Source organism: Hyperolius riggenbachi, chromosome 3 (assembly GCF_040937935.1).
Source record: "Hyperolius riggenbachi isolate aHypRig1 chromosome 3, aHypRig1.pri, whole genome shotgun sequence".
NCBI lineage: Eukaryota > Metazoa > Chordata > Amphibia > Anura > Hyperoliidae > Hyperolius > Hyperolius riggenbachi.
The window spans coordinates 30,188,807-30,298,818 of NC_090648.1; the positions used below are offsets into that span (position 1 = coordinate 30,188,807).

Genomic DNA, 110,012 nt, shown 5'->3' on the forward strand with positions numbered 1-110,012 from the left:
TTTTTATTGTTTGAGCTCTGCTACACTTTAAAGAAAAACATTTCTTTGTTACAGCTGATACAAATCTTGTAATAAGTCTGCAAATTAGCTGCTCTGCTGAGGCAGCCAGCTGACACAGCTGAGAGATCAAATGACACTGGTGATGATTAGTCACAGATGAGGGGGAATTAGACAGGCTAAACTCTCTAAATACACACAGGGTGCATTTCTCTACGTTTTCCTTCTGTCCTGGGCAAGAGTTCAGGCCCAATTTAAATTAGCTATAATGTACATTCCACCCTTGGTTGCCTTTAAAGGGAACCCGAAAGCAAGAGGCATATGGAGGCTGACATATTTATTTCCTTTCAGACAACACCAGTTACCTGACTGCAGGGCCGGATTTAGGCCAAGGCCACCTAGGCCATGGCCTAGGGCACCACAGGAGCAAGGGCACCAAAGCAGCAGCTAAACTGGTGCAGCATTTGCAAGCTTGCAAATGCTGCAATGCAGGGAGATCAGGCGAGCACCTGACCGCGGTACTCTGCTGCTAGCCCCCTGTGCAGCAGCCACCTTGCTCTCTGTGCACGTTTGCATTGTGGCCGGTGGCTATGGACTTGGGCAGCATTGGAGACAGAGGGGAAGAGGAAACTTATGCACTGGAGACGAGGGGAGAAATGAGTGACACTGATGGCTGCTGCGGTGTGAAGGAGAGCTGGCTACCTATACTGAAAGGGGAGTGGTGGGAAAAGAGGAATTAAGGGAGTCATCTGGCTACCTATACTAGAGGGAAAGGGGGAGGGGTCATCTGGCTACCTATACTGGAGGAAAGGGGGAGGGGTCATCTGGCTACCTATACTGGAGGGAAAGGAGGGAGGGGTCATCTGGCTACCTATGCTGGAGGGAAAGGAGGGAGGGGTCATCTGGCTATATATACTAGAGGGAAGGGAGGAGGGGTCATCTGGCTACCTATACTGGAGGGAAAGGGGGAGGGGTCATCTGGCTACCTATACTGGAGGGAAAGGAGGGAGGGGTCATCTGGCTACCTATGCTGGAGGGAAAGGAGGGAGGGGTCATCTAGCTACCTATACTGGAGGGAAAGGAGGGAGGGGTCATCTGGCCACCTATACTGGGGGGAGGGGGTCATCTGGCTACCTATACTGGAGTGAGGGGTCTTTTCACTACCTATACTGAAGTGGGGCGGGTGGTGACAGTGGCCTTGGGCGGTAAAGAGTACAAAACCGGCCCTGCCTGGCTGTCCCCCTGATCCTCTGTCTCTAATACTTTTAGCCATAGACCCTGAACAAGCATGCAGATCAGGTGCTCTGACTCAGGTTTGACTAGATTAGCCACATTAGTATTTCAGATTGAGACTCAGATACTACTGATGCCAGGCAACTGGTATTGTTTAAAAGGAAATAAATATGGCAGCCTCCATGTCATTCTTAGGACATAACCTCTTCAGTACAGATACCAGTATATGCTCCGTTCAGCCCCAGTAACCCCGGTGTCTGGTTATTCGTTCACATGGTTATCTCTTGAATTCTATTTATAGAACAGAAGTACCTTTTTCTGTACATGATGAACGCTGTGTTGCAATGTGACAGATTCCACGCTTCCTGAGACTCTGGACTGCTGCCTGGGTGAAACCCCTGCTTCACAATCTACAGAGAGATGAGCAGCTTCAGAGGCTTCTGCTGTGTCACCGAGAACTACAGAGGAACTTAAAGAGAACCAGAGACGAAGCACCCTCATGTATTTTACCATCTATATCAGTGGGAACATTAGAGAAAACACCTACCCTGCTCTCTGTTTCATCCTTCACTGCTCAGCCTGCTTGTTGACAGCACTGATAAAATCCCCGACTGAGCATTCAGTCTGGCTTTGCTCAGGAATCATTATAGCTGAGTCAGTTTTCTGTGATGTCTTTTCAAGCCTAAGCCTGCCCCCTTGTGGCTCTGCTTTCTTGCTAGGAGGATGAATAGCAGCAAAGCAGAGCCAGAAGGGGGCAGGCTTGGGCTTGAAAAGACATCACAGAAGACAGACTCAGCTATAATGATTCCAGGCAAAGCTAGACTGAATGCTCAGTCAGGGGTTCTTATCAGAGCTGATAACAGGCAGATTTAGCAGAGAAGAATGAAACAGAGAGCAGGGTAGGAGTTTACTGTCATGTTCCCATTGATATATATGGTAAAATACATGAGGGTGCTTCGTCTCTGGTTCTCTTTAACTGGAAGAGAGTAGAGGAAAAATAAATAAATCGATACATTGCAAAACATAGAAGACAGATCAAGAAATTATTGATACTCACCGTGTAATTCGCTTAGATGATCTGGTACACCCTGAGCCTGCTGGTCATCATAATTACTGCTGGCAGACAAGAAAAAAAGCAGACACCATTATCTATAAACACACTAACAAGATGTGATAGGCTAACAGGTTGTATATGGTGTGTGTGTGTGTTGGCAGTTGGAAACAGCCCTTATTTCCCACAATGCAACGAGGTTCACAGGCAGGAAACTGTCAGGACCATGGTCATGACATCACACTGTGGGAGGGGTTTCACTACAATATCAGCCATACAGACCTCCCTGATGATCTATTTCAGAAAAGGAAAATATTTATCATGGGAAAGGGAGTATTGGCTACTGATTGGGATGCAGTTCAATCTAAGTTTCCTAAATCAGATTCCTTCCTAGTCAGTCCATTCACCATTCGAGCAGAACACAAGGAAATTCTACTCTTGAGTTCTTTGATTGCAATGGCTCCTAAAGAAAATCAAACGTACATCTTGATAATGGTATCTGCATGCCAGGTACGGCTATGGGAGGTGGTTTTTCAGTTTTTCTGAATTTGAACCCGAATGACTCAATGGCCAACTGTACCAGGTTTGAGGCTTGTGCCATTAACAGTGCAAGAATGGAAGCAATTTTAATATTCCTCTTGAAAATCAACAGACACATTTGGTTAGCTTTTTTAGGCTCCACCCACTTTTCTGAATATTAATCCCAGTCACACAGTAACCACCAACAGTGCAAGTTTAAGAACCCTGCCATTAACAGTGAAGAAAGGCTGCAGTTTACATTTTCCCAGGGAAATCTGTTTTTGACTCCACCCAGTTTTTGTGACCTTCACACTTTGTGACCAAGTTTGTGAGCTTTCAGATTCCTGGCAACAAAATGGTGTTAATGGAAGCAGATTATCCACCAAAGAAATATGATTGACTGTTTGTGGCCCCACCCTTTTATTGACTTTGGACCCCAGTCACTTAATGACCGACTGTAGCAGGTTTGAGGCCTCTGCCTTAACAGTGTAAGAATGGCAGCAGTTTCAATACTCCCCTTTAAAATCAATAGGTGAATTTTGATTGGCTGTTGTAGGCTCCACCTACTTATCTGAATATTAATCCCAGTCACCCAGTGACCAACTGTGTCAAGTTTGAGAACCCTGCCATTAACAGTGCAAGAATGGCTGCAGTTTATATTTTCTCATGTAAAAAGTTAGTTGTATTTCGCTCCACCCACTATTTCTAACCTTGACATACAGTCACTCAATGACCAAGTTTATGAGCTGTGGGGTCTTTGGCATCAATAAGTTGCATTTTCCCATTGAAATTAAACAAATCTGATTGGCTGCTTGTGGCCCGCCCCCTTTTCAGAATTTAAACCCCTATCTCCCATTGACTGACTGTACCAGTTTTGAGGCCTCTGCCATTAAGAATGGCAGCAATGTAAATATTACCCTTGAAAATCAATAGGTGAATTTTGATTGGCTGTTGTAGGCTCAACCCACTTTCCTGAATATTAATCCCAGTCAACCAGTGGCCAACTGTGTCAAGTTTGAGAACCCTGCCAAAAACAGAATGGCTGAAATCAATCTAACAAATGTCATTGGCTGTTTGTGGCTCCACCCACTTTAGTGAATGGGGACCCCAGTCACCCAGTGACTGGCTGTATCAGGTTTGAGGCCCCTGCCATTAACAGTGTAAGAATGGTAGCAATGTAAATATTCCACTTGAAAATCAATAGGTAAATTTTGATTGGCTGTTATAGGCTCCGCGCACATTTCTGAATATTAATCCCAGTTACCTAGTGGCCAACTGTGTTATGTTTGGGAACCCTGCCATTAACAGTGTAAGAATGGTTGGAGTTTATATTTTACCATGTAAAATTTAGTTGTTTATTTATTTATTTGTTATTCATGAGCTTTGGGGTACTTGGTATCAATAATTTGCATGTTCTCATTGAAATTAAACAAATCTGATTGGCTGTTTGTGGCTTCTCCCCTTTCTGAATTTGAAGCCCAGTCACCCAGTGCCCAGCTGTACCAGGTTTGAGGCATCTGCTATTAACAGTGTAATAATGGCAGCAATGTAAATATTCTCCTTGAAAATCAACAGGTGAATTTTGATTGGCTGTTGTAGGCTCCACTCATTTTCCTGAATATTAATCCCAGTCACCCAGAGACCAACTGTGAAAAGTTTGTGGACCCTGCCATTAACAGTGTAAGAATGGCTGTAGTTTATATTTTCCCAGTGAAATTTGTCTTTGGCTCCACCCACTTTTTATAACCTTGACACACAGCCACTCCATTTAACAACTAAGTTTGGGAGCTTTCAGGTTCCTGGCATCAAAAATGTGTGCATGGAAGCAGTTTATCCACCAAGGAAATCTGATTGGCTGTTTGTGGCCCCGCCCCTTTAGTGAATTTGTACCCCAGTCACCCAATGACCAACTGTAGCAAGTTTGAAGCCTCTGTCATTAACAGTGTAAGAATGGCAGCTGTTTAAATATTCCCCTTAAAAATCAATAGGTGAATTTTGATTGGCTGTTGTAGGCTCCACCCACTTTCCTCAATCTTAATCTCATTCATCCAGTGACCAAGTGTGCCAAGAACCCTCCGATTAACAGTAAGAATTGCTGCAGTTTATATTTTCCCATTTAAAATTAATGGCTGAAATTTGATTGGCTGTTTTATGCTCCGCCCATTTTTCCTGGATTTGTAACCTCAGTCACCAAGTGACCAACTGTGCCAAGTGTGGGGACTCTGGCTTGATTGCTGTGAGAATGGCAGCCTTTTTCAATTTTTTCCATTGACATGAATGGTGAAATCTGATATGCTGTTTGAAGCTCCGCCCAGATGTGTAGGGGGGACGCAAGACCCCCAGAACATATCATCCCAGGTAGTAAGGGATCTGAACACCAAGTTTCGTTCAAATTGGTCAAGGTGTTTTCGAGTGATTGCTGCACATACACACATACACACAGTCATACACACATAAATCCTATTTTATATATATAGATTATTATTATTATTATTATTATTATTATTATTATTATTATGTGTTTATATAACGCTGACATCTTCTGTAGCACTATACAGAGTACATATAGTCATGTCACTGACTGTCCTCAGAGGAGCTCACAATCTAATCCCTACCATAGTCTAATGCCCTACCATATTATTATTATGTATTTATATAACACTGATATCTTCTGCAGCACATTACAGAGTACATATTCATGTCACTGACTGTCCTCAGAGGAGCTCACAATCTAATCCTACCATAGTCATAGTCTAATGTCCTACCATATTATTATACTGAAACTCCTGGGTTTGCTCCTGACTTGCACAAAAAAACTATTATTGCAGAGATAGCAGTAGATACCCAGCGAAGACCTGATGCTGTTGACCATTAACATGTGGCGAAACATCTGCCAGTAAATCAGGGAGTTTCTGTTCAGTGTAGCAGCTGCCAAGCCAGCAGAGGAATCCGTGCCCAGCCTGACGGTCGGTATCACTGTGTGATCCTCAGAAGCCTGCATCACCTGTTCCCGGCTATAAGGTGTATAACGTGAATCACTCCAGGCTGTGCAGGAGGAGGAGGAGGAGGAGAAATGTCCACACCTTCGCACCAATCTCTTTAAACCAGACAGTGCAGCAGGGCAAGCTGAACACACATCTCTCTGCATGCCAGCAGGTGCACAGGCTCCAAGAACACGACCTTACACTGATACCTCCAAACCTGCCAGCAGAAGACCAAAGAAAAAGCCCACCAGGCACTGAGGACCTCTGATCAAGGAGGCAGAAGGAATACATCAACAGATAGACAAGTTTATGGTCAAGGATAAAACTTCTGGTGAGAGGAAAAGCAGTCAACAGAAGGCAAAGAGTGTGTCAGCAAGGAAAACTCACAGTGACAGTACAGAAGGGTCATTGACAGAAGGGTGACAGGCGCAAGGGTCATCCAAACAAGCTGTGGAAAAAGACAACAAGATCTCATCAGAAGCAAGAGAAAAGTTGACAGAAAATCTGATTTCTGGACAAAGTGCTAGGAAAAAAGACCCACCAAATAAACCCCACAAAATAATTGGGGAAAGTTGCAATATTAAGTTTTCTCCCAACTATCTCCAGAGATGTCCATGGTTTTGGAGACGATAGGATTCTTCTTTGGGGTGATAGGCAGCATCCTGTTAGGGATCACGCTCTTCAACGCCAACTGGAGGGTTTCCACAGTGGACGGGAATGTCATCACCACCTCCACGTTGTTTGAGAACCTGTGGATGAGCTGTGCCACCGATTCCACCGGGGTGTACAACTGCCGAGATTTCCCATCCTTGCTGGCACTGTCAGGTACGTGAAAAGAGTGTTGGACACAGTGGTGGGAGAGGTAGAGGTCATTTAGGACCATAAGACCAACCATGGGTCCGAACCAAAACTTCTACCAGTTGTTCTATGGCCATTTACCTGAGCACTGACTGAAAATAGTAACATAACAGGAGATTATTTGTATTCCGTAATAACACAACCACGAGCTAAAGGGTTAAAGCCCTACTCCAGCTAAAAGGTTTTCATTTATCTTGATAACAGTTAGAACTTGTTTGAACCTTTATATGGACTTTACCACTATCTGTATTCTTCCTGAGGGCAGAAATGGAGGTGTCACCAGAAATCGAACTGAGGTGTCACCAGAAATGGAACTGAACATACATTTCTACCAACAGGGAAAGACACACTTCTGTAGAGCGGGGGAAGAAGCTAAACCTTTGCGTTTTTACCCCTATTGAACAGAGTAACCAAGCAGCTCAGGGTGAGCCAAACCACTAGGAAGACACTGTTTTCACTTCTTTGACCGTAAACAGGTGTCTCACAGTTTTACATTGTCGGGATTTTACTGCTGTCTGTGTCACTTTGTGGATAGGATCCCTCACTCCCCGGTCCAAGTGTTAACTAATTCTTAGCGTTGTTATTAGGGCTAGTTTTTATCATGTTTATCAGCGAACTAAATCATCATAGTTAGTGGAAAGGTTTAGCTTGGCGTCGGGAACAGATGTTGGAGAAGGTAATTTATGCATAGTGAATGGTTAAGATTTGCTGTGAAACTATTTTAAAAGGTTAAGGTTGGTGTAAGATGTAAAGAGGAATTCTAATTATATCCCACTCAGTAGCTGATACACCCTTTCCCATGAGAAATATTTACATTTTCTAGAATAGATCATCAATGGGTCTGTATGGCTAATATTGTGGTAAAACCCCTCCCACAGTGTGATGTCAGACCCTAGGTCCTGACAGTTGTCTATCTGTGAACCTTATTGCATTGTGGGAAATAGCAGCTGTTTCCAAATGCCATGCAACCAGTATCTTCCTCTGTGCATACTGTATGTATATCTATAAAAAAACAACCTTTTAGCCTATTGTAATAATAGTGGGTGTGGTCAGGGGTATAACAATAGACCTTGCAATGGATGCAGCTGCAGGGGGCCCAGAAGCCACAGGGGGCCTCATCCTGAGAGACTGACAACTAAGGAGTGAAAAAAAAAATTCTGTCGACAAAGATTTGTAGACAGTCCCTATTCACTGTTCAGAGGGGCTTGTGTACAAACTCTCTACCCTTCCCCAAGTGCTGTGTCCTGTAGTGATGCATGAGGAGTCTGAGCACAGAGAGAAACAGCTTTCTGCTCTCTGCACATTTGTTCTAATGACTGCATCTGCTCAGCCACTGCTAACGAATCATACAAAGTTTTGTAGACAAATATTTGTAGACAGTTCCTATTCAGTGTGCGGGAAGGGGGGGGGAGCTGGGGTTGGTTGGCGGGAGGGGGCCCCATCCAAAGTTTCGCAGGGGGGCCCAGTGATTTCTAGTTACACCCCTGGGTGTGGTTATAAATAATGTCAGTTGGTGCTGTCTAGTTTTTTTCTTGTCTGCCAGTAGTAAAGATGATGACCAGCAGGCTCATTGTGGATCAAACAACATGAACAAATTACTACCTGTGATGGTATAACAGAGCACCCCCTGCTTTCACCTAGTTTGAACAAGCGCTTTTAGATTATCTTAAACAAATCATATCACCGCCATCTGCCCCTGGGGTATTCGTGGTCCAGCATCCCTACCACAGGCTAGTTTGTTTTCATTTGGAATTCAATCGTTCTACTAGCAGAGATGGCCACTGAGATGCTAAACAATCTGGATTGGAAGCGAATTGAAATTGGACCAATCAGATGCACTTTCTGATTGGCCCTTGGAGGAAACCCAACCCTTTCACAGCTAATTCATTTACACAGCAGCCTTTTGTTAACAGTAGGACTTGGTGGTTTGCTAGCCCTCTTTTCCGCTTCCATTATGACTTGGTGGTTTGCTAGCCCTCTCTTCCACTTCCAGTATGACTTGGTGGTTTGCTAGCCCTCTCTTCCACTTCCAGTATGACTTGTGAATTGCTAGCCCTCTCTTCCACTTCCAGTATAACTTGGTGGTTTGCTAGTCCTCTTTTCCGCTTCCATTATGACTTGGTGGTTTTCTAGCCCTCTTTTCTGCTTCCAGTATGACTTGGTGGTTTGCTATCCCTTTCTTCCGCTTCCAGTATGACTTGGTGGTTTGCTACCCCTCTTTTCCGCTTCCAATATGACTTGGTGGTTTGCTAGCCCTCTTTTCCGCTTCCATTATGACTTGGTGGTTTGCTAGCCCTCTCTTCCACTTCCAGTATGACTTGTGAATTGCTAGCCCTCTCTTCCACTTCCAGTATAACTTGGTGGTTTGCTACCCCTCTTTTCCGCTTCCAGTATGACTTGGTGGTTTGCTAGCCCTCTTTTCCGCTTCCAGTATGACTTGGGGGTTTGCTATCCCTATCTTCCAATTCCAGTATGACTTGGTGGTTTGCTAGCCTCCTCTTCCGCTTCCAGTATGACTTGGTGATTTGCTACCCCTCATTTTCACTTCCAGTATGACTTGGTGGTTTGCTAGCCCTCTCTTCCCCTTCCAGTATGACTTAGTGGTTTGTTAGCCCTCTCTCCCCCTTCCAGTATGACTTGGTGGTTTGCTAACACTCTTTTCCACTTCCAGTATTACTTGGTAGTTTGCTAGTCCTCTCTTCCACTTCCACTAGGACTTGGTGGTTTGCTAGCCCTTTTGTCCACTTCCAGTATGACTTGGTGGTTTGCGAGCCCTCTCTTCCACTTCCAGTATGACTTGTGAATTGCTAGCCCTCTCTTCCACTTCCAGTATAACTTGGTGGTTTTCTAGCCCTCTTTTCCGCTTCCAGTATGACTTGGTGGTTTGCTATCCCTTTCTTCCGCTTCCAGTATGACTTGGTGGTTTGCTACCCCTCTTTTCCGCTTCCAGTATGACTTGGTGGTTTGCTAGCCCTCTCTTCCGCTTCCAGTATGACTTGGTGGTTTGCTAGCCCTCTCTTCCACTTCCAAAATGACTTAGTGGTTTGCTAGCCCTCTCTTCAACTTCCAGTATGACTTGGTGGTTTGCTAGCCCTCTCTTCCGCTTTCAGTGTGACTTGTGATTTGCTAGCGCTCTCTTCCCCTTCCAGTATGACTTAGTGGTTTGCTAGTCCTCTCTTCCCCTTCCAGTATAACTTGGTGGTTTGCTAGCCCTCTCTCCCCCTTCCAGTATGACTTGGTGGTTTGCTAGCCTTTCCGCTTCCAGTATGACTTGGTGGTTTTCTAGCACTCTTTTCCGCTTCCAGTATGACTTGGTGTTTTTCTAGCACTCTTTTCCACTTCCAGTATGACTTGGCGGTTTGCTAGCCCTCTCTTCTGCTTCCACTATGACTTGGTGGTTTGCTATCCCTTTTTCCACTTCCAGTATGACTTGGTCGCTTGCTAGCTCTCTCTTCCACTTCCACTATGACTTGGTGGTTTGCTAGCCCTCTCTTCCACTTTCAGTGTGACTTGTGATTTGCTAACCCTCTCTTCCACTTCCAGTATGACTTAGTGGTTTGCTAGCCCTCTCTTCTGCTTCCAGTATGACTTGGTGGTTTGCTAGCCCTCTCTTCCACTTCCAGTATGACTTAGTGGTTTGCTAGCCCTCTCTTCTGCTTCCAGTATGACTTGGTGGTTTGCTAGCCCTCTCTTCTGCTTCCAGTATGACTTAGTGGTTTGCTAGCCCTCTCTTCTGCTTCCAGTATGACTTGGTGGTTTGCTAGCCCTCTCTTCCACTTCCAGTATGACTTGGGGGTTTGCTATCCCTATCTTCCAATTCCAGTATGACTTGGTGGTTTGCTAGCCTCCTCTTCCGCTTCCAGTATGACTTGGTGATTTGCTACCCCTCATTTTCACTTCCAGTATGACTTGGTGGTTTGCTAGCCCTCTCTTCCCCTTCCAGCATGACTTGGTGGTTTGCTAGCCCTCTCTCTCCCTTCCAGTATGACTTGGTGGTTTGCTAACACTCTTTTCCACTTCCAGTATTACTTGGTAGTTTGCTAGTCCTCTCTTCCGCTTCCACTATGACTTGGTGGTTTGCTAGCCCTTTTGTCCACTTCCAGTATGACTTGGTGGTTTGCTAGCCCTCTCTTCCACTTCCAGTATGACTTGTGAATTGCTAGCCCTCTCTTCCACTTCCAGTATAACTTGGTGGTTTTCTAGCCCTCTTTTCCGCTTCCAGTTTGACTTGGTGGTTTGCTATCCCTTTCTTCCGCTTCCAGTATGACTTGGTGGTTTGCTACCCCTCTTTTCCGTTTCCAGTATGACTTGGTGGTTTGCTAGCCCTCTCTTCCGCTTCCAGTATGACTTGGTGGTTTGCTAGCCCTCTCTTCCACTTCCAAAATGACTTAGTGGTTTGCTAGCCCTCTCTTCAACTTCCAGTATGACTTGGTGGTTTGCTAGCCCTCTCTTCCGCTTTCAGTGTGACTTGTGATTTGCTAGCTCTCTCTTCCCCTTCCAGTATGACTTAGTGGTTTGCTAGTCCTCTCTTCCCCTTCCAGTATAACTTCGTGGTTTGCTAGCCCTCTCTCCCCCTTCCAGTATGACTTGGTGGTTTGCTAGCCCTTCCGCTTCCAGTATGACTTGGTGGTTTTCTAGCACTCTTTTCCGCTTCCAGTATGACTTGGTGTTTTTCTAGCACTCTTTTCCGCTTCCAGTATGACTTGGCGGTTTGCTAGCCCTCTCTTCCGCTTCCACTATGACTTGGTGGTTTACTATCCCTTTTTCCACTTCCAGTATGACTTGGTCGCTTGCTAGCTCTCTCTTCCACTTCCACTATGACTTGGTGATTTGCTAGCCCTCTCTTCCACTTTCAGTGTGACTTGTGATTTGCTAACCCTCTCTTCCACTTCCAGTATGACTTAGTGGTTTGCTAGCCCTCTCTTCTGCTTCCAGTATGACTTGGTGGTTTGCTAGCCCTTTCTTCCACTTCCAGTATGACTTAGTGGTTTGCTAGCCCTCTCTTCTGCTTCCAGTATGACTTGGTGGTTTGCTAGCCCTCTCTTCTGCTTCCAGTATGACTTGGTGGTTTGCTAGCCCTCTCTTCCACTTCCAGTATGACTTGGGGGTTTGCTATCCCTATCTTCCAATTCCAGTATGACTTGGTGGTTTGCTAGCCTCCTCTTCCGCTTCCAGTATGACTTGGTGATTTGCTACCCCTCATTTTCACTTCCAGTATGACTTGGTGGTTTGCTAGCCCTCTCTTCCCCTTCCAGTATGACTTAGTGGTTTGCTAGCCCTCTCTCCCCCTTCCAGTATGACTTGGTGGTTTGCTAACACTCTTTTCCACTTCCAGTATTACTTGGTAGTTTGCTAGTCCTCTCTTCCGCTTCCACTATGACTTGGTGGTTTGCTAGCCCTTTTGTCCACTTCCAGTATGACTTGGTGGTTTGCTAGCCCTCTCTTCCACTTCCAGTATGACTTGTGAATTGCTAGCCCTCTCTTCCACTTCCAGTATAACTTGGTGGTTTGCTACCCCTCTTTTCCGCTTCCAGTATGACTTGGTGGTTTGCTAGCCCTCTCTTCCGCTTCCAGTATGACTTGGTGGTTTGCTAGCCCTCTCTTCCACTTCCAAAATGACTTAGTGGTTTGCTAGCCCTCTCTTCAACTTCCAGTATGACTTGGTGGTTTGCTAGCCCTCTCTTCCGCTTTCAGTGTGACTTGTGATTTGCTAGCTCTCTCTTCCCCTTCCAGTATGACTTAGTGGTTTGCTAGTCCTCTCTTCCCCTTCCAGTATAACTTGGTGGTTTGCTAGCCCTCTCTCCCCCTTCCAGTATGACTTGGTGGTTTGCTAGCCTTTCCGCTTCCAGTATGACTTGGTGGTTTTCTAGCACTCTTTTCCGCTTCCAGTATGACTTGGTGTTTTTCTAGCACTCTTTTCCGCTTCCAGTATGACTTGGCAGTTTGCTAGCCCTCTCTTCCGCTTCCACTATGACTTGGTGGTTTGCTATCCCTTTTTCCACTTCCAGTATGACTTGGTCGCTTGCTAGCTCTCTCTTCCACTTCCACTATGACTTGGTGGTTTGCTAGCCCTCTCTTCCACTTTCAGTGTGACTTGTGATTTGCTAACCCTCTCTTCTGCTTCCAGTATGACTTGGTGGTTTGCTAGCCCTCTCTTCCACTTCCAGTATGACTTAGTGGTTTGCTAGCCCTCTCTTCAACTTCCAGTATGACTTGGTGGTTTGCTAGCCCTCTCTTCCGCTTTCAGTGTGACTTGTGATTTGCTAGCTCTCTCTTCCCCTTCCAGTATGACTTAGTGGTTTGCTAGTCCTCTCTTCCCCTTCCAGTATAACTTGGTGGTTTGCTAGCCCTCTCTCCCCCTTCCAGTATGACTTGGTGGTTTGCTAGCCTTTCCGCTTCCAGTATGACTTGGTGGTTTTCTAGCACTCTTTTCCGCTTCCAGTATGACTTGGTGTTTTTCTAGCACTCTTTTCCGCTTCCAGTATGACTTGGCAGTTTGCTAGCCCTCTCTTCCGCTTCCACTATGACTTGGTGGTTTGCTATCCCTTTTTCCACTTCCAGTATGACTTGGTCGCTTGCTAGCTCTCTCTTCCACTTCCACTATGACTTGGTGGTTTGCTAGCCCTCTCTTCCACTTTCAGTGTGACTTGTGATTTGCTAACCCTCTCTTCTGCTTCCAGTATGACTTGGTGGTTTGCTAGCCCTCTCTTCCACTTCCAGTATGACTTAGTGGTTTGCTAGCCCTCTCTTCTGCTTCCAGTATGACTTGGTGGTTTGCTAGCCCTCTCTTCTGCTTCCAGTATGACTTAGTGGTTTGCTAGCCCTCTCTTCTGCTTCCAGTATGACTTGGTGGTTTGCTAGCCCTCTCTTCCACTTCCAGTATGACTTGGGGGCTTGCTATCCCTATCTTCCAATTCCAGTATGACTTGGTGGTTTGCTAGCCTCCTCTTCCGCTTCCAGTATGACTTGGTGATTTGCTACCCCTCATTTTCACTTCCAGTATGACTTGGTGGTTTGCTAGCCCTCTCTTCCCCTTCCAGCATGACTTGGTGGTTTGCTAGCCCTCTCTCTCCCTTCCAGTATGACTTGGTGGTTTGCTAACACTCTTTTCCACTTCCAGTATTACTTGGTAGTTTGCTAGTCCTCTCTTCCGCTTCCACTATGACTTGGTGGTTTGCTAGCCCTTTTGTCCACTTCCAGTATGACTTGGTGGTTTGCTAGCCCTCTCTTCCACTTCCAGTATGACTTGTGAATTGCTAGCCCTCTCTTCCACTTCCAGTATAACTTGGTGGTTTTCTAGCCCTCTTTTCCGCTTCCAGTTTGACTTGGTGGTTTGCTATCCCTTTCTTCCGCTTCCAGTATGACTTGGTGGTTTGCTACCCCTCTCTTCCACTTCCAAAATGACTTAGTGGTTTGCTAGCCCTCTCTTCAACTTCCAGTATGACTTGGTGGTTTGCTAGCCCTCTCTTCCGCTTTCAGTGTGACTTGTGATTTGCTAGCTCTCTCTTCCCCTTCCAGTATGACTTAGTGGTTTGCTAGTCCTCTCTTCCCCTTCCAGTATAACTTGGTGGTTTGCTAGCCCTCTCTCCCCCTTCCAGTATGACTTGGTGGTTTGCTAGCCCTTCCGCTTCCAGTATGACTTGGTGGTTTTCTAGCACTCTTTTCCGCTTCCAGTATGACTTGGTGTTTTTCTAGCACTCTTTTCCGCTTCCAGTATGACTTGGCGGTTTGCTAGCCCTCTCTTCCGCTTCCACTATGACTTGGTGGTTTACTATCCCTTTTTCCACTTCCAGTATGACTTGGTCGCTTGCTAGCTCTCTCTTCCACTTCCACTATGACTTGGTGATTTGCTAGCCCTCTCTTCCACTTTCAGTGTGACTTGTGATTTGCTAACCCTCTCTTCCACTTCCAGTATGACTTAGTGGTTTGCTAGCCCTCTCTTCTGCTTCCAGTATGACTTGGTGGTTTGCTAGCCCTCTCTTCCACTTCCAGTATGACTTAGTGGTTTGCTAGCCCTCTCTTCTGCTTCCAGTATGACTTGGTGGTTTGCTAGCCCTCTCTTCTGCTTCCAGTATGACTTGGTGGTTTGCTAGCCCTCTCTTCCACTTCCAGTATGACTTGGGGGTTTGCTATCCCTATCTTCCAATTCCAGTATGACTTGGTGGTTTGCTAGCCTCCTCTTCCGCTTCCAGTATGACTTGGTGATTTGCTACCCCTCATTTTCACTTCCAGTATGACTTGGTGGTTTGCTAGCCCTCTCTTCCCCTTCCAGTATGAATTAGTGGTTTGCTAGCCCTCTCTCCCCCTTCCAGTATGACTTGGTGGTTTGCTAACACTCTTTTCCACTTCCAGTATTACTTGGTAGTTTGCTAGTCCTCTCTTCCGCTTCCACTATGACTTGGTGGTTTGCTAGCCCTTTTGTCCACTTCCAGTATGACTTGGTGGTTTGCTAGCCCTCTCTTCCACTTCCAGTATGACTTGTGAATTGCTAGCCCTCTCTTCCACTTCCAGTATAACTTGGTGGTTTGCTACCCCTCTTTTCCGCTTCCAGTATGACTTGGTGGTTTGCTAGCCCTCTCTTCCGCTTCCAGTATGACTTGGTGGTTTGCTAGCCCTCTCTTCCACTTCCAAAATGACTTAGTGGTTTGCTAGCCCTCTCTTCAACTTCCAGTATGACTTGGTGGTTTGCTAGCCCTCTCTTCCGCTTTCAGTGTGACTTGTGATTTGCTAGCTCTCTCTTCCCCTTCCAGTATGACTTAGTGGTTTGCTAGTCCTCTCTTCCCCTTCCAGTATAACTTGGTGGTTTGCTAGCCCTCTCTCCCCCTTCCAGTATGACTTGGTGGTTTGCTAGACTTTCCGCTTCCAGTATGACTTGGTGGTTTTCTAGCACTCTTTTCCGCTTCCAGTATGACTTGGTGTTTTTCTAGCACTCTTTTCCGCTTCCAGTATGACTTGGCAGTTTGCTAGCCCTCTCTTCCGCTTCCACTATGACTTGGTGGTTTGCTATCCCTTTTTCCACTTCCAGTATGACTTGGTCGCTTGCTAGCTTTCTCTTCCACTTCCACTATGACTTGGTGGTTTGCTAGCCCTCTCTTCCACTTTCAGTGTGACTTGTGATTTGCTAACCCTCTCTTCCACTTCCAGTATGACTTAGTGGTTTGCTAGCCCTCTCTTCTGCTTCCAGTATGACTTGGTGGTTTGCTAGCCCTCTCTTCCACTTCCAGTATGACTTAGTGGTTTGCTAGCCCTCTCTTCTGCTTCCAGTATGACTTGGTGGTTTGCTAGCCCTCTCTTCTGCTTCCAGTATGACTTAGTGGTTTGCTAGCTCTCTCTTCTGCTTCCAGTATGACTTGGTGGTTTGCTAGCCCTCTCTTCTGCTTCCAGTATGACTTGGTGGTTTGCTAGCCCTCTCTTCCGCTTCCACTATGACGTGGTGATTTGCTAGCCCTCTCTTCTGCTTCCAGTATGACTTGGTGGTTTGCTAGCCCTTTTGCTTTCAGTAGGACTTGATGGTTTTCTAGCACTCTCTTACGCTTCCGGTATGACTTGGTGATTTGCTAGCCCTCTCTTCCACTTCCAGTATGACTTGGTGGTTTGCTAGCCCTCTCTTCCACTTCCAGTATGACTTGGTGATTTGCTAGCCCTCTCTTCCTCTTCCAGTGTGACTTGGTGGTTTGCTAGCCCTCTCTTCCACTTCCAGTATGACTTGGTGGTTTGCTATCCCTCTCTTCCACTTCCAGTATGACTTGGTGGTTTGCTAGCCTTTCCGCTTCCAGTATGACTTCGTAGTTTGTTAGCCCTCTCTTCCGCTTCCACTATGACGTGGTGGTTTGCTAGCCCTCTCTTCTACTTCCACTATGACCTGGTGGTTTGCTAGCCCTCTCTTCCACTTCCGCTATGACTTGGTGGTTTGCTAGCCCTCTCATCTGCTTCCAGCATGAGTAATCATCACTATGCTAGAAGAGTTTGTCATTCACTTTTTTTTTTGTGAATATAAAACACACCCATCCCAAAAGTGGTCTTACAGACTGCCAAATGGGCAGGCGCAGTACAGCCAAATTCGTACACCGAGCGGATCGTGAACAAGAAAAGGATCCTGGGCAGCAAGGGAGGGGTTAAGGAAGATCTAGGCAAGTATTTGGACATTAATTTTTTTTTAACTATCACAGGTTTGCTTTAAGAGTTAGTTTAACAGATAAATGTCCTGGGTGAGTAAGAAAAACATGTTTATGCACTTTGACAATCCCCTAATCTGTTGCAACACATTTCAGCTGTAATAAAGCAGCAGCCACATCCCTATACCGATCAGCCACATGATAACACTTCTACATGATTATGCCATCTAGGAGGAGGGACTCTGTGTCTAGCCATCAGGCATCCCTCAGGCTGGGAATGGGGCGGGGTTTGTAGTCACAGCAGTGGAGTGGAGCAGTGGAGCAGAGCGCCGACCCCCGGGACAGGTGAGATACCAATGCTGGTGTTTTGCAGGGGCCCCGGGAAGCACGTGGAGTTAAGGGTGGATCCGGGGGGGGGGGTGTCAGCTGATTTGGGGGCCTGGGGCAGGGCCGTGGCGAGAGAGGCTCCAGCCTCAGAGCGCTGTGTAGGAGGGGCGCAGGGCCGTGCCAAGGCAGAGGCGAGAGAGACTCCAGCCTCAGGGCGCAGTGTAGGAGGGGGTGCACAACTCACTCCACTATCATTCCTCTATTGTGTTTGAAGCAGAGAGTAATAAGAAAAGGGGATACATGGCAGTGACTGCAAGCCAGATAGCTGAAGAAGGGGCCCAGGCTACCTTTCCTTCGTGGACCCATCGGACCTTAAGCTGGCCCTGATCAAGATTGACAAGTTTCACACCACTGTAGTAAAATCGGCAGCAATTATATATGGGTTTCAGGGCTCTGACAGTTTGCCTCAAGTAACAGCAGAGGCAACGGAGGAAACCTGATGAAATTATTGTTTAAAGATTACAAAGTAAAAAAAAAAAAAAAAAAAAACACATGTTGACATCTGCAGAAGTGTGTTTGTATTTTAAGCTTTGTCTCTGACGGATGTGGGGTCTTAATGTTAGGCTGGCGTTGCATAAAAAAAATGCAACTATTCCACAGTGTTCTTAATAAAAACTATAAAATAGGCGTGAAAAGAGGAAACAGTAAATTCGGGCGCCTGAGGCAGGTGGACAAAAAGGGCGCCGCCATTCACTCCCATAATAAATATTGTTTAATGGGCGCCCAACATGGAAAAAAAAACGCAGGAGAAAAATAACGTTTTACAAGCGGCGCCCGGAGACTTTTAATGTTTTATAACTGCTTCTCATGATTACACATTATTTAATGATTTATCATTTTTTTAAACATTTTTAAACGAAAAACAGTACAATATTTTTTAAAAAATTATTTTTAAACGAAAAACAGCACAATATTTTTTTCAAACGTTATTAATGCTTATCACAGGGGGGTCTTAGGTTTAGGCACCACCAGGGGGGTCTTAGGTTTAGGCACCACCAGGGGGTCTTAGGGTTAGGCACCACCAGGGGGGTCTTAGGTTTAGGCACCACCCGGCGGGTCTTAGGTTTAGGCACCACCCGGCGGGTCTTAGGGTTAGGCACCACCAGGGGGGTCTTAGGGTTAGGCACCACCAGGGGGGTCTTAGGTTTAGGCACCACCAGGGGGGTCTTAGGTTTAGGCACCACCAGGGGGAGTCTTAGGTTTAGGCACCACCAGGGGGGACTTAGGTTTAGGCACCACCCGGGGGGTCTTAGGTTTAGGCACCACCCGGGGGGTCTTAGGTTTAGGCACCACCAGGGGGTCTTAGGTTTAGGCACCACCAGGGGGGTCTTAGGTTTAGGCACCACCAGGGGGGTCTTAGGGTTAGGCACCACCAGGGGGGTCTTAGGTTTAGGCACCACCAGGGGGGTCTAGGGGTTAGGGGTAGGTACAGGGAGGGTTCTGTATGAGAGTAGGGTTAGATATAGCTTTAGTAAAATTCTTATTAATCTTTTATAAAACGTTATTATACATTTCACTTTTTAAACAGGGAAGATTAACATTTTTACAATTGCCGATTTCATACACATTCTCTAATGATTTATAACTTTATAAAACATTATTTTTAAACGAAATATAGCACAATTTTTTTTAAACGTTATTCATGCTTATCGTTTAAAACCCTGCGCCCTTTTTTCCTAACGCCCTTTTTTAACGTACGCGTGAAAAGATGTCCTGCCACTCAGACCATGGGTGCAGGTGTTAAAAATGCGGAAACTATCAGTGTTCTATGCAGATAATTGCTTTTCCCAGAAAAGGTGGAACTTTTCCAGGGGTTTAAAGAACACCTGATGGATATGGAGGCTGACATACAGTGGGATGCGAAAGTTTGGGCAACCTTGTTGATCGTCATGATTTTCCTTTAACTCACACCACAGATTTTTAATAATATTCAGGTCTGGGGACAGAGATGGCCATTGCAGAATGTTGTACTTGTTCCTCTGCATGAATGTCTTAGTGGATTTTGAGCAGTGTTTAGGGTCGTTGTCTTGTTGAAAGTTCCAGCCCCGGCGCAGCTTCAGCTTTGTCACTGATTCCTGGACATTGGTCTCCAGAATCTGCTAATACTGAGTGGAATCCATGCGTCCCTCAACTTTGACAAGATTCCCAGTCCCTGCACTGGCCGCACAGCCCCACAGCATGATGGAACCATCACCATAATTTACTGTAGGCAGCAGGTGTTTTTCTTGGAATGCTGTGTTCTTTTTCCTCCATGCATAATACCCCTTGTTATGCCCAGATAAATAAATTTTCGTTTCACCAGTCCACTGCACCTTATTCCAAAATGAAGCTGGCATGTCCAAATGTGCTTTAGCATACCTCAGATGGCTCTATTTGTGCTGTGGGCATCACTCTCCCATACAGCATCTCATTGTGTAAAGTGCGACAAATAGTTGAACGATGCACAGTGACTCCATCTGCAGCAAGATGATGTTGTAGGTGTTTGGTGCTGGTCTGTGGGTTGACTCTGACTGTTGTCACCATGCATCACTTCTGTCTATCCGAGATTTTTCTTGGTCTGCCACTTCGAGCCTTAACTTGAACTGAGCCTGTGGTCTTCCATTTTCTCAATATGTTCCTAACTGTGGAAACAATCAGCTGAAATCTCTGAGACAGCTTTCTGTATCCTTCCCCTAAACCATGATGGTGAACAATCTTTGTCTTCAGGTCATTTGAGAGTTGTTTTGAGACCCCCCTGTTGCTACTCTTGAGAGAAAATTAAAAGAGGAGGGAAACTTACAATTGACCCCCTTTAATACTCTTTCTCATAATTGGATTCACCTGTGTATGTAGGTCAGGGTTCACTGAGCTTACCAAGCTAATTTGAGTTCTAATAATTAGTTCTAAAGGTTTTGGAATCAATAAAATGACAAATTTATGCACCTGCCTAATTTTATTTAAACAATTATTGCGTACTTTCTGTAAATCCAATAAACTTAATTTCACTCCTTAAACATCACTGTGTGTGTCTCCTATATGATATATTTAACTGACATATTTTATCGTAACAACCAAGAATTTATACAGGAAAATCATGACGATTAACAAGGTTGCCCAAAGTTTCGCATCCCACTGTATGTATTTCCTTTTAAACAATGCAAACTGTCCTGCTGATCCTCTGCCTCTCATACTTTTAACCATAGACCCTGAACAAGCATGTAACAGATCAGATGTTTCTGACTGAAGTCTGGCTGGATTAGCTGCATGCTTGTTTCAGGTGTGTGATTCAGACACTACTGCAGCCAAACAGATAATCATAACTGCCAGGCAACTGGTATTGTTTAAAAGAACATACAGTAGAAATGGCAGCCTCCATATCCCTCTCACTTCAAGTGCCCTTTAACTACCTAAAGACCCAGGACCGCCTAACGCCAATTGGCGTCAAGTCCTGGGGCCGGCTACTGCAGGAGATCGGGCGCAGGCTGCGCGCAAATCACCTGCTTGGGAGGCAGAGCTCCGCCCCGCCTTCAGTCTCTGAGATTGATCGCCGCTCGGGAGACTGTTAGATGGTGAAACCACCGTCTAATAGGGCTGTATAGTGCTGCAATCTGCAGCAGCTCTGTACTGGGGACAGCCGTGTGACACGGCTGTCCCCATGGGACACTAGAGAGCGACCGGCTCTCATAGGCAGAAGCCTATGACAGCTGATCCCCAGGATTGGCTGGCTCGGGGAGGGAGGGATTTGGGGAAAAAATAAAGAAAGAAAGAAATAGCAAAATTTATTACAAAAAAAAAAATAATGTAAATATTTGTAATAAAAAAAATAAACACCAAGGGGGGCGATAAGACCTCACCAACAGAGAGCTCTGTTGGTGGGGAGAAAAGGGGGGGGGGGGATCACTTGTGTGCTGAGTTGCGTGACCCTGCAGCGAGGCCTTAAAGCTGAAGTGGTCAGTTAACCTCCCTGGCGGTCAATTAAATTTGCCAGGGAGGCAGCGCAGCACTATTTTTTAATTTCTTTTTTTTTAAATCATGTAGCTAGCCTAGCACTAGCTACATGATAGCCGCTGAGCAGCGGCATCCCCTCACCCCCTCCGACGATCAGGCCCATCAGGAAATCCCGTTCTGAACGGGATTTCCTTTAGGGCTTCCCCCGTCGCCATGGCGATGGGCGCGAGGGAGTCCCGATCCACCTCTCAGCGCTGCCTGGCACTGATTGGCCAGGCAGCGCACGGGGTCTCGGAGGGGGGCACGGCAAATCGGCGTGGAGCGGCGGCGATCTGAGGTTACACGCAGCTAGCAAAGTGCAAGCTGCATGTATCAAAAAAAAAATATGCAAATCGGCCCAGCGGGGCTGAGCAATCCTCCACGGCAGCTTACCCCAAGCTGAGCTCGGGGTTACCGCTAAGGAGGTTAAGTAAAAAATGGCCTAGTCTTTAGGGGGGTTTAACACTGCGGTCCTCAAGAGGTTAAACCCCCAGAAAACACCCACCTTTCCGATATGTTTCAGGCCTCTTTCACATATGCAATTTGCGTGTGGCATATGACCCTACCGCATCACAGTGCATCATTATCAACATTTTGCTCCCTGCGGCAGACTGCACCGGCAGAAAAACCAACGTGACCCCGCCCCCCACTCAGTGACATGCTACCTGCCAGTCAGGAATTTTAAAATTGTTTGCGGTGCCTTGACTTACATTGCGTCATGTACCACTCACACTGCTCACATCACTTGCCAGTACGAAAGCCGGACCACTTCCGTCACAATGCAATGCGTCTCAACAAGTAAAAAAACGTTCCATTGAGTTCAATGAGCCATGCGAGGAACTGTGGCAGAGCACTGTGTCGCGGAACTACGAAAGGGCCCTAAACGTTACCCATGAGTTGCCGCCATCTCTTTTGGAGGGCCAAAGACGGCAGGCTGGTGCATATAACCGACATACGAACGTTTGGAGCTCACCAACTGGCACAAAATGCTACACGTTTCTCGTTTTTTGGAGCCACTGATTATCCTTGCGCCGTCTCTGTCTTTTATAATGTCAGCAGCAGCCAAACACGTCAAGCGTAACTAACTGAGTTTGCTGTAAACTGGTGTGAAATGAAGGGGCGTGTACTTCACACATCCAATCCCGTGAAAGGAATTCAATACTTAAAAAAAAACACAGCAGGTGTGACAAGGCTGTACTTCTCTGTGACTTTTGTCACCATCGTCATTAGTTATTCGTCGGCCTCCTAGATGTACTGTCTCACATTATTATAGTATGAGCCACTTTATATACTGTAACTCCCAACTGTCCCTCTCTCAGAAGGACAGTCCCTCTTAGGGGGCCCAGTCCCACTGTCCCTCTGTCTCTCTCATTCCACCTCATTTGTCCCTCTTTCAGGACTGATGTACAGATCTGTGTTAATATATGTATTTTCCACTTCAAAATCAGGGTTGCTTGTAAACTACGCCAGTGCAAATCTACGCATCGTAGTTCATAGACGAAGTTTAAAAATATCGCATACGTATTTCCGCGTAGTCATAGTACCGCCATTTGAAGCTTCTCCCGCTACGCGTAGTTGACGTATGTATTGCAAAGTCAACTACGCATGCAGTAACTGCGTCTATTCGGATCATTGCGCATGCGCAGAAATATTATTGCCCCTCTATATGTATACAATTCCGCATTGGAAGGTGGAGTGTACGTATATATTAGTTCACCCACGTGCATATTTAGCAGATTATTGCGGAAATTTTTCCGCATAAGGGCATAAGCGACCGCATACACTACGCTTCGCACTACGCGAAGCTTCCGTATTTTAACGCGTAGTCTACGAAATGCAAACGTAGCAAAGTTTCTGATTTCGAAACCGTAGTTTGCGAAGCGTAATTGCGTAGAACTACGCGTGGTTCCGGCGTAGCGAAGTTGGCTGACTACGACCATCCCTGTTCAAAATATGTTTAGTTGACTTTAAACTTTATTCCTATCCTTTAAATTGATGCATTTCTTATGCCTGTCACTCCCCGAATGTGCCGCTTGCCAAGGAGCTTACAATCTTATCCCTACCATCACTTCACTAACTGTCCTCAGAGGAGCCTACAATCTAATTCCTGCCTGTTGTTGGAGAGGTTTAGGCAGGGCCGGTTCAAGTAACAATTGGGCCCTAGGGCAAAATTAGCCTGGGGGCCCCCCAACAGACACCCCCTGACTAAAAAAATGTCATTAGAGGCCCTTTGTTGCAGCCAAATTTCCCTCCTGGGCCCCTGAGCTGGCTGCTGACCCTCCCCCAATCACCTCCCAACTTAACAGACTCTGCAGAGTCCCTGGGGAGCAACAGTTAAGATGGGGGAGGGACACCTTGGGTGCCCCTACAGGCTCTGGGGCCCTGGGGCAATTGCCCATTTTTTCCTATAGTAGCTCTGGCCCTGGGTTTAGGATGCTGTTGTTCTGGGGCAGCTGCTGATAGTGGGCCTTGGGCGGTAAAATGTAAAAACCCGGCCCTGACTGATCTATACGTGAATGTGTACGCACCTCTAGTGCAGTGATGAGCGTAATCTGCTAAATACGATTGCACAAAATCTCACGCATTTTCTTTCAATTACGACCACATATAGTTATGATTTGGAAATTCAATTGATTTTGTGTAATCCATTCATAATTTAGTGTAATGTTTGCGTACTTTTGTGCGGACTTTAACAGTTATTAGCAAAGCCCCCCCCCCCATACATGATGTCGTCACCAAAATTGCTATAAATGCTCAGGGAAATAGTGAGTACAAGTCATAAACATTTTTTTCAAAAAGACCTTTAGAGCTTTTGAGAAAATCGATTTTAAAAATGCAAAGGAAAAATGTTTTTTTTAAAAGTTATAGATTAAAAACTATTTCTCGTTTGCATATTTAAAATCCTTTTTCTCAAAAGCTAAAAGGTCTTTTTCAAGAAAAAAGTTTTTGACTTGTTCCCACTTTTCTCCTTAAAGCGGATCCGAGATGAAAAACTAACTATAACAAGTAACTTGTCTATATATCTTATCTAAAGTTTAGATAGTTTACACAGCAAATCTAGCTGCAAACAGCTTTAATAGAATATGATTATTTCTTCCTGTGATACAATGACAGCAGCCATGTTGTTTGTAAACATTACACAGAGGCAGGTTTATCTGCATCTTAATGAAAAAAAAAACTAATCCCCCCTCCTCCCCTCTGCCTCTGAAATCTCTGGCTAGTAATACCCCCCCCCCCCCCCCCCTCCTCCTGCCCAGACTGAGCTCCCATGAGCCCTTGCTACTGTCTGAAAGTGCCTTGGCTCTCTGAAAACCCGTGGGCGTGGCTTCTTTAGTTTATAGGTAATTAGAGTATTAAAACAAATCAAAAAAGTATTTGGCTTGAGGAATGCCCTATAAACAATAGGAAAGGAACACAATTATGCAATGAGTAAAAGTTCATCTCGGATCCACTTTCACATAAGTAGAAAATGTTGGTGATAATAGCCTGTATGGGGGATTTGCTATTAACTGCTAAATTTGGCACAAAGTTACGCAACAATTATGCGGAAATACAAAAGTACTGTTGCTGATTACATTAAGATATGAAATTAATTTTGATTTTCCCCAACATTTTGCAATACAATTTCGCATTGCATTTGCAAATTTTGATGCAAAATTACCATTGTGAAAAATTCGTGCTCAAGAAAAGTCTAGTGTATGCAGCAGCTGTGCGACCTCACTCGGGAGAATCAGCTCAGGTGGTAAGCTAGTTTTCAGAAAGCAAAGATGGCAACCGTCGCGGAACAGGCTCAGCAGATTTTGCAGCTTCGGCCAGCGAAGTGACCTGACACCGCGCATTAGTAAAACAATATTATTTACACATGTAGAATCTGGCAGACAAAAAAAATTAACCGTATGCATTCAAAACGCTCCCAGCAAGCTGGAACTCCAGTAGCAATAACAACAGCTAGATTGCAAAATTGTATACGGTTGCAAAAATGGTAGATATTAGCTTCCAAAATGGATGACATACAATAACAATCTGTACTGCACCATTTCACCAGCGCTGAGGTTTCCTCCATAGAAAGGGTCCCTGCTCTATCTACACCAGTCAGCAAACGTACAAACATTTTATGCTCTTGAATCTGAAATTCAAAGTGAGGTAATGTCAGGTTCTACCATGTGTTCCTAAAGGTGGCCTCACACAATACAATAAAATGATCAGATTTTACGGCAATTTGATAAAACCGATCAGATTTTCTAATAATCTGAAAGGTTTTTTTTCGGATTTCCCCCCTTTTTTTTTTTTTTTTTATATTGATAAGTCGATCGGGAGTGGTCTATTTTTCTGATCAATTTTTATGAAAAATGAATGGTGTAGGGTAGATTGTCAATTTCTTTAAGTATACACTTTAGCAATTTTCTCAGAGTTTTCAATCATTTTTTTTTATAAATGGGGAAAAATGTAACACGTGTGTGGGACAATCTATCAGAAAAATTAATTGTAATCCTTGAATTGAAAAGGAATGTAAAAAAAATGTATGGTGTGTGGTCACCTTTATAATGGTAGAACCTGACATTGCCTCAGCTTGAATTTCAGGTTCAAGAGCATAAACTGTTTGCTTGCTTGCTGACTGGTGTAGGTAGAGTAGGGTCCCAGCGTTGAGGTCACCTCCGTAGAAAGGGTCCCTTTCTACGGAGGTGACCTCAACGCTGGTGTGAGGGTCTAGTACAGAATGTTGTTAGGAAGCTGATAACCTCCATTTTTGCAACTAAATACAGTTTTGCAACTTTGCTGTTTTTATTGCCACTAGAGTACCAGCTTGCTGTGAGTGTTATAAGTGCAGACGGTTGAGATTTGTTTGCATGTAAATTGACGGCTTCCATCAGCACTGTTTTCCCCTTTAAATACCTGGCTTAAAGGCAGAATAAACATGGCTACATTTTCTTGTCTATAGAACATGGCAAAAGTGGGTTTAAAGGGGAGCTGTAGTTAAAATAATATAATGAATAAAATTGCTTATTTTTTTCCATATTCATTTACAGATGATTTTGCCAGTGTTTGCCCATTGTAAAATCTTTCCTCTCCCTGACTTATATTCTGAAATGTATCACTGGTGGTGATATCTTTTGTCCTGCCATCCTGTGATCTGTACGGAATGTTCACTATTGAGAGTTCTATGCACAGGGGGAGATATTGCTTGCTTGGCAGTTGGAAATAGCCGTTATTTCCCACAATGCAATGAGGTTCACAGACAGCACACTTTCAAGACCATGGTCATGACATCAAACAGTGGCAGGGGCTTCACTATGATATCAGCCACACAGATGTCCTTGATGGTCTATTCTAGAAGAGGTGAAGATTTCTCGTGGGAAAGGGGTTATCAGCTTCTGACTGGAATGAAGTTCAACCCTTGGTTACAGTTCCTCTTGGGAAACTTGAGTCCAAGTCATCTTTCAATGGTGTGAAACGTGTTACTGATGTGGGAAGATGCATACTTGTGTCATGTCTCATTATAAACTATAACTGCACAGGAGGAGTTCCGATCACCGTCTCTCTGTGTTTACTCTTACAATGACGCACTGTTTACTCAAAGCGTCTCCTTGATCCAAAAATCAATGTGAAACCGTAAGCTGTCCGTCTTCCAATTCATTGTTTGTTTTGATTGTCGACTCTGATCAAATCACCAAGGCTGGATTTTTACTTTTTGTGCCCCTAGGCCAAGTATGTTTTGCCACTCTTTTTATGCACATCAGTGCCCCTCCCATTCCATTGAACTTCATCCCAATCAGTAGCCGATATCCCTTTCCCACAAAAATCTTTACCTATTCTCAAATAGATCATCAGGGGCATCTGTATGGCTGATATTGTGGTGAAACCCCTCCCACAGTGTGATGTCAGGGCCATGGCCCCATCCACCAGGCCCCAAGCACCTGCCTAGGTTGCCTGGTGGATGATCGTGTTCTGGAGCTAAAGCGCTCGGACCGACTTGGGCTATAGTCAGTGCTTTCACAAACCTCAGCACCCCATGCCAGAAACCCTTGCATCACTCCCACATTGCCTTGCTATTCCCTGTGCCTCCTTTCCCTTAATGTATTAGAAACATGTTTCCCAACCCTGTCCTCAAGGGCAGGCCCGCAGCAATGCATGTTTTGTAAAAGTCCACAGAGGTTGTTAATCAGCTCTGCTAAGACACCAATTACCTCACCTGTGAATTTTTGTGGTTTGCTTCTAAGGTAGGTGGGCCTGGGTCAGTGAGTGTAACAGATGTTGTTGTGGCTCAAGTGTTCAAACCTCTACCACAAGTCAGTGGTCCAGATGTCATCAACCCTGAGATTTTGGGGGGTCTTGGTAAGTATGGGGGGAGGATTGGGGAGAGGATCAACTTGCAAAAGGAAATTTTAGCCATCAGTCCAAGTACTGGTCCAAAAGCCCAAACATCACAAATGTAAGAGCCCAAATGGGAGGTGGGGACTTGCATATCACCCACCCTGAGGGGGAGGACTGGGGCTTTTAAGATGCATGACGTAAATGCAATTATGTCAATATTAAAATGATACATAAATCAATTAAAACCTGTGAGAAAACGCGGAAAAGCCGCCGCATGCGCTCGGAGCAAGGCGGCTGATTCCGCGTCCAACGCGGCAGTTTGCACCCGTAGGCCTACATCTGCTAGTATGGCTGAACGCGGAGAAACCGCCGCATGCCTTGATAGCGGTGCGGCGGGCTCCGCGTCCAGCGCGGCAGGTGGTAAGCAAGACATGTCTGGTGTGGCTGGGACTGATAGTCCACACAGGTTCAGAAGGACACGCGCGTGCGTTGAGAGACAGAACTTTTATGACAGCCAGAAGGGAGTCAGCTGACCAAGCCGGTCAGCTGACGATTGTACCAGTTCCCATTGGTCCAGCACTTAGGGGAGGCACTGGAGAGCGCTGGGCTATATATACTGGGTGCTGGTCATTCACTGGTTGTCTGCCGTTGCGATCACTACGTGGAAGCACTCAGACCTTATTGTCAGAATCTGTGTTATCATTCTGTTATACTTCAGTCTAGTTCCAGGGTGTTGATGATCAAGGACCTCACACCCAAGATTAGGAATCTGTGTTATCATTCTGTTATACTTCAGACTAGTTCCAGGGTGTTGATGATCAAGGACCTCACACCCAAGAATAGGAATCTGTGTTATCATTCTGTTATACCTCAGACTAGTTCCAGGGTGTTGATGATCAAGGACCTCACACCCCAGATTAGGGACTTGTGTTACCATTCTGTTATACTTCAGACTAGTTCCAGGGTGTTGATGATCACGGAGCTCACACCCAAGACTAGGCATTGTTTATTATCTGTTATGACTTTCTGCTTTCCTGACCACTCTTCTGTTCACTGATTTGGTACTTCGCTATATCTGATACTCTGTTGCCAAACCCTGCTTGACTTAGGATTACCAAATCAGCCTCCCGTCTTTGTACTTTGTATGTCCGTGTGTTGCCGACCTGGCTTGTCCGACCTTGAGAGCTATCTCTCCAGTTAAGAGATAGTTCACAGATCAGTCAGTGGCATCCTTCTATTGGTGTCACTCTCGCTCTGGTCCTTCCCTCTCCCAATCTGACTCCTCCCTGCGGGAGAGTATCAGGCTGCTGGAAGGTACTTGCTCCAGCAGTATTACTTACTGCCTTGTACCTGTCCTCCTGGTATTGTTCTCAAAGTATTACTGTTGCATCAAACACTCATATCTCTCAGAAGTCCAGAGGTTAGTAATATATCTGATTATCGGTGATACTGCAGATCATCAATAATCAGGTATATATCTGTATTTTTGGTGATACTGCAGATCACCAATAATCAGACCCTCTCTGTGTTACACCGATCGTTACAAAACCCAATGTTCAATGAGGTATCATGGTGAGATATATTTATGATCATAATCTGCTGCTTACGATTACGCGAAATTTTGTGAAAAGTTTCGCAATTATGGCCATACATAATTACAATCTGGAAATTCAATGTAATCACATGCCGACTTTAGTGGTTAAAAGCAAAGATCCCATACATGCTACTCCATACATACTATGCTATGTATATTAAGAAGGGTGGGAAGTTGGGAACAAGGCTAAAAAACATTTTTCAAAAACACCTTGTAGACTTTGAGAAAATCATTTTTAAAAATGCAAACATAAAATATTTTTTAATCTCAGAAAAAAATGAGTTTAAAACCCTTTTCCGTTGCATTTTTTGAAACAATTTTCTCAAAAACTACAAGTTTTTTTGCAATTATGTCCCTTAATATACATAGCAATTATGGTGAGGATAGCATAAATGGGGGCTTTGATATTAAGCGCTAAAGTCGGCAAGAAATGACGCAAATGCGACACAAAATTACGGTTCCTGGTTACGTTTACAAACAAAATTAATTACAACTTTACCCAAAATGTTGCATTACGATTTTGCATCGTAATTGCGAATTACCATTAGAAATTACGATCATGCAAAATTTGTGCCCATTATTAGTGAGATAAACTTGTCTTGGCACGTTTCACAGCTCAAGACAACTTCATCAGAAACTACGAACCCTAACTAAGATCAGATCTCACAAACAGCATCAGGGGCTACGAACCCTAACTAAGATCAGATCTCACATTCAGCATTAGAAGTTACGAACCCTAACTAAGATCAGATCTCACAAACAGCATCAGAAGCTACGAACCCTAACTAAGTTCAGATCTCACAAACAGCATCAGAGGCTACGAACCCTAACTAAGATCAGATCTCACAAACAGCATCAGAAGCTACGAACCCTAACTAAGTTCAGATCTCACAAACAGCATCAGAAGCTGCGAACCCTAACTAAGATCAGATTTCACAAACAGCATCAGAGGCTACGAACCCTAACTGAGATCAGATCTCACAAACAGCATCAGAAGCTACGAACCCTAACTAAGATCAGATCTCACAAACAGCATTAGAAGCTACGAACCAGAACTAAGATCAGATCTCACAAACAGCATTAGAAGCTACGAACCAGAACTAAGATCAGATCTCACAAACAGCATCAGAGGCTACGAACCCTAACTAAGGTCAGATCTCACAAACAGCATCAGAGGCTATGAACCCTAACTAAGGTCAGATCTCACAAACAGCATCAGAAGCTATGAACCCTAACTAAGATCAGATCTCACAAACAGCATCAGAGGCTACAAACCCTAACTAAGCTCAGATCTCACAAACAACATCAGAGGCTACGAACCCTAACTAACATCTGATCTCACAAACAGCATCAGAAGCTACGAACCGTAAATAAGATCAGATCTCACAAACAGCATCAGAGGCTATGAACCCTAACTAAAATCAGATCTCACAAACAGCATCAGGGGTTACGAACCCTAACTAAGATCAGATCTCACGAGTCACAAACAGCATCAGAGGCTACGAACCCTAACTAAGATCAGATCTCACAAACAGCATCAGAAGCTACGAACGCTAACTAAGATCAGATCTCACAAACAGCATCAGAGGCTACGAACCCTAACTAAGATCAGATCTCACAAACAGCATCAGAGGCTACGAACCCTAACTAAGATCAGATCTCACAAACAGCATCAGAGGCTACAAACCCTAACTAAGATCAGATCTCACAAACAGCATCAGAGGCTACAAACCCTAACTAAGATCAGATCTCACAAACAGCATCAGAGGCTACAGTGAGTGGTGTTCGTATAGTGCATAGGATGGAAGCATGAAGAGGAAGTTCAGCTGGTTACTGGGGCAGAGTAGAGAAAGAAGTCTTTGACATTGGGAGAAAGGTGTTTCTCCTGTATTAGCCCGAGGTTGTTCTATAACGGGGCATTGTCTGTTTACAAGGTTGTCCTCAGTGACTGTGCCTCTGCACAGGAGCGAACATTGTGAAACGCTGTGTCAGTTCTATGAGGCAATCAGGCCGCTGGCTTCAGGAATGCAAGCATCAGATATCAAGGCAGCTACCAACAGAATTGGTTAAAGGGCACCTGTACTGTCACAAACTGCGATGAAGCCGACAAACAATACTGCCAGGCTGCAGGAGCAGGTTGTAGCATCTGCACTACGCATCCCCCATAGTCCGTAATACTCTTGGAGGGGATGAATTAAGTGAATAAATATCACAGAGCCGTATAATCCAACTTGAAGACAGATCTTTGAGGCTATTTCGGCCTCCATTAGCACCTGGTATGGATTGATACAGCTCAGCAGGAGGACTTGATAAGAGAAGTTCGACAGAGCATCCAGTTAATCTGTGGAGAACCACAATCAGTCAGATTGTTGTAAGATGGACCCCATAAGCCCCACTACAAACTTGAGGGGAAGGGGTGTCCCTTGAAGGAGAGGCACTCCTGCAAAACGCCCACTGGGGGCCTTCCTAATGCCCCTACCCCAGCTCTCATTGGGCAGCTCTCATTGGGCAGCTGGATTAGGTAGCCTCATTTCCCACCGCTCCTGTGGCCAGATATCTCATACTTTCACTTTCGGAGACCCCTGGGGTCAAGACGTTGCAAGCTCTGATCTGTGTGTCTCATCACAGGAAGGTGGGGCAGCGGCAGGCGAGAGGCAGAGCTGGGGAGGGGGCATTCCTGATGCCCAGAGTGGGCGTTTTCCAGGAGTGCCTCTCCTGTAAGGGACACCCCTTCCTCTCAAGATGGCCGACAAGCTCATGTCGGCAATTTCGAGAGGTGGCAGAGCGGGGGGGGGGCGGTTCAGGAAGAGGGGCATAGGGGACACAGAGGCATTTCATGGACCAGGGAACATGCCTCTCAGTCTCATCTGCCCCCCGCCTCCTCGGGTACTCTATAAGTATGCACGTTTTACCCTCCTGTCCAGTTATAGATTTTCTGTACGCTAGACAATGATTAGGTAATAGGAACCGGGTAAGGAAGTGAAAGAGAAATTATCATGCCCGATTCCTTCCGGTGGTGTCCCGGTGATGTGGCCAACGTTGGTGCACTTGCGCGTTAGTTTACACACCAAGTGGTCGGTGCTCTTCTTACCTGCCCCTGTGCTTTGACTCCTACAGGAGAAAAATGCTGTACAAATGCCAGCTCATTCATTCTTTCACGCTTTGTCCCTCCCATTGGACTGAGGACAGTTATCGTATAAAAATAATCATTTTATAGCTTCTGGCACTCGAGATATTAAAGGCTAAGTCTACAAAGTAATAAACACAGTTTTATGTACCTTAACCAGTTACTAATCTATTGCAAAACACTGGTTGTAATAAAGTAGACACGTGCCTACACTGATCGATTATTGATCTGGTCACATGATCACGGCCGCAAAATCATAAATAAACTTTGCCTATCTCAACTGCCACCTTAAATTATAATACCCACACCTCTATGCGAGAGATCAGCCCCACCAAAAATGATATGTAATAAACAGTAAAAATGGGAGAGATCATAGGTATATGCAAAAATAGAAAATTAGCTTTATTGTGACACCAAATCCAATCATGTGTAGCCAAATTAAAATCAATTAAAAGTAGCCTGTATTGAGCACACCACCTTCTGCACCTTCATCACGCACCACACACTCAACCACCCCTATCGGTACCGGTACCAGTTTAGCCGTATCTTCAGAGAGGGGGAGAGAGCTGTATGTGCACACTAATGAAGGGCAATCGGAATCCTCTTCAGCTTGCAAGCTAGTTGTAACAAAGTCCAAATAGTCTCACCACAAGTAGTTCAGTCGCTTAGTTACCGTCACTGCGATGTCACCTGAACAATTCACCACCAATGTACGGATCATCGGACAGCATAGGCTCTCAGGCATCTGCTCTACCCGCTCTGCTGTATTGCAGTACGGCGGGGAACGCGCACTGATGCCATGTCCTGCTAGCGTGGTATTGCAGCCGTGAGGAGCGCTCCAGGTCACGTGATTCAGACCCGCCCACCACATGATCACGGCCGCCCTATTCTTACACAGCTCACAGCTGTACCTTTTTTCGGAGGGCCAATCCCTCTTAGGAAACTAAATCCCTCTGTTCCTCCCTATTTGCACCTCTTCCAGGACTGAAGCATAGATCTTAGAATATTTATTTCACTAATTTTTTGCACTTAAAATGTGTTTAATTGGCGCTTATAGGGCATTGTGCCATTGGCTGGGGACATGCCCAGGTACGCCTGAGGTGTTGCCTGCACTGCTGTTGTCCAATACCCTTCTACCGACCCAGCTTGACCTGACCTTCCTTGATCTGCACCTCTGGTCTGACCTCAGCCTGATACCTGGATTTTATGTTGGCTGCCTGAACCGACCCTTGATCTGTTTACCACTTCTGAACAATCTCCATCTACACCCACTTTTATTTTGTGACCCTGCTTCTTACTAGTACTGAACTGAACTTCACATTCTTGTTCTCTCTGTCATTACTTGGTGTTCCCTGCTGACGATCTGGTGGGCACTAGGCAGCAAACCCATTATCTCCTGCAGGGTGCTCTGGTGTAAACCTGTGGTCACCTAGACTCCAGGGTAATCCTTCTCAACTAACGGTACTGTTAACCAGAGGCGTATCTAGGGACAAAAGCCCCTATGGCAAACACTAAAATTGTGCCCCAGGGAAGGAAGAGGGAGGCACGCCCTCAAAAAAGGTTAAAATGTAGTCACAGTTTTGATTGTGTCCAAGTTTAACCTCTTTGCGACTGCTCCACGCCGATTGGCGTGAGCAGTGCGGCAGCCTGAGGACCACTCCATGCCAATTGGTGTGATTGCAGGGATCGCGCGCGCCGATGCGCACGCATTCCTGCTTGAATGACGGAGCGTAACTCCGTCATCAGTCTCCCAACGATCGCCGATAGGGACTGTTAGACGGTGAAATCTCTGTCTAATAACATTGTACAGTGCTGCGATCTACAGCAGCGCTGTACTGGGGACAGCCGTGTGACACAGCAGTCCCGCTGGCAGGCACAAAAGTTATCCGCTGTCATAGGCTGAAGTCTATGACAACCAATCACACTGATTGGCTGGCAGGGGGAGAGAGGGATATAAAATAAATTAAAAAAAATAGTTACATTTACTTAAAAAAATAATATAACAAATATTTATTTAAAAAAATCAAATATCTGGGAAAAAATCAGACCCCACCAACAGAGAGCTCTGTTGGTGGGGAGAAAAGGGGGGGGGGAGAATCACTTGTGTGCTGAGTTGTGCGGCCCTGCAGCTTGGCCTTAAAGCTGCAGTGATCTAATTAGGAAAAAATGACCTGGCCACTAGGGGGGTTCAACATGCCCTTATGTCCTTAAGAGTAAAGAATGGCCTGTAAGAATAAAGTATGGAAACAGGTCAGCGTATACATATCCCCCAAATAAAAATTAAGCAGATGGTTTCCACCCTAAAAGTGTAATCAGGAATGTCCCTCAAAAATGAAAGACCCACCCTCCCAAACAGACCTCCAGATAAAACTTGCCTTTCTTCATGCTGTCCAGCAACAACTTACCTAACTCTGAGCAGATCTGCTCTGCTCCCTGCCCCCTACCTCAAGTGATGCTGAAGAGTAGAGCTGCTGAAGAGCCCCTGCCAGCTGCCCAGTCACTGTAAAATAAGAGGCACCCATGGCACGTGCACTACCTACACCCCTCTAGATCCGCCTTTGGTGTCTAGCTTAAGTGTAACAGCTTATAACTGCAGATGTAGATTGAAAATAGAGGAGGCACATAATGTCTAGTTTGTATTTATACCACAAAGGAGAGCTGATCCTCTAGGAGACTGACAGAATGACAAATAGGACAAGGTACAGAAAGAAGTCATGTGTTCTAAAGGTCGATCACTGGTTAGAGTCATATATTAGCCTTCTGTATCAACATGACAGCATGATAAGCCAAAATGAAGCAAATGGAGTAGAGGAACACCGTGACCTATCAGCGGCTGTATAGTGCACTGGTTAAGGGGTCAGTACCTATTTCAGTAAGGAGTTTAAGGCAAGACTCCCTAACACTGCAGGGTGGCCTCTTGAGCGCGTCCCAGTGGCTGCAGCTCTTGAGCGCTTTGAGTCCAACAGGAGAAAAGCGCTATACAAATGTTCAGATTATTAATATTATAATTAAACTGGAAGGTGTCCTGTCCAGTAGGCAGCTTGTCATTAAAGTGCATCTGAGATGGGGTGAAATAAAACATTTATACATACCTGGGGCTTCCTCCAGCCCCCTCCAGCCAGACTGCTCTCTCGCTGTTGTCTCTGAGGCATGTGTCTTCACTCTGCCCCTTACTTTTCTGCTGAAGTGATTCCACTGTTGCCAGGGCAATTTGTCTGTTCATCAGATGGGGGGAGGGGGGGTAGAGTGAAGACACATGCCTCAGAGAGTTTCAGCTGGCAATGATAATATTTGCAGATGACAAGAGATATGCAATCTTCTACTGCTCTCTTCAGTGAAAATAAAGGTTTTTACACTCAGAGAATATGTGTGAATGCTTTTAACCTCCTTGCCGGTTATCCCGAGCTCAGCTCGGGGTAACCTGCGCAGGAGGATTTCTCAGGCCCCGCTGGGCCGATTTCTATGAAATAAAAAGGAGCACACGCAGCCAGCACCTTGCCAGCCGCGTGTGCTACCTGATCGCCGCCGCAGCGCGGCGATCCGCCGCGTGCAGCGGCGAAAGAGGGTCCCCCCAGCCGCCCAAGCCCAGCGCAGCCGGAACAAACAGTTCCGGCCAGCGCTAAGGGCTGGATCGGAGGCGGCAGACGTCAGGACGTCGGCTGACGTCCATGACGTCACTCCGCTCATCGCCATGGCGACGAGGAAAGCGAAACAGCCTTCCTTGTTACTTCTGATCGCCGGAGGCGATCGGAAGTGCGCATCCGGAGCGCCCTCTAGTGGGCTTTCATGCAGCCAACTTTTAGTTGGCTGCATGAAATAGTTTTTTTTTTATTTAAAAAAAACCCTCCCGCAGCCTCCCTGGCGATCTTAATAGAACACCAGGGAGGTTAAACGTTCTTTTATGTAACTAAGAGTAGTTAGTGAAATTTTAGTTTTGGGAGTACAATCCCACTTTAATTGTAGTATTTATCTTCCTGTTATGTGATTTTCTAAGTGTAATTGTACCTTACCACTTGTCTGTTTTACGCTAATTTTCCAGATACCGTTTATTGGCTGAAATCTTTTGTACTGGCTTATGTTTGCTCATTGAAATAAACTTCTTTCTACATTAAAGTCACTGGAGGGTTTGGAGAGTTTCCCCTTCCCTTTGGAGTACTTACTCATGATTTTGAATCATGGAAAACTCCTGTCTTGGCCAATCCCTGCCCGGAGATGGATCTGTGGTCAGAGGAAGTTGCACGTGCAGCACTTCCTCCCCGGGGCATGCAATACAACCAATAATTATCCCACAAACAATTGTTCAGTTAACTTTACTTGACCCCCAAAAACTCAACACCCCAACTGGTTGGATTAGTTGTAAGTTTCCTGGAGAACGCAGCCAAGGAGGACAATATGAGATGTCAGAATAATTATATCATTATCGGTTTATAGAACAGTGACACCTTCTGCCAGTGCTTTAGCTCTACTGAGTATATTGAATGAATTAAGATCCTTAAAGGAGCTCACAATCTGATATCTAATACAGGCAAGTGCCTACAGGCGCCTGATGATGGCAAGGCGGCTCACTTCCCTCCCCTAGTTCCTCCCTCCTTCACTATGCAGAGTGTAAATGGGAGGTTACTCCCCCAGCTCTCTGCATTCCACTGATGAGATCTCCCTTCAGTCCTGTAGCTGCTTATACTTGGGAGCGCCTCTAGCTACTTACAGTATACTTGGGAGCGCCTCTAGCTACTTAATACTTAGGGTACTTTTGCCTACCTAATGCTAAGGGGCACCTGTAGCTACCTATGATGTGCAAGGGAAATAAGGGAGAAGTGACAGTTGGGACAGCCAGCAGATTTGCAGTGCGGTTTGGCCGGGGTTTGTAGGTTCATGGAGGGTGAAGTCAAGGGTGCCAGGACATCTGTGCCTATAGGCACCTGGGAAGTAAATCAGGGCCTGATCTCATACCATATTTATTTATTTTATTTATAAAGCTCCAACATATTACGCAGCGCTGGACACTGGTTAAGGTTACAGACAATATTTAGGGGTGACATACAGCGATAAAACAATACATGAATACATGAAAACCAGATCACGCAGCACAGTATGAGCATAAGGTAATGCTTGGTCAGTCACTGGATTGGAGCATGGAGATTAGGCAAGTTGAGTTCACGCAAATGCATAGCATGGGTGCACATGGAGGTGCATGATCAGGTAGGACACAAAAGGAGGAGGACCCTGCCCGAAGGCTTACAATCTAGAGGGAGAGGTAAGGACACAAAGGTAAGGGACCAGAGTTCCGCTGCGGGTTTAGAGCAATTGTGAGGGGTAGTAGGCCAGAGTGAAAAGGTGAGTTTTGAGGGCCTTCTTGAAGATGTTGAAGGGGGGGAACTCTAATGGGTGGAGGTAGGGGGTTCTATAGTGTTGGAGCAGCTCTTGAGAAGTCCTGGAGGCGTGCATGGGACTGGGTGATGTGGGGGGCAGTCAGGCGAAGTTCATTGGAAGAGCGGAGTGAGCGGCTAGGTGTGTACCTCTGAGTAAGATCGGAAATGTTTGTTGGGCAGGTTTTGTAGACTAGGATCCCTGTAGGAAAATGCCAGTTAACCTACCTGTATGGTCTGGGGATATGGGAGAACAATCTACGGAAACACGATGGAATTCATTTTTTCTCCTAAGGCACTTTTCACAAGGGGGAAGTTGCGTTACCCCGTTTTTACTGTAGGGTGTCGCAACACCAATGAAAGTCTATGGGGACGCGATGCAATGGGAGTGATGTTTTTCGCCGCATGTCGACACGAGGGACACGAGGGAAACAGTACATCGGGGGCTGGCTTACGCGACGACGTGTGGTGAACAGGAAGTCATGTAAGTCTATGGTATGCTTATTATAAATTGTTCACCACAAGTATTCGCGCTGCGGAAACATATTTTGTCAATGCACTTTTGCGCAATTTGTTTTTTTTTCGGTCACAGGAAGTGAGCACTAGAGGGTCTCACCTCCTGCTTGGCCTGATGCCAGAACGTGGAAATCCTCGAAGGCCTTTTTTAGCGTTGCGGTGCAATACGATCATCTAATTGCATCGCCCCAGCAACACAGGCCGGCGGTGTGAAACTGGCCTGACTTTTCTCCTAGGAGATAGTTTTTTTCATCTTCTGTTTAAAATAACTTTTCAGAACTCTGCAATTAAAGTACAAAAGAAAAAAAAAATAGGTGAAAAAGTGCTGTGCTGTCAAAATGATTGAGTAATTGTTTGCTTGCTTGTGGTGTAAAAGGTTTGTGAAAATATCACCTAGGAAAAAAACTCAGGAGAAAAAGTTATTTGCAATCTCCTCATGAGAGAGGGCTCCGGGAGCTGACTTTAATGGTGGGGGCCCCAAGTTATTTTTACCCTAGGGCCCCCGTGTGTCTTAAGCCGGCCCTGCATAATGGCAGTGACAGTCTATGGCAGTGTTGCTCGGATACCTCATTATCCTATTCGAGTTTGGTCGAATTCGGATAGTAAACTATCCGAATTCACTCGAAGTTCAATATCCGATGTAATCGAATATCCGATTCGACCTCGGATATCCGACGTCACTATCCGAGTCCGTATTCGAGTAAAATATTCGAGCTGGCCTTAAATAGCTTGTAAAACTTGTATTGGAGGTCAATGATGCATGAAACCACCTTTTTTATGAAGAAAAACATCAAGTGATTATGTGGTGATGTAGTAGTTATAAAAAAGGTATCAAAAATAGTAAATTAACTTCATGAAAAGTGTTTGCATGAGAAGGGGGTGTCCAAAATGGTTGTAAGTTGGAAGTCTTCATTTACGTCGTCTTCATCTTCTTCTTCTATATCTTCTTCTTCTATATCTTCTTCTATATCTTCTTCTTCTTCTATATCTTCTTCTTCTTCTATATCTTCTTCTTCTTCTATATCTTCTTCATCTTCTTCTTCTTCTTCTTCTATATCTTCTTCTTCTTCTTCTATATCTTCTTCTTCTATATCTTCTTCTTCTTCTATATCTTCTTCTTCTTCTTCTTCTTCTATATCTTCTTCATCTTCTTCTATATCTTCTTCTATATCTTCTTCTTCTTCTTCTATATCTTCTTCTTCTATATCTTCTTCTTTTTCTTCTATATCTTCTTCTTCTATATCTTCTTCATCTTCTTCTATATCTTCTTCATCTTCTTCTATATCTTCTTCTTCTTCTTCTATATCTTCTTCTTCTATATCTTCTTCTTCTTCTTCTATATCTTCTTCTTCTATATCTTCTTCATCTTCTTCTATATCTTCTTCTTCTTCATCTTCTTCTTCTTCTTCCTCTTCTTCTCTATCATTATATTATGTGTCTTGGTTTTCTTTTATTTTGTAATATTTTTTTTTACTTCATTTGTGGAAATATGTTATTTTAATAACACCATAGTTATATTTGTGTTGATGGCATAATAGGTAGGTAGTGGCACATTGCAAGCCACAGCGCCTTTTTCTGTGTACCCTGCGGTGGTAAAACACAGACATCAGCAGGAGGAGGAAGTAGTTGCAGGCTTGTAGCTATTTGTAGTGAGTGGTAATTAGTCGGTACTCGGTAGGAGAGTGGGTGGGCAGGTGGCAGCAGAAAATGGTTCTTCTTCTGTTCTCCCTGGCAGTGTTAGCAGCACACAGACAGCAGAAGCTCAATGCAGCTACAGGAGGAGGAGTAGTGTGTGTCAGGCAGTGTAATGTGACTGACATAATAGGCCCTGGTTCCTAGCGGTGATACCAGGGCTGTAAATAAGCAGCATGAGGTTCCAGACAGCGGTCGTGAAGCCCACATTGTGTCCAATACACAATTGGGACAGCACAGTTTTCAACCCGGACACCTCTAAAATAATTTAAAAAATTTTTTTTCAAAATAACGCAGCTATTGTTGAGCGTAATAGCTGGTGGCGCATGGGCAGCAGCACCTTGTAATGTGTTCCCTGGCAGTGGAAACACACAGACAGCAGGAGGAAATACAGCAGCAGGCAGCGTGAGGAGGATGAGTGTGTGTGGCAGACTTTCATTTGGCAGCAGGCAGGAGGGCAGGCAGCGAGACATATTAGGCCCTGGGTCCTAGTGGTGGTTCCAGGGCTGTAAATAAACAGCATGAGGTTCCAGACAGCAGTCGTGAAGCCCACATTGTGTCCAATACACAATTGGGACAGCACAGTGTTCAACCCGGACACCTCTAAAATAATTACAATTTTTTTTTCTTTCAAAATAATGCAGCTATTGTTGAGCGTAATAGCTGTTGGCGCATGGGCAGCAGCACCTTGTAATGTGTTCCCTGGCAGTGGAAACACACAGACAGCAGGAAGAAATATAACAGCAGGCAGCGTGAGGAGGATAAGTGTGTGGCAGATTGGCAGCAGGCAGGAGGGCAGGCAGCGAGACATAGTAGGCCCTGGGTCCTAGCGGTGGTTCCAGGGCCGTAAATAAACAGCATGAGGTTCCAGACAGCGGTCGTGAAGCCCACATTGTGTCCAATACACAATTGGGACAGCACAGTTTTCAACCCGGACACCTCTAAAATATTTACAATTTTTTTTTTTTCAAAATAATGCAGCTATTGTTGAGCGTAATAGCTGGTGGCGCATGGGCAGCAGCACCTTGTAATGTTTTCCCTGGCAGTGGAAACACACAGACAGCAGGAGGAAATATAACAGCAGGCAGCGTGAGGAGGATAAGTGTGTGGCAGATTGGCAGCAGGCAGGAGGGCAGGCAGTGAGACATAGTAGGCCCTGGGTCCTAGCGGTGGTTCCAGGGCCGTAATACACAGCATGAGGTTCCAGACAGCGGTCGTGAAGCCCACATTGTGTCCAATACACAATTAGGACAGCACAGTTTTCAACCCGGACACCTCTAAAATAATTACAATTTTTTTTTTTAAATTAATGCAGCTATTGCTGAGCGTAATAGCTGGTGGCGCATGGGCAGCAGCACCTTGTAATGTGTTCCCTGGCAGTGGAAACACACAGACAGCAGGAGGAAATACAGCAGCAGCAGCAGCAGGTGTAATGTGTGTGTGCGCGCGCCACTTCATGTCCCCCTCTCGCCGACAACAGGGGCCAGGAATTCGCCTTCCACCCAAGCCTGGTTCATTTTGAGAAACGTCAGTCTGCCCACAGACTTGTGAGACAGACGAGATCGCTTCTCAGTGACGACTCCACCGGCTGCACTGAAGCAACGCTCTGACAGTATGCTGGAAGGGGGGCAGGAGATCACTTCCAGGGCGTACTGCGCAAGCTTGCTCCAGATCGGCAGGTGCTTGACCCAATACTCCATGGGATCAACAGGGGCCACGCTGTCAAGCCCGCTGAAGGACCCCATGTAGTCAGCCACCATGCGGGTCAAGTGCTGCCTGTGACTGGAGAAGGATGCTGCTGCAGGCACCTCCTCTCTAGTCCTTGGCAGCTCTACACTCATGTAGAGCTCTTGGGTCAGAGACAGCAGGTCTGTGGTGCGCGTGCGCTTGCTGCTGGTGGATGCAGGCACCTGCTGCTGCCTCTGTGCTGGCTGGACAGTGTGGGTGGATGGCTCAGGGAAGGCATCCTCCAAGCGCTCAACAAGGGACAGCTGCAAATCCCTCATCTGTTGCGCACGGTCTCCTCCTGCAGGCAGGAACTGGCTGAGCTTCCCCTTCAGACGTGGGTCCAGCATCATGCAGATCCAAATGTCCTCCCTCTGCTTAATCTGGATCACCCTTGGGTCCTTGCGCAGGCACCTCAGCATGTGCGCTGCCATTGGGAAGAGTCTGGCCACGTCTGTTGGCACATCATCGGCAGCCCCAGAGCTGACAGTGCTGTCCTCCTCTGCCACCTCCACCTCATCCTCTCTCCACCCCCGCACCAGTCCAGCTGCGCTCTGCTGCTCCCCCTCATCAGCAGCAAGGTCAGGGACCTCCACCAACTCCAAGCCCTCCTCCTCCTCCTCAGAAGTGGCCTGTGAAGCAGTCTGCAGCTCCTGCTGGTCCAAGGCTGCCGCTCCCTCTTCCACCAGTGCATACAGGGCCCTGTCCAGCACACACACCAAAGGGACCCACTCGCACACCATTGCATGGTCCCTGCTGACCATGTTGGTGGCCTGCAGGAAGGGTGCCAGGACTGAGCACACCTGCTGCATGTGCCCCCAGTCCTCTGTGGAGATGATGGACGGGAGGTTGGTGGCGGCACGCCCAGTTGCAGTGATAGAGGCAACTGTTGCACGTGCAAGGTACTGGCTGACAGCCTGCCTCTGTTCAACCAGACGCTCCAACATCGCCAGGGTGGAGTTCCAGCGAGTTGGAACATCGATCATGAGCCGGTGCTGTGGCAGGTGCAGCTCCTTCTGCACCTCTTCCAGACTCGCTACGGCTGCAGGCGAGAGCCGGAAATGGCGCACGACCTTCCTTGCTGCCTCAAGGAGTCGGTCCATCCCCTGGTAGGTCCGCAGGAACTTTTGGACTACCAGGTTCAGGACGTGCGCCAGGCAGGGGATGTGGGTCAGGTCTCCCCTGCTGATGGCAGCAACCAGGTTTGCCCCATTGTCGGACACCACCTCTCCGACTCTGAGGCCTCTGGGGGTCAGCCAATTCCTCTCCTGCTCTCGGAGTTTGGCCAGAACGTGGTTCGCCGTCAGTTTGGTCGTCCCCAGGCTTACCAATTCCAGCAGCGCTTGGCAGTGGCGGGGCTTCACGCTGCTGCTGAGGCGGGGGGTTTGGGCTGGTGTGCCGGAGGATGGAAACGGATCAGAGGAACCTGCTGCTGTTCCGCTGACCCTGCATGGTGGCACCACCCACTGCGTTGTTGCTGCTGCTGCTCTGACAGTGCCCCATGCTGCTCCCCCCTCCTCACCCCCTTCCACCAAGCTGACCCAATGCGCGGTGAAGGACAGATAGCGGCCTGTCCCAAACCGGCTGCTCCACCAGTCCATGGTGACATGGACCCGTTGACCCACCGCGTGCTCCAGCCCTCTCCCGACATTGGCCATCACAGAGCGGTGAAGTGCAGGGATGGCCGTGCGTGCAAAATACTGTCGGCTGGGGATTGGCCAACCGGGGGCTGCACACATCAGGAGCGCACGCATGTCGCTCCCCTCCTGCACAAGGGAATAAGGCAGGAGTTGGGAGCACATGGCCCGTGCCAGCAAGCTGTTCAGCTGACGCATGCGACGGCTGCTGGGAGGCAGAACCCTGACCACCCCCTGGAAGGTGTCGCTGAGCAGGGTCTGGCGAGGCCTTTTGCTGGCACGGGAATCAGTGGAGGGAGCAGAGGAGGCCACTGAGGACTGGCTGCCAGAACAGGCCTCAGTGTTGGCGGCAGGAGTTGCAGAGGGAGGAGGAGGAGTGCATTGCTGACGCACTCCTGCTGCCGACGGCTTCGCAGTGGTGGCGGGTCTGCCACTGCCAGCTTCCTTCAACTTCACGAACTCCTCATGCTCATGAAAGTGTTTCCCTGCAAGGTGGTTGACCAGAGAGGTGGTGCCAAACTCAGAGGGCTCCTTCCCTCTGCTGAGCTGCTTGCGGCACTGGTTGCAGGTGGCATACTTGCACTCCAAATATGGCAGGGTGAAAAAATTCCATATTGGGGAGGTGAAGTTGCCCCTTCGGCTGGAAGGTGCTGCTGCCGCTGGTCTCCCTGTGGTGGTTGAGGGGGGGGGGGGGCTTCTTGGTGCGGCTGGTGGTGGCACTGGCAGAACTCATCTCCTGATCAGCACTCTGTGTGGCCTGCATACCATGCTCACTTGTGATCCTGCCCATGCCTGCGATGCTGATCCTTCTAGCAAGGCCCACAGATGCATCCTCCTCCTCCTCAGAGCTGATGACATCCCCACTCCCAGGACCTGGCACCCAGTCTTTGTCCTGCACCCTGTCATCATCATCCTCCCCCTCCGCAAACATGTCCTGCTGGGATCCCCCAAACTCCCCTTCTGCATGCATGGGCGGATGGACAGTCACCACTGTCTGACTGTCCAAAGCATCATCCCCCAAAGTGCCCATCAGCATTTCTTCCCCCTCCAATTCTGCCACAACAGCACTCCATACCTTCTCTGTGCTTGGGGTCCATAAGAAGGTGCTGAGTGACAGGGTGCTGGTGTTGCCCGCTGGGGCTGGAGAACTGCACTCCTCCTCCTGCTCCCCAGGCAGTGCTGGGCAGCTGCTGCTGCTCTTGCGAACAGGAGTGGTGGCAGGGGTGGAGGACTCGGTTCCAGAGCTAATGGTGGCCTGCTCATCCACCATTAGTTCCACCACAGCGTCTGCGTCCTTCTCCTCAATAGGAGGGCTAGGACCTGGCGGTGGGAGAAACATCTGGGCCACATGCTGCTGCTGTTGCTGTGTCTCTGCAGCGTGACTCCCAGCTGTTGGGCGGCCAAGGCGTCCACGGCCAGTGGCTAATGGCGGAATAGCCACTGGTGCAGACGCAGAACTGCGCATGGTGGCGGTGGTTCGGCTGCCACGCCCACGACCTCCTCTCTTGGCGATGCCCTTGCTGCCCCTGCCCAAACCGCGGCTGCCAGTGCCAGACATTGTATATTTTTAATATTATACAAATGAAAAAAAAACGTATGTATGTAAAGGCGGGTGGGACAAGTGGGGTACTTTAATGGGGTGGGACTGGTGGTGGTGGGTGTGTGAGGTGACGGACAGATGTACTCTACAGCAGAGATCGGTGTAGCGCTAACGAGAGAGTGCGCACTGCGCACACAAAGACCCTAGCTGACGGTGTCCCTATACACAGACTACAGTACAAGTCAGAAAATACACAATAGAAGTAATATAAACAATAGGACGGGTGTAGCACTAACGAGAGGGTGCAGACAGCGCAGACGTGCACTGCGCACAAAGACCCTAGGGAACGCGGTGACGGACGGTCCCTATAGACAGACTAGAGTACAGTACACTACAGTACTACTAATTAAACAATAGAATAGAATCTAGCTAAATAATAGAACAGGTGTGGCTAGATTACAGAGAGCAGATACAGCAGGACAGATATAGCAGTAAAGCTGGGCCTTGCTAACTACAAAATATAGTACAAATCTATCTAACACAGAAGTAGTAGTAGTACAGGAGTAGGACAGGTGAGAGCACAGGTAAGGTAACTAGAGACTAGAGCACAGAGCAGGGCAGGCTGCCTTGCCTAGACACAGGGCCTAGCTGCTGGCTGCAGGCCTGCAGCAGCACCAGTGACAGTCTCCTTCCGTAGTCCCTAGTAATCACACAAACTAAACTGCCTAAAATACAATCTATCTACACTACAAAGCAATACAGTTGAATATCAAGTGTTGGAGTGTAAAAACGCTAGATTTAGAACAATAGCAATGCACTTGCACACAGACAAAAAGCACTGGAGCAGTCTCTCAGTACAATCAGTCAGTAAGTCGCAAGCAGGATGAGTGAGGCAAGATGGCGCCCGCTATTTATAGAGGGGGGCTTGGCCAGGCTCCCCCTCTGTGATTGGCTGCAGTCAGAGCCCTCTGATTCGCTTGAGGACTCGAAGTGACGTCTGTGGTGACGCTATCCGAGCTCGTGACGCTATCCGAGCTCGGATAACTAGGATATGTCTGGATATCTGCTTGCTATCCGGGTGCGCTCGGATAACACAGCCCGGATAGCTAATACTATTGGAGCTCGGTATTCGAGCTTGAATAGTGAAAAAAGAGCTAGGATATCCGAGTAACTCGGATATCCTAGCTCAGATGAGCATCACTGGTCTATGGCTGTAATACTGAAATGGCCAATATCATGCCCCTTACACACCGGGGCTGGGGGATTTCTGTCCCTTAGGTGACAGAGTAGTGCCATTGCTGTACAGACGTGTCATCGGGCTCCAGGGTAGCATTGCATCTGTTGCTATGAAGGGGGTGGAGACACATTGATATGGGCGGGGTGCAGTAGATTCCCGCGGGCGTGGAAGAACAACTGGGCTATGGTCGGGTGTCGGGGACCATGAAAGATCCGGCATGCCAGATCTTTAGCAGACACCGGGTGGACACTGTACACAGGGGCGTAACTACCACGTTTAGGTCCCCCCTACAAAAAAAAAATTGCATGGGGCCCCCTAAGTACAAGGCCCCTGCCCCCCTCCCTCCAAAGAGACACGCAGCTGGAAACAAACATCTCCGTCACCTCCTCCCGCCATGCAGAGTAGAGCGTATACTATCACCTGCTTCCAGTGCTGCGTATCTCCTCTGTGCATCATAGCACACTCTGCTGCCATTCTCCCCCTCCCTATCACATGACCGATGCAGGTCATGTGATCGGGAGCTCGGTGAATGGCAGCAGAGAGTGCTACTGCAGTGATGCACAGAGATTTGTGGCGCTGGAAGCAGACAAATGTAACACTCTCTGTGCTACTCTGCATGCGGATGGCAGGAGGAGGGGCCCCCTGCAATTGTGGGAGTTGCAGAGACTATTGTAACGCCCAATGGCTGTACACACGCTGGTTTGACTCACAATATTCGGCCAAGGTGGTCTTTATCATCCACCACAGCCAAACCAGCAAGTGTACGCAGCTTAAGAAGCAGAACGCCCACATACCGCCACTAGAAGCCCGTGTTTCCCATCTACCTTGTAACTTCTTTGAATAAACAGGAAATGCCATTGTTGTTTACCACTGCATGTAAATCCTAAGTGCGGCAATTAAGTCATCATGAGGAAGTGTCGGTGCCGGGTCACACGGTGCAAGGTGTGCAGTCCTTACGCAACGATAATCCCTATCACTCTATAACACCGGGAGCTGTGCAGTGCTCTCCTCACACACCGATAATCCCTATCGCTCTATAACACTGGGGGGAGCTGTGCGTTGGTGCCGGGCCACATGGTGCAAGGTGTGCAGTCCTCATGCAATGATACTCCCTATCACTCTATAACACTGGGGGAGCTGTGCAGTCCTCTGCTCACACACCGCTACTCCCTATCACTCTATAACACCAGGGGGAGCTGTGCAGTCCTCTGCTCACACACCGATACTCTCTATCACTCTATAACACCGGGGGGGGGGGGGGAAGGGGGGGGCTGTGCGTTGGTGCCGGGTCACATGGTGCAAGGTGTGCAGTCCTCACGCACCGATACTCCCTATCACTCTATAACACCGGGGCAAGCTGTGTGTTGGCGCTATGTTACATGGTGCAAAGTGCTCTCCTCACGCACCGATACTCCCTATCACTCTGTAACACATGAGGGAGCTGTGCAGTCCCCTGCTCACACACCAATACTCTCTACCACTCTATAACACCGGGGGCTGGGGGGGGGGGGGGCTGTGCGTTGGTGCCGGGTCACATGGTGCAAGGTGTGCGCTCCATACGCACCGATACTCCCTATCACTCTATAACACCAAGGGGAGCTGTGTGTTGGCGCTATGTTACATGGTGCAAAGTGCTCTCCTTACGCACCGATATTCACTATCGCTCTATAACACCAGGGGGAGCTGTGCGTTGGTGCTATGTCATGTGGTGCAAGGTGTGCGCTCCTCACGCACCGATACTCCCTATCACTCTATAACACCGGGGGGAGCTGAGCTACGATTGTCCTTCAGAGGCATTATCATTCCACCTGCTGGTTTCACTGGAAGGACCTTGACTTTGTGAATGTGCCGAGCTCAGCGATACTCCCTCCCTGCAGCCATAAAACAGCCAGTCACAGGCTCTGCATTATTATTATTGCCCGCCATAAAACCGATGACTTTATTGACTGCTATAAGTTCATTATCGACTGGCATATTTCTGCTGTGAGCCAAGAATACAGCTCATATATAAGTATCATCAGGCAACACTTAGCAGGGCAAATAGCAACTGTGAATATCAGTGCTTGTGCTTGCTCTGTATGCATAGTCTGTATTCTCAGTATCTGCTCTTATTCTGTATGTGTGGAGGCTGCACAGTACCACTTCTCTTGTCCTGTATGCTGGGTGTAATTCTCAGTATCTGCTCTTATTCTGTATGTATGAAAGCTGCACAGTACCACTTCTCTTGTCCTGTATGCCGGGTGTAATTCTCAGTATCTGCTCTTATTCTGTACTAGCTGGACGCCCGGGGTTGCCCGGGTATGTATTTGGCCGGTGTTGGCTCCGCCCACTTTTTCTAACCCCCAACATACAATTACTTAATTACTTAATGACCAAGTTTGCGAGCTTTGCGGTCTTTGGCATCAATAATTTGCATTGAAATAAAATAAATCTGATTGGCTGTGGCTCCACCACTTTTATGAATTTGAACCCCAATCTCCCAATAGCCAAGTGTACCAGGTACAGGTGATTAACAGGGCAAGAGGCTTGTGCCATTAACAGTGCAAGAATGGCAGCAATTAAATATTCCCCTTAAAAATCAATAGGTGGATTTTAATTGGCTTTTGTAGGCTCCACCCACCTTTCTGAATATTAATTCCAGTCACCCAGTGACCAACTGTGCAAAGTTTGAGAACCCTGACAGTAACAGTGTAAGAATGGCTGCAGTTTACATTTTCCCAATTAAATTTGTATTTCTCCACCCACTGATTTCCTGACATTGTTCGGGTATGTATTTGGCTGGTGTTGGCTCCGCCTACTTTTTCTAACCCTTAGGCCCCGTTTACACTTAATCAGTTGCTCTCAGTTATAACTGAAATGTCAACTGATTTTCAAAGTAAGTTCAATGCTTTCCTATGGCACCTTTCACACTTAACGCGATTTAACTGAAATATTTTTCACAATGCACTGCTATGGAGAAGAAAAAAAAAATGCGTACCAACTTATTAAGTGTAAACGGGGCCTAACACACCATTACTCAATGACCAAGTTTGTGCGCTTTGCGGTCTTTGGCATCAATAATTTGCATTGAGATTAAACAAATCTGATTGGCTGTTTGTGGCTCCACCCCTTTGTCTAAATTTGAACCCCAGTCACCTAATGACCAACTGTACCAGGTTTAAGGCTTGTGCCATTAACAGTGCAAGAATGGTAGTAATTACATATTCCCCTTGAAAATCAATAGGTGAATTTTGATTAGCTTTTGTAGGCTCCACCCACTTTTCTGAATATTAATCTCAGTCACCCAGTGACCAATTGTGCTAAGTTTGAGAACCCTACCATTAACAGTGTAAGAATGGCTGCAGTTTACATTTTCTCAGTGAAATGTGTATTTGTCTCCGCCCACTGATGACCCGGTATTGTCCGATTATGTATTTGGCTGGTGTTGGCTGTGCCCACTTTCCTAACCCTAACACACAATTACTCAATTACCACGTTTGTGAGCTTTGCGTTTTTGGCATCAATAACCTGCGTTAAAATGAAACAAATAAGATTGGCTGATTGGCTGTTTGTGGCTCCACCCCCTTTTATCAATTCAAACCCCAGTCACCCAATGATCAACTGTACCAGGTTCGAGGCTTGTGCCATTAACAGTGCAAGAATGGCAGCAATGAAATACTCCCCTGAATAATCAATAGGTAATTTTTGATTGGCTTTTGTAGGCTCCACCCACTTTTCTGAATATTAATCCCAGTCACTCAGTAACCAACTGTGCAAAGTTTGAGAACCCTACCATTAACAGTGTAAGAATGGCTGCTGTTTACATTTTCCCAGTAAATTTTGTATTTGTCTCCGCCCACTTATGACCCTGTGTTGCCCGCTGATGTATTTGGCTGGTGTTGGCTGTGCCCACTTTTCTAACCCTCACACACAATTAATCAATTACTCAATTGCCAAGTTTGTGAGCTTTGCAGTGTTTGGCATCAATAATTTGCATTGGAATGAAACAAATCTAATTGGCTGTTTGTGGCTCCACCCCTTTTCTGAAATTGAACTCCAGTCACCCAATGATCAACTGTACCAGGTTTGAGGCTTGTGCCATTAACAGTGCAAGAATGGCAGCAATGTAAATATTCGCCTTGAAAATCAATAGGTGAATTATGATTGGCTTTTGTAGGCTCCTCCCACCTTTCTGAATATTAATCCCAGTCACCCAGTGACAAACTGTGCAAAGTTTGAGAACCCTGCCATTAACAGTGTAAGAATGGCTGCAGTTTACATTTTCCAAGTGAATTTTGTATTTGTCTCCGCCCCCTTTTCATTCAAATCCGTTCAGCCATTTTTGCGTGATCGAGTAACAAACATCCAAACATCCGAACTTTCCCATTTATTATATTAGCAGGATGTATGGAGGCTGCACAGTATGGCTTCTCTTGTCCTGTATGCCGGGTGTAATTCTCAGTATCTGCTCTTATTCTGTATGTATGGAGGCTACACAGTATGGCTTCTCTTGTCCTGTATGCCGGGTATAATTCTCAGTATCTGCACTTATTCTGTATGTATGGAGGCTGCACAGTACCACTTCTCTTGTCCTTTATGCTGGGTGTAATTCTCAGTATCTGCTGTTATTCTGTATGTATGGAGGCTGCACAGTACCACTTCTCTTGTCCTGTATGCCGGGTGTAATTCTCAGTATCTGCTCTTATTCTGTATGTATGGAGGCTGCACAGTACCACTTATCCTGTATGCTTGGTGTAATCAGGGTCGGACTGGGACACTGGGGGCCCACCAAAGAAATTTCAACCTGGGGCCCACACATCCCATGATTGCGGTGAAAAAAAGGGCGTGACCATGCATCGGAAGGTGGGCGTGGTCATGATGTATTATGGACAGGGCCAAATGTACATGATCTTAGCAGCATTGTAATTCAGAGACACCGCTGCCCAGTAAAACTTTGCATAGAGTCCCCTCCTTCAATTTAAAGTAATGTCCTACTTTGCAGAGGTTGCGACCACATTGGGGCCCTTGGGCCAAAGGGGCCCCGAAGGGCCCTCCCTCAACTACAGTATTACTTCTCTTTTGGTCCTGTGCTCATAATAATCACTTCTATAGATACTTTGAACAGTGGTAATCATTAACAAGCTATTCCCCATCTCCTTCTTGCACCTCTGACACTGTAGTTGCTATTTGGCAGGTTTTGGTGCACCGTATCAATTGTTATGTATAGAGTGCTTGGGGGGCCCCATTGTAAAATTTGCATCGAGGCCTACAGCTCCTTAGCTACGCCACTGCTCTCAGCATGAGTGATTACAGCACTGAGAAGAGAATTTTTGCGCTGCAGGCAGCAATTGGAGCTCTGTCAGACAATGAGGGGGGGGCCACCAGAGACCAGGAGGCGGGGCCCACCGAGGGAAAAAACTGTACTACTGTGGCCCAGTCCAAACCTGGGTGTAATTCTCAGTATCTGCTCTTATTCTGTATGTATGGACACTGCACAGTAACACTTCTCTTGTCCTGTATGCTGGGTGAAATTCTCAGTATCTGCTCCTATTCTGTATGTATGGGGGCTGCGCAGTAACACTTCTCTTGTCCTGTATGCTGGGTGTAACTCTCAGTATCTGATCTTATTCTGTATGTATGGAGGCTGCCAGGGGCGGCGCCAGGGGGGTGCAAGGGGGTGCTCGAGCACCCCCTAGAATTGTCCAAGCACCCCCAAAGCACCCCCTGGAGTGAACTGACTTCAGGCGTCTAAAAGACGCCAAGTCAGTTCACACAGCGGCAGCACGGAGCAGCAGGCAGGGCTACGGTAAGATGGCCGCCCGGAGCCCTGTTCTGCAGACTTCGAGTCTGCAATGCATGGCTTCGGGCGGCCATTTTCCCGTAGCCCTGCTCTCTGCATGCAGGCAGGAAGTCTCGTCGTGACGTCGGGAAGGAAGAGGATCGTGGGCGCGCGGGCGCTGCGCGCCACAATGAGGTCGGGACTCGGGACAGGAGGTCGGGAAAGAAGGTCTTCTGGCTGTAGGTGAGTAAATGGGTTTTTCTTTTCTTTTTCAGGTGATGCTGATTGTGCATATTGGGGTCATATCTGCTACGGATTGTGCATATTGGGGTCATATCTGCTACGGATTGTGCATATTCGGGTCATATCTGCTACCGATTGTGCATATTGGGGTCATATCTGCTACGGATTGTGCATATTGGGGTCATATCTGCTACGGATTGTGCATATTGGGGTCATATCTGCTACGGATTGTGCATATTGGGGTCATATCTGCTACGGATTGTGCATATTGGGGTCATATCTGCTACGGATTGTGCATATTGGGGTCATATCTGCTACGGATTGTGCATATTGGGGTCATATCTGCTACGGATTGTGCATATTGGGGTCATATCTGCTACGGATTGTGCATATTGGGGTCATTTCTGCTACAGATTGTGCATATTGGGGTCATTTCTGCTACCGATTGTGCATATTGGGGTCATTTCTGCTACCGATTGTGCATATTGGGGTCATTTCTGCTACCGATTGTGCATATTGGGGTCATTTCTGCTACCGATTGTGCATATTGGGGTCATTTCTGCTACCGATTGTGCATATTGGGGTCATATCTGCTACGGATTGTGCATATTGGAGTCATATCTGCTACCGATTGTGCATATTGGGGTCATATCTGCTACCGATTGTGCATATTGGGGTCATATCTGCTACCGATTGTGCATATTGGGGTCATATCTGCTACGGATTGTGCATATTGGAGTCATATCTGCTACCGATTGTGCATATTGGGGTCATATCTGCTACCGATTGTGCATATTGGGGTCATATCTGCTACCGATTGTGCATATTGGGGTCATATCTGCTACCGATTGTGCATATTGGGGTCATATCTGCTACCGATTGTGCATATTGGGGTCATATCTGCTACCAATTGTGCATATTGGGGCCATATCTGCTACCGATTGTGCATATTGGGGCCATATCTGATAACGATTGTGCATATTGGGACCATATCTGATAACGATTGTGCATATTGGGACCATATCTGCTACCGATTTTGCATATTGGGGTCATATCTGCTACCGATTGTGCATATTGGGGTCATTGGACGTGTTTTTTGTTAAAACCTGCTCACATTACGTGTATTTTCTTGAGAAAACCTGCACAATTATGTGAATTTTCTGGGAAAAGGGTCACCAAAACTTGGGCCCTCTGTCTTTGCGTTGCACTTTTAAAGGGAACCCGAGGTGAGAATAATATTGAGGCTGCCATATTTATCTCCCTTTAAGCAATACCAGTTGCCTGGCTGCCGTGCTGGTCCTCTGCCTCTTATTCTTTCAACCATAGACCCTGAACAAGCATGCAGCAGGTCAGGGGTTTCTGACAATATTGTCAGAACTGACAAGATTAGCTGCATGGCTTGATTCTGGTGTAATTCAGTTCACTACTACAGCCAAATAGATCAGCAGGGCTGCCAGGCAACTAGTATTGTTTAAAAGGAAATAAATATGGCAGCCACCATATCACTCTCACCCTGGGTTCACTTTAAATTACAGTTAGCCCCGCCCTCATCCGGTCATGACCACGCCCATCACTTGAGCCTGATGTAGAATTTCTGATGGTTTGTCACTGTACACGATAAGGAACGTTCTGTACTGTTCAGAGAGAGCAGCACTGGACCTGCAAAACAATAAAACACTTTACAGTTTAACCATAATCAGGATTTGCTTTTTAACATAACTACGGCTACATTTCCACTCATACCGTGTTTAGCCTACATGTGTGAACACGCACTTTGTATGTCTGTGTGCATCCACAATGGCAGTACAAAACATTGTAAAGGAACATGCGAGCAGTGGGGATAGTCACAGCATATACTTGGTGAGAAGCATACCTGGTGTTCGCTATGTCAGGTGTAACTAACATGCATGCTACCTAAAGAGAAACCCAGGAGTGAACTTCATCCCAATCAGTAGCTGAGACCCCCTTTCCCATGAGAAACCTTTTCCTTTTCTCAAATAGATCATCAGAGACACAAGTGGCTGGATAGTGTACTGGTGAAGGGCACCGCCTTTGACCTGGGAGACCAGGGTTTGTCCTGGCTAGGGTCAGTATCTGGATGACACATGAAAAAAAAGGCTTCACATGGAAGGGGGAAGGGCTGCTGCTCATGAAAGGGAAGCAGCAAGTAAATTGGCCTAGGGCCACTAAAATTATGAATCTGGCCTTGATCCCAATAAGCAGCTGATGCCCCTTTTCCCATGCCATGAGAAATCTTTACCTTTTATCAAACAGATCATCAGGCGGGTCTGTATGGCTGATATTGTGGTGAGACCCCTCCCACAGTGTGATGTCAGGGCCATGGCCCTGACAGTTTGCTGTCTGTGAACCTTGTTGCATTGTGGGTGCCAACACAAGGATAAAATATGCTAAAAAACATTTAAAAAGGGAGGTAGCAGTAGACACCTCCCCAATCAGTAGACAAGATTCTGTTGATTTTGGTCAACAATTACTGGTATCTTTATTTAAGTACTCTACCATGCAACACGTTTCGCAGGTGTAATCCTGCTTCATCAGGCAAATATCTGAGCAGCTATAGTATGTCTAATTGAAGCCAAGCAACTCATACTATAGTTGCTTCGATAGTTGCCTGATGAAGCAGCATTAAACTTGCGAAACGCGTTGCACGTTGAAGTATTCTTATAATAAAGATCATTTTTGACCAAAATCAACAAAAAGGTGTCAACTAATCGGGAAGGTAAGTCCACTACTACCGTCATTTTTAAACGGAACCCGGGATGAGAGGGATATGGAGGCTGCCATATTTATTTCCTTTTAAACAATACGGGTTGCCTGGCAGTCCTCCTGACCCTGTCTCTCTAATACATTTAGCCATAGACCCTGAACAAGCATGCAGCAGTTCAAGTACTCTGACTCAGCTGACTGAGCTTTTACTGGACTAGCCATATGCTTGTTCCAGGGTTATGACTCAGACACTACTTCCAGAAGATCAACATGGCTGCCAGGCAACTGGCATTGCTCACAAGGAAATACATATGGAAGCCTCCATGTCCCTCTCACCTCCCTCTCACCTTGGGTCCCCTTTGAATGTTTTTTAACATATTTTATCCTTGTGTTGGCATCTCTGTTCAAACTATTAGTTTTGATTAACATTGTCTGACAGATATATTATGATTATTGTACCTGAGAAACCTTAAAGAGGAACTCCAGCCTAAACAAACATACTGTCATTAAGTTACATTAGTTATGTTAATTAAAATAGATACTGTAGGTAATATTTTTGGTTGAAAGGAGGTGACAGGGAGCATGAGACACAGTTCCAACTTTCCTCCTGTGTCCTGGGCACCTCTCCCAGTTGCTAGGCAACGTGAATAACAACACAGGAAATCCCATCATGCTCTGCATTGCACCAGGGAAAAAAAGCCCGGGCTTTTTTTCTTTGATGGGTGGAGCTTAGCTAAAAATGCAGCTAAAAATGATGCTTTGGTCAGAAAACAAAGTTCTGATGCTGTGAAACTGTTAAAGAAGCACCAAGACTTTTCAGTTCTGCTGAGTAGATTTTTAGTCCGGAGGATCACTTTAAAAACATAGATATGGTCTTTTAACATTTTTTTCTCCCAACACACATTCACTAGTAAATAGAGGTAGTGTAGTTTGTGGCCTTGACTTTGCACTGTAAAACAGGTTGTGTGACACTGCCTCCTTTGGCCCTTTGCTAATCCGCTAATCCACGTAAACCTTGCCATCTACTTCGCTGTAATACTTTTCCTCTTTGACACCCAGGCTAATCTTGTGAAAACACAGACTGACCAGGAAAAATGTTAGGTTTGCGAAACACATTTGAGAAATTTACCACCAGAAATTATAGCGGTTACTTGAAAACAGAGGTGGGACAGGGCCTATATTGCTTCACGTTTACGACAAGTGTACAGACGCCTGATTTTTATGGCGCCGATGTGTGTTTTAAGCCTTTGCGAAGGGAAGGGCTGTCGTGGAAAGGCCTAGTGCCTTGGTTGACATTGGCCTCAAAGGGTGTGTGTTTATGGTTTTGTAACAGGAGGGAGTAACATAGCGGAACCACTCTGGAGGACAAATAGTAAGCCATAAAGATTTGTAGGGGAAATATGCAAAAATAACTTAGGGCTGGTGCACACCAAAAACGCTTCTGAGCGCTTTTAAAACCGCCAGCGCTTAGAAAAGCACTTGGCTAATGTATTTGAATGGGATGGATCACACCAGAGCGATGTGATTTTCTCCCAAACGCAAACACGGGTCCTGCAGCATTACTGCTGATTTCAGCCTGAAGATTAAAGCGGACCCAAACCAAACATTTTTTTTAATTCAAAATATTTAGTTGCACCACTCTGACACATACATAAGATAAATAAACACGCCTTCAAGCCTATGAGCATTTCAGTGCATGCTTTTCACCCTTCTCTTTTCATAACTAGTGTTATACAGGTGGCAGCCATTACGTCTGAGCTTAGTAGGAGGTTTTAGATCATGGGTGTGTTTGTCATCAGCTACCCTCCCTCACAGGGGCGTCGTCTATGTGAAATCTCACACAAGCTGAGATCACCTCCCCTGTGACATCATCAGTAGCAGCCTGTGTTTTGTTTTTGTTTTTTATCTCCTCCACCAGTCTGCCGGATTCTGTTCCAGCAATATGAAAGGAAGGGAGGAGTTCCTCCAATAAATGTAAAATATTTTATATTTGTCATCATGCAACTAAAAAAAGGCTGCTATTTATTATTATAATTTTGAAAATAGATTTCATTTCTGAAATCTTGTATTTTGAATTTGGGTCCACTTTAAGTATAGGAAAGTGGAAAATCGCTCTGAAAAGCGCTAGATCAGAGTGATTTTCCAAGCGTTTTGTTACAGAAGCTGTTCAGTTACAACTCTACTGTAACAAAATATTAAAAACGCTATGCTAAAACGCTCCACAAATCTCTAGGCATGATTAGAAAATCGCTAGGCACATGCCTAGAGTCACCTAGGAAAATCACTTCCAAAAGCGCTAAGTGCTTACGATTACGCTAGCGCTTTTTGGTGTGCACTCACTGGCCCTTACAGGAACAATAGTAAAAATAACATAATGACTAACATTGCTTACTTTTTACCATATTCATTTATAGAATATTTAGTGTGGTGTTTTGCCCATTGTAAAATCTTTCCTCTCCCTGATTTACATTCTGAAATTTATCACAGATGACAAAATCTTTAGTCCTGCCAGGTGATTTGTACGGAATGGTCCTTACTGTGAGCTCTATGCACAGAGCAATATTATTGGTTGCTTGGCAGTTGGAAAAAGCTGTTATTTCCCACAATGCAACAAGGTTCACAGAAAGGAAACTGTCAGGACCATGGTCATGACATCACACTGAGGGAGGGGTTTCACCACAATATCAGCCATACAGAGCCCACTGATGATCGATTTGAGATAAGGTTAACCTTTCTCATGGGAAAGGGGGTATCAGCTACTGATTGGGATGACGTTTAATCCTGGGTTACAGTTCCACTTGAGAAACTCCAGTCCAAGTAATCCTTCAATGGTGTGAAACGTGTTACCGATGTGGGAAGATGATGGATACTTGTGTCATGTCTCATTATAAAATATAACTGCACAGGAGGAGTTCAGGTCATCGTCTCGCTGTGTTTACTCTTACAATGACGCACTGTTTACTCAGTCAAAGCGTCTTATTGATCCAAAAATCAATGTAACCCGTAAGCTGTCCATCTTCCAATTCATTGTTTGTTTTGATTGTTGACTGTTTAACCACTTGCGCGCCAGCAGTCTCTGGCCCTTTAAGGGTTACAAAACCGAGGCACACCGACATCACGCCACACGGATTGATTGAGACTTCTGGTATTAGCAATGGCAGCATTTTAAATATGTCCCTTGAAAATCAGTAGGTGAATTTTGATTGGCTGTTGTAAGCTCCACCTACTTTCCTGAATATTAATTCCAGTCACCCAGTGACCAAGTGTGGCAAGTTTGAAAAGCCTAACAGTGTAAGAATGGCTGCAGTTTACATTTTCCCATTGAAAATAAATGGCTGAAATTTGATTGGCTGTTTTATGTTCCGCCAACTTTCCCCAAATTTTTCCCCTCGGTCACCAAGTGACCAACTGTGGCAAATGTGGGGACTCGATTACTTGATTACTGTGAGAATGGCAGCCTTTTCCATTTTTCCATTGACATGAATGGGTGAAATCTGATTGGCTACTGCAGCTCCGCCCCAGGTGTACAGGGGGGATGTGAGATCCCCAGAAAACACAAATACACAATTTTATATATATGTATAGATTGATGGACCATCTATTACTACATTTATGCAAAAAAAACTATTGTACAAAAAAGGGTGGGTTAGAACTTTAAAGAGGAACTGTAGTGAAAACAACCTACTGTAATTAATCAAATTACTTTTGCCCCCCTTTCAATTATCACGGTGGCATAGTGGTTAGCGCTCTTGCCTTGCAGCGCTGGGTCCCTGGTTCGAATCCCAGCCAGGGGACTATCTGCAAGGAGTTTGTATGTTCTCCCCGTGTCTGTGTGGGTTTCCTCCGGGCACTCCGGTTTCCTCCCACAGCCCAAAAACATACAGATAAGTTAATTGGCTTCCCCCTAAAATTGGCCCTAGACTGTGCTACATACACTACACGACATAGACATAGGACTATGATAGGGATTAGATTGTGAGCTCCTCTGAGGGACAGTTAGTGACAAGACTATATTCTCTGTACAGCGCTGCGTAATATGTCGGCGCTATATAAATACTAAATAATAATAATAACAAAAAATAATAATAATTTATAGATATTTAGTCAGTGTTTGCAGCATGGGACGGGTTAAAGGAGATGGCTGCTGGGTAAGTTTAACCCCCCGCATACCCACTCAGGTGCACTAATTAGGAGGATTTCATCCGAATTTGATCTGTAGAGCATCACTGATCACAGATGGCGACATCTCAGTCCTGCCAGGTGATCTCTGTAGAATGTTTGATTAGTTGTGAAGCCAGTAGAATGCTCTGGGAGAATCCTGCATAGCTAAACAGCCTAGGCTAAACATTACTAGGTGGACGGGTGTTACATACCGATGTAATGCAATAAATAGGTATAGGAAGAGTTTCTGATGCTAAAACCAGGAATATGACTATAAAAGTGGGTATCCTGAATGATTTTACTGCATTCTATTATACGTCACCACAGTGTCTTTAAAGAGAATCTGTACTGTAAAATTCTTACAATAAAGAGCATACCATTCTATTCATTATGTTCTCCTGGGCCCCTCTGTGCTGTTTCTGCCACTCCCTGCTGCGATCCTGGCTTGTAATTGCCAGTTTTAGACAGTGTTTACAAACAAAAGACATGGCTGCTGACCAGCATGTGATAGGCTGAGAAGAGAGCTTGGAGAGGGCGTGTAAAGCTTCTGCCTATCACAAGCAGTGCTGCACATTCCACACATTCCAGCCTGAGCCCGACAGAGCCGACAGAGGAAAGAAGATAAGATTTATTACAGAGACAGTGCAACTAGAAAAGGCTGCAGTATGCCAGAGCACATTAAAACAGGTATAGGAACTTATAGGGTAGAAGAAATAAGGCTCAGAGTCTTTGTTACAGAGTCTCTTTAAAGTGGACCTGAACTCTTGCATAGGACAGAAGGAAAACAGAGAAATGCACCCTGTATGTATTTAGAGAGTTTAGCCTGTCTAATTCCCCCCTCATCTGTGACTAATCACAACTGTAATTTGAACTGTGTCAGCACAAGAATCTCTGCAGTTCTCGGCAGAGCAGCTAATTTGTTAGCAGAGGATATTAACTCTATGTCTGCTTCCATGAAAGCAGGAAGTAGACACACTGCAGAATTATTGCAGGATTTGTGTCAGCTGTAACAAAGAAATGTTTTTTGTCTTTAAAGGTTATTATGCTGTTGCTTATCATTTAGAGTAGAGAGGAAGTTCTAAGTCCAGGTCCACTTTAATGTTCTTTGGACGAATGGAGAAGTCCGCACTTGTCCAGATAGAGCCTCTTAATTGTTGGACGTATCCACAAAACATCCACAAAAGTCCCACAGCTGGCATGTTTCAAACATCTAGTTCTTAATCATAGCTCATGCTCAAGCTATGATTAAGAACTAGATGTTCAAAACATGTCAGCTGTGTGACTTTTGTGGATACGTCCAAAAATAAAGAGGATCTTGTGCAGAATCATTCTTCCAATGATTTCAGTGGGCTTGCTGACTCGGTCCAGCACTGTCTAGAGGCCGTGTGGGGGGAAACGGTATTCACCACCAAGTTTTCCATGTTCTTTGTAAAGCAGCGCAGAGGAGTCAGATCAATATCAATGTATGTGTAAAATGCCAGCCTGTAATATTGACTGAAGTATTTATCATACCACTGGGAGATAACAGGGATTAGGCCGAAAAAGAAGACATTAACATTTGAAGGTGAAAGGACCATGTAACAAAAAACGAAACAGCTAAACAAATAGCGGATGGAATGTGGCGCGTCTGCCCAGCGTCATGCAGCAGATCGCAACAAACGTCTGGAAAAATGAATAACCGTAAATCTTATCTACAGAACTTCATTAATGAGCCTGATAAAAGCTCAATGCTTTCGGTAAATACTGCGAAAGGGAAATTAACGATGCAAGCCACAGAGCAAAGATTCCGATCAATTACTCTGTTACAGGGAAGACTGTCCATTGTCTACACACCCCTGACATCACTGACAAGGCAGCCTGCCCATTGTCTACACACCACTGACATCACTGACAAGGCAGCCTGCCCATTGTCTACAGGTCACTGACATCTCGGACAAGGCAGCCTACTCATTGTCTACAGAACACTGACATCACTGACAAGGCAGCCTGCCCATTGTCTACAGGTCCCTGACATCACTGACAAGGCAGCCTGCCCATTGTCTACAGGACACTGACATCACTGACAAGGCAGCCTGCCCATTGTCTACACACCACTGACATCACTGACAAGGCAGCCTGCCCATTGTCTACACACCACGGACATCACTGACAAGGCAGCCTGCCCATTGTCTACAGGTCACTGACATCACTGACAAGGCTGCCTCCCATTGTCTACACACCCCTGACATCACTGACAAGGCAGCCTAGCCATTGTCTACACACCACTGACATCACTGACAAGGCAGCCTACCCATTGTCTACACACCACTGACATCACTGACAAGGCAGCCTTCCCATTGTCTACACACCACTGACATCACTGACAAGGCAGCCTTCCCATTGTCTACACACCACTGACATCACTGACAAGGCAGCCTACCCATTGTCTACACACCACTGACATCACTGACAAGGCAGCCTTCCCATTGTCTACAGGTCACTGACATCACTGACAAGGCTGCCTGCCCATTGTCTACACACCACGGACATCACTGACAAGGCAGCCTGCCCATTGTCTACACACCAATGACGTCACTGACAAGGCAGCCTCCCCATTGTCTACACACCAATGACATCACTGACAAGGCATTCTGCCGATTGTCTACAGACCACTTAACCAATTAAACCTGTGCACCCTTGGTAAACGCCAATGGGGTATCTTGGAGTGCTCAAGCCAAATGTTGAGGTGATTGACTCCACTACCTATAAAGTACATATATGCAGAGCAACAAGGCAGACACTTCCTCAATTTTCATAGGCTTTATTGATGCGGACAGTCAGACAACATTTCGTGGTGTGTGCAGGCCCCTTCTTCAGGGCAAACAAGTCAGTCAGATACATCTATAAGACATCCACCACGGCAGCCCCCGGACTGAGCGCACTGCCTATTGGTGAATGCGGCAAGAATTGCCACGTGAGATGTCTTACTGATATATCTGACAGACTTGTACGCCCAGGAAAAGGGGCCTGCAACCTTGGCGGACTGTCTGTATCAACGAAGCCTTGTTGCGTTGCATAAGTGAGAATGTCCATTCGCTACAGGCCAGTGACATCACTGATAACACATGTGACATCATGGCTTCTTAGCAAAAACTATTCGTTCTCTTGCCGTCCGCTTAACGCCGACTGGCGTGAACCCGGCGGCAGCCCCAGGACCGCTCCAAGCCAATTGGTGGGAAGTCCTGTGGTGGGGTTTTGCAGGAGATAGCGCACGCATCTCTGCTTGAATGACGGAGCTCCTCTCCGTCATCAGTCTCCCAGCGGCAATCGCTGCTAGGAGACTGTTAGACAGCGAACGGCCATCTATTTACACTGTACAGCGCTGCGATCTACTGCAGCACTGTACTGGGGACAGCCGTGTGACACGGCTGTCCCCCGGGTGGCAAATAAGCGATCCGCTGTCTATGAGAGCCAATCGCGCTGATTAGCTGGCCGGGAGAGAGGGTTAAAAAAATAAACAAAAAATAGGGAAATTTATTGTTAAAAATAAATAAATAAATATTTGTAAAATAAATAAACACCCTCGGAGCGTTCATGGCCCACCAACAGAGAGCTCTATTGGTGGGCAGAAAAGGGGGGGGGTCACTTGTGTGCTGAGTTGTGCGGCCCTGCAGCAAGACCTTAAAGAAAACCTGAAATGAAAATTAAAAGTCAAAATAAGCATACACAAGTCATACTTACCTTCCATGTAGTCTACTCCTCAGTGTCTTTTTCCTCTCCTGCGTCCTGTTTGTCCACTGTGATCAAGGGAATTTTCCGTCCTCCCTTTTGAAAATGGCCATTACTGATAACAGCTTTCTGGTCAGCACACAGTTAAACTGTAACATCACCCACTTGAGCCATAGGAAAACATGGACATTACCTGGTACTTCAGTTTTCCTCTCAGCTGTAACTGACAGCAACTGATATTTTCAGATCTGACAAAATATTGTCAGAACTGGAAGGGATTATTGTCAGAAGAAAATGGTGAGCTTCTGAGAGGAACTGATGGCAAGGTAACTATAGAATGCTCATTTGAAGTTACCTCGTGTGTTTATTTTAAATATTTTTACTCAGTACAGGTTCTCTTTAAAGCTGCAGTGGACTTGTAAAAAAATAGCCTGGCCACTAGGGGGGTTTAAGAACGTGGTCCTCAAGTGGTTAAGAAGCTATGACCTCACTGTCCAGGCAGCCAATCCATACACTAGATACAAATGACATCACTGAGCTGCTTCATAGCCATGAAAAGACTCCCCAATGGGTTCACCAATCACCAGAGCACAGGGACAACACTGACTTAAGCTGGCTGGCCATACACTTATAGACTTCGACCCAATGTTCCAAAATGATCGATTCTTTTCGGCAAAGGATAGATTCAGAAGGAAATCAATTCCTGCCATACACTGCGCATGTATTTCCAATAGATTCTGGAAAGGAATCTATTGAAAATCGATTGACCTGCAGAGTTACAGTGTCCAATGCAGAGCAAAGCTATAGGCTATAAATCTGCCAATGATCTTTCCCCGCCGCCCATTGTTTTAAAATAGTGTTTTGTTTAAAAGTTCCCCATAATGGTCCAATTTTTCCTTCAGATTCGATCTTTCAATGCACTTTTTATGATCGAATTTTATAAAAACTGCTTCGTTTGTGGCTCAAATCGATGTGATAAGATTCTTTGGTCGATCGGACAAGGAAAAATGATCGACCTGAAAGTTGGATTTTATGATCGAATCGGAATGTAAAACCTTCTTAAATTGTTCCCTAAATGGAAACAATCGATAACTGCCTTCCGATTAGTTACGGTCATTCAAATTGCATCGAAAGATTGCACCTGATGAATAAATTGTACTGTTAATGGGCACCTTAAAATTGATCAAAAATCGATTGATCTGACATGTATGGCCACCAGAGCCAGAACAAGGTCCTCCAGCACCCAAGGCTGAGACACTAAAGTGCGCCCCCCCCCCCCCCCCCCCATCCCTCCCACCCAGGGCCGGCCCTAGGCTTTTTGCCGCCTGAGGCATAATAAGAAAAAAATCGCCCCCCCCCCCAGCCGTGTGGGGGGGGGGGGGGGGGCGCCGAGCTGGAGGGGTAGCTGACAGAAAGGGGGTATTGGGCCTAGCGGTGGGGAGGGGGGTCAGACCCCCCCCCCCTCGCCTGGGTCCCCCGATCTGCGCTGCTCCTCCAGCGTTAAGTAACCAGCGTGCATAAAGATGAAGAGGCAACAGGCGGGGGAATCACTCACCTCTTCCGCGTTCCATCGTGCGCTCCACCGACGTCACTTCCTGCAAGGCCGTCCACTTACAATACAGTGAAGTGGACGGAAGTGACGTCAGTGGAGCACACGATGGAACGTGGAAGAGGTGAGTGATTTATGCACGCAGCTGGTTACTTAACGCTGGAGGAGGAGCGCAGATCGGGGGACCCAGGCGAGGGAGGGGGGGTCCGACCCCCCTCCCCACCGCTAGGCCCAATACCCTCTTTCTGCCAGCTACCCCTCCAGTTCGGCAGGCGGCACCCAGCATCCACAGACAGGCGGATGCCGCCCTCCCAGATCTGCCGCCTGAGGCAAATGTTTCACCCCGCCTCATGAGCGGGCCGGGCCTGCTCCCACCCAGCTGTCACACACTGATTGCTATTAGACTAAGAGGCGCCCCAGGGCCCCCAACACCTTAATCTCTAGTTATCTGGCTTGCAGTCATTGCCATGTATCCCCTTTTCTTATTTCTCTCTGCTTCAAACACAATAGAGGAATGATAGCTGAGTGAGTTGTGCGCCCCCTCCTACACTGCGCCCTGAGGCTGGAGCCTCTCTTGCCTCTGCCTCGGCCCAGCCCTGCAGGTAGCCTTCAATAACACCCTGATAAAAAAAAAAAACCATATCAACACCGAGGCATGAGTCACGCACCCTTATAGCCATCACGTTGCTATAATGCCTGAAGAATGAAAAAAGTCCCTTTGAGAAACACTAAAGTCCACTTTGGTGTTTGTATGTTTTTTTTTACCTTCTACTTTTTTCCCCCCTCTTTTTACGGATGTTTTGCTAACCTTCTTCTGAAGTGTTTGCCTTGCCAAGAAGGTAATTAAATCCTAAGAGATAAGCTGCCTTTCTTTTCTAAAAGGTTTCACCTTCACGTCACGTGTGACCACTACAAGCTGGCAAACTGCTCTTTATGGCTTTCCTTGGAATTTATTTTTCGTCTGTTTGCTTTATTAAGATCCATCCATTAATGTCCTCTGTGGATTATTTCATGTGGTTCTTTGATCAAACAGCTCGACTCTTGAGTAACACCTCGTTAAAGCAAGAGGGCTGCTCTGCTCGTATCCCCAGCTGAAGCCGTAGCTGTACTCAGACACCTAAGGACCAATATTATGCAGTATTATGGGCAGTAGAAGAGCCAGGCATAGAGGTGCCTGGCTCATCTACTACTGACCACATATGCTATTGCTCCGTTGTTATTGCCTGATGAAGCGGGATCAAACCTGCGAAACGCGTTGCATATTTGGAGTTCATAAATAAAATATATTGACTGTCTTTACTACAGTCGTTGTGTGTCTACTTGAAGGAGGTAAGTCCACCACTACCTCCTCTATTTACCAAGAATTTGGTTTTTAAGCTCATTTAGCTTCCTTTTATCCTTTTGGCGCCTCTGTTCTCCTGCATACTATTGAGTCCACCCTGGGTGGAGGGTTGAACCCCCTTTTTTCTCATCTACAGAGAGACTTCTTATTCCTGAGTGGGGTCAGGAAAATCTCCCCACCTGCCTTTACAGTGGTTGCCTAATGGTAACCCTGGTTTGTGAGTATTAATATTTACTCTATCTAGTAACCATTTAGCAGTACATATTACACTATTGGGGCTCTTGGTGTTCCTTGTTTTATCTCGTTGCACCTAAGGACCAATGTTCTCGTGCTCAGATGCCTAAGAACCACCATTTGGGGTGTTGTTAGCCCCAAAGATCAGTGGCACGTGCCACTTATCTATTCTGGGGTGCCCTAGATGTCCCCCAGGCAAAATAGAGGCACCACAGCACCCAGCATGGCATTACAGTACCCAGCGAGCCCCATAAAGACACCATAGCACCCAACATGACACCATAACACCCAGCATGGCACCACAGCACACAGAAATGGGGGGTATGCTTGGTGCTATGGTGCCTCTATGTGGGTATATTGGGTGCTGTACTGTCATGCTGGGTGCTGTGATGCCTTGATGGGGGCATGCACGGAGCTGTGGTTCTTCTATGGGGGTATGCTGGGAGTTGTGATGCCTCAAGGGGAGGTCAGTGGGAGTGTCAGGAACCGGCCCACGGCACGCCTGCGTATACGGTTCCCGACTGCGGGTTTGACCAGATTGAGAGGGGAAGCAGCCTTAGTCAAGCTAAAACAAGGCTGGGACCCCTCAGAACACCTCTCACTGCCACCACTAGCGGTTCGCTAGACACTTCCACTCTGCTGTCGAGTCCTCAGCGCGCACTCCGCGTTTTCGTATTTGGGTCAGCTTTGCGCTTAGGCCAAATACGGGAACGCCACGCACCCACACACACACACAGTTGCAATCTTACACTGTCGTGAAGCAAAGACCCACTAACAGTCGTTCCGAACGATACTGTTAGCCACTCTGCTGTCGCTACTCGCACTGGCGTTGTTCGTACGTTGGGTCAGCTGCGCGCTTAGGCCAACGTATGACAAACGCCCCCACACACAATGCAATTACAATTTCATACGGTAGTGTTGCTCAAGCGTACAATTAGGCATGAACTTATACACGGTTACACTTCAGTCTCTTCTAGGCTATGAGTGTTAGTTTAGTACGGCAGAAGTCAAACTTATTAAATAACAATTTAATATTCTAGAAAAACATAGAACAATGCAGAACTTAATATATACAAAAAGATTACAAAAAACAAAGTAAAAATAGTTACAAGATAAAAGTTACAAAGATAACACACAAAGCGATTTTGCTTACCAAAATAAACGGGAAATAAACGTACCAGCGTATCGATCTGGTGTTGTTGCGGGGGGTTCGCACTTCTGGTCAGGAACCAGGTTAGTTCTAGCCGTGTGAGCTACCTCCAAGAACTACCAGTTGTGGCTATCCTAGCTGCGGTTTTATACTATGAAATACGCCTGGAGGCTGTAAGCCTGTGTGGACGGGGGGGGGGGGGGGGGGGGGAAGCTAGATTTAATTACATCCTCAGTCATAATTGGATCTCCAGAGATCTAACATCCACCTGCGAAAAATGTACAATAGCCCACATACATGAAAAGATTTCCCTAGTCCACGTTACAGGTGACAACCCCATTGTTGACAGTACTTCCTAGCTGATCAAAGATAAGGAGGTTGCACCTCCACCAATAATTCAATTTCCACAGGTAGCAAATGGTATCAAAAGGACTTCAACACACTTCACTTCTGCCATTGTCTTATTACCCCAAGCATTATTCACTGAAGTCCTCTTTAGATGCAAATGTAGGTCTTTGAAGTTCCCTGACTATGTCCTGATTGGTATAATGGGACAATAGGGCTTCTAATTAGCTCCCTGCTCTCCCAGGAACTGAGGGTAATTGTATTCCACACTGTCACACAGACAAGTACAGCTTCCCCCAAAGCCAGATGATGACCCATACATACGCATCTGAAGTACAGTACATAGCAGTCAGACAGGCAAATTAAAATATTATCCTTACATCATAAGCACCTCAGTATATTCCTGACACGCCCCCTCTTCCAAATGGCGCCGGCAGATGATTCTAACGAATCGTCCTGCCAAAGCCGACACTGACGGCCGGGCCTGGAGGGGTAATTCCTTAGCTCCAAGCTACAGGACTGGAAAGCTAGGTCAGGTTGCTGCAATGTGTCATTGCCCCTGACAACCTGACGTAACCAACCAGGGGAATGTGAGTCAGTGACAACCGTGAATTGGCGACCATAGAGACAGTGCTGCAGCTGGGGAAGGGTTCCAACCATCGCTACACGCACTTCCTCTACAGTGGCAGGAGCTATCTCTCGGTCCCTTTGGGGAATGATTATCTGCCGGTCTGCCTCCTCCACTTCGGACAGCTCAGAGGGAATAACTTCCCAGGACCCTCTCAGCCCGCCCCTCCCAGCTGGTGACCTGCTGGCTAGCCCCCTGAGCTCTTCCAGGCTGCTGTCAAATCTAACAGCCCCAGAGAGCTCAGTGCTGCCTGTCACACATTCCAGGAAGGCTGCAGACGGAGAGGCTCCTGGGCCCTCCAGGCCAGGTTCCGGATTGGATGTGGCTGACCCAGCGACATTTGCCACTTCGGTGGACAGTCCCTGTGCTGTAGACTCGCTAGCGCTGCGGGTTACCACGGCAGCTGAGGGAGCGCCCACATTACACACATCGTAAATCACATCGCCTTTGGTCTTGAAACCATCTGAAGGGGGAGGATCTGGCCTGGTGCCATCTGCCCCTTCAGTGGACAGTCCACCTGCTGCAGCCCAGCGAGCGCCGCTGGTTACTCCTGCAGCTGACGGAGTGTCCACATGACACACAGCATTATGTAGCACAACACAGGCGACATCAGCATAATCAGCCCTACGTATATGGTCATTTGGGCCCTCACATAAAACATCAACATTATCTGCAACATTATACACAGTGGTACTCAGCACTTCACCAGTAGCATCAACAGTTCCTGCATCGATCGCATCGATAGTCCGGGCGTCATAAATGACATTATCAATTTCTGCATTCTTTGTATCAACATGTCCCACTCCAGGCCTAGGCACTGGAGACTCACTAGGGCTGGCTCCTAGCATACAGTCCGTAGCCCCTGGGACCTCGCCAGCACTCCCCACTTGCACAGCATTATCCAACAGTGCCTTGCAAGAGTCCTGAACTTCTGCTGGGGATGCAGGCCCCACAGGGTTTGGGGTAGGCTCATACCGGGCCACTAACCGTCCCAGGTCAGTACCCAGCAAAACGTTGGTGGGGATTTTGTCAGTTACGCCAACTTCTTTCAGTCCGCTGCCGGCCCCCCAATCCAGGTGGACCAAGGCGGTGGGTATTGCTGGGGTGACACCCCCAATTCCTCTGACAGCAATCATTTTCCCAGGTATGTACTGCTCCGGGTTCACAAGCTGGGGATGTATGAGAGTCACTTCTGGTCCAGTGTCTCTCAGCCCAGTGGCAACTGTACCCCCAACCGTGACAAGCTGCAGATTCTCTGCATAGCCAGTGGCATTCCTGGTAGCACACAAAGCCGTTGGGACTTCACTGGGGTTTGAGGCCTCACTGGATTTTGGGGCCTCCCTCTTCCTCTCTGGGCAAGTCGTGCTGATATGACCCACCCTGTCACATACAAAGCATTTCCGAGTGTCAGTGGTTGGTTGCCTGAATCCAGGAGACAGCGGTGCTTGCCTCCTCTGGGTGCTGGGTGAAACAGGTTTAGCCATCTGTTCTCCTCTCCAGCTGGGCGTAGTAGTCCTCCGGGACTCAGGTGCTCTATGGGCGGTGTAGGCATCGGCCATTTCCGCAGCCTCATCCACTGTCTTTGGTTCTCGATCCAGCACAAACAGCCGGACCTCAACAGGACAGGTGTGTAGGAACTGGTCTTTTATCATCAGCTCCTGCAGGGCATCCAAGGTTTTAACTGACAGTCCTTTTAGCCACTGCAGGAAGGCAGTGCGCAGGTTGCAGGCATGATCCAAGTAGCTGTCATTAGGACCTCGCTGCACTGTCCTGAAACGTTTTCGATACACCTCTGGCGTGAGGTGGTATCGTGCAATGATGGCTTTCTTAATCGCCTCAAAGTCTGTTTCCTACTCCTGGGGGAGACTCACAAACGCCTCCAGGGCCTTGCCTCTCAGCCCTGGTGTGAGGTATCTTGCCCACTGCTCACGGGGCACCCCATACTGCCGACAAGTCCTTTCAAACCCCTGTAGGAAAGTGTCTATGTCAGAGTCCTTGTCCATAGCGGAGAACTTATCCAGGGGGATTCTGTGGACTCGCTCACCTTCGCGTTCTGCGGGTCCAGCAGACCGGTTCTGCTGCTGAAGTTTAGCCAGCTCCAGCTGGTGTTGCCGTTCAGCACTTTCCCTCTCGGCCTGGTGTCGCTGTGCAGCTTGTTCCCTCTCGGCCTGGAGTCTGTCCCTCTCGGCCTGGAGTCGCTGTGCAGCTTGTTCCCTCTCGGCCTGGAGTCTGTCCCTCTCGGCCTGGTGTCTTTGTGCAGCTTGTTCCCTCTCGGCCTGGAGTCGCTGTGCCGCATGTTCCTTCTCTGCCTGTCGGTGCAGTAGGATCAGCTTTAGGCGCAGTTCAGGATCAGCCGAGTTCAGTAGCTGTAGATCAGCTTCCAGAGATGGCATCTCCCTGCTCGGAGGATCGTCCAGGACATCGTCTCCACTCGCATTCTGTGGCAGGAGCGATTCCTCCTTTGGCGTGTCGTGAGCTGCATCCGCTGACGTTGAAGCACGGGCTTGCTCTGCCTCATACTCCTCGAGGGCACGAACCAACTGCTCCTTCGTCTGGCCGCTCACCGTCTCGATGCCTCTGTGCTCACACAGGTTGAGTAGCATCTCTTTGTTTTGCCTTGCATAGCTGGATGCTTTCTGAGCCATCGTGTTGCAAAAAATAAAAAGAACATAGGGGGGAAGGGAAAGCAAAATACCACGTGTGTATCTTTGAACACAAAAAAAAAAAAAAACGTATATAGATTCTGCACTGAGTAGACTTCTGTAGGCTATTTGCTTCTAGCAAGCTTCCAGCCTTTAGTACTCAGAATAGCGAGCTAAACTGCGTACTAATGTACTAAACGATGCCACCACTGCCAGCCATTATGTCAGGAACCGGCCCGCGGCACGCCTGCGTATACGGTTCCCGACTGCGGGTTTGACCAGATTGAGAGGGGAAGCAGCCTTAGTCAAGCTAAAACAAGGCTGGGACCCCTCAGAACACCTCTCACTGCCACCACTAGCGGTTCGCTAGACACTTCCACTCTGCTGTCGAGTCCTCAGCGCGCACTCCGCGTTTTCGTATTTGGGTCAGCTTTGCGCTTAGGCCAAATACGGGAACGCCACGCACCCACACACACACACAGTTGCAATCTTACACTGTCGTGAAGCAAAGACCCACTAACAGTCGTTCCGAACGATACTGTTAGCCACTCTGCTGTCGCTACTCGCACTGGCGTTGTTTGTACGTTGGGTCAGCTGCGCGCTTAGGCCAACGTATGACAAACGCCCCCACACACAATGCAATTACAATTTCATACGGTAGTGTTGCTCAAGCGTACAATTAGGCATGAACTTATACACGGTTACACTTCAGTCTCTTCTAGGCTATGAGTGTTAGTTTAGTACGGCAGAAGTCAAACTTATTAAATAATAATTTAATATTCTAGAAAAACATAGAACAATGCAGAACTTAATATATACAAAAAGATTACAAAAAACAAAGTAAAAATAGTTACAAGATAAAAGTTACAAAGATAACACACAAAGCGATTTTGCTTACCAAAATAAACGGGAAATAAACGTACCAGCGTATCGATCTGGTGTTGTTGCGGGGGGTTCGCACTTCTGGTCAGGAACCAGGTTAGTTCTAGCCGTGTGAGCTACCCCCAAGAACTACCAGTTGTGGCTATCCTAGCTGCAGTTTTATACTATAAAATACGCCTGGAGGCTGTAAGCCTGTGTGGACGGGGGGGGGGGGGGGGGGAAGCTAGATTTAATTACATCCTCAGTCATAATTGGATCTCCAGAGATCTAACATCCACCTGCGAAAAATGTACAATAGCCCACATACATGAAAAGATTTCCCTAGTCCACGTTACAGGTGACAACCCCATTGTTGACAGTACTTCCTAGCTGATCAAAGATAAGGAGGTTGCACCTCCACCAATAATTCAATTTCCACAGGTAGCAAATGGTATCAAAAGGACTTCAACACACTTCACTTCTGCCATTGTCTTATTACCCCAAGCATTATTCACTGAAGTCCTCTTTAGATGCAAATGTAGGTCTTTGAAGTTCCCTGACTATGTCCTGATTGGTATAATGGGACAATAGGGCTTCTAATTAGCTCCCTGCTCTCCCAGGAACTGAGGGTAATTGTATTCCACACTGTCACACAGACAAGTACAGCTTCCCCCAAAGCCAGATGATGACCCATACATACGCATCTGAAGTACAGTACATAGCAGTCAGACAGGCAAATTAAAATATTATCCTTACATCATAAGCACCTCAGTATATTCCTGACAGGGAGCATGGGAGGGGGTCCACTAGAAGGTCAGGGAATTATATGGGGGACTGGCATCAGGCCAGCCGCCCATCAGAAAGCCAGACCAGCCAGCACAGAAGCCAGGTAACTCTGCCTAGTTTACGGCCTTTGTACTGTATGTGATATCATGCTGCATTTTTAATGGAGAGGGGGGCTTTATCCAACATTTTGCTTAGCAGGCCTACTTAGACCACTGTGAAGTTTATGTAAATTTGGCTCCACCCACGACCACACCCACATTCCGGTGTATGGCGACACCCATTTTTGGCTACAGTACCCAAAAGTGCCCCGGATATCGTAGCATCCTAGCAACGCCCCTGACCAACATTCTCTCCAAACTGCAGTAGACAAAAAAAAGTAAACGCCACCTTTTATCGACAGGGGTGTCAAACTCAATCACATGAGGGGCCAAAATCAGGGGCCAGATTTATCAAGAGTGTCTGAGACAAAATATTAGTAGGTTTTTAGAAGTCCGTGCAGAACCGTCTCAGACATCCTAAGAAATCATTAGATAGTGCAGAATCCTCCTAAAACTGTTGTAAAAATGGGGGAGCTAGGAAGGTCTCTCAGACAATGCAGTGTGTGAGGGGAATTGCTGTTGCTGAGGTAACCAACACACCTGCTGTATTGATAGCAGCAGGCTCTGAGGAGGAATTCAGCAGGGGGGAGGAGCACCACACAAATCATGTTTAGCCTGCACTCTGCAATCATGTCTAGCCTGCAGTTCTACATCTGTAGAACTGCTATCAAGCACTTCTTAATCTGCGACAGTTTAGGGATGGATTTGCACTTTTCTTAACTGTAGTGCAGCTCTAGAAATTCATGCTAAACGGCAACTATTAACTAGGATTTAAGAAGGTTCTTATTATCATGCAGAACTGTTCTCCCTGCTGGTTAGAACAGATTAAGAAGAAAAAACTGTCGGTAATGCATTGATAAATCTCCCCCTCAGTCTACAGGTGGCCATATGCTAGCAGATGGCCGCCCAATGTGCCCAAGAGATAGATCCCACTCTTATCGACATGTGGTCAAAGCAGGGGCCTAACTAAAAAATCATGGGACCTCACAGCAAATTGAGATGGGGCCCTTCCAATGTTCACCTCCTTGCCTACCCCTCATGACCTTCACAGCCCAGGGGCCCATCTTACAAGGGTCATAAAACAAATGTGGACATGGTAATCTTTACGCCCATAACTAGTGTAGCCACAAAAGCACCTGATCTGAAGGATGGCCCTTCACTGAAGGTAGTATAGTAGTTGGGGCCCCCTTACAGCTCTGGGCCCCAGCTGGGTCAGAGAGGGATCTATACCTGCCACACACTGATTTTAATAAAATGAATGCTGCAGCAGAGTCAGCTGATGGACCTCTTAAGTATTCCCTCATCTAACGGTGGACCCCAGGGCCCCTGCAGAGTGCTCGCAGCAGTGTACTTTATTGCCTCCGGAGGGCCTGTTTTCTGTAACCGGCAGAATGTAGGTACTCACGTAACTGCCACCGGGTCACAGAGAAGTAGGGCCGGTTTAAGCAACAATGGGGCCCCAGGGCAAAATAAACCTGGGGGGCCCCCCAACAGATACCCCGGAAAAAAAATCGATATTAAGGGACCTTTTTTGCAGCTGGTATAGTCAGGGTGTGAGGCCCCAAGTGGCCGGAGCTCCACATTCTGGCTATCCCAGCCTGCATGGGGGACAAGGGGTTAAACAGTTTCAGGAGGGGGGACCCTACATTATTTAAAAAATAAATTTCCCCCACTCTAAACATACAAAACAAAAATTGGGAAAATAGGAAAAAATGCCAGGGATCTTCATACAGCCATATTGCGGCTGTATAGCGATCCCTGGCCAAAGCGCTGCGGCTGCATATGGGCCCCCTGGAAACCCCGTCAGGAAATTTATTGCTCTTTCTTTTGATACATGTAAAATTACACTACCGTTAGGTTTGCTACTAAAAGTGACATTTACCGCATTTAAAAGTATACTTTTTTTCTTCAAAACTAAAATCGATTTTCTCAAAAACTATAAGGTCTTTTTGAAAAATTGTTTCTCAAAAACTATAAGGTCTTTTTGAAAAATTGTTTTTTTCCTCTTATTCCCAATGATCTCCTTAACATATTCTGCAAATTTAGGGTTTCTAGCATTTAAGGTGGATTTGCTATTAACCGTTAAAGTCGGCGGGTATTTAAATGTGTATTTTTTTTCCTTTGAAACTTTAAAATCGATTTTCTCAAAAAATATAATTCTTTTTGAAATATTTTTTTCCTCTTGTAGCCACTGGGGGCCCCTACAGGCTCTGGGGCCCTGGGGCAATTGCCTCCTTTGCCTCTATGATAGCGCCGGCCCTGCAGAGAAGAGGCAACCAGGGGAACCACGGGGCACTATTAGATGGGGGAGGGCCTGGGGGGTCCATCAGCCAACCATCTGTCGACATACTACCAAAACCGCTGCACCTCTTACCAGCCCCCTTTTGAATGTAATCCCGCTGTCTGTAGCAAACAATAATTTTGATTGATTTTATCTGGAGATCGATCAAAATTACGATTGGGCGACCATGTTGGGAAAATTAATTAGTGTGTCATTCAACACTACATGTTTAGATTGCCACCCAGTGTGGAAAACAGGTCACTCCCTCTCTGATCTGAATCTGATCGAATCCCTCCACACGCTGCCCTTAGATTTTCAAAAGATTTCACCACGAAATCTATTGAACTGCAGTGTTGCCCTGTGTCACAAGAGCCCTAGTGGCTGACCGCACTTAGCCTTCTAAACGGTGCCAGCGCACAGATCGTGCGAACTCTGGTCGCAGTCAATGCGCAGGAACCGTTAAGAATTAGCCGCAGACAACTCAGAAGGAAGCCTGTGAGACACGGGTGATTACCACTTCACCCACTGGTTCAGAGTAAACTGCCACCACCGCGGTTATCATGGGACCGTGGGGCCCACTAACTGACTGACTAATCCTGCGGATAAAACGGTTAAACACACGATATTCTGTCTAGCCAACAACAAACAAACAGTAGCGTATCTTCAGAGACCCGGGATCATTTCTGTGTGTGCTGATAAGCAGGGTAGCGAAACAGTGAATGACTTGGAGGAAGTCTTTTATTCACAGCAATATAAATAATTAATATATACAGACAATTATTAAAATCAACAATTATTAAAACAGTAATAGCCAGTATGAAAAATAAAAGAAGGGAGAAAAATACTTAGTTCCTGGAAAGATGTCCTTATTGTGGGAAGAATCATAAAGTTCTTGGTTTCAAAGTCCAGAGTTCAGAGTTCAGACCAGGTGGATGCCAGCATATCCTCGAGCTGGCATCTGATGAGTGCAAGATGTTTCAGTGTGGAGGACACTGAGTTTGGGTCCTCAGCCATTCTTATGCCCCTGCTTCAGTAGGAGGGAGTGAGGGCGGGGAGCCATACACCCCCTTCAAAGATGAGATGAGCCCTCCCCTTGTACTGGGGCTAGAAATCATATCTACCCATATATGGGCTCTATCTCACAGAACCGTACAGGTCAGGGCAGATTTATTAACATTTTCAGGTCTGTCTCGATTTACCCAGCGCCCTGATACCAGACATGAGGGGTGGGACCCCTGTGGTATCATCAGGGCATTTCCAAACTGCCTAACTGGCAGTCCTTACCTCAGAATGTTCTGAAACTTCCTCAGAACCAGCACTGGGGCCCATGCTACACTTCCCCCACGTTTGGCGAAGCTGCCATCTCAGGAACCCCAGAAATATGACAGATCTGGGAAGTTATGGATTATGCCATGAGACTGAGGTTGTGTTCTAGCTGCTAACAGCTGACTTTCCTTTGATCTTTACTAGGGAGCAAAGTGTCAAGACCTCCCGTGGATTCGTAGCCTGCTTGGCTGCACCTAGGCATCCTTTGGTTAATTAACATCTCCATGAGATCAGCTAAGTGTCACCTGGTTCCCAGAACCAAAAGGGCAATTGTGCCTTCCACAGGGAATATGTCCAAGCTAATTAACACCTTCCCCCCAGGCTGTCACTTCAGCTAAGACAGATCCCCCAGCTGTTCCTAGGCATAGGGATACTACACGTCAAATTTTGGTTCTATTGATCTGAGGCGCAATCGATGCAGGAATCGAGTGCGATCGTTCTTTTCTTCACGGGCGGTTCCAGGACGCGCCTGCGTCCCCGCAACCGTCCGTGACAGCCCTCCCCCTTGTCCGCGGCTTAGCCACTCATCCGCACGATGTGTGGCGGCGCCGCTAACCTGGCTGACGGGCCTCGAGTTGCCGGTACGGCGGGAAAACCTATTGGAGCCTGTGGCTTGGTTCCCCTGGACCGGTCGCGGTCTGCTACCCTCAGGGTTGACCCAACATGGACCGTTCTGGACAGGGCGTTTGCGCCACTGCAGTCGGACGTGGTGTCTGCCGGGACTGCTGACAACGGGCAGTGGGTTGGCTAGGTCAACAGCCAGCCCACGCAGGGTTCCCCTGCTGAGTGGCTGTGGACCTAAGGGAACCCCGCGGGAGTCCCTGGACCTTCCCAGCTCCTGACAGACGGCACATGCCCTGCAGTAGTTTGCTACATCCCTGTTCATCCGGGGCCAATAAAACTGGTTCCGAATACCGGCGAGTGTCTTGCGGACACCCGAGTGCCCTGTCAGAGGATTACCATGTGCGGATTTCAGCACATGTCCCCTGAACGCACTCGGGACCACAAGCCACTTGGTATTCGCGTGGGATCTACCTGTAGGGGGCTGTACAGACTCACTGTACAGTCTCCCACCTTCCCAGTACACCTTGAAAGCGGCCCCGTCTGCGAGGGGCTCAGCGGCTTGCTGCCTGAGCACCTCCAGGCTTGGGTCACTTTGTAGTGCGGCTGAGAATATGGCGCTGTCAGTTTCAGCCAACTGGCTCATGTCACACGAGGCCAGCGGCTGAAAGGTCTCATCCCTGCGGTCAGAGGAGGGGGAGGAGGCCGGAACCCCCTCCACCTGTTCTGAGCTCGGGTTCTGAGCAGTGCAGCTGCGCGGTACTGCTAGCACAGGTACACTGTCAGAATGGCACAGACGGACATTACTCAAATCATCATTGCATGCAGTAACGACATTGACAGGTATAGACATTTTTTCATTACAGACAGGTTGTACAGTAAACTCAGGTACAGCATCATCACAACAGACAGTCTGTACATCAAACTCAGGTGCCTTTGAAGCAGGCACTATTGAACCTGGTACCCTCGAACTGGGCACATTCAACCCACCTCCCCCTGGTGCTCCCCCAAGTGTATAAAGTACCTGGTGGTGGGTGGAGGGTCCGTCTCCTTCCGTGAGCGACAAGGCGGTCGTGGCAGGTTCATAGTAGGACACAAGCTTGCCCAAATCAGTCCCCAGCAACACAGGGACTGGGAGATCCTTCATAACCCCAACAACCCTTTCTTGGATTCCTCCCACTCCCCAATCCAGCTTCACTGTCGCGTAGGCTATGTGAAAAAGGGTGCCCTCTACTCCAGTAAGGGCAAGGGATCGGCTGGAGCTGATGCTCTCCTTTGGCACAAGATGTGAGTGAACTAACGTGATGTCAGCTCCGGTGTCTCGAAATCCGGTGACAACTTTGCCGTTCACTCTAACAAGTTGCTGCTGGTCGGTTCGGTCGCGGATTTCCTTTCCGCGGGCAAACAGGACAAAATCTGATGATCCAGGCTGTGGTTCGCTGGCGGGCTGCCTCTGCTGTGGGTGAGGTGCAGGTGATGCAGATGATCCAGGTGCTGGTGGTGTCTGTCTCCGCTCCGGACAGTCGAATTTCATGTGTCCGGGCTGGCGGCAGTAGTGACAGGTGACCTCTCCAGGCGCTGCAGGCCTGGGTGCAGCAGCTGCGCTGGGTGGCCTCTGTGGCGGACGGCTCACAGGGGCAGGAGGGTCTGCCGAGGTATTGGGCTGACCTCCTCTCCAGCTGGATGGGACAGTTCTGCGGGTATCAGCCACCCGGGTAGTTGCAAAAGTCTCAGCAAGGTCTGCAGCGACAGTTGCTGAAGCCGGCCTGCGTTCTAGCACAACTGGCGTACATCAGCAGGGCAAATGTTCAGAAATTGTTCCAGGACTATCAAGTCCTCCAGGACATCATAAGACCCTTTGGTGAGGCCTAGTGTCCACTGGCGGAGTGTGGTGAGCAAGCTGCTGGCCACATCTCGGTACGAATCAGAAGGCTTTTTCTGCCAGGCCCTGAACTTTTTCCGATAGGCCTCTGGCGTCAGCTGGTACTTAGTAATGATAGCGTCTTTTATAGCAGCATAATCATTATCCTTCTCCGCAGGCAATTCTGCGAAGGCATCAAGCGCTTTGTAGCGCAGCAAAGGTGTCAGATGTCTGGCCCACTGGTCTTGGGACAGACGATACTGACGGCATGCTTTTTCAAAAGACCGCAAAAACAAGTCAATGTCAGTGTCTTTTTCAATATTAGCAAATTTAAATTTTGCACTTACGGGTGCTGCAGCTCCTTCAGCAGGGAGGCTGGGCGGTGAACTCCGGCTGGCCTGTTGCACTTTTGCCATGTTTAGCTCATGCTGTCGTTGGCGTTCCCGCTCAGCGGCATCCCTCTCCGCATGGCGTTCTGCAGCAGCAGCAGCAGCCTTGCGTTCTGCAGATTGGCGTTCCTCACGCATGTACTGCAGGTACTTGTCCAGGTCAGTCTCCATCAGCTTTTGTAATGCCTGCTGCATTAGCGGATCAGTACAAACGGACAGTCCAGTACTGGCCGGTTCCAGGCGAGTACTTTCAGAAACTCTGGGATTGGGGTCCACACTGACATTCTCCTGCGTAACTGTTGATGCAGGGCCCTCAGGATGCACAACCTCTGTATGGTCAGGAGTCTCAGTCTCTGGTTCCCCTTGCCTTGAGTCAGATGGGTCAGCGTCTACCTCAGCAGACACATCCAGCTCCTGCAGTTGCTGGGTATCCCATTGAAACAATTCCGTTACCAGGTCCCCTTGTTTCTTGCGGCCGACATCAATGCCTCTCTCTTGGCAAAGATTTTGCAGGTCCGCCAGGCACATTTTCTTGTAGTTCCCGGACATTTCCACGCCAAATAAAATAAAACTTTTGGGGAGGGGTACTGGCTACACAGTCTCTCTGTATATATAAAAAATATATTGCCTTCCAGCTACACCAACGAATTAGTTCGTTTCTCGATAGCGCTAGCGCTATCGTAGATACTTTCAGCACAACACAGATCCCAACCGCTGCCTAACACTGTCACAAGAGCCCTAGTGGCTGACCGCACTTAGCCTTCTAAACGGTGCCAGCGCACAGATCGTGCGAACTCTGGTCGCAGTCAATGCGCAGGAACCGTTAAGAATTAGCCGCAGACAACTCAGAAGGAAGCCTGTGAGACACGGGTGATTACCACTTCACCCACTGGTTCAGAGTAAACTGCCACCACCGCGGTTATCATGGGACCGTGGGGCCCACTAACTGACTGACTAATCCTGTGGATAAAACGGTTAAACACACGATATTCTGTCTAGCCAACAACAAACAAACAGTAGCGTATCTTCAGAGACCCGGGATCATTTCTGTGTGTGCTGATAAGCAGGGTAGCGAAACAGTGAATGACTTGGAGGAAGTCTTTTATTCACAGCAATATAAATAATTAATATATACAGACAATTATTAAAATCAACAATTATTAAAACAGTAATAGCCAGTATGAAAAATAAAAGAAGGGAGAAAAATACTTAGTTCCTGGAAAGATGTCCTTATTGTGGGAAGAATCATAAAGTTCTTGGTTTCAAAGTCCAGAGTTCAGAGTTCAGACCAGGTGGATGCCAGCATATCCTCGAGCTGGCATCTGATGAGTGCAAGATGTTTCAGTGTGGAGGACACTGAGTTTGGGTCCTCAGCCATTCTTATGCCCCTGCTTCAGTAGGAGGGAGTGAGGGCGGGGAGCCATACACCCCCTTCAAAGATGAGATGAGCCCTCCCCTTGTACTGGGGCTAGAAATCATATCTACCCATATATGGGCTCTATCTCACAGAACCGTACAGGTCAGGGCAGATTTATTAACATTTTCAGGTCTGTCTCGATTTACCCAGCGCCCTGATACCAGACATGAGGGGTGGGACCCCTGTGGTATCATCAGGGCATTTCCAAACTGCCTAACTGGCAGTCCTTACCTCAGAATGTTCTGAAACTTCCTCAGAACCAGCACCGGGGCCCATGCTACACTTCCCCCACGTTTGGCGAAGCTGCCATCTCAGGAACCCCAGAAATATGACAGATCAGGGAAGTTATGGATTATGCCATGAGACTGAGGTTGTGTTCTAGCTGCTAACAGCTGACTTTCCTTTGATCTTTACTAGGGAGCAAAGTGTCAAGACCTCCCGTGGATTCGTAGCCTGCTTGGCTGCACCTAGGCATCCTTTGGTTAATTAACATCTCCATGAGATCAGCTAAGTGTCACCTGGTTCCCAGAACCAAAAGGGCAATTGTGCCTTCCACAGGGAATATGTCCAAGCTAATTAACACCTTCCCCCCAGGCTGTCACTTCAGCTAAGACAGATCCCCCAGCTGTTCCTAGGCATAGGGATACTACACGTCAAATCTTGGTTCTATTGATCTGAGGCGCAATCGTTGCAGGAATCGAGTGCGATCGTTCTTTTCTTCACGGGCGGTTCCAGGACGCGCCTGCGTCCCCGCAACCGTCCGTGACACCCTGTATCAAACATCTGTACTGGACTGGCTCTGGGCCATCAGTCTAAAACCATATCCGATTGAACAAAATGTGGCTGTCCAACTGGGCTGTCCAACTCCAGTCCTCAAGGCCCAAGGTCCTCACAGATTTATGGCACAGCTCATATTAATTGATAGGGGACAGAATCAAGAAAGACGTGGATCATCAAGTAGAACACATTTCTCTCTTTTCTCAGTCCATCCCAAACCCTGGCATGGAGGTGGCCCTTGGGGACTGGAGTTGGACAGCCCTGTTCTAGGTGATATTTGTGTCCATACATTTTTTTTCTTACTTTTTTCGCCTTATATGTCTTTGTAGCAAAGAAATCTTCACCAACATTATTTTCCCCTCAGTCCTTTATATATCCAGTCAGTGCGATCTCTGTGATGGACTTGATTTGCCCTCTTGTTTGAACAAAGTGGCCACAGCCACTGAGAAATCCCCAATGGTTGAAGGGTGGGAAGAATCTTAGATGCCTACAGGTGTTCCTTCAGCTTCCTCCAGGTTGATGAGGGATGTCCGATCATGAAATTCGGGTTATGAACCTCAGGAACCCGGGAGAGGAAAAAGAAAACAGAAAACACCAGGAGCGCCAGATAGTGTAGTACTTCCAGGCAATGAAACAATGTGTGAAACAAATACTACTTACAAACCTGGGTTGCTATTAGGCAACCACAGTATTAGGCAAGTGATGAATACTCCACACAGATTGGGTATCCTCTTCCGGATAGGTTGAGTCGCACTCCAGAAAAAGGAGCACTGGATAATTATCTCAAGAGACACCGCTGGGGGGAGGGGAAAACTGTACACAAAATGGAAGGAGGCGCTCCAATGTAATGTGCAATGGGTAAACATGGATAATGAAACAGTCTTACCTCAGGTAGGAGGTTTGAGGATAATAATTATATTGGACACAGGAAAGGTCGACGCATTTCGAGGGACCTGCCTGCTTCCTCAGGTGTACAGTACATTGTTTTATGCAGCTGCACGCACGGACTGGGAGCGCCTATCAACCAGGTTACTTCGCCTAACCAACCACATATTCCCATATTTGTCATTCTTCATATTTATCTTGCTCTCCTTATCCATATTCCTAGTGGACCCTATGCTCTCAGCAGGTGTCACCTCAGTAACAGCACACACTATACCTGAAAATCAAATGATAAACTATTATTTGCTTCTCATAGCTACTCAGGTATGCTTTTTGCTAGTGGCCTAAATATATCACAATAGTGTGATGGCATCTACAGGTGCAGATGGAGTTTGGGTCTATGAGAACGTTCCTAAGAATCGGCTTATCATTACAACATACCTTATCTCCATAAACATTGGACTCAGTAAACATAGCTTCTCATTCAGCAACAAAAGCGATACCTAGAACAGCGAGAATGTGGTAATCTCATTGGCTGTGGGTGTTAATTAAATAACGATGTCAACGATGTCTTGCCAGTGATTGGTGGTTCCCCGTGTAAGTGGAAGGTATTAACTTTGTTTGTATAAAGGATTATAGGTAATCATTATGGGCCGGCCAAGATGCGGGGCAAGCCTCCAACACATTCTTAGGTCGTAAGAGATTACCTGCCTGGTTCTTCTCAGTCTGTTTAGGTGGAACAGTGAAGAGTATCTTCCCCGGTAACAACACTCACTCACCAAAGAATAATTGGTTGAGTTTCTGATGTGTAACTCTAGCTATGCCTCGGGCTGTGAATTATGGCTTCTGAGAATGGAATCGACCTGTTTATATTGTCAGTGCCAGTGAATGATTAAGCTTATTAATGTAATTATCTCCTTTGCCAACTCTGGGTGGGCAATACCTCAGTCATGCAATAATGGTTATTTCATTTCAAAATCCAACAGTTGTGTTGGTGACCTCAGGGGCTCCTCAAGGGCTGGTGACCTCAAAGGTGTCCTGAAAATTTTCGTGGGCCTTTATGTGCTTGTGTACGTAACACAGACGCAAAGGGACATTCTGTACTACTGGACAATTTCACCAAGGAAACTTACCTGACAAGGGTCATTTAAACAAAGCACAGAGGTATGGTCTGTTGCCTTGTGCACTCCTCCCGGGTCCCCATTATCCCCCGAAGAAAAGGTTGACTTTCAGAGAAAGTCAAAGTTTTTACCAACTTCCTATGTCCGTTTGTCCAACTCATGGCCCAGTCTCACCCCTTTCCCGCCCCATTCATGCTCCTCTCTGCCCAATGAATTCATTCCCTGGTTTCCTAAGTGAGAATTTTGATGGTGCCATAGTGCTGACCCCAGAGGACCTTCCAAGGTTGGCACCATTTTCAATAGTTACTGGATTTCGAAAAAAAACCAGAGCTGAATGGGACTTGTGAAGGGAAAGGGGCATTTTAAATGTGAAGGTCAGTATCAAGGTTAAGTTTAGATCGCGGGTCATTTAAGGTTTATTACGTTTAATGTCTGTTCAAAGGAAATGGCAACGTCTTGATTTCATTTATAACTTACGTGGGTGGAACACGTGTGAGGCAATCAAACAATAAATTGATAAAAACAAAAAGGAGTTCGTTTAGTCTCAAACTCGCACCAAGCCTGCCAAAAATGACTGTCATTAAAATTATTTAAAAGCAAAAAATAATAGTTGCACGTGTCTTGCAAACACAGGGAAGGGCGCAGTGCTTCATCAAGTCCATCAGTGTATCTGCACCCTATTCTACAATAAAAACAGCCAAAACTACAATAAAAACTGCAGAAACTACTCAAACACTGCAGAAGGTGAAAACTTGGAGCAGAACCGCAATGATGTTAGGGGAAGATTTCTGTAAAGGATCAGGCCTATGGAGGCTGCTGCCTAAGGGGGTGGCTGGCAGGGGAGTAACTGCAGGGCACCGCAGGGGGGGCCCAGAGCTTTAAGGAGGGCCCAACTGTGACTACTGATGGTGCCTAATCCGACCCCCCTCCGGTGGTGCTTAACCCTAACCACACCCCGATAGTGCCTAACTCTAACCCCCTCAGTGGTGCCTAACTCTAACCCCCCCAGTGGTGCCTAGCCCTAACCTCCCCTGGGGTGTTTCCTAAACCTAACCACTCCCCCTGCAGAAATACACTTTTACACGTAGAAACGATAACATGTTTGATAACGTAAAATCTGTACATACAAATGAAATAATATGACAAAAGCTATAACGTTGCAAGCTTCTAAAATGATAACATACTTCAAAAACCTTAATGTTCTAATGTTGTTAACGATATTTATCTGGCACCCTTTTTTCTGCTTTTTACACTTTATTAACGATAATTGAATTAGAGTCTATGGCGGCGCCCTTTTCATCCATCCTTTTTTCCTGCTACCAACCTGGTAAAGGTGGCCTTTTGCCAAGCAGAGTGTAGCTGTACTGAGCAGTTCTTGCTGCACCTGCTGCCTCTGGGTTATGAGACGGTTGCTGCAGGACAGGCCGGGCGAGGCACGTGCTTGTGCCTTCTTGTAGGTGTTGCATTGTTCCATAACTCATCCCAGGCGTCTGTGTTTGGCCGTTGGAGGTGCCGCTGGGATGTGGTGCATAAAACAGATGACTAGCTTCGAGTGCTCGGCGTGATAAAAAGCCTGGGGAGCGTTGTAGCCGTTCTGAGTGAGTTCCGGGACGTCAGGCTCTGTAAGCGATGTCCGCACGAGGCAGAGACACCCTGTCCAGAATCTACTGACTGCTCGTTTCATCTGAAGCATGCAGGCCTGAAAGTGGAGCCGTACTCAATGAGGCAATTCATCAGGATAATTGCAGCTTAATCCTCCTCTTCACAGCACGGCACGTACTGTATGAGCAGAGCTGCTGCCAGCTGCACCCATACCGGAGCTGGCACAGGCGCAGCTCACATGCTTCATTACACAATTAAAGTGAGAGGGATATGGAGGCTGCCATATTTAATTGCTTTCAAACAATGCACATTGGCTGCTGTGCTTCTAATACTTTTAGCCATAGACCCTAAACAAGCATGCAGATCACATGTTTGACTCAAGCTTGACTGGATTTCCTGCATGGTTTTGCCCATTGCAGCTACAATAGGCATTGAACACACCCAGGGCAGCCATCGGGGGGGGGGGGGGGGGGGGAAGGGGACAACTGACACTGCAGTGAGGGGCCCAGGGCTTCTGGGGGCCCTGGACTACCCCCCTATAAGTCCCTAGCTCATTTGTTAACTGGGGACTACCTGTATTTTGCTAGTATCTGGCTCCGCCCACAACATGACATGGCCACACCCACTTTTTGCCACATCATGCTGTGGGATGAGGTGGCTAGTGGGTGGGCACAGCAACCAGTGGGTGGACCCAGGGAGGGGGGGATGGGGTCAGGCCTGATGATGTGTGAGGGGCCCCAAAATTTCTGATGGCAGCCACACCCAACATGAGAGGGATATATAGGCTGAGATATTTATTTCCTTTTAAACAATGCACATTGCCTGGCTGTCCTACTAATTCTCTGCTTGTAATGCCTGGTACACACCATGCAATTTCCCATCAGATCGACTGGTCGAAAGATAATTTCTGACAAGTCCCATTTGAGTTCCGATCGTTTTTCCGATCACTTCTGTTCAATATCAATCCAAAATAAAAAATTCAAAAATCAGATCAGACCTGTCAGAAATTATAATTTCAATCTGATTTGATTTGAGGGGAAATTGCGCAGGGATGGTCGTAGTCAGCCAACTTCGCTATGCTGGAACTACGCGTAGTTTTATGCAATTACGCTTCGCCAAACTACGGCTTAGAAATCAAATATTCGCTTCGGATGCATTTCATAGACTACGCGTTAAAATACACAATTACGCGTAGTGTAAAGCGTAGTTTATGCGGATGCTTATGCCCGCATGCTGGAAATTTTACGCATTAATTCCTCCATAAACGCTAATGTCAGGAACTCTTCTATGCGTGCATTCCCCTTTCCAATGCGTAAATTTGTAAACATACAATCGCACACGGAAAATTAGACGCGAGTAACTCATTCATCGTTCACTACGCAATACACACGTTAACTACGCATAGTGGGCGTAAGCTACGCGTAGCGGTACTTCGCTACGCGTAAATTCGTAAGCGTAGTTTTGAAACTTCACCTACGAACTACGATGTGTAGATGTGAACTACGATGTGTAAATTCGCACTGGCGTAGTTTCTGCTCATCCCTGAAATTGCGTGATGTGTAACAGGCAAAAAGGTCCTTTTTATTGTACTATATCAGTGGTCCTCAAACTACGGCCTGTGGGCCGAATGTGGCCCTCCGAGGCTTTTTCACTGGCCCCCAAACACAAATGTATAACTTATATGTAATGGATTGCGGAGATGCCGCCGCGTGGTCTGGCAGCGGGGGCGGCTGTCTCCACGTTCAGACCGGCGATTTCCGCACAGCAGCATGCGTCTGGTTTGTCTGAGCCGTCTAGTGCACACAGATGGAGAGCTACGCGCGCGCGCGCTGGGAGGCAGGACCTTTATGCCAGTATGAGAGGGATCAGCTGATCAGGTCGATCAGCTGATCCCAGCGCAGTTATTGATTGGCTGAGTGGTGCTGGGCGGTGCTAAGGAGCACTGCACTATATATAGATCTCGCTGGTCAATCTCAGGTTGTCTGCTGTTGCGAATACTTACGTGTGTCTATTAATGATTACGTCTATTCAAAGCATCTATAGAAGTGATTATTACCAGCACAGGACCAATACAGAGCTAACACTGCGGTTGAGGGAGGAACCAAGGGCCCCTCTGGCCCAAGGGCCCCAGTGTTGGACTGGGAAGTGGAAAAATTGAGGAAATTCACCTGCTGGCCAAGCAGCAGTAACCTTGTGCTATCACTCCTAATAGAAACCTGCAGCAACACTTGATTAGGGCTGGTGCACACCAAAAACCGCAAGCAGATCCGCAAAACGCTAGCAGATTTTTAAACGCTTTTTTTTATTTTTATGAGGCGTTTTGCTAGCGTTTTGCGGATTGCTGCTGCGGATTTCAGTATAGTAGATTTCATATATTGTTACAGTAAAGCTGTTACTGAACAGCTTCTGTAACAAAAACGCCGGCAAAACCGCTCTGAACAGGCGTTTTTCAGAGCGGTTTGCGTTTTTCCTATACTTAACATTGAGGCAGAAACGCATCCGAAATCCAAAAAATGCCTCACCCAGGCATTTTTCGTTTCTGCAAAACGCCTGCCGCTCTGGTGTGCACCACCCCATTGAGATACATTGACCAAGCAGATCCGCAGCCGCAAGCGGATCTGAAAACGCTCAAAAAGCCGCTCGGTGTGCACCAGCCCTGTCTGCTGCTTGGCCAGCAAGTGGATTTCTTCAGCTTTTCCAGCTCCCAGTCCCACACTGCCAGTGGGGTCGCAACCCCTGCGCCCCCTATTGCTACGCCACTGTGAACAAACATGCAGGTCAGGTGCTCTGACTGAAGTCTGACTGGATTGGCTGCATGCTTGTTGCTACAGGGATGTGATTCAGAGAAGGGATAGTTGGAATCTGTCAACATAGCTCCCAACTGGAAGGACAATTCCTCTTTGGGAGCCCTGTCCCTCTATCCCTCTCTCCTCCTCATTTGTCCCTCTTTCAGGACGTTGTCCCTCTTTCTATGTAAATATATATATAAATATATATATATATATATATATATATATATATATATATATATATATAGTGGGTTGCCAAAGTATTCGGGTCCTTGAAGTTTTCTACATTTTGTCATATTACTGCCACAAACATGAATCAATTTTATTGGCATTCCACATGAAAAACCAACACAAAGTGGTGTACACATGAGAAGTGGAACGAAAATCATACATGATTCCAACCATTTAATTATTCGGCCCCCTTTGATCTGAGTGCAGTCAGTTGCCTATAGACATTGCCTGATAAGTGCTAATGACTAAATAGAGTGCACCTGTGTGTAATCTAATGTCAGTACAAATACAGCTGCTCTGTGAGGGCCTCAGAGGTTGTCTAAGAGAATATTGGGAACAACAACACCGTGAAGTCCAAAGAACACACCAGACAGGTCAGGGATTAAGTTATTGAGAAATTTAAAGCAGGCTTAGGCTACAAAAAGATTTCCAAAGCCTTGAACATCCCACGGAGCACTGTTCAAGTGATCATTTAGAAATGGAAGGAGTATGGCACAACGGTAAACCTACCAATACAAGGCCATCCACCTAAACTCACAGGCCGAACAAGGAGAGCACTGATCAGAAATGCAGTCAAAAGGCCCATGGTGACTCTGGACGAGCTGCAGAGATCTACAGCTCAGGTGGGAGACTCTGTCTATAGACTCTGTCTATAGAACAACTATTAGTCATGCACTGTACAAAGTTGGCCTTTATGGAAGAGTGGCAAGAAGAAAGGCATCGTTAACAGAAAGCATACGAAGTCCCGTTTGCAGTTTGCCACAAGCCATGTGGGGGACACAGCAACCATGTGGAAGAAGGTGTTCTGGTCAGATGAGACCAAATTGGAACTTTTTGGCCAAAATGCAAAACGCTTTGTGTGGCGGAAAACTAACACTGCACATCACTCTGAACACACCATCCCCACTGTAAAATATGGTGGTGGCAGCATCATGCTCGGGGGTGCATCTCTTCAGCAGGGGCAGAGAAGCTGGTCAGAGTTGATGGGAAGATGTATGGAGCCAAATACAGGGCAAACTTGGAAGAAAACCTCTTGGAGACTGCAAAAGACTTGAGACTGGGGCGGAGGTTCACCTTCCAGCAGGACAACGACCCAAAACATAAAGCCCGGGCAACAATGGAATGGTTTAAAACAAAACATATTTATGTGTTTGAATGGCCCAGTCAAAGTCCAGATCTAAATCCAATCGAGAATCTGTGGCAAGATCTGAAAACTGCTGTTCACAAACGCTGTCCATCTAATCTGACTGAGCTGGAGCTGTTTTGCAAAAAAGAATGGGCAAGGATTTCAGTTTCTAGATGTGCAAAGATGGTAGAGACATACCCTAAAAGACTGGCAGCTGTAATTGCAGCAAAAGGTGGTTCTACAAAGTATTGACTCAGGGGGCTGAATAATTATGCACACTCCACTTTGCAGTTATTTATTTGTAAAAAATGTTTGGAATCATGTATGATTTTCGTTCCACTTCTCACGTGTACACCACTTTGTGTTGGTCTTTCATGTGGAATTCCAATAAAATTGATGCAAGTTTGTGGCAGTAATGTGACAAAATGTGGAAAACTTCAAGGGGGCCAAATACTTTTGCAAGCCACTGTATATATTTGTATATATTTATCTACTAAAATGTGTTTGATTGACTTTAAACTTAATTCCCATCCTTTAAGTTGATATATTACTAATTGTAAAATGTTAATATGAAGGAAAATGAACCAGAATAAAAAGGACCAATGTGGTTTGAATTATAAAACAACATACAGTATTTTTCTTATGAAATCTTTATTGTATGCTTGACTAGGGGTCTGGTGGGGGCATGATCAGGGGTGTGGCAGGGGCGTGGCTTAAGTGTCCCTCTTTCTCATCTCAAACAGTTGGGAGGAATGCTGTCAACACTGCGGAGTTGAGCAGTTCAGGAGGGGGTGTTGTTTTGATCTGAGGGCCTAGATTTGGCTTATCTGCGTGATTCACAGAGCCTGAGCTGTTTTGATTGGTGAAAGCTGGCAATTGTCACCTGGGTCCTAACAGATCATAGTAAGGGAAGATAAAAATGTGATTGTAATATGTGAAGGTGGTCCTGTTATGGCCACAGGAAAAAAAAAGAATTAGCTGAAACCAAAGACACTTTTCTGTTCTCAGGAAGACATTTCACTGTAGTCAGGTTTTCAGGGGCCCCCGCCAGGTCTTACTTCCACCCCTGATACCATTGATTAGTTTAACATCCTGAAACAACAAGCTTAATTTCCAGTGTAGTAAGAGTGGTAATTGGTTCTCATTTAAGGGGGCCATACACTAGCCGACCACCCAACCAATCGACCATCCAATTGGTGCTGCCAAGTGCATGCACGACCGACACAGCGGGCAATTTCGGGACAGAAATTGGCCGCACGCGGTCGATCGCGCATTCTGGAAGATGTCGGACCGAAGTTGGTTGGTTGGGTGCGCGGTGGTACGGTGGCCGAATTGCGAACGAGCGACGAGCCGATGAAACCCCCGCCGCTGCCTTTGCAATGTATAAATGTATGTAGTGTGTGGATTTATACATTACCTGTCCGGTGTCAGCCTCCTCACGGTTTCCGTCCATCTCGCCGGGTTCCGCATACACGCCGGCGGCACTCTGACATCAGACGCTATGCTGCGCCGGCGTGTATGTGGAACCTGGCGAGATGGACGGACACCATGCGGAGGCTGACACCGGACAGGTAATGTATAAATGCACTACACTACATACATTTATACATTTTGGGGCAGCGGCGGGGCGGACAGCGGCGGGTCAGCCGATTCCCTGATGATTTAATGCTGAAATTGGATGGGAATCGGCCTGTAGAGTATGGGCAGATTCGACTAGAGACAAATTTATCTCTAATCAGATTTGATTAGAGATAAATTTGTCTGTTGGTGGAATCTGCCCATAATCGTTCTAATGTATGGCCACCTTTATACTGTACACATTACCTTATGCTTTGTCCTTGCCTCTGTAAAGCTACTGGCATAGAGAAGAATGAGCAAATCATGCCCCCTTGTGGTCAATTTTTAGTATGCAGTGTAAAATCTCACTGCTTCTGACAACAGATATTTTCACCTGGAAACTGCACTCAAGAGAAGTGCTCTACGTCAGCAATGTACTGTATATGTATATGTATATGTATGAAGGACAATTATCGAAAAAAAACGTAAAAAACCTCAGGTACTGAGGTGACGTGACATGAGATTGACGTGAATGTACAGTGCCAAGCACAAATAACTATGCTGTGTTCCTTTTTGCAGTCAAATTAACATAATATTGTGGTGTTTAAGGGATTTGGTGGCCTAGCCTGTGGAGTTTTGCGGGGGGGGGGGGGGGGGTACAGGTGTTTCTCTGGGATGACTCTTTACCCCTGCCTGATAATCTCACGAGTTAGCAGCCATTCTAGTAGAGGTGAAATCGGCATGGGTAAACTCGGCCCTCCAGCTGTTACGGAACTACAAGTCCCACAATGCATTTGCCTTTATGAGTCATGACTGTGGCTGTCAGACTCCTGCAATGCATTGTGGAACTTGCACTTCCTTAACAGCTGGAGGGCCAAGTTTGCCAATGCCTAGCCTAGTATGTATAAAGTCTAATTACATTTTGTCCTGGCAAACAGAACAGTATAGACAGTTTCTATTGACAGTAACAGATGGGTGTGTGTGACATATTAACAAACAGGGTACTATAAAGTACTTGAAGAGGATGCTATCAAAGACATAAAGAGGATACAATAAAATAATAGCAGAGGGTATGATGAGGAATAAATTCTTAGCATACCAAACCCTGACAAACAGCCTTATAAATCCTATGCACGGGTGAAGCCGGGAACAACGCATCTCTCTAGAACATTAGGATGTTTAGGCATTACGCCACATTTGTATCGGACTCCATTTTGTAGTGGTAAATATCCTATGCTCTCTGATCAGTGGTAGCACTTGGTGTTTTAGGTCAATGGCTCGGTTATGCTAAACTGGGCCTGAACTCTTGCACAGGGCAGAAGGAAAACAGAGAAATGCACAATGTATGTATTTAGAGAGTTTAGCCTGTCTAGTTCCACATCATTTGTGACTAATCACAACTGTAATGTGATCTCTCCGCTGTGTCAGCTAGCTTCCTCGACAGACCAGCTAATTTGTAAATACAGGATGTTAACCCTATGTCTGCTTCCATGAAAGCAGGAAGTAGACTGCAGCATTCCTTGCGGGGAGTTCTGGCTTGGACTGTAAACGTCCTTCTTCTGTATCTCCAGGTTATCTGCAGGCGTCCCGGGCCCTGATGATCTCCTCCCTGGTCTTCGGACTATTTGCCTGCCTGCTGGGGATGATCGGGCTGCAGTGCACCAGGGTTGCCGAGGGGAACTCAGTCCTGAAAGGGAAACTGGCGACGGTGTCCGGAGCCATCTCTGTGTTCTCAGGTGAGATCATGAAATGTCTCTTTTCTTTCTACAATTTCATACGCCAATCCCCCTCTGAACTTTTTCTACTTTGCCTGTATAAATATAATGCTGAATACTGTTATCTGATTGCTGAACATTTGATTATTCCTGTGGTCTGCTGGAGTCACTGCATCTGATCTGCATGCTTATTCTGGGCCATTGACTTAAAGTGAACCTCCGGACTAAAAATCTACTCAGCAGAACTGAAAAGGCTTGGTGTTTCTTTAACAGTTTCACAGCATCAGAACTTTGTTTTTCTTACCAAAGCATCATTTTTAGCTGCATTTTAGCTAAGCTCCACCCATCAATGAAGACTGCCCGGGCTTTTTTCCCCTGATGCTGTGCAAAGCATGATGGGATTTCCTATGTTGTTATTCACGTTGCCTAGCAACTGGGAGGGGTGATTAGGACACAGGACAGTTGGAACTGTGTCTCATGCTCCCTGTTACCTCCTTTCAACCAAAAAGATGGCTGCCCTCATGAAATCACAAACATTTCCCTGTTCTTTTAAAACAAGGTGGGTAAGAGATTATATTACCTATCTATTTTAATTAACATAACTAATGTAACTTAATGACAGTATGTTTATTTAGGCTGAAGTTCCTCTTTAAAGCATTAAAGAGAAACTCCAACCTAGAATTGAACTTTATCCCAATCAGTAGTTGATACCCCCTTTTACATGAGAAATATAATGATTTTCACAAACAGACCATCAGGGGGCGCTGTATGACTGATTTTGTGCTGAACCCCCTCCAACAAGAAGCTCTGGGACCGCGGTACTTTTGACAGTTTGTTACAATGTAACAAGGTTCACAGACAGGAATTAGCTGTTTATAGCTGTCTCTAACAGCCAAAACAGCTAGCAGCAGCTACATAACCTGCCCACAGTAAAGATGTCACCATGTAATAAATGTCAGAATGTAAATCGGGGAGAGGAAAGATTTTACAATGAGCAAACACTGACTAAATCATTTATACATAATTATTGTAAAAAATTAAGCACTTTTTTTACTACATTATTTTCACTGGAGTTCCTCTTTCAAGCAGGCTTTCTCAAGCAGGGTTCCTTGGCATTTTGCCCCAGTGTGGGGGTTAAGGGAAGTTTGATAGAGAGAATACTATAATAGGGGGTACTGTAAAAAGAAACACTACAGAAAAATAATGAGCACACTAAAAAAAAAGCACTAGAATAAGGAGACATTATAACAAAGGACACTATTATAGGGGGTAGTGGCATAAACAGCCACACCAGATTTGAATGACCATGCCACCTGCAAAATAAATGTAGGGGTTCCTTGGCATCCAAAAATTGTTTGTAGGGGTCCTCCAGGGTAAACAGGTTGAGAACGGCTGCATTATAATGTGTTCAAGGCAGTATGTGTTTAACCAGCTGAGCGGTCTGGACGAGCTCAGCTCGTCCATTACCGCCAGAGGCTGCCGCTCAGGCCCTGCTGGGCCGATTTTAATGAAATAAAAAGCAGCACACGCAGCCGGCACTTTGCCAGCCGCGTGTGCTGCCTGATCGCCGCTGCAGCGGCGAAAGAGGGTCCCCCCAGCCGCCCGAGCCCAGCGTAGCCGGAACAAACAGTTCCGGCCAGCGCTAAGGGCTGGATCGGAGGCGGCTGACGTCCATGACGTCACTCCATGACGTCCATGACGTCACATGGCGACGAGGTAAGCGAAACACGGAAGGCCGCTTATTGCGGCCTTCCGTGTTACTTCTGGCCGCCGGAGGCGATCGGAAGAACGCCTCCGGAGCGCCCTCTAGTGGGCTTTCATGCAGCCAACTTTCAGTTGGCTGCATGAAATAGTTTTTTTTTTATTTAAAAAAAACCCTCCCGCAGCCACCCTGGCGATTTAATCAGAACGCCAGGGTGGTTAATGATGCGGAAACGGAGGCATGTTAGTGATACCATCACATGCCTCTGTGTCCATTCTGCTCAACTGTGGGTCCTCCCTGGCCACTGCATAACCCCCCGTTTCCAAATTGCCAACAAGGAGCTTGTCTGCAGCTTAGAAAGGGAGGGGCTATTCTTTGCAGGAGAACTCCTGTAGTGCTGCCCTCTCAGGCAATCAGATCATCCCTTCTCCGCCCTTCTGCGCTCTTCATTGCCTCTACCCCGTCTTTTTAAGTTGGTGGCGGCTCAGGATTGGTTTAAAGGGTACCCGAGGTAACACGTGACACGATGAGATAGACCTGTGTATGTACAGTGCCAAGCACACAAATAACTATGCTGTGTTTCTTTTTTCATTTCTCTGCCTGAAAGAGTTAAATATCAGGTATGTAAGTGGCTGACTCTGTCCTGACTCAGACAGGAAGTGACTACAGTGTGACCCTCACTGATAAGAAATTCCAACTAAAAAACACTTTTATGCAGAAAACGGCTTCTGAGAGCAGAAAAGAGATAAAAAGGGTCAATAGTTCATAGCTTTTAGCTCTGGCATACTTCAATGAATGTGTCCTTGAGCAAAAACAATAAAACAGTTAAAACTTAAAACGTAGATTTAAACATAAAATAAAACTGTGGAATATCTCAAAAAGTCATTTTTAGGAGGAGGAAGATAGATACAATTGTTTATTTCATTCGTTTATTTTCGCCTCGGGTTTCCTTTAAGTTGTCCATAAATGGTACAACACTGTACTCAGATGCAATCATTTTACGATCCAATTGAACAGAAAATCATGCAGTAAGTGAAAAAAAATCAATGTGAAATCATTCTATGGTCAATTGGAATACGGAATTTTTTGTCGATCAGAATGTATCTGAAAGTCTTGTGCTTGACCCATTTATGGGAACAATCAATAATTACCTTCTGATTACTTGCGATCTCACAAATCTGATCGAATGGTCACATCTGAGGAAGTTATTGCACCATTAATGAGCACCTTTAGAGGCAGAGCATGACAACACAGAAGTCAAGCAACTTGCATAGTTAAAGTGGATCCGAGATGAATTTTTACTCATTGCATAATTGTGTTCCTTTCATATAGTTTATAGGGCATTCCTCAAGCCAAATACTTTTTTTGGTTTGTTTTAATACCCTAATTCTCTATAAACTAAACAAGCCTCGCCCACAGCTCCTCCACCGCCTTGGCACTCTGAGACCCATGTAGCAAGGGCTTATGGGAGCTTAGTCTGGGCAGGAGGAGGTTACTAGCCACTAGCCAGTGATTTCAGAGGCATAGGGGGTAGAGAGGGGAGAAAAGAGGAGTGGTGTTTTCCCAGGCTGAGGGCCAGGGGCGTAGCAATAGGGGGTGCAGAGGTAGCGACCGCATCGGGGCCCTTGGGCCAGAGGGGCCCCGAAGGGTCCACCCTTCATCACAGTATTAGCTCTCTGTTGGTCCTGTGCTGGTAATAATCACTTTTATAGATGCTTTGAATAGTAGTAATCCTTAAAACACTGTTCCCCATCCCCTTCTTGTAACTCTGACTCTGTGGTTGTTTTTGGCAGGTTTTGGTGCGCCAAATCAATTGTTATGTATAGAGTGCTTGGGGGGGCCTCATGTAAAACTTGCACCGGGGCCCACAGCTCCTTAGCTACGCCACTGCTGAGGGCTGGAGATACAGATCGGCTTGCCTGTGTGTAATAATCACAAGCAGAACATGTGTCACAGGAAGAAATAATCATCTACTGATAGAGCTGTCTGTAGCTAGATTTGCTGTGTAAACTATCTAAACTTTAGATAAGCTATATAGACAAGTTACTTGTTATAGTTCCTGTATTCCTCTCACTTCAAGTTCCCTTAAAAACTTTCACTTACTTTAAACAATCTGATATTACATTAACATTTAGGGCTAGTTCACAGTGCTAAGTTGCATTGCAGAATAATTCTGCATGACACCTCACTGCTCATACAATTCTATGGGCCTGTTCACAGTACTGCATACACAGTGTAACTGATCCCGTTATTCTAACCCAGCTGCATGCAGGCATTGTATTACAGTAAATCTGAAGCTAAAATGGAAAAAAAAAGTACAGATACTCACCTGGGTAGAAGGAAGGCTCTGGGTCCATTTCCCAGGTTTGGCCTGTAGTTGGTTTACATTGTTGGTTATCATATATCCCCAGCTTTCACTTGTATTTGAAAGCAGTTGCAAAAAACCTCTGAGGTGGCTAAAGGCAGTAGACGGTCATAGACAAGGGGTGAGACATTTGTGACAGTCTGATGATTTTTTACAAATGCCCAATGAATGCTCCAATTCATCAAAACAATAAGGAGGGCAATTAACCACTTAATCCTATCTGGATGACTATTATCGTCCAGATAGGAACTGCTGAAGTCCAACTGGACGGGTATTCGCATCCAGCGTTGGCGCGGCTACCGCTCGTTGCTGTGGGCATTTATGTTGCGGCGATTGGTGAAAGGGAACAAGTGTTCTCCGAGCCAATCGCAGTGCCTGGAATGAATGGACATGACCACGATCAGGGGCCATTTCCATTCGTAAGTAAAGGAAAGGGAAAAAAAACACTTCTTGGTAACTCAAGTAAAATTACAGTCACCATACATTTTTAATAAAGAATTAATGAAATTAATTCCTTCCAAAGCCCCTCCCCCAGTTAACAAACAAACCATTGTAAAAAATAATAATAATAATAATAAAATAGATAAAAATTTTAAAAAAAATACATAAATAGTTGCCTTATGGACTTAGGGCTTTTTGTGAACAATACACTCTTATTTCCAATGAATATATTGTCGCCATGCATTGTACAAGAAAACATAATTTAAATGTTGTGATACCTGGGACCAAGGGGCAAATAAAATGGGTGGGTTTAATTTATAGTAGCATTGCTTATAAAGCAAGATATAGACAATTTAGGTGTGATAAATAGTGATAAAGTTATTGGCCAATGAATGGGAGGAGCGATGACAGGGGCAAATTGCTTCTGTGCTTGAGGAAGGAAGTGGTTAAATATTTGCAGTGCTAATAGCCGCTTAGAGGAAATGACCATGAAAAAGACCCGTAAAACACTGTTGTATGATTGAATCACTTTTTGCTGGTTTGACCCATTTTAAAGCTCACTTCTGGAAGCAAATAGAAATTAGGCAGTAATGCCACATTGCATATGTTCCTACCAGGCTATACAAGGATCCTGTTTATTTACTGATATTTTACGTTAACAGGTATCTGTGCGGGGATCTCCGTCTCTTGGTACGCATTCAATATCACCAAAGAGTTCTTCAACCCCCTGTATCCAGGAACCAAGTACGTATGGCTGCTCGTAGCTCTAGTTGGGATGGCGAGACATAAGTGTACACCACCAATCACAGCAACTCACTTGACTCCTCCCTCTCCCCTCTAGGTATGAAATTGGTCCGGCTCTGTACCTGGGTTGGACAGGAGCTCTTCTGGATGTGGTTGGGGGATCGTTCATGTGTTGTTCATACAAAACTCAGGTGGCCAAAGTCAGCAAGTAAGTATCTGTTTTGCTCACATCTTTTTAAAGAAAGATTCAAAATACTGTATATACTCGCCTATAAGCCAACCCACCTGTATATACTCACCTATAAGCCAACCCACGTATAAGCAGAGGTACCAACTTTTCATTTGAAGCCAAGAAAAAGTGATTGACTTGCGTATAAGCCCCCTCCACAGTTTAGCCTACTCCACAGTTTAAATAGCCAGATGTCCCCCAATATGAATCATCCCCACACCAAGTATAAATAGCCAGATGTGCCACAAAGTGTTTGGCAGCCACACTCCCCATAGCCAGATGTGCCCCAAAAGTGTTAGGCAGCCCCCCTCCCCATAGATAGATGTGTCCCAAAGTGTTAGGTGGCCCCCTCTATAGTCAGATGTGCCCCAAAGTGTTAGGTGCTCCCCCTATAGCCAGATGTGCCCCAAAGTGTTAGGTGCCCCCCTATAGCCAGATGTGCCCCAAAGTGTTAGGCAGCCCACCTATAGCCAGATGTGCCCCAAAGTGTTAGGCAGCCCCCTAAAGCCAGATGTGCTCCAAAGTGTTAGGTGCCCCACCCTATAGCCAGATGTGTCCCAAAGTGTTAGGCAGCCCACCTATAGCCAGATGTGCCCCAAAGTGTTAGGTGCCCCACCCTATAGCCAGATGTGCCCCAAAGTGTTAGGCAGCCCCCTAAAGCCAGATGTGCCCCAAAGTGTTAGGTGACCCCCCTATAGCCAGATGTGCCCCGAAGTGTTAGGCAGCCCACCTATAGCTAGACGTGCCCCAAAGTGTTAGGGCCCCCCTAAAGCCAGATGTGCCCCAAAGTGTTAGGCAGCCCACCTATAGCTAGACGTGCCCCAAAGGATTAGGTGGCCCCCCTATAGCCTGGTGTACTCTTAGTAGGCCCCACACGGTGAAAGGAATAAATCTTGCATAATGTGAGGTAATTGCCTTGCAGTAGAATGGATGGAGCTGGCAGTGGAGTGTATCACAGATTGTGCAGTAGGATCTTGCACTTGTAATATGGCGTGCTCCCCACTTTGTCTGTTCTGCAGATCCCTCGTAATATGGCGAGTGGCAGTGCGCAGTCCAGAAACTCTGGGCACAACACAAACTCCGGGCGCACATTGCACAGCAGTTCCGTGCATGGTGCAGTCCTGCCCTGCACCACCAGTCACTCTCCCGCTGTTCTTCTCACCCCTCAATGCACTGTGCTGCTTTCGGACAAAAAAAAAAAAGGTACCGTTTAGCTCCGACAGACTCCAGCTCAAAGAGGAAAAATGTAACACTGCCTCTCCCTAAGACGCTGCAGGCTCCCAGCATATAGACTTCCTGGTCCAGGTGGCAGCCCTCCAGTATTATTCCACTGACTCCACTCCTCGCCGTGAACAAGCAGCACGTGTGTAGAACACAGTCATCCAGGGAGACCTTTGGGGACCACTAGCTCAGGGGACAACCTGGGGGGTTCAGGAACAAAGGGGCCACATAATGCTGCTTCCAGGTGGAAGAGAGGTGTTACAGGTCGGGGGGGGGGGCATGTTATTTTTGCCCAGGGCCCTATTGAGGCCCTGCCAATGCCACAGCTAGAAGATGGCCTGTATAGTCCGAAGCACCAGAGTGAGACCTGGTGGAGAGGCGTCAATTGGTTCTGAGGCCCTGGCCTATTGGATATAGGAACACATCATAAACCTCATACAAAAATGATATCCTTATAAGTCAATCATACTGCCTTTTGTCGATATCCTTTTTCACAATTGTTGTTGGCATACACAGTCTATACTCTTTAAAGGAGAACTTTACCAATTATAACAAAAACGTTACATACTCACCTAAGACGAATGAAGGCTCTGGATCCTATAGAATCTTCCCAGTCCTTTCTTGGTCTCCTCATTCCAATGCCAGACCCGTTCAAATCTCCCACCAGATGTGTCTTTGGGTCTCCTCAAAAGGCTTCAGTACTCGGGTCTGCAAGTTCTTCAGAAAAGAAGCGGCTCTGTACTGCGCACGTATGAGTCCGCTCACGCATGGAGTCGCTCGTCTTCGGGAGTACTCAGAGACCTGAATACTTCCGAGGCCTTCTGAGGAGACCCGAAGACTTCCTCGACAATAAAGTTGGATCGCTGGAACCGGGGAATGAGGAGGCCAAGAGCTTTCTCTCTTCTTAGGTATGTAATTTTTTTTTCAGGTGGGTTCAGCTGTCCTATAAGTCTGTAGGGTATCAAGTAACAAAATATACTGTTTCTGATGAATATTTAATTTATTTTTACAGGGGGTACACCTATAATTACCGGGCTCAGAACACAGCGTCCTCTGCAAAGCCTGTGCCCCAAACTGCCCTCCCCCGTTACGAGTCCAGCAACAGCATCTCTAAATACGGCAAAAATGCCTACGTCTAGCATTAGATTTCACCGCAAAGACTTTTTTGCCGCCTAGAATGTACATTTCTGCCACAATGTGCCACCGTTTCATCTCCACCCATCTCAAAGTTTAGCTTTTCATCAACGGTCCATATGCAATTTCAGTCAACCAATCTCAACACATCGCTGCACTTTTCGAACATGGAGAAGAAGAGGACTCTGGAATCTTAAATGGCTTTATTATTTCTTGGTGTGTTTTTGACTTTCTAAGAGGACATTGACTCTTCCGTTACGTTGAGTGTTCACGTATGATTCAGTTAGTCCTCTTTTGGCCACCACAGAAGAGTAGAGCTTCACAGAGGCCTTCTGCTCTGGGAATTTATATGCTCTGTAACTCAATCTTTTGCTGTTCTTTTGATGCAAAAGATGTCTACTTGATGAGCACCTGTGAAATTTTACAAACCGAGTTATTGGATGGGATGTCTCAGGACGATGATGGAAAGGCTCCTCCGTGAGGGCATCTGAATCATTCAACAGGTTACTGCACAGGCAGTCAGCTCAGGGACGACGTCCAGGTTCTTTTATAGCAGTTCCATCAGTGCCGTAAGGAATGGTTACGTTACTTTTGTTTGCAAAAATTGTGACAGCCGGTTGGCAAGCGAAAAACAGGTTACAAGAGTCACGTCCTGCAATTCCAGGTCCTGCTCTCCTTTCTGTCTCGAATCCGCCTGCCAAAGCGCTCACTTGTGTCATATATCCAGCAATATTACTCAGAGTTGGCTTGTGAAAGTTTGTTTTGTTTTTTATTTTAGTATTTTTTACTATTGCAATAAAAATCTTACGTATTGACCATTAATAATGAAGTATTAAGAGATGAAGGAAATCTATTAGTCTAATGAATGAGTTGTAAATTGATTGTATTTTCGATGTTTATCCTGGTTTCCAAAAGAAAAGGTCTTCAGGCCCTGAGCCCACTGATGCAGTTGTATCCGCTTCTGTCCGCTTTTCAGCATCTCTAACATTGATGTTTAACTGAAAAGCGGACACAACTGCGTCAGTGGGCTCAGGCCCTCACTATCAAGTCATCTTTGCCAGAAATGGGGTTCCTCCGTTTTTTGAAAGGTCTAGGAGGGGGGTGGTGGCACATAGGAAAGAGTGAATACCAATGCTGCATTTCGCTATAGTATCTGGTGACATTTCGGCCCTAAGAACTCTTTCTGCAAATAAATGGCAGTCAACGCTCCATTTCACTTCAAGGAAGCTCAACATTTTATCGGAAAGTCGGCAACTATGTGTAATATGTGAGTTTTATACACTTTAAAGGACTCAGAAGGCCAGAACAAAAGTGCAGTTTTACTTACCCGAGGCTTCTTCCAGCCCCTAGAAGTCATTTGGGTCCCTCGGCACAGCTTCGGGCCTCTTTGGGGTCCAGCTGGCAGCCTGTAAGGATCGCCGATCCCTGATGGGCCGGTGCCTTCTGTGCATGCGGTGCCTTCTGTAAGATCCCAATGACATGGGTGCATACGTGTGTGGGTGCTCACACGCACCCACGCTTGTGCAGAAGGTACCAACCCATTGGGGTTTGGGACCCAAATGACTTGCAGGGGCTGAAAGAAGTAAAGTACATTCTTGTTCTAGCCTTGTGAATCCTTTAACCACGTTCCTGGACATCTGATGTTCCTGCGCACCTTCATACACCGTTTAAATATTTAAAACTTTTTAACAATTTCAGTCTGGGCGCCTACAGAACTGAAACAGAGTGCCAAGTCTACAGACAGCTCCTAACTACCATGAGTCACTTAGAAGGGAGGTAAGCGGTAGCCTGGCCCTGCCCCCTCTCAGAGGTCGTAATAAAAAGAATATGAGTGGTAGAACAGTTTGGGCTGCTCCCAAAGTAGTTGAGTTTCAGTTTCCCCCAAAGAAAAAGCAGAGGTATGAGGCATGCTGAAATGACAGAACACATTGGCCTGAGGCGCTACACCTGCTATTGACGAATTTCCGTTTTGTCCCCACGTTTATTGCCTGATGAAGCGGGCTTGGCCTGCAAAACGCGTTGCACTTTTTGGGGTACTATTCAATAAATGTGATTACTACTATTCAGACAGTCTTTCGTGTCTGGTCTGTGGAGGTAAGTCCACCGCTTCCTCCAAGCAAGTTATAAAAGTTTTATTCAATTTTATCCTGCTGGCGCCTCTGTTCACCTAATGTGGTGGCTTAAAAGACACTTCGGCCCATATGCAATTCACTTTTTCACCAGAGTTATTCTCCAAGGAGATAATTTTTCATTTTCAATTTAAAATAATTTTTTAGTACTTTTCAACAAAAAAAAAAGTACCAAAAAGTAGTTAAAAAGTACTATCAAAATTGTTTTGAGTATTTTCTTCCTTTCTGGTGCCTTAAAAGGCATTTTATTGGCAAGTTTAAAAATATCAATTTGGAGAAAACTAAGGAGAAAAAGTGAATTGCATAAGGAGAATAAGTGAACTTTATATGGGCAATTGGCTCATATGCAATTCACTTTTTCTCCTGAGTTTCCACCTAGGAGATAATTTTTCATCTTCTGTTTAAAATAATTTTCAGCACTTTGCATTTGAAAATGTACCAAAAAGTAGGTGAAAAGGTGCTATCAAATTTATTTGGAGTATTTCCTGACATGCTGGCTTAAAAGGCATTTTATTGACAAGTTTGAAAATATCACCTACCGTCTTTCTCTGAATTTAAGACATCTCTTAAAATATCTCTTGAAATATAAGACCTATCTTATATTCCAAGCATGCTTGAAATATAAGACATCCCCCGAATATTAGACCTAGCTGGGAGGTTTGAGGAGCGGTCTCTCACCGCACCTCCCTTGTGGCTGCGTCCCCCTCCGTTCCTTGTACTTTTGCTTTGTAGTGGCGGCACACCGTAGTATTGATGATGTGACGAGGGCACCCTTTGATCCTCACGCAGAACACTGTATCGGTACGCTGGCGCTCCCCTCGCCATAATCATGTGCATCTGGCTGATGCGTTCCAGGCATACATTGATTATGACAAGAGGAGAGCGCCAGCATACAGTGTTCAGCGCGAGGTTCAAAGGGCGCCATCGTCACATCATCAATACTACGGTATTGTTCCCAGGAGACCAGCTACCCTATTCCCACCATGGCCGCCTTCCGAGGAAGCACAGCTCCGCCACCGGAGACGGGTGAGGTGGGGAGAGGGATGGGGGCCTTTACAGTGATTATTAATCTGCACTACTCGTCCTGAGGAGAGCAGCGCCAGGCTGAGGGACTACAGCTCTCAGCCCTGCCAACTCCTGCTAGCGGATCACTGTGTGCCTGCTTCCATTTACCGTATTTTATGTTTATTTACTGGGCACGTACGTACAAGGAACTAAGCCCCTCCCCCACATGAAAATAAGGACTAGCAGATATTTCCCCCCAATAAAGAATATAAGACAGTGGTCCATAGGCAATTTACATTTTTCACCTGATTTTTCTCTTAGGAGATAACTGTTCATCTTCAATTTCAAATAACTTTTCCAGACTTTGCAATTGAAACAAATACCAAAAAGTAGGTAAGAAAGTGCTATCAAAATTATTTTGAATATTTTTTTCCTTTGCTATCTGGTGGTTTAACCTCCTTGCCGGTTATCCCGAGCTCAGCTCGGGGTAACCTGCGTAGGAGGATTTCTCAGGCCCCGCTGGGCCGATTTTCAAAAAAAAAAAATTCCTGCACGCAGCTAGCACTTTGCTAGCTGCGTGCAGTTTCAGATCGCAGCCGCTCGCCGCCAATTCGCCGCTACCCGCCGCGCCGCCCCCCCTCCAGACCCCTTGCGCAGCCTGGCCAATCAGTGCCAGGCAACGCTGAGGGGTGGATCGAGATTCCCTCTGACGTCCCGACGTCCATGACGTCGGTGACATCATGACCGGGGAAGCCCAGCAGGAAATCCCGTTCTGAACGGGATTGCCTGCTTACTCTGATCGCCGAAGGATATCAGAGTGGATAGGGGGATGCCGCTTGTCAGCGGCTATCATGTAGCAAGCCTTGGGCTCGCTACAGGATTTAAAAAAAAAAAAATTAAAAAAGTGTTGTGCTGCCCCCTTGCCGCCAGAATTGTAACGGCAGGGGGGTTAAAGGCATTTTATTGACGAGTTTGAAAATATCACCTAGGAGAAAACTCAGGAGTGAATTGCATTTGGGCCATTGGCTCTTTTTCAATTCACTTTTTTCTCCAGAGTTATCTCCTAGGTGATGTTTTCACACCTTGGGCCATATGCAATTATTTTTTTCACCTGAGTTTTCTCCCAGGAGATCATTTTTCATCTTCCATTTAAAATAACTTCCCAGCACTTTTCAACTAAAAAAAGTACCAAAAAGTTGGTGAAAAATTACTATCAAAATTATTTTGAGGATTTACTTGCTTTCTGGTGGCTTAAAAGGCATTTTATTGACAAGTTTCAAATTATCACCTAGGAGAAAACTCAGGTGAAAAAGTGAATTGCAAATGGCCCTTGTCAATAAAATGCATTTTAAGACATTAGCAAGCAAGAAAATACTCAGAATAATTTTGACAGTACTTTTTTTTATCTACTTTTTGGTACTTTTTCAATTGTTGAGTGATCAAAAATTATATTAAACCGGGGCCCATATGCAATTCATTTTTTCACTTGAGTTTTCTCCTGGCCGATATTTTTAAATTTGTCAATAAAATGCATTTTACGCCATCAGAAAGCAAGAAAATGCTCAAAATAATTATGATAGTACTTTTTCATTTGCTTTTTGGTACTTTTTTAGTTGAAAATTGCTGCTATTTTAATTTGAAGATGAAAAATTATCTCCAAGGAGAAAAGTCAGGTGAAAAAGTGAATTGCATATGGGCCCAGGAGGTGAAAAAGTATCTCATTGGAGAAAACATAGGTGAAAAAATGAATAGGCCAAGGGCCCATAGGAATTCACTTTTCCTCCTGAGTTTTCTCCCAGGTGTTATTTTTAAAATTGTCAATAAAATGCCTTTTAAACCACCGGAAGAATAATTTTGATAGATTTTTATCATCATTTTTGGTACTGTTTCAATTGCATTGCAAAGTACTGAAAAGTTATTCTATATGGAAGATGAAAAATTATCTCCAAGGAGGAAACGTTTCATTTATTTTATTTTAGACATTCCGGCCAATGCGCAATTACATTTTGCACCTAAGTTCTCTCCTAGGAGATCATTTTTAATCTCCTGTTTAACATAACGTTTCAGCACTCTGCTATTGAAAATGTACCAAAAAGTAAGTTAAAAGGTGCTATAAAAACTGTCTTGTTTTCTTGTTTGTAAGTGGTGTAAAAGGTATTATTAAAATGTGTGAACGTATGACCTAGGAGAAAACTTAAAGGATACCTGAAGTGACATGTGACATGATGAGACAGACATGTGTATGTACAGTGCCAAGCACACAAATAACTAGGCGGTGTTCCTTTTTCTTTCTCTGTCTGAAATAATTAAATATCAGGTATGTAAGTGGCTGACTCAGTCCTGACTCAGACAGGAAGTGACTACAGTGTCACCCTCACTGATAAGAAAGTCCAACTATAAAACACTTCCCTAGCAGAAAATGGCTTCTCAGAGCAGGAAAGAGATAAAAAGGGGAATTTCTTATCAGTGAGGGTCACACTGTAGTCACTTCCTATCTGAGTCAGGACTGAATCAGTCACTTACATACCTGATATTTAACTCTTTCAGGCAGAGGAATAAAAAAAGGAACACAGCATAGTTATTTGTGTGCTAGGCACTGTACATACCCATGTCTATCTCATCATGTCACATGTCTCCTCGGGTATCCTTTAAAGGGAACCAGAGATGAAGCACCCTTGTGTATTTTACCATATATATCAGTAAGAACATTAGAGAAAACACTTACTATGCTCTCTGTTTCATCCTCACTGCTAAAAGTGTCTGTTATCAGCTGTGATAAGAATCCCGGACTGATCATTCAATCTGGCTTTGCAGGGAATGATTATAGCTGAGTCATTATAGCAGAGCCACAAGGGGGCAGGCTTGGGCTCGAAAAGACACCAGAGAAGACAGACTCAGCTATAATCTTTCCGTAGCAAAGCTAGACTGAATGCTCAGTCGGGGATTCTTATCAGAGGTGATAACAGTCAGATTACACAGAGAACAATGAAACAAAGAGCAGATTAGGTGTTTACTGTCATGTTCCCACTGATTTATAAGGTAAAATACAAGAGGGTGCTTCATCTCTGGTTCTCATTAAGAGAAAAAGTTAATTGGCCCACATGTAATTCACCTTTTCTCCTGAGTTTTCTCCTAGGAGATCATTTTCATTGTTTCTTTAAAAAAATCATCATTTTACAATTGAAAAAGTACCTAAAAGTAGGTGAAAGAAGTACTCTCAAAATTATTCTAGTACTTGCTTGCTTGCTGGTGGCTTAGAAGGCATCATATTGGCCAAGTGTGAAAATATCACCTAGAAGAAAACTCAGGAGAAATAGTGAATTACTATGCATCCCTCGGCCCACATATGCAAATAACTTTTTCTGCTGAGTTTTCTCCCAGGTGATATTTTCACACTCAATAAAATGCCTTCTAAGTCACCAGAAATCAAAATAAATAAATAAATACTCAAAATAATTTTGATAGCATGTTTTCACCTGCAAAGTGCTGAGAAGTTATTCTAAATTGAAGATGAAAAATTAACTCCTAGATGAAAAAGTTAATTGCATATGGGCCCTTGGCCGTTATTCAATTCTTTTTTTCTCCTTTGTTTTTTCCTAGTAAATAATTTTTCATCTTCTGTTTAAAATAATGTTTCAGCACTCTGCAATTGAAAAAGTAAAAAAAAAAAAAAGTAGATGAAAAAGGGCTGTCAAAAAATCAGGGATGTAACTAGAATTCACTGAACCCCCTGCTGTGCCCCTCCTGCCCCCAAAATTGGCCCTGGGTAGGCCCCCCAGTGGCTGCATCCCTTGCAGCCCTTATTGTTAAAGGACAACTGAAGTGAGAAGACTATGGAGGCTGCCATGTTTATTTCCAGTTAAACCATACCAGTTGCCTGGCAGCCCTGCAGATCTGTTTGGCTGCAGAATTGTCTGAATCATACTAGAAACAAGCATGCAGCTAATCTTGTTAGATCTGACAATTTCAGAAACACCTGATCTACTGTATGCTTGTTCAGGGGCTATGGCTAAGAGTATTAGAGGCAGAGGGTCAAGCAGGGCTGCCAGGCAACTGGTATTGCTTAAAAGGAAATAAATATGGCAGCCTCCATATCCCTCTCACTTCAGTTGTCCTTTAAGCCCCTGGTCAAAATTATTCTGAGTTTTTTTATTTTATTGTCAATGTCTGAGAATATATATTAAGAGAAAATGTAGGGCCCTTGGGCCTGATGCATTGTCCGCTGTTAAAGTTGCCCTGTGCAGGCAGCGCATGGAAATGTTACCGGTACTAACGCTGCAAGAGCTCCACCCATTATTGCTACACACATTACCAGGTTACTGGCTTAGTGACCTCTTGCCTGATCACTTTACAGACTTCATGTTTCTCGCGTTGCCAAATTGTTACCACCTCTCTGATATTTTTGGAACATCAGACACTCAGACTTGTGTCCTCAGTGTACGATTTTAATATAGAACATAATGATGCATATTTCTAGTTAATTTAGTATCTTATTTGTGATAAATGTAACATGCAATAAAAATATTTTATACATACTAAATCTGAACTTGTGTTTTACTTTTCAATTGCAGTTTACAGCGTTAGCCTAGTTAACCCTTTGGGGACAAGACAGTTCTGGGCTTCTGGCCCCTTAAAGGAGTTCTGTGGAGGGCGTTAAAAAGATACAAACTGACACTTACCTGGAGCTTCTATCGGCCCCCTGCAGCTGTAATGTCCCACGCCGTCCTCCTCCACCTACCTTAAGCTAGGACATTAACCGGTTCAGCACCGCAGTCCGAAAATCTCATGCATCCGAGCAACGTTCACCTCCCATGCATTCGCCTATAACTTTATTGCTACTTATCACAATGAATTGATCTATATCTTGTTTTTTCCGCCACTAATTAGGCTTTCTTTGGGTAGTACATTTTGCTAAGAATTATTTTTTTCTAAATCTATTTTAACAGGAAGATTAAGAAATAAATGAAAAAAATTCATTATTTCTCAGTTTTTGGCCATTATAGTTTGAAATTAATATACGCTACTGTAATTAAAACTCATGTATTTTATTTGCCCATCTGTCCCGGTTATTACACCGTTTAAACGATGTCCCTATCACAATTTATGGTGCCGATATTTCATTTAGAAATAAAGGTGCATTTTTTCAATTTGCGTCCATCACTATTTATAAGCTTATAATTTTAAATAATATAATAATATATTCTCTTGACATGCATATTTGAAAAGTTCAGACCCTTGGGTAACTATTTATGATGTTTATTTTTTTTTTTAATTCTATTTTTTATTTTTAATAAAAAAAAGTGTATGTGAGTAATTTTTGGTGTGGGAGGGAAACTGCTAATTTTAAATGTAAAATAATATTTTTTTTTTATTAAAAATGTATGTGGGTGCAGTTTACTACTTGGCCACAAGATGGCCACAGTGAAAAAAGTCCTGGATGCGAACGATCTCGCATCCAGGAACTAAAATGCTGGGGAGAAGTTTCCTGGGGGCAGAAATACTGCGCTCTCTGGAGAGAAAGCGTTGGTATTTCTGCGGGGAAGTTAGATCGGTGAATCGGAATTATATTCCCATTCACTGATCGGGGGGCTAGCGGCGGGCAGCGGGAGCGCGCGCGGGGGCGTGCCCGATCGCGCGCACCAGCCGGCGGCAGCAGCAGTGCCTATCTGGATGAGGAAGCTCGTCCAGATAGGCCGAACTGGATAAATAAGTTATTAAGGAGGAGCTAAAGGGGTGTGGCCAGAAAAATAGCAAAAAAAAAAGTTAACCCTTTGCACACTCACATGCAAATGTTCAAACAAATGCATTAACATGGATCAATCATCCAGGCACTACTGCTATCTCTAGAGCTAAGTTAAAAGCCGGGGTCTTAGTGAAAAAAGAATGCATTCCCTTGCTCAGTCACCTACACTGTGCAAAAGTACCCAGGTAATCGTAGGACACTTACAATTACCTGGGTACTTCTGCACAGTGTAGGTGACTACGCAAGTGAATGCATCACATGCTACCACACCGGCTGGAGGAGGTGAGATAAACACTGTTTCTGTGTTGCACGTTAACGCAGCTATCTACCCTAGGGATGGTTGCAAATGCCAATTTCTGATTCCGCGTAAAATCCGCTTTCCGCCATTGCCGATTACCGCTACCGTTTCCGCTACTGATTTCTGTGGAAATCGATGAAATGTTAATGGAAATTTCAGCCGACTTTGACATTGATTTTCTCAAAAACTACAAGGTCTTTTTCAAAAAAAAAAAAAAATGTTTCCTCTTGTTCCCAATCTTATGTTTAACATACCCTGCAAATTTGCTATTGACCGCTAAAGTCGGCGGCTTTTGACTGCAATGTAAAATACAGAAAATCCGCATTATCCGATATGCGGTAGTTTCAAGCCAATCAGAAAACTAAGAATGAATAAGCCAATAAGAGAATGCGGAAATTTCCACCTAAATCCCCATTCTTTGATTGGTTTATTCCTTCTGAGTCTTTTGATTGGCTTAAAATGACTGCCTATCAGATAATGGCGATTTTCTGCATTTAACATTACAGTCAAAAGCCGCTGAATTTAGCGGTTAATAGCAAAGCCCCCGTAGGTGCTACAAACACCAAATTCTCATGGTTTGTTAAACAGAACAGTGGGAACAAGAGGGGGGAAAAAAATTCAAGACCCTACAGTTTTTGAGAAAACCGATGTTAAAGTTGGTGGAAATTTCCACAAAAATTTCTCCGATTTCTACAAAAATCCACCTACCGCATTTGTTATACTGATTTCTGCATTGCGAAGATTTATCCCATTTTGAAAAGCTGAAAGTCCTGGCTTTCCATTTCAGCAGGTCCTGTGTCAGTGTAATGCTCCATTGCCAATTTTAAGGGTTTTGAATGAGGTTTGTCCTCTGCATCTTGAGAGGTGAAGAGGGTGTATAGCTGGTGTATCCTTCGTCTTAAAATGTATGCGAGATAAACTTTTACTTATTGCATAATTGTGTTCCTTTCATATGGTTTATAGGGCATTCCTCAAGCCAAATACTTTTTTTGTTTTAATACTCTTCTTCCCTATAAACTAAACAAGCCTCGCCTACAGCTTTTTCAGAGTGCCTTGACACTGTAGCAAGGGCTTATGGGAGCTCAGTCTGGGCAGGAGGAGGAGGTTACAAGCCAGATATTTCAGAGGCAAGGGGAGGAGGAGATGGAGGAGTGAGGTTTTCACAGGCCGTGGGCTGGAGATGCAATCAGCTTGCCTATGTGTAATGTGACAAGCAGAACATGGCTGCCCTCATTGTATCACAGGAATAAATAATCACAAACTGTTGAAGCTGTGTGCAGC

The 110,012-nt window shown here is 46.1% G+C and overlaps 1 protein-coding gene across 1 annotated transcript; it reads left to right on the forward strand.

Moving 5' to 3' along the window:
* Positions 1–5,793: 5,793 nt before the first annotated feature.
* Positions 5,794–100,381, forward strand: CLDN15 (claudin 15). Its single transcript, XM_068273916.1, has 5 exons — positions 5,794–6,609; positions 91,577–91,741; positions 96,891–96,972; positions 97,070–97,180; positions 99,435–100,381. Exons 1-5 carry the CDS (start codon positions 6,393–6,395, stop codon positions 99,559–99,561), a joined length of 702 nt encoding a protein of 233 aa, XP_068130017.1. The 5' UTR covers positions 5,794–6,392; the 3' UTR covers positions 99,562–100,381.
* The last annotated feature ends 9,631 nt before the right edge of the window (positions 100,382–110,012 follow it).

Bases quoted from the DNA above. Each gene is read 5' to 3' on its own strand.
- CLDN15 (XM_068273916.1), top strand. From the start codon at position 6,393: ATGTCCATGGTTTTGGAGACGATAGGATTCTTCTTTGGGGTGATAGGC. The intron at 6,610-91,576 runs GTACGTGAAAAG...CTGTATCTCCAG, and splicing joins ATCCTTGCTGGCACTGTCAG to GTTATCTGCAGGCGTCCCGG. The intron at 97,181-99,434 runs GTAAGTATCTGT...TTATTTTTACAG, and splicing joins CAGGTGGCCAAAGTCAGCAA to GGGGTACACCTATAATTACC.